The sequence below is a fragment of the Lotus japonicus genome, chromosome 2 (genome assembly GCF_012489685.1).
Source record: "Lotus japonicus ecotype B-129 chromosome 2, LjGifu_v1.2".
Classification (NCBI taxonomy): domain Eukaryota; kingdom Viridiplantae; phylum Streptophyta; class Magnoliopsida; order Fabales; family Fabaceae; genus Lotus; species Lotus japonicus.
In genome coordinates, this window is record NC_080042.1 from 73,410,804 (window position 1) to 73,549,121 (window position 138,318).

Consider the following 138,318-nt stretch of genomic DNA (forward strand, 5'->3'; position numbering starts at 1 on the left):
TGATGTTCATTGTTTATTTATGGTGGCTGTATAAATGTGGCAATGTGTGTTTTGTGGTTGTTCAAATACCAACAAGGTACAACACAATTGGTAGATAGTTGAGTTCTTCGAGCATTTAGTTGATGGTTCAATCCTTATGCAATGTGTATGAAGAATGATTTATTAGGAGAGTTATATCCACTTATTAAGCTTAGAGCCTCGATGGAATTAGTGGCATGGTTGTCGACTGCAAGATATGAAAATATATCAAGCAGTGAGACAAAAAATTGAGATATTATTTAGGATAAAGATATTAATGTGATGTTGAGGACTACATGAACTTAAAGCTTTTAAGAAATATTTTATACTCCATTAAAAAATTCATCAATTACTTAAAAAATTAAGCATTAAATGGTTTTTAATGTAGTTTTCAGTTTCATTTTCTTAACTATTTTTTTAGGGAACTAGCTAGCATTTATCCTTGTATATGCTTTGTCTATGTTTTTAAGTTTGATTTTTCTACAATATTCTCTCTTTCATAATATATATGAGAGAAATTTTATAAAAAATATTAAATGTTTCATTGATATTATAAAATGATTTATATTTAGGAGAAAAAGCTAAAAAGAAGTTACTTATAATAATGAGAGAGGAAGTATTGTGTTTACCTTCAACGAAAGTGAACGTAAATTCAAAAAGAACATTATGTGTTCAAATTGACATTTTGACAAATTGAAACATGACAACAAGCATTCCAAAGCTCCAATGTTAAAGCAAAAAATTGGTGTGTTCGTCAAAACATCTGTTTGAAGGGAATCCAGCATAGAAACAAACATGCTCTTTGTTGTATCATATAACATCAACTAGAGAATTGTGGAAGATGGAATTGGAAAGTTTTATTACTGATCAACTGAACTTTACATTGAGTTATCTTCGTTACATACACTGATCAATCTGCTAACTAATCATAACAAGAAATTAACAGAAAATTACAACAGAATAACCTACTGAACTTTACATTGAGTTATCTTCCTTCTACACACAGGTTGCAGGTCTAGGCTTTATTGCTCGTGATCATTGTGGCCAGGTTTTAGCAACTGCGTCAGCTTACCCCTTTGATATATTGTCTCCTTTGATTGCGGATGCTTTGGGTATCAAATGGGCTATCTCTTTGGGCTTTGTGTTATTAGGGGGAGTTCCTATTTGACTTCGATTATTAAGGATTGTAGGGACCTTGTCTTAGATTTTGATTTTTTATTTATTTTACTTCTGTTTGTAAGAATGGTAATGATGTTGCTGATTATGTAGTTAGGAACTTTAGCTTCTGCCCCAATTCTATTTTGGTTGAAGATGCCCCTCCTCGCCTTATTGGCTTCTAAACTTTTTTCTTGAAGTATTGTTTTAAATAAAAAACTTCTACACACATCTTATATCCCTTATCAAATTTTTTGTTTCATTTTGTTTCTTTACTTTTTTTTTTACATCGGAAAGATAAATTGCACCCTTCAAGAATCGATCCGAGACATTTCTCTCCCCAACCCATATATCCACAGCTCTTACCACTTGAGCTATCATTGATGAGACTTTTTATATTAATATTATAAAAGTGTTATTTAAGAAAGAAATTAAAAAAGGCCACTTGCACGAGCAGACTATAAAGGATCAAAAGAGGGAATTGAAGGAATAGAAGAGTGAAGAAACAGAAAAGGGCAAGAATTATGTTGAGAAAAGAGAGAGCAAAATTCTGGATTGGCAAGTAAAGTAGAGAGAAGAGTCAAGAACTCAAAAATTAAAGGCTTAATTGTACTTTTGGTCCCCCGACTATTGCCTTCCTGCGAAAATCGTCCCCAAACTTCAAAATTAGCAAAAAACGTCCTCCAACTATACATGTCGTTGCACTTTTGGTCTGCCGTTTGCCTTCCGTGAGAAAACTAACGTGAGAAGCTGATGTGGCTCCCTCACGCGTGTCTCACATGACTTTCTTCAAAGAGCTTGATGAGTAGACAAGTCACATGCTTCTCACGTGACTCTAAAAGGCTCCAACGGTTATGAAATTGCAAACCCTAATTAGACCTGATTACCCCCTTTTAGAGTCACGTGAGAAACATGTGACTTGTTTACTCATCAAGCTCTTTGAAGAAAGTCATGTGAGACATGCGTGAGGGAGCCACATCAACTTCTCACGTTAGTTTTCTCACGGAAGGCAAACGGCAGACCAAAAGTGCAACGACATGTATAGTTGGAGGACGTTTTTTGCTAATTTTGAAGTTTAGGGACGATTTTCGCAGGAAGGCAATAGTTGGGGGACCAAAAGTGCAATTAAGCCAAAATTAAATTTCTTCAATCAGGTAAGTTTCTTCATTCTTCTTCTCTGCATCTTTCTTCATTTTCTTCTTTTTTTTTTCAAAACAAAGAGAACCTAAAAATTACATATTATAAGAAATCACAAAGTACCTTTCCCCCTTCATATCAATCCCTAACATAATTAAAAAGAAAAAACATTTGGCATCCTCCTAAGCCCAAATTTTGGCTTTCTAGGTTAGCAAATGCATGCTAATGTAGAGTTTCAAGTTAATTCCTATGCAAAGTGCATACTTCTACTAAAATCATAATCAATTTTATCAACCTCTATGATTATTCCAGTTATGTAAATGGAGAATGATCGGAAGAGATATTATATTAATAGCACCAGGAGGGTGAATAGAGAGCAAATAATTTATGGTCTTACAAGGTGAAAGACTTGTTGGGGTCCTCAACCCTGAACTCACCGACAAAGTTGGTTTTCATAGAATCATCATAGGTTATATACTTATTGGCTTAAAGGGTTTAAAGGCCCCTGAGATTACAAAGGGAATCAAATCCAGGACCTGGAAAATTTTCGCATCAAATTGAGCCCCTAAGAATTTTTTTTAATTCAATTAAGGCCAAATGTTGCCACAGCTCAATTTTGTCCTAGTCACTTTTACCATGTGACTTTTATAATTATTTTGAATTAAAAAAATTATTTTTTTTAATTCCAACTCATTTATTTAAGTAGAAAAAACTTAATAAATTCCTAATTTAAATAAAATCCCTTAACTAAATAATTACCTAAATAATAACCTAATCTAATAATCTAATAATAACAAAAAAAAATCAAACCCAACAAGAAATTAACAATCCCTTCAACATCAAACAACACAGATCTAGGGTTTCACTAACAATTCACAAATCTTCATCCTCAACCCCAACAACTGTTATCTTCTTCCTCAACTCCCAAAAAACCCATTCTTCTTCTTCTTCTTCTTCTTCTTCTTCTTCCCCACCCCCACCCACCCAACAAACCCAAATCTTCATCCTCAACCCCAACAACTGTTATCTTCTTCCTCAACTCCAAAAAAACCCATTCTTCTTCTTCTTCTTCTTCCCCACCCCCACCCACCCACCCAACAAACCCAAATCTTCATCCTCAACCCCAACAATTGTCATCTTCTTCCTCAACTCCAAAAAACTCATTCTTATTCTTCTTCCCCACCCTCACCCACCCAACAAACCCAGACAACCAGAACCCCACCACCCTCAATCCACATGCAAATTCGAGTTCAGTCTCACCTCACCAACCTAGATCCAGCCCAGATCGAAGCATATCCGGACAAATTGAAGCAAGGAGATGGCAAAGGTGCAGCAAGGAGAGCTTGGGTTTGGCAATGGCAGCAAAAAAGGGTTGGGTGTGGTGGTTGGGGTGGGTTTCAGTTTTGCTGGTTGCTGGCTAAAGAAGATGAAATTTGGGGTGGGTAGATAGTGGTGGTGCGTGGGTTTGGAGGTGTTGAGGTGGGTTGGGGTCTTGTTTCTGGATTCTGAATTTTTGATGTGGTTATGGATTTTCAATGGTGGGGGTTGAAGAGGTGAGGAAGGTTGCAGGGAGTGTTTTGTTTTATTTTTAGATTTAGGTTTTTATTTACATTAGAGATTTTATTAAGTTTTTTATTTTTTATTTATGCTTTAATATATGAGTTGGATTTAAAAAATTAAGTTTTAGGAATTTTTCAATTAAAAAAAATTTAAAATGCCACGTGGAATAGCTGAGTAGGCTAAAATTGAAGCCACTTCAGCATCAGACACACTTTGTCCTTAATTGAATTAAAAAAAAATTCTTAGGGACTCAATTTGATGCGAAAATTTTTCATGTCCTGGATTTGATTCCCTTTGTAATCTCAGGGGCCTTTGGACCTTTTAAGCCTATACTTATTACAAGACAAAAATAAAAGTGATACGATGAGTGATGTGAGAGCAGAACCATTAATTGTTAAACAACTTATTATTTTATTTTATTTTTGGTAAAGACCCCAGTCCCCAGTATTCGGTATCCATTCGGATGCCGACTATTTCAAATTTGGGATTTAGTCACACTTAAAGCTCTTCATCCCCCTTCCACCCCCGGTGTATTATGTGAGGATTGAACCTGAAAGCTCTTCCTATAGACCTGCACACTCATCGTGCGTTGCCAACTGAGCCATCATGAGTAACTTATGAGTTCACATGCAATTTTAATCGACTTTCACATGCAGCACAGCACTGGTTGCTTTTCAAAAGTTGTAGGCCCTAAATATCTTTTCTATGATTTTATGAAAAATATGACAATTTGAAATCCACATTTCCATAACATTTTTTTTGGTACATACATTTCCAGAACATTTAGCATTGAAGAATTGGAATAAAAATAATTGAAGTTATTTAAAATAATAAAAAATAATGTTTTTTACTTTTTTTGTAATAATACGAAAAAAGGAAAATAATTGTAAAATTAATTTAACGACTAACACAACTAGGTTTATAAAAGATGCTCTTAATGCCATTTCAAAAAAACAAAAAAGATGCTCTTAATGCCTCTGATTTCTGTATCTTGTGTAGCTTGCATTAGCACCAAAGCTGTAACTTGTGGCAGGGTCCACAATCACAAAAACATGTCGGGTTAGTGCCTTAGTGGACATGATGGAAATTGTAAGGGGTCAAATTTGATACTGTATTGAATTTCCTATACAATGAGACAACTGAAATTTGGGTCAGAATCCTCACAATTGTAATCTCTCTAAAGTTTTCTCAAGTTGAAATTTTGTGTCTATCTCTCTCTTCATAGTTTCCCGTGCTCATGCAAACTACAGAGTAGCGAAACACTGTCAGAAGTCATTGGGACTCTTCTCATTCATCTAAACCAAATGCAGTCACAGATTAGCATGCACATATTGATTCTGCAAGTACTTAATGAAGCCTACAGCCCCATAGCAGATAACTATTCTTCAAACCTTCCAAGTTCCAGAACAATTGGTGATGGTATATGTATATGTATCTATATATGATAAGTTCTTAACAATAAAATCAATCTAATGCTGAAACTTTGAAAAAATGAACCTAAAAAATCCATAAGCAAATCTACTATGCCAACAAATTCTTAATAAAAAATTGTTATGTAAGATACAGATTTCCATATAGTTGAATATATACTCATGAATCATTACATGTCTCTAATAATTGATTTATTTGAAAGAGGAAAAGGACAAAAAAGAATATGTAACAAAGTCGAAGTTTAGCTCCTTCATTCATCACCATCTTTTTCTTCTGCTTCTGACACATGAGAAAGTGGAGAGTTGGAAAGTTTGCTTCAATGCATTATGATGAGGGTTAATTACCTCACTATCCAAGGATAACATAGGCCTTTACTCTCTATAAAAGAGCATGTTTACACACTAAACATACACATAGGAAACTCAGAGATGAGTTATTTTGCCGATAGAAAGCCACATGCTGTGTTGACTCCATATCCAGTACAAGGCCATATCAATCCATTGTTCAAACTAGCAAAGTTGCTTCACCTTAGAGGCTTTCACATAACCTTTGTTAACACTGAGTACAACCATAAACGCTTGCTCAAATCAAGAGGTCATAATGCCTTTGATGACCTTTCTGTTAATCTAATTGAATAGCTTTTCCTTATTGATGCTAATCTATATTTTGATTTTGTTGGAAGGTAAGAATTTTGGGGTCAATGAGTTCGTGAAATCAAAATATCATGAGAATTGAGAAACAGGTTAGTTCATGAACACCCTCAAGTTAATTATCTCTTCAAAAGTTGTTAGTTCTCACCGTGTTCAGTATTAGTGAGTTCAATTCTGTCATTCTGATGTGACCAATTCATTTTTCTACTGTTGGTTTTGATTTGTGTACAGTGTATTAACCATGTATCATATTCAATAATCTTGTAATGTTTTTTCAAAAAATGTGTACAAAGACTATGGTATAGGCATTTTGATACGGCCAAGGATCTTGAATTTTAGCTTATTTAGATAAGACATGTTGGCCTTTTAATAGAGCTTAATTCAAAATAGGTCTTTAAATAGGTTAACAGACCGAAGCACACGTAAAAAAACGTCTATGACAAGTAACAGATTAGACTTGCGTCTTAAATATGTAGAGAAAATCTTGGCCTAATCTAGCCTAATTCCATCCCCATTGGATTCGGGAAACATATTTAATTGTTTATCGGTTTATAAAACAACAATCAAAATGGGGGTGAAACGACCCGTTTATTGTTTATGAGCTTAATTATTATAATTGTCATTATCATATTATATTATATAAAAGTGATTATGCAAGGATGGGGGAGGAAAAAAAAAACGTGGTCTGATTGAAAAGGGGGTGGGGTCACGTAACCCACCTTTTGTTTTTTGAAAATAAGATACCCTAATTGTTTAAAGAAAAACCATTGAACCTACTCCCAATATTTCTTTCCCAGCCGTAACCTCCCTTTCTTCTTTCTCGACATATTCTCCTCCTTACTTCTCCCACAGAACTTCTTCAATTTCTTCTTTTACTCTTGTTCCAAAGGAAAACAGCCCCAATTCCCCTTTAATATATATCCATTCACGAACAAGGTTGACGGGGTTTCAAATGGAACAAACCTGGTTTAACTGTTTGGAGTAGGAGTGGTGCTTTGAAGGAGAAGTAAATCCAGCCCTTCAGCATTGTCCAATTCAATTTATTTAAGGTATATTCTCAACCCATGAATTTGGAGAACGGCATTGTATCGTATCTGTATGTTAGATTAAGGTAAAATTATTTAGGGCTCTGAGTATACAATTGAGATTTCGTAGTTGCTCACGGGTAGTATGACATAAGATTATAGTTGCTGAAGGTTGAAATTTAATTTTGGTGATTCAGATTTGACGGGTGAAGGTTCGTTGGGTTGTCGCGAAATTGCTGAGGACGGTCCAGTTGGCTCGTTATAGCTGTGAGTGATTTTTCAATCACTGTGACTTACTTTTAATAATTATACGACTGATGATTTGATTATTTTAGCATATTGCATATTTATTTAAATTGGGGAAACATACTTTACAATTCGTGAATTATCTGAAAGCTGGTTTTATGAAAATGATCTGAGTCTGATTCTGAACTGACATGAGAAATGTATTTATATTGTTTTGATTTTGGAAATTATGTGAAACTGAGATTGTGAAATTGGAAAGTTGATTTTGGGACTTCTGATGAGACTTGAACTGGTTTGAGAAAACGGTTTTGGGGATCCTTGATAGAACCCCGTAGCCGTTAGCGGAGGTAACGGCCTAGGTGCACCTAGCTAGTTTGATTCCGGGAGGAGAGGGCTATCCGTTAGATGGAGCCGCCACTGCACGGAAAGGGCTATCAACGAGATGTAGCTTCCCCCGATGATATGATACGATGTGACATGTGATACGATAGAGGAAAGGGCTATCCGTTAGATGGAGCCGCCCCTATCGGATAGGCCATCCCTTAGGAGGAGAGGGCTATCAACGAGATGGAGCCGCCTCACGGTTCTACTTGTGTGACCCTATTAAATTATATTTCTGATTTTTAAATGCTTTCATATGACTGACATGATTTTTATTCAGTTTCATTGAAACAGTTATTTATAAACTTGGCAGTTTGATCATCTCTTATTGGAAATGCTGCTTATTAATTTTATTAATATAATATATTTTATCCACTCTGAACTGATAGTGAAAAACTCGTGCTTCATATGTTTCCCTTTCCTGTTCATGGTGGTTGTTAAATCCTCACTAAGTCTTTGTGACTTACCCCTTTATTATTTCATCCACAGATTCTTCAGCAGCTGAGTAGCAAGCTGTTCTTGGATTCAGATTGTCAGTTGTCTTGCTGGTAGGCCTCCATCAGCTGGTGGCCTCATTGCTATGTTACTTCTTTGATTCTAGTTATCTGCAGCTATAGGGAGTCATAAGTGAATTTAGTTTGGGGTTGACGGTATCTTCTTAATTTTAAAGGTTGACATTGAGCGTCGAATTTTGGTTTTGTACCTTTTCTTGAAATTTGGATTTGGAGAATATTATTTAGCAGGTTATGTTATTTTGAGATTACTGAAATACAAAGGAGACTCTGTCTTTTTTTATAAATTTATGCGGACGTATTTATCGTGGTGAATTGGTTATAAATGGGTTATGTGTAAAGGGCTTGCCGGACTTGGGTGATAGTCTGTGCGCCGGTCACGGCTTGGGATTTTTGGGTCGTGATAAAGTTGGTATCAGAGCTTTGGCTGTAGGTCCTATTAGCTGCAGACATGAGGTAGTGATATAATCTTTCTAGTAAATTGTGAACCGCGGCACAACTTACTTCAAAGATGCTATTAACGCCCCATGAGAGTCCTAAAGTTGTTTCCAAAGTGTGATTTGAGTTTGTTCCTCATTCACTGAATTCTAAGTCATGTGTTATGTTTGATGAATATTCTTTGTTCTGTGAGGATACCACCTAAATTAGGATTTCTATTCGAAGACGATTAGCTTGTTAGGTCCCTCTGTAGGCATTTATGGTCGGCAATGTTCGACAGTGTAGTACAAGGTAAAGACCATCGCATAAAGACGTTGGTTGTTCGTTGATGTAGGAATAGTTAAGGTGTTTATATCGAGACAATGAAATTCATGAATGATAGAGTTTGCAACTGGTTTGAAGGGATTACTACATGATGGGAAACGATGTATTGGAGTTGTTATTGAGCAGCAACAAGAGAACCAACTCGAGACAATTTAGGAGCGTTGACCAAGGGTTAGACAAAAGGAGAAACAACAAGTAGGTGTCATTGGAGAGATTGATGTCATATTGGTTGTTCACATTAAGCTTAATTCTCATGTTTTTTCTAGTACTAGTGCAATCGTGGATCATAGGGGTTTATTGATGCTTTTTGAGAGTCTGTGGAGAGCACTTGGATGCTCACACATGCAATAGAGTTAACATCATTCCAGTTGAAGGTTGTAGAATATGATTGCCTTGATGACTTTGTGAGTACGAGAGCGGTAAAGGATTTGGTAGTCGAGGTTAGAAGCCAAGCTTGAGTCATTATTGTTACTCGTCAGGATACTCAGGAAACCAATGCAGTGGTCACGAGATTAGTTTGATATGTCCTTGAGATATTCATGTTTGTTTGATCCTGAAGCTATTCTCTCTTTGGTATAATTGTTGTTCACTTCTTAACTTAATACATTATATCCTTCTTGAACATGACGTTGATTGTTGCTACACTTCTTAGAGAGTTTTTATAGATGATTATGTTCATTGTTAACTTGAGGCATCCATTAGGGATTGAGAGTTGTTGGTAGGAATGATAGCTTTAAACATTTTTTATTTTGATGTGATCTCTGGGTATCATGATTTTTTGGACTGGAATAGCAAAGTAATGAGATTTGAATTACTTAGAGAGTTTCTTTCTTATTTAGGGAGAGTGAAGTTGGGAACCATGTAATCTAATTTTAGTGTCGAAGTTAGAAGGTTACTAACGAAGGGTTGTCATGGATACTTGACTTTAGGTAAAGGATACTCAAGCAGTTGAAATAAAAACAGAAGAGATTCTCGTAGTGTGTGAAATTCTTAATGCATTTTGGGAGAATTTCCTAAGGTACCATAAAGTTTTCCATAAATCTGGTTCTTGACACTAGTTTTGTTTGTGAAGAAGAAATATCTACTATGCAGTTATGTGATGACTACATGCAATTGGATTATGTGACAATACCTAACAAATCTCTTTTACCTCATTTAGATGAATGGTCTGATTGATGATAAGGAGCTCAACATTTTGAAAGAAAAAAAAGAAAGGGACTTGGTGATGTTTAAAGTGGCTATGTTTCACAGTTTCCAATAGACTTTGATGATGTTTTACAATTTTAATATTGGTTGTGTGTGCTTAATAGGAACTCTATTTCACAGTTCCTATGTTTCATAGGAACTTTGTGCTGTTCAAAGGTGGGGGGTTGGAATTTTCAGGACCTCTTGATCATATCAAGTTTAGATCATGGTTGTGGCTTAAGGCCAGGAATGAATGGTTTAGCGCTTCATTTGTTGAATGGAGCATGGACTTTCTTTCTGTTTTCTAGAAACTACATAAATTCAGTCAAGAACTTTGATCGTTTGGTCTCTCGTTGTGTTGCTGTGAAACTGGTTTAGTGCTGTTGTCAGTTTAAATTTGATTGTGCTGGTAGGGTGGTAGGGATTATAGTGATCCAATTCAAGGTCCATTTCTGCTGGGGGAACGTGGCTTCCATAAAATTAATTAGGGACACAAATCTTCCTTGGTTCTGAATATATTGGTGGTTGGAGATCATTGTTACTTCTCTTATTGGTTACATGTTGTTCTGTAGCAGGTCCAATTCATTTCCCTGGGCATGTGTTGATGGTTTTAATAGCACCATGAATAAGTTCCGCATTGTGGGTTGGAAGGGTCTGTAGGTGGAATATCTAAGTGTGTCTTCTACATTGCTAAGGTATAATTTTCCATTTAATTTGTCTCCTAGATTGATCCTTTTGTACTTGGGTTAGGGCACCCCTTGTGCTCCCTATTAATTCATTTGCTTATAAAAAAAAGAGTTTGAGGAGGGAAATATTAGAGGACTTCTATCATTATTTTTAAACCATACATTCTAGTTCTAGTAGACTGTATCAAGATGTGAAAGAATTTTGTCGGTGCGAAGGAATGAAGAAAGACATAGTGAATTTTGTTTCTAAATGTTTAGTATGACATGGATTGAAGGATAAGCACTAAGAACTAGAAGAGCTAGGTCAATTTATCGAGATATCACTATGGAAGTTGGAAAGTATTGTTGTGAATTTGGTGACAAGTTTTTTTAGGATCAAAGGTTATGATTATATTTAGGTAATCATAGATTAGTTGATTAAGTTTGCATATTTCTTATAAGTGAACACTACTTACATTGCAACTCAATATGCTAAGTGTCGTTTGGATGAGATTATTTCTTGCATGGTGTACCCTTAGTTATTTGTTCATATTGAGGAACTATATTCACTTTTTAGTTTTTCTAATCGTTTCGAACTGCTTTAGGAACTCACTTGACAATGAGGATAGGTTTCCATTCCCAAACAGGTGGCCATTCTTAGAGACTATTCAAATCTTATAGGATATGTTTCGTGTTTGTGTTTTAGACCTTAGAGATAGTTGTGATGATTATTTAACCCGGATCAAGCTTGATTATAATAACAATTATCAGTCTTGTATTAAGATGGCACCATTTGAAGCCTTATATGGTAGGAGATGAAGATCACCTATAGGTTGGTTCGAGGTTGGAGAAGCTAAACTTGTAGGCCCAGAACTTATTCAGGACGCAATAGAGAAGATTAAGATAGTTCGAGACCGCCTGGTTACAACTCAAAGTAGGCAGAAGTCATATGCTGATAAGAGGCGACGCCCTTTGGAGTTTGCAGTTGGTGACCATGTCTTTTTACGTGTTTCTCCAATGAAAGGAGTGCTACGGTTTGGTAAAAAGGGAAAACTGAGTCCAAGGTTCATTGGACCGTTTGAGGTATTGGAGACGGTTGGTTCTGTATCTTATCGTTTGGCACTTCCGCCAGATCTTTCTGCAGTTCATCCAGTCTTTCATGTTTCTATGCTGCGGAAGTACCTATATGATCCTTCTCACATCATCCATCATGAGGATGTACACGGAGCATCCAGTAGCTATAGTTGATAGACAAGTGAAACGTCTACGTTCTAAAGATGTTGGTTCAGTAAAAGTTCTTTGGAAAGGACCATCGAGTGAAGAGGCGACTTGGGAGGCCGAGGATATCATGCGGGAAAAGTATCCCCACTTGTTCGAATCTCAAGGTTAGTGTGACTTTAAAATTCGAGGACGAATTTTATATAAGGAGGGAAGATTGAAACGACCCGTTTAATGTTTATGAGCTTAATTATTATAATTGTCATTATCATATTATATTATATAAAAGTGATTATGCAAGGATGGGGGAGGAAAAAAAAAACGTGGTCTGATTGAAAAGGGGGTGGGGTCACGTAACCCACCTTTTGTTTTTTGAAAATAAGATACCCTAATTGTTTAAAGAAAAACCATTGAACCTACTCCCAATATTTCTTTCCCAGCCGTAACCTCCCTTTCTTCTTTCTCGACATATTCTCCTCCTTACTTCTCCCACAGAACTTCTTCAATTTCTTCTTTTACTCTTGTTCCAAAGGAAAACAACCCCAATTCCCCTTTAATATATATCCATTCACGAACAAGGTTGACGGGGTTTCAAATGGAACAAACCTGGTTTAACTGTTTGGAGTAGGAGTGGTGCTTTGAAGGAGAAGTAAATCCAGCCCTTCAGCATTGTCCAATTCAATTTATTTAAGGTATATTCTCAACCCATGAATTTGGAGAACGGCATTGTATCGTATCTGTATGTTAGATTAAGGTAAAATTATTTAGGGCTCTGAGTATACAATTGGGATTTCGTAGTTGCTCACGGGTAGTATGACATAAGATTATAGTTGCTGAAGGTTGAAATTTAATTTTGGTGATTCAGATTTGACGGGTGAAGGTTCGTTGGGTTGTCGCAAAATTGCTGAGGACGGTCCAGTTGGCTCGTTATAGCTGTGAGTGATTTTTCAATCACTGTGACTTACTTTTAATAATTATACGACTGATGATTTGATTATTTTAGCATATTGCATATTTATTTAAATTGGGGAAACATACTTTACAATTCGTGAATTATCTGAAAGCTGGTTTTATGAAAATGATCTGAGTCTGATTCTGAACTGACATGAGAAATGTATTTATATTGTTTTGATTTTGGAAATTATGTGAAACTGAGATTGTGAAATTGGAAAGTTGATTTTGGGACTTCAGATGAGACTTGAACTGGTTTGAGAAAACGGTTTTGGGGATCCTTGATAGAACCCCGTAGCCGTTAGCGGAGGTAACGGCCTAGGTGCACCTAACTAGTTTGATTCCGGGAGGAGAGGACTATCCGTTAGATGGAGCCGCCAGTGCACGGAAAGGGCTATCAACGAGATGTAGCTTCCCCCGATGATATGATACGATGTGACATGTGATACGAGAGAGGAAAGGGCTATCCGTTAGATGGAGCCGCCCCTATCGGATAGGCCATCCCTTAGGAGGAGAGGGCTATCAACGAGATGGAGCCGCCTCACGGTTCTACATGTGTGACCCTATTAAATTATATTTCTGATTTTTAAATGCTTTCATATGACTGACATGATTTTTATTCAGTTTCATTGAAACAGTTATTTATAAACTTGGCAGTTTGATCATCTCTTATTGGAAATGCTGCTTATTAATTTTATTAATATGATATATTTTATCCACTCTGAACTGATAGTGAAAAACTCGTGCTTCATATGTTTCCCTTTCCTGTTCATGGTGGTTGTTAAATCCTCACTAAGTCTTTGTGACTTACCCCTTTATTATTTCATCCACAGATTCTTCAGCAGCTGAGTAGCAAGCTGTTCTTGGATTCAGATTGTCAGTTGTCTTGCTGGTAGGCCTCCATCAGCTGGTGGCCTCATTGCTATGTTACTTCTTTGATTCTAGTTATCTGCAGCTATAGGGAGTCATAAGTGAATTTAGTTTGGGGTTGACGGTATCTTCTTAATTTTAAAGGTTGACATTGAGCGTCGAATTTTGGTTTTGTACCTTTTCTTGAAATTTGGATTTGGAGAATATTATTTAGCAGGTTATGTTATTTTGAGATTACTGAAATACAAAGGAGACTCTGTCTTTTTTTATAAATTTATGCGGACGTATTTATCGTGGTGAATTGGTTATAAATGGGTTATGTGTAAAGGGCTTGCCGGACTTGGGTGATAGTCTGTGCGCCGGTCACGGCTTGGGATTTTTGGGTCGTGACAGGGGCACTTAGCTTGCACAAACCATGAGGTTGTGCATGTTTACACAAGCTGAATTTACAGGTTATAGCATGTTGCAATACATGGGTGGGTTTTATTTAAAATTTGTTTTGCAAATATCTGCAGAACCATGCAGTTTGTCTCAGCCGAGCACATTAATCAGAAAAACACCTTTCATACTAAAAAGCATTTTCCCTGCATAATTAAAACACTTTAATCTATTTATTTTTAAGTAACACTTCCTTAATCAATTTGTCCAAGTTCATGTATGAACAACCACCAGGTCTAGTGTCTTCCTCTGCCTTCTTCTTTAACTCCATGGTTCTTTGCCTCATTTTCTTTCCTTTATCTCCCACCATCAATTCATGGATCAGATTCTCCACCTCCTCTCTCTTCACATTTGTATCAACTTCAATCCCAATATCCCATTCATTGCAAATATACCTACAGTTTGTTGGCTGATCGGCAACAAATGGCCAACACAACATTGGCACTCCTGCACAGATGCTTTCAATGGTTGAGTTCCATCCACAATGAGTCAAGAATCCACCAATTGAAGGGTGGTTCAGCACCTCCTCTTGTGGACACCAGCTTGCTATTAGGCCTCTATCTGAAGTTTCATTGACAAACTCAGATGACAGAATCACGGAGCCACCAATGACAAGATCAGGCCTAATGATCCACAAAAAGGATTTCTTGCTGTTGGCCAAACCCCAAGCAAACTCCAAGAGTTGCTCTGGAGTCATAACTACAATGCTGCCAAAATTCACATAAACAACGGACATGGGTTCCTTGGATTCAAGCCATTGGAGACACTTGGTATCTTCTTTCCAAAGATTGGAATCTAAAGGTGCCAATTGGTTATGCGGAATTTGATTTAAAAATGAAGGGAAAGGGCCAATGGCATAAAGAGAAGGAAACTTAGAGGTGAGGACATCCATGACATCACTCTCAAGTTCATTAGAAGTATTGAAAACAATAGCAGAGGCTCTGTGAACACTAGCTGCCACTTCAATGATAAATTCTACCATAAAATCATTTGCATCTGTTGTCCTTATAAAGCTAGGCAGATCCTTGAGTGGAAAGTTTTGCATACATGGAATCCAATCTACTTTAGTGTCCAAATATCCATTTGTTAGATAACTCTCATCTGCATATCATAATCACAAAAGTTATTTTGGCTTAAAACTTGCACACATATTATACTCTACAGACTGCAGAGAAAGAAGAACTTATATTGTTACCTTTGAGCGGTATGAGACCTTTCTCAAACAATGTACGAAAGTAGAAACCGGACAGGAAAGTAGATGCACTTGCTGAACAAAGGAGAACTATTGGTAGTGCAAGTTCTTCAGCAGCTTGCATAGTAAAGGTCATGGAACAATCAAAAACTAGGCAACTAACTGGGGGTATAAGACCAGCATTGGCCGAGTTGTTAAGTCTAGCAAGAAGGTCATTAAAGTGGGGGAGGAAGTTCTTTGTGATTGATTCACAAAGAGATATTACGTCTTGACTAACATCACCACCACCACCGCCGCCTTCCATGGGGGGAAGACCATCTGGGATGGTCTCAAAGCGAAAGCCAGGGAGGCCATCAAGGGCGTTGGGACCTCTTGATTTGAGCAAGCGCTTATGGTTGTATTCAGTGTGAACAAAGGTTATGTGAAAGCCTTTGAGGTGAAGCAGCTTTGCTAGTTTGAACAAAGGGTTGATATGGCCTTGAAGTGGATATGGAGTCAACACAGCATGTGGCTTTCTATCGGTAAAATAACTCATCTCTGAGTTTTCCTATGTGTATGTTTAGTGTGTAAACATGCTCTTTTATAGAGAGTAAAGGCCTAAGTTATCCTTGGATAGTGAGGTAATTAACCCTCATCATAATGCATTGAAGCAGACCTTCCACCACTCCACTTTCTCATGTGTCAGAAGCAGAAGAAAAAGATGGTGATGAATGAAGGAGCTAAACTTCGACTTTGTTACATATTCTTTTTTGTCCTTTTCCTCCTTCAAATAAATCAATTATTAGAGACATGTAATGATTCATGAGTATATATTCAACTATATGGAAATCTGTATCTTACTTAACAATTTTTTATTAAGAATTTGTTGGCATAGTAGATTTGCTTATGGATTTTTTAGGTTCATTTTTCAAAGTTTCAGTATTAGATTGTTTTTATTGTTAAGAACTTATCAATTATCATATATCTACATATACATATACCATCACCAATTGTTCTCGAATTTGGAAGGTTTGAAGAATAGTTATCCGGTATGGGGCTGTAGGCTTCATCCAAGTACTTGCAAAATCAATATGTGCATGCTAATCTGTGACTGTATTTGGTTTAGATGAATGAGAAGAGTCCCAATGACTTCTGACAGTGTTTCGCTAGTCTGTAGCTTGCATGAGCACGGGAAACTATGAAGAGAAAGATAGACACAAACACAAAATTTCAACTTCAGAAAACTTTAGAGAGCTATACAATTGTGAGGATTCTGACCCAAATTTCAGTTTTCTCATTGTATAGGAAATGCAATACAGTATCAAATTTGACCCCTTACAATTTCCATCATGTCCACTAAGGCACTAACCCGACATGTTTTTGTGATTGTGGACCCTGCCACAAGTTACAGCTTTGGTGCTAATGCAAGCTACACAAGATACAGAAATCAGAGGCATTAAGAGCATCTTTTTTTGTTTTTTTGAAATGGCATTAAGAGCATCTTTTATAAACCTAGTTGTGTTAGTCGTTAAATTAATTTTACAATTATTTTCCTTTTTTCGTATTATTACAAAAAAAAGTAAAAAAAATTATTTTTTATTATTTTAAATAACTTCAATTATTTTTTATTCCAATTCTTCAATGCTAAATGTTCTTGAAATGTATGTACCCAAAAAAATGTTATGGAAATGTGGATTTCAAATTGTCATATTTTTCATAAAATCATAGAAAAGATATTTAGGGCCTACAACTTTTGAAAAGCAACCAGTGCTGTGCTACATGTGCAAGTCGATTAAAATTGCATGTGAACTCATAAGTTACTCATGATGACTCAGTTGGCAACGCACGATGAGTGTGCAGGTTTATAGGAAGAGCTTTCAGGTTCAATCCTCACATAATACACTGGGGGTGGAAGGGGGATGAAGAGCTTTAAGTGTGACTAAATCCCAAATTTAAAATAGTCGGCATCCGAATGGAGGCCGAATACTGGAGACTGGGGTCTATACCAAAAATAAAATAAAATAATAAGTTGTTTAACAATTAATGGTTCTACTCTCACATCACTCATCGTATCACTTTTATTTTTGTCTTTTAATAAGTATATAACCTATGATGATTCTACGAAAACCAACTTTGTCGGTGAGTTCAGGGTTGAGGACCCCAACAAGTCTTTCACCTTGTAAGACCATAAATTATTTGCTCTCTATTCACCCTCCTGGTACTATTAATATAATATCTCTTCCAAGCATTCTGCATTTACATAACTGGAATAATCATAGAGGTTGATAAAATTGATTATGATTTTAGTATAAGTATACGCTTTGCATAGGAATTAACTTGAAACTCTACATTAGCATGCATTTGCTAACCTAGAAAGCCAAAATTTGGGCTTAGGAGGATGCCAAATGTTTTTTTCTTTTTAATTATGTTAGGGATTGATATGAAGGGGAAAAGGTACTTTGTGATTTCTTATAGTAATATGTAATTTTTAGGTTCTCTTTGTTTTGAAAAAAAAGATTCTACGAAAGTTCTTAATGATGTATGGATCATTTTATAGTTCTAATGTGAATCTGAAGCTATAAAGCAATGTGTTTGATGCCCTTCTATGCTCTTATCTTACTCATCATCTGCATAGTATCCCTACACAATCTGCCAATCCTTTCAAAAGAGTCCTGTTATGTTATGTAGTCTATTTGTAGTCCCACATTGCTTATGTAGTCTATTTGTAAGTCTCACATCGCTTAGAATAAGGAGGAGGTTGACTTACTCCTACTATATATAAGCACCTCATTGTAAGCATTATACACACCAAAGAAATATTACTACCTAGTGTAGCCGTGGACGTAGGTACACACATTGTGTTCCGAACCACGTTAAAAACTCCTGTGTGATTTTTCTTTCTCTCTTCTCTCCTTTCTATTATTGCTCCCAACAACTGGTATCAGAGCTTTAGGTTTGTGGGATAGATCCTCAGTTTAGAGGAAGAAGTGGGAGCAATGGCGCTAGAAGAAGGGAAGGTGAAGATCGAGAGGTTCGATGGTAGAGACTTCAGGTTTTGGAAGATGCAGATGGAGGACTATCTGTACCAAAATAAGTTGTATCAACCCTTGACAGGGAAGAAGCCAAACGACATGAAGCAGGAAGACTGGGATCTGTTAGATCGACAGGCCCTTGGTGTGATCAGATTGACGTTATCCAAAAATGTTGCCTTCAACATTGTGAATGAGAAGACTACTGCAGATCTGATGAAGGCATTATCAAATATGTACGAGAAGCCATCTGCCGCCAATAAAGTACATCTGATACGACGTCTATTCAATCTCAGAATGGGAGAAGGTAACTCTGTAACTGAACACATTAATAGCTTTAATACAACTATTTCGCAGCTATCGTCAGTGAAGATTACCTTTGACGACGAATTGATGGCCTTGAGTCTGTTACAATCCTTACCGGATAGTTGGGCTGAAACTGTCACTGCGGTTAGTAACTCCGCAAGGGATAACAAGCTGAAGTTTGATGACATCAGAGACCTGATCTTAAGCGAAGATATTCGCAGGAAAGATTCAGGAGAGTCTTCAAACACTTCCGGTTCAGCATTGAATACTGAAAGTAGAGGAAGAGGTAGCCAGAAGAGTCACAATCAAAGCCAAGGCCGAGGTAGATCAAAATCAAGAGGCAGAAGTCAGACAAGAGTCAGGAATGACATCACTTGCTGGAATTGTGACAGAAAAGGTCACTTCACCAATCAATGCAAAGCCTCAAGGAAGAAGAAAATTTACCAAAAGAGGCAAGATGATGATGAATATGCTAATGCAGCAACTGAGGAAGTAGCAGACGCATTAATTTGCAGCTTGGATAGTCCTGTTGATTCATGGGTTATTGATTCAGGTGCATCTTTTCATACTATTCCTTCAAAAGAATTATTATCTAACTATATATGTGGAAAGTTTGGAAAGGTTTATCTTGCAGATGGAAAACCACTTGATATTGTGGGAAGAGGTGATATTGATATCAGATCCTCTAATGGAACTCTCTGGACATTTCATAATGTCAGACATGTCCCTGGAATAAAGAGAAATTTGATCTCTATAGGCCAGTTGGATGATGAGGGTTATCACACCACTTTTGGAGGTGGAGCTTGGAAGGTGACGAAAGGCAATCTGGTTGTAGCTCGAGGAAAGAAACGAGGCTCCCTTTATATGGTTGGAGAGGAGGACATGATAGCAGTAACTGAAGCTGTCAATAGCTCATCTATATGGCATCAAAGACTTGGACACATGAGTGAAAAAGGAATGAAGATCATGGCATCAAAGGGTAAGGTGTCAAATTTGAAGCATGTTGATCTTGGTGTTTGTGAGCATTGCATTTTGGGGAAACAGAGAAAGGTTAGCTTCTCAAAAGCAGGCAGGAAATCAAAATCAGAAAAGCTCGAATTGGTGCATACAGTAGGGTCCAGCCCCAGTGAAATCTCTTGGATGCTCACGCTATTATGTCACCTTCATAGATGACTCAACAAGAAAGGTATGAGTTTATTTTCTCAAAAATAAATCTGATGTGTTTTCTGTGTTTAAAAGGTGGAAAACAGAAGTTGAAAATCAGACAGGCTTGAAGATTAAGAGTCTGAAATCTGATAATGGCGGGGAGTATGACAGCCAGGAGTTCAAAAAGTTTTGTTCAGAAATTGGGATCAGAATGATCAAGACAATACCAGGTACACTTGAGCAAAATGGTGTCGCGGAAAGAATGAACATGACCTTGAACGAAAGGGCTAGATGTATGCGAATCCAGTCCGGGTTGCCAAAAATGTTTTGGGCAGATGCCATTAATACAGCAGCTTACCTGATAAATCGAGGACCATCTGTTCCCTTGGATTATCAGTTGCCTGAAGAGGTATGGTCTGGTAAGGAGGTAAGTCTTTCACATTTGAAAGTCTTCGGTTGTGTCTCTTATGTTCTTATAGACTCTGATAGGAGAGACAAATTGGACCCCAAGGCCATAAAATGCTTCTTTATTGGCTATGGGTCTGATATGTATGGCTACAGGTTTTGGGATGAACAAAACAGGAAAATCATTAGAAGCAGAAATGTTACTTTTAATGAAAGTGTGCTTTATAAAGACAGGTCTTCTGCAGAATCTATGAGTTCAAGTAAACAGTTGGAACTTTCTGAAAGAGTGGCATTGGAAGAAATTTCAGAAAGTGATGTAGCCAAAAGAAACCAGATTAATCCCGAGAACGAGGATGATGGGGTAGAAGTTGAGCTGGAACAAGAGCCAACAGCAGTAATTGAAACTCCTATAACTCAAGTGAGGAGATCTACAAGAACGCCGAAAGCACCACAAAGGTATTCTCCTTCGTTGAATTATCTGTTGTTAACTGATACTGGAGAGTCAGAATATTTTGGTGAAGCCATGCAGGGGAATGACTCTATCAAGTGGGAGCTAGCAATGAAAGACGAGATGACGTCCCTTCAGAAGAATGGAACATGGTCTCTGACCAAGTTACCAGAAGGAAAGAAAGCTCTACAGAACAGATGGGTCTATAGAATGAAGGAAGAATCTGATGGCAGCAGAAGGTACAAGGCAAGACTTGTAGTGAAAGGGTTTCAGCAGAAGCAAGGAATTGACTTCACAGAGATTTTTTCTCCAGTTGTCAAAATGACCACTATAAGAGTTATCCTGAGTATTGTAGCTGCAGAGAATCTTCACTTGGAGCAGTTAGATGTTAAAACTGCATTCCTACATGGTGATTTGGAAGAAGAGATTTATATGACACAACCTGAAGGTTTTGAAGTTCTAGGCACGAAGAATCTTGTATGCAAGCTTCACAAAAGCTTGTACGGTCTGAAACAGGCACCGAGACAGTGGTACAAGAAGTTTAATGAGTTTATGAGCAACTCAGGTTTTAATAGATGTGACATGGATTATTGTTGCTATGTTAAGAAATTTGCTGACAATTATAGTATTCTTGCTTTGTATGTTGATGACATGTTGATAGCAGGATCAAATATGACTGAAATTAACAGGTTGAAGCAACAGATGTCAGAAAACTTTGAGATGAAGGATCTTGGTCCAGCCAAACAAATCCTTGGTATGAGGATTTCCAGAAATAGATCAGAAGGTGTTCTGAAGTTGTCCCAAGAGAAATATGTTGAAAAATTACTGGACAGATTCAACGTTGGAGATGCCAATACCAGAAGCACTCCTTTGGGAAATCACTTAAAGTTTTCAAAGAAGCAGTCCCCACAAACAGGTGAAGAAGAAAGTTACATGACAACAGTTCCTTATGCATCTGCAGTAGGGAGCTTGATGTATGCTATGGTTTGTACAAGACCTGATATAGCACATGCAGTGGGAGTTGTCAGCAGATTCATGTCAAATCCTGGGAAGGAGCATTGGGAAGGTGTAAAGTGGATACTGAGATATCTTAAGGGTTCTTCAAGAATGTGTCTATGCTTTAGAAGAAATTATCTCACTTTACAGGGGTTTTCTGATGCAGATCTAGGAGGAGACTCAGATGGTGGAAAAAGCACCACAGGTTATATTTTCACCTTAGGAGGAACTGCTGTGAGTTGGAAGTCTAAACTTCAAAATAGAGTTGCTCTCTCAACCACTGAATCAGAATATGTTGCCATTTCAGAAGCAGCCAAGGAGATGATATGGCTGAAGAATTTTCTCAAAGAATTGGGAAAAGAACAAGATGTTCCTCCATTGTTTAGTGACAGTCAAAGTGCTATTTGCCTTGCAAAAAATCCTGTCTTTCACTCCAGATGCAAGCACATACAGATGAAGTATCACTTCATCAGAGAACTTATCAGTGATGAAGAATTATCTCTGTTCAAGATCTTAGGGTCAGAGAATCCAGCTGATATGTTGACCAAGACTGTTACAGCTGATAAGCAGAGGCTTTGCATTGCCTCAGCTGGCCTTCGAGGATAATTGAAGACGAAGGCGCTACACTAGGTGGAGAGCATATTAGCTTATTGCTTACAAGAAGTACTACAATTAGACTCCAAGTGGGAGAATTGTTATGTTATGTAGTCTATTTGTAGTCCCACATCGCTTATGTAGTCTATTTGTAAGTCCCACATCGCTTAGAATAAGGAGGAGGTTGACTTACTCCTACTATATATAAGCACCTCATTGTAAGAATTATACACACCAAAGAAATATTACTACCTAGTGTAGCCGTGGACGTAGGTACACACATTGTGTTCCGAACCACGTTAAAAACTCCTGTGTGATTTTTCTTTCTCTCTTCTCTCCTTTCTATTATTGCTCCCAACAAGTCCAACAAATTCGGCAATTCTACTCTTGAATTCTGGTAGGTACTTCGACTTAATGAGTCTCTACTTTGTCAAAAAGCTCGATCCAAATGGATTTCTGAGGGAGACCAGAAAACAAGCTTTTTCCATTCTACTATAAATTGGAAGCGACGAGCTAATGCTATAGTGGGTTTGGTTGTTGATGGCACTTGGGAAGAGCATCCTACGCGGGTCAAGGAGGCTGTTCATAGTTTCTTTGAAGCTAAATTTAAATCAGTTGCTGGATCGAGACCTCGGTTGGGTGGAGTTCAGTTCAAGACCCTATCTGACTTAGATAATTCTGTTTTGACAGCTCCTTTTTCTGATGAAGATATTCGGGCTACTGTGTGGGACTGTGGTGGCGATAAAAGCCCGGGTCCGGATGGGTTTAATTTCAAATTTATCCAAAAATTCTGGCCAATTTTAAAGGGTGATTTTTCGAAGGTAGTGAAGGATTTCCATAAGCGGGGAGCTTGGCCAAAAGGTTGTAATGCATCCTTTATCGCTCTCATTCCAAAGGTAAGTTCCCCTCAGAACTTAAATGAATTCAGACCTATCTCACTAGTTGGCTGTATATACAAGGTAGTCTCAAAGTTGCTTGCAGTACGTCTGAAGACGGTCATAGGGAAGCTGATTGATGAACGTCAATTTGGGTTTATTGGAGGGCGGTATATGCTTGACAGTGTTGCAATTGTGAATGAGGTTGTTCATGAGTCTAAGGCCAAGAAGCGATCGACATTAATCTTCAAGGTGGATTATGAAATGGCGTATGATTCAGTGGAGTGGGATTTCTTACTGTATATGATGAAACGCATGGGGTTCAATGATAAGTGGATTTCCTGGATTAAATGTTGTTTGGAATCTTCTTCAATATCAGTGTTGGTTAATGGCAGCCCTACCGGTGAGTTTAGAATGGAACGTGACCTTCGGCAAGGCGACCCACTTGCCCCCTTCCTATTTCTTATTGTGGCGGAAGGATTAAATGGATTATTTATGAATGCTGTTAATTTTGGTGACTTCAAAGGCTACAAGGTGGGTATGAGTGATTCCTGTGTTGTTTCCCTCCTTCAGTTTGCTGATGACACTATTTTTATGGGGGAAGCAACGTTTCAGAATGTGGTGGTAATGAAGGGAATCCTTAGGTGCTTCAAACTGATTTCCGGTCTCAAAGTGAATTTCCACAAGAGTAAATTAGCTACTATTGCTCTTGATACAGGTCCTGCCCAATGCTTTGCTTCTTTTCTTCACTGCAAATTAATGAGCATCCCATTTGTGTATCTTGGGATCCCTATTGGTGCTAGAGAGGATCGTCTTCGAACTTGGGAACCGGTTATTGCTAAATTCAGAAGTAGACTCTCAGCATGGAGGCGTAAATCTGTATCTTTTGGTGGTCGCGTTTGCCTCATTCAGAGTGTCTTATCTGCTCTTCCATTATTTTATCTGTCATTTTTTAAAGTGCCTACCTGTGTGGTCAAAATCTGCAACAGGTTGATGAGAGACTTCCTTTGGGGTGGAAGTGAAGAAGAACGGAAGATTGCTTGGGTTAGCTGAGCTACTATTTGTAAATCCAAAGATACGGGGGGTTTGGGGATCAAGGATTTAACACTGTTTAATAAAGCACTGCTCGAAAAATGGCGCTCTGATCCCAGTTGCTTTTGGAGTCAGGTTCTTCAAGCAAAGTATTCAGTTGGTTCTTTCCCTCAGGAATCAGCATGGTGGCGGGATGTTCAAGGGGCATGTCTTGTTGATGAGGTGAGCTGGCTTGACGCAGGTACAAAAAAATCAGTACGTATGGGCAACAATACAAATTTTTGGCATGAAGATTGGTCAGGTTGTGGCTGCTTCCGTGCTAAATTCTTCCGTTTATATCACTTGTCAAAATTAAAATGGGCTTCAATAAACCAATGTGGAAACTGGATTAATGGTAAATGGCAGTGGGAGCTTTTGTGGAGAAGACCATTGGTGGGTCGAGAGCAAATTTGGGCAGCAAGCTTGATGTCTGATATCGCAGGAACTCGGTTGATAGAGGGGTCTCCTGACCACTGGACTTGGCTGGCCAGTGGTGATGGCCTATATACAGTTAATTATGCCTATCTTTTTTTGCAGGGATCATTATCTTTGGAACATGATCAGGCGCTTTCCGATGTGTGGCGGTCCTTGGCTCCTTCGAAGGTCAAAGCTTTCGCTTGGCGAGTCCTTCTTGATCGCATTGCAAGCAAGGAGAATCTAATTAAGAGGAAGGTACTGGATGATCAGGGGCAAGCACAATGTAGCCTCTGTAATGTTCATTTGGAGTCCACTTGGCACTTTTTATTTTCGTGCCCGGTTTCGACGCATCTCTGGCAGCGTGCGGCAGATTGGATTGGAGTGAACCTAGGCACGACATCTTCTCCAAGGGACCATCTCATGCAGTTTAAAATTGGTTGGAGCAACATTCAAAGGCGGGTTTCATTAACTGTGTGGCTGGCAATACTTTGGACACTTTGGTTAGGGAGGAATTCACTTGTGTTCAGAGGGAATCAATTTAATCATGAAGAGGTTCTGGATCAAATTAAAAGACATTCATGGACTAGGATGAAAGCAAATGTCAAGGATTTCTGTTACTCTTTTTATGATTGGCATTCTAATCCACTATCATGCATTCAAGGCTTATGATGTGAGCTGGTTTGTAGGTCTGTTTATGGAATTGCAGTATATGTTTTGTGGGGTGGTTGTCTACTTTCTTTGCTTTGCACTCATGGGCTGTTTGGAAAGAACCTATTCTATCCTGTGACTTGTGCCTTGTGTGATGTTTTGGCTTGTGGAATGGCCTTTGGAACTGTGCGTGGAGTTTGGTGGTGATGTAGTATGATGGAATCTGGTTTTGCTAGCTGGAGAATAATACTTTAAGTGGGGTTGTGTTGGGTTTTTTGTATTTCTCCTGGGAGTGCTGCTTAGTTTTTATAGTTAGTGTACTCTTTTTCCTTGCTAGGTTTTTCCCAAGGGGGTTTTCCTATCAAGGTTTTAATGAGGCATTCCTATAAAGACTTGCTCCCAGTGAGAGGGGGGTTTTTTTGTTTTTGTTTTGAGCTGTTTTTCCGGTTAGTGTCTTTTACTCTTTTGTTTCTATCTTTTCCTGTATTGAGTTGAAGTACCCCTTGTATTTCATTCAATAAAATTTGACTTATCTAAAAAAAAACTCTGATTATCACCTGAAACCCATGCTAATCAATTCCTTCCCATCAAATTCTACAATTTTCACTACTCTGTAAATTTTAAAAGCATGGGAACACAAACTATTTGTAGGGTCCACAATCATGTATATTAGGCTCAGGGATCCGGTGATGATTTTTTTTTCGTAATACAAATATCTCTACGGGGAGACAATTATGTTCGTGCCGGAGATATTCACAAAATTTTACTTGTCTCATTGATTAGGAAATTTAATACAATGTCAAATGAGACCCCTACAATTCCCATAACAATGTCCTCTGACCCGACATGTTTTTATGATTATGGACCCTGCCACAAGTTACAACTTCGGTACTCATGTTTTTATGATTATGTACTTTAAAAGTTTTTAAGTTAGTGAAATAAGTTTTATACTAATTAAACTAATTGAAAATCAATTTCTTAAAAAAAACATCAAACAACTTTTAACTTAAAATTTATTTTTACGGACTTTTTAACAAACAACTTCTACTTTTTTTAAACTCTTATTTTAAGCTTTGACTTAAAAGTAAGCTTTGCTAGTTTGCTAACTTGTTTATGAATAAATTTGGCTTGTTTATAAATAAATTTGTATTAGTATATTTTTTTCACTCTATTTACAATTAGACTTATTTGCCTAATTAAATTTTTTGAGTGTTAATCAAGGTATTCTCAAAGCCGATAGCTGTGAGACTAAAATTTGGCTCACTATCAGCACACTAAGCGGTAGGAGGCTGATCAATGTGTTTTCCATTCGCAAGAGTTGTGAATTGAACCCGAACCAACCACTTACTTAAGGGGATGAAGTCCTGAATCACTATGTCAACTCACTTGATTAAATTACATGTGTGTTTGCTGGAAGTCGAACCTTGATCTATTACTTAGATTTTGTCTAATTAAATGGGACAATTCTCTTTGAGAATCTCACCATCGGTGACGCCCATGTCCGCGACACCGTTGTCGGTGCTGGAACGGCGTCGTGCTAGAGAGCCATGAGGGGTTTGATTTGCTTGCCTTCTGGGTCGGAGCAGTTCTCGTCTAACACATCCGGGTCTAGAGTTTCCTGCAAAATTTGAGAAACGATTCTCGGGTTCAATTTTAGGGGGAATATGTCTGTTGTGAGAAGGATGGAGAATGAGTCTTGTAGTTGAGGAGTTACATGATTTTTGGTTTGTAGAGGAAGTTGTTGGTACCAAAGTGGCGCAACAGAAAGTTTGGAGCACGAAAACTCCTCTTCACTTGTGAGAACCTGAACGCAGAAACTTCCAAACAAAGCCAACACCAATAGTGGCAACAACAAAGGTAGTAAAATAAAATAAGGACACAAGTAATTTTTAACATGGAAATTCTCTTAGGCACAATAATGCAGACAACATTTAGAGAGGAAGTTTTGATCTCATTGACAAATTTTGGTGGTACATTGTTTGTACTTCGTTTTGGCTGGAATTTCAGTATGTCATTCATGTCAGTGAGCTTGTAAGTAACAGAGTTTGTAAAGCAATGAGGAGCCTCTTTGGATATGGACCAAGAGAACTTATAAGAGCTTATTTAGTGTATTTTTCTAGTAGAGAAGTTCCAATAAACCTCTAAACAGGCTTAAATTCTAATTCTCACTCTCTTATTTCCCTTAAAAGTGTAAGGGGGTGGAGAGAAGAGAGTTAGGAAGAAAAGACGGAGAAAATAAGAGATTTGATGCATGATATGATTAAAAAAGAAGAGAATGACACAAAATGAAGGTGGAAATGAAGTGAGTGGGTGCATCAATTGGGCTGTTGTGCAAATAATTTAAATAAAGGTAGTAAAATCTTCTCACCAATAAATTGCTCACATCAAACAAACGTGTATGCCTTAAACTGCATTATTAGTTATGGGTCCCTTGTTGATTTCACAAGTCCATGCATCAAAATATCTCTTATCTTTGTTAATCTGATTGCTTGATACTAACCTACCTCTGCATTTTTCAACTGTACAAACTGTTGCATTTCAGTTTGCTAGTAAAATTGTAGAAGATGGCAGAGGCTGTACTTGAAGTTGTGCTTGAGAATTTGAGCTCACTCATTCAGAAGGAGCTTGGCCAGTTTCTGGGTTTTGATGAAGAATTGACAAGGCTCTCTAGCACGCTCACTGCAATCAAGGCAACACTTGAAGATGCTGAGGAGAAACAATTCACTGATAGAGCTATTAAGGTTTGGCTGCAAAAGCTAAGAGATGCTGCTCATGTTCTGGATGACATCTTGGACGAGTGTGCCACTGAAGCATTGAAGATGGAGAATGGAGGATTCATGTGTGGTTTATCAGACAAGGTGCAAAGCTCTTGCTTATTCTCTTTTCATCCCAAGCATGTTGTCTTCCGTTGTACAATTGCTAAGAAAATGAAGATGATAAGGGAGAGATTAGATGAAGTTGCTCAAGAGAGGACTAGGTTTCATTTAACTGAGATGGCTACACAAAAAAGAGCTGATTGGCGCCAAACCACCTCAATCATCACTCAACCTCAAGTCTATGGAAGAGAAGAAGATAGGACTAAAATTTTAGACTTTTTGGTTGGTGATGCTTCTGGTTTTGAGGATTTAGCAGTCTATCCAATACTAGGTCTAGGTGGACTTGGAAAAACAACACTTGCTCAACTTATCTTCAATCATGAGAGGGTAGTCAACCACTTTGAACAAAGAATTTGGGTGTGTGTTTCAGAAGATTTCAGTTTGAAAAGAATGACTAAAGCTATCATAGAATCAGCATCCGGGCATGCCTGTGCCGATTTAGAGCTAGAGCCACTGCAGAGAAAACTTATAGATTTACTGCAAAGAAAAAGATATTTGCTTGTTTTGGACGATGTGTGGGACGATGAACAAGAGAATTGGCTGAGGTTGAAACCTGTACTAGCAAGTGGAGGAAAGGGTGCTTCAATTTTGGTAACTACTCGTCTCCCAAAAGTCGCAGCAATCATGGGAACAATGCCTTCTCATAAATTATCAATGCTGTCTGATAGTGATTGTTGGGAATTGTTTAAACAACGAGCATTTGGACCAAATGAGGTGGAACCGACAGAGCTTGTGGGCATAGGGAAGGAGATAGTGAAGAAGTGTGGGGGAGTTCCTCTTGCAGCAATAGCACTCGGAAGTCTTTTGCGCTTTAAAAGAGAGGAAAAAGAATGGCTCTATGTGAAGGAAAGCAAACTGTGGAGTTTACAAGGTGAGAATTCGGTCATGCCTGCCTTGAGACTAGGTTACTTGAACTTACCCGTCAATTTGAGACAGTGTTTTGCCTTCTGTGCATTATTTCCCAAAGATGAAATAATTAGTAAACACACACTAATCAATCTTTGGATGGCTAATGGATTGATTCCGTCCAATGAAATGTTGGATGCTGAAGACATTGGAGATGAGTTTTGGAATCAATTATATTGGAGATCATTTTTCCAAGATATTATGACAGATGAACTTGGCAAAGTTACAACTTTCAAGATGCATGATCTTATTCATGATCTTGCACAATCTGTTACTGAAGAAGTCTGTTGCAGTGCAGTTAATAATAGTACAATTGATGTATCTGAAAGAATCCGCCACCTCTCAATTTATGGGCAAAACTCATTCCAGGAAGCTAATGTAATCCAGTTGCACCGGTTCAAATCTTTGAAGACCTGTATAGTGAGGGAAAGTTGTTATGGTGGCAAAATTTTACCTCAGGTATTTAAATGTTATTCTTTGCGGGTGCTTGACTTCAGAGGATTAGAAAATTTGTCAACTTCAATTGGCCATTTGAAATATTTAAGATACTTAGATATCTCTTTCGGAAAGTTCAAATCTCTTCCAGAATCCCTTTGCAGGCTCTGGAATTTGCAGATTTTGAAATTAGACCATTGTAGTAGGCTACAAAAGTTACCTGCTAGTTTGGTGCGCTTAAAAGCTCTACGACATCTATCCTTGAGGCATTGTCACTCTTTATCAAGATTGCCTCCTCAAATGGGGAAGTTGACTTGTCTAAGGACTTTAAACATGTATTTTGTTGGCAAGGAAAAAGGGTTCCACTTGGCTGAATTGGGACAACTGAACCTTAAGGGAGAGCTTCATATCAAGCACTTGGAGAGAGTAAAAAGCGTAATGGACGCCAAAGAAGCCAACATGTCAAGAAAGCACCTGAACCACTTGCAGTTGTCATGGGGCAAAGATCAAGAGTCCCAATCACAGGAAAATGTTGAGCATATACTTGAATGGCTTCAACCTCATACCCAAAAACTGCAAACTCTGCTTGTGAGTGGATATACAGGAGCCTATTTCCCACAATGGATGTCCAGCTCTTCTCTCAAATATTTAGATTCTTTAGAACTTGTAGATTGCAAAAGCTGTTTACACCTTCCGCAGCTAGGGAAACTGCCTTGTCTGAAGTATCTAAGGATATGTAACATGAGTCGCGCAAAGTACTTATATGAGGAATCATGTGATGCAGGAATTTTCATAGCTCTGGAATATCTGATACTAGAGAAGATACCAAACCTGATAAGGTTATCAAGGGAGGATGGAGTAAACATGTTCCCAAGCCTTTCAAAAATTAAAATGACTGAATGTCCTCAACTTTTGGGCCTGCCGTGCCTTGTATCTCTCAAGAGTCTACAGATAGAGGGGAAATGCAACCAATATTTACCAAGTTCAATTTGTAACTTCCCTCGTCTTGAACACCTGTACTTTGGAGGGAATGACGAGCTAACTTGCTTTCCAAGTGGAATGCTAAGTAGAAACCTTACTTCTCTAAAGAGACTTGAAATTAATGGATACTCCAAACTTGAGGAGCTACTCCCAAATGAAATTGTTAACCTTGCTGTGCCCCAACACCTGATTATATACCGTTGCGAGAGCCTCAAGTCGTTAACAAACGGAGTATTGCGAGGGTTTCACTCTCTCAAGATATTAGCTATTTGTTGGTGCCCTGAGTTCAATCTGTCAGCAGGTTTTCAATACCTAACATCCCTTGAGAAGTTGATGATTGATAATTGCGCCGAAATGAAGGGTTTACATGAGGCTTTACAACGTATGACTACACTTCAAAACTTAATATTGTCTAATCTTCCAAGCCTAGAATCTCTGCCTGCTTACTTGGGAAACCTTAGCTCGCTTCAGTCATTAACCATCTCCGGGTGTCCCAAGTTGACGTGTCTTCCAATGAGCATTCAATGCCTTAGCTGTCTAGAACGGTTGCAGATTGAAGGTTGCAAAGAGTTAGGGAAGCGATGTCAGAAGGAAATAGGGGAGGATTGGCCTAAAATAGCTCATGTTCCACATGTTGAGGTGATGGACAAGCAATTGCTTATCAAATCTTACTAATTTCATGCATTTGTAACTTTGTGATCTTTCATGATTTCCTTCATTTGAAATATTATTCCTCTCTAATTTTGTGTATTATACAGCATTGGAATGACTGTGGATATAATTTTAATTTGTTTGTGAGCATAAACACTGCTGTTATATTCAATTGGGATTTCTTTTTTCTATTGTTGGTTTTGATCTGTTCAGTGTTAACCATAAAAATCTGTATGCAACTACATGGAAATCTGTATCTGAACCAATTTTTTATTCAGAATTTTTTGGCATAGTAGATTTGCTTGTGGATTTTTATTTTTATTTTGTTAATTTTTCCTAAGTTTGAGTTTCAAACTTCTTAAGAAATTATCCTACATATACTGATATGGATATATCATCGCCAATTATATCTTGGAATTTTGAGGGTAGAAAAGAGAAAACTATCTGGTATGAAGAGAAGTTACATATACTTGCAGAATCAATATGTGCATGCTAATTTGTGTGTGTATTTGTTTTAGACGAATGAGAAGAGTATCAATGACTTCTGGTAGTGTTTTGCTACTCTGTAAAATGCATTAACAAGAGAACAGAAATTCATGGTAGGGTGGTATATAAATATCTATCGAAGTGAGTGTATTATCCATAAACTTAAAGTTGTAGGGACTATACATACAAACATATATATAAATAAGTAATATTAAAATAGTAAAAACAAATACACACATTTTTATTATAGTTATTATAGACAGATCTTGCCCATCAATATCTCTGAAAGTCACACCTCATTCAAGTTGAGCTGGTTCCAACTTTCAACACACATTTTTATTGATGTCCTTAATAACTATATAAAAATAAGAAATTCCAATTTTGTTTTCTTTTATTTTGTCTATTAAAATTATGCATTTTGGACTTTTGTACATAGAAATCTCCTTAAATTTTGTCTTTACCTTTTCATTTAGGTTGAAAGAATGCAATGTGCAATCTGGTTCATCAGTGCTGTAATAAATCTTAGAAACAGTTCCCTCTAGACTCTAGGTTGGAACCCTAGAACCTCCATATTCATCAGCAACAATGTGATTGATGCCCTTCTCTGCATCTTACTCATCATCTGCATAAGAAACCTTACACAATCTGCTACTCCTTTCAAAAGAGTCCATGAAATTATAAATGCAATTGACAGCTTGCATTTTAAATACATGTATCACTTCTAACCGAAGCATCATTTTTGCTTTACAATGAAATATATTATTACAGGCTGCATTGGAGAAAAGAAAAAGCAATCTGACAGTGGAACAAATTCAATAGCAGAGAAGATAAATAAATTAATACACTGCTGCATTGCAGAAATTAAAATCTATTATTGTTTAAGCAATACATCCTTAATCACTTTGTCCAAGTTCATGTATGAACAACCACCAGGCCGAGTGTCCTCCTCCGCCTTCTTCTTCAACTCCATGGTTTTCTGCCTCATCCTCTTTCCTTTCTCTTCCACCATCAATTCATTGATCAACTTCTCCACCTCCTCTCTCTTCCCATTGGTATCAATTTCAATCCCAATATCCCATTCTTTGCAAATACATCTACAATTTGTTGGTTGATCAGCAAAAAATGGCCAGCACAGCATTGGCACTCCTGCAGAGATGCTTTCAAGGGTTGAGTTCCATCCACAATGAGTCAAGAAACCACCAATTGAAGGGTGGTTCAGCACCTGCTCTTGTGGACACCAGCTTGCTATTAGGCCTCTATCTGAAATGTTGTCGACAAACTCCGGTGACAAAATCACGGAGCCACCGATGACAAGGTCAGGCCTAATTATCCATAAAAAGGGTTTCTTGCTGTTGGCCAAACCCCAAGCAAACTCCAAGAGTTGCTCCGGTGACATAACAGTAATGCTGCCAAAATTCACATAAACAACTGATTCGGGTTCCTTGGATTCAAGCCATTGGAGACACTTGGTATCTTCTTTCCAAAGATTGGAACCTAAAGATGCCAAGTGACTCTGCGGAGTTTGTTTTAAAAATGAAGGGAAAGGGCCAATGGGGTAAACAGAAGGGAACTTAGAGGAGAGAGCACTTAGTACATCTCTCTCAAGTTCATAAAAAGTATTAATAAACATAGCAGATGCCCTCTTAGCTATATCTGCCGCTTCAATGAAGAATTCTACCATGAAATCATTTGGATTTGTTGTCCTGATAAAGTCAGGCAGATCCTTGAGTCGAAAGTTTTGCAGACATGAAATCCAATCTACTTTAGTGTCCAAATATCCATTGGTCAGATAACTCTCATCTGCATATTATAATTATTACAAAGTCAAGAAGTTGAAGCCTGATATATGTTTTCTATGTTGCACTGATACGGGTACAATGTCGCTACCGATACAGGTATGAGGTACGGGTAGGATTGTATAATATGTAAACATACATATATGAACACGACTATATTTTCAACAAATTAGCAAACCACCTAGACACTAAAAAACACTACGATTTAAATTTTTGTAAGAATAAAGAAACTAAGCATTTCGGGAAAATGGATATATGTGCACAATGCAAGAAAGGAAATATGAATTTTGGTAATTTTTCTACCATCAACTAATGCAAGGAAAGCATCAACTAAAAAAGAATGAGATAATGAAGTACTGAAGAGTGCCCAACGAGTACCAGCAAAATTGAAGTATCCATGCTTCATAGTATGTTTATATATATTATATTTATCTATATGGAGTGCAAGTCAATAACCTGATACCTTTGAGTGGTATGAGACCTTTATCAAGCAGAGTCTGAACGTGCAAAGCAGTCATGAATGAAGTTGCACTGGCTGGATAAAAGAGAACTGAAGGGAGTGCAAGTTCTTGAGCAGCTTGAATAGAAAAGGTCATGCAAAAATCAGAAATTAAGCAAGTAACTGGGGGGATAAGACCAGCAGTGGCAGAGTTGTTAAGTCTTGCAAGAAGTTCACGAAAAGGATGAAGGAAGTTCTTTCTGATTGATTCACAGAGAGAGGGTATGTCTTGACTAACATTACCATCACCTTCAATGGATGGAAGACCATCTGGGATGGTCTCAAAGGCAAAGTCAGGGAGACCATCAAGGGCATTAGGACCTCTTGACTTGAGCAAGCGTTTGTGGTTATACTCAGTGTGGACAAAGGTTATGTGAAAGCCTCTAAGGTGAAGAAGCTTTGCTAGTTTGAACAATGGATTGATATGGCCTTGTACTGGATATGGAGTCAACACAGCATGTGGCTTTCCCTCTCCAAAATTACTCATATTTTCTCTGTGTGTGTGTTTTTAGTGTGTAAGATAAGGTTGGCATACAAGGGATAAGGTTTAATAGATGGAAAAAGCTCTTCAGCCTTTTATCTTCTAACTTAAATTTCAAGATTTTTACTGTTCACAATTGCCATTTTTTTTTGGGTACAACTGCGGTTGCTGTTGGGCCTTCCTGCTTCGTGGGCTGCGTTGGGAAACATGGTTATCTTCTTTTCAAGTAGGGTTAGTAGCAGTAGGCCACTCGAAACAACATATCCAGCTCACGAATTTACCTCTGCAAGATATTTGTGTCATGTCCTCAATTATTTATTCTTTTTTTGTATTTTACAATATTTAATCATGTAGAATTTTCTCAATTATTCAATATACATGTTTTTCATATGGTTTTGATTATACCAAAGGTTTTAATATGTAATTGTGATTCATCACCCAAAATGGGTTATTTTAATACTGATATCAGTTAATGGGGTTGGATTTGATGGTTTAGGAAAGAATTCTCTTATTAGATGTTAGTGTGAGGAATCACACTAACACTCGATAGGAATTGACAGAGCATAGTCCCTTAGAGTGAAATAGTCAAGTTAAACTTTCTAAAATAACTATCAAGTGTAATTATTTGAACCTCATTAGTTTACACTGGTGTTTGACTTTAGGCATGTGTGCAGTTTGAAATCGTAAATTAGCTAGGTGGGAATGAGGGAATTAGGAACAACAAGTACGGGCAATAAACTTATGAACTGTGTTTGAGATTTTTTTTTTCATAAGATGAAATATGTGATTTTAAGATTCTAAATGAGAATGGGCATAGCCTTGATTTGACTTTCAAGTTCTACACGGAAAATGCAGCATGTGTTTACTTCATGTGAGGTGTGTCGTGATATTTTCCACATCATGAGTAATTGTAGTCTGTGTAGTTTTGTAACAGGATCAGCTTCTTTGTCAACACATCAATATGAAATCCATTCTCTTAGATATATTTTAGGGATGTTGAATCGTTGTTTATTCTATTCCTTTGAGAACTATTTGAGTTTGATTTTCCTGAGTAAGTTATTCCAGTGTTAAATGAATACTTCTTAGTCCTTCTTTTTTAAACAAATCAAGCAACTCTTGACCACAGCAACATCAATATATATAGCAATTGTTGATCCTGCTGTGTGTCTTCATTTTTAACACTCATCTCTGCTGAAGCTCATTGCGTAATAGATAATCAAGTTCATGGAAACTACCTATCTCCCGCATGTACTCTTAGTTGAATACACTACATTCATTCTGATCTGCACACTGCCAACACTATGGACTGAGCCTTAAGCGGTATGTGCTTAATCTTTCACTCGATGGCTAAATACCTGGATCAATCCATTTAATTTTTTGCTGGACAAATTCCATACCATGATCAAAGCTAGAAAAATTATTGCATATTTACATGTCTATATCGTCTGTTGCATACAGGTGTGACTAATTGGTTGGATTTCCATACATCATATGCTTCCTTTTTGATCAGATGGAGTTGATCCAATAACAGAAATATTTTCTTAAGACTGTTGCTCGCAAGCATGACAATGATATTGCCTTGGCTCTCTTTCATGGTGATCCGGAACTAGGCCTCAAATATTTTCTAAAGGAAATTTTTTTAGAAATTCTGCCGTGGTGATTGGCCAAGGAGGAAGAAAATATACATGGACAACAGCTTAAGTCTCTCAAGTAGAATCCTACCCTCTCTGATATGTTAGTTTTGTTACTTTCATATGGTTGTGCTAATAACATCAAAGACATTTTAGTTTTGCTCCCTATAAGAAGTTGATCTCTCTAGGTTGGTTTAGTACTTGAGTTGTTTGTTTGACAAAGTTAGTATAATTTTTAGGCTTCCAATCACTCTATGATGTAAACTTGAGAGCTTTGTCAGATGTATGTTGCTACAAAGTTTATTTATTGCTCTCTTGAGTGTCAAAATGTCTTCACTTATTTATTCTGATTTACGAATGTGCGCTTTTATGCAGCACATGTATCATCTTTCATATGATTTAATATCTTGAGCGTTCTTTTTAAAAATACTCAGTAGAGTAGCAAAGAAGATGACTATCCTATACCTACTTTGACTTGAAACATGTTTCACTACTTATTTTATCTGAATTTCTCATGTAATGGGTTTTTGTTGCTTTTCAGAAACTCTGTTGGATTTCACCTGGAGCCAGAATTTTAAGTATACTATCATGAGAAGCAATGTTAGGAGCAGGAATGAGTTTCAGGAGAAAGGAAACAAGATGGTGAGGCTGCAATCAAGAGTGGCCCGAGGGTTAAGGTTCTTTTGAATTTAGATGCACTTTCAGCTCCAGGCAAAAGGGAGAAATTTTACAGAAATGGTCCTTTGGAACCGTGTACGAAGGCTTCACTGAGTAATTAATTTTATATAATATGACATTCTAATTTTTTGTCAGTGTCTAATTTCCAATGTCAGTGTACGGAGGCTCCCTGCTTGAGTTATATATGGAAACAGCTTGCGCAGGTATTTACGAATAATGTTAACCGGTAATTGTAGTCAACGCATAATCTTAATCACAAGTTGCAATATAACTGCTAGCTCAACATGAATCAGATCATTGGCCTTTAGTTAAATTGCCTTATGTTAATTCCACCGGTTTTTTTTACCACAATCATCTTATGTATCATTTATTACACACGTTTTAATGAAAAAATTCAGTACGCTAGAGCCTTAGTTATTGGATTTTGATTTATTGGCTTCATACTTACCCAAATCAGATCAAATCTTTTTAAGCATGAGGTGAAATGTGTAGCCTATTTCTGCAAGTATGTTGTTCCTGTTGATTATTCATATGCATATTCACATACATATAGATACATGCACATGGTAAAATTAGAATATTCAATTGCTTTAGTCTTACTCTTTTATTTTCCTTATTCACTATAATTGACTCATTTAATGCTTATTCTATTATCGATCAAGCAAAACTTGGAGGAAACTGTTGGTTTTGGAAAGGGAGTTTGTAAACTCTATGCTACTGTTGATCTGGAGAAGGCAACAGTGGGAAGGACTAGAATTATAGAAAATGAAGGGAGTAATCCCAGATGGTATGAGTCTTTTCACATTTATTGTGCCCATCTGGCTTCAAATATTATATTTACTGTGATAGATGATAATCCTGTTGGAGCAACTTTAAATGGAAGAGCATATGTGCCTGTTGAGGAGGTCTGGGATGGTGAGGAAATTGATAGATGGCTTGGAATGCCTAGACCGTGAATGGTGAATATATAAGGATCCTCTCCATCCAGCTTTTGGATGGAGAGGGGATGGAGAGAAGCTGGATGGAGAGGATCCAAATCCAATATATAAAGAGGAAGGTGAAACTATTCCTCTTCCTATTAATAACCATTTAATGAGTAATTTATCACAGTTATACTTTATTATCTACACATGAAATGAACAGTTTTGGTTTATATGGAGGGACCAATGCCCATTTAGCTGTTGTGCATTTGATGATGATATTAGAGTAGAGTTTGTCCTCAAACCATTACTTTTGCCTTTGGAATAAGTGCTTTGGATGTGGATCGGAGCCTTAATTATACAATGGCATTTTTTAATATCTGTGTTGAGAACTCAAGTAATACTATACATTTTTATATATTAACTTGCTTTCTCAGTGCATCAAACTGCATGATTTATTTGCTCTTTGTGTGATTGGTTGACAAAATAGTATGTGAGAAAATCTTATCAATTCTTTTAAATCTTTTTTGCCTGCATATATAACGGTTCCTAATATTTAAGTGTAGTGGGTGGCATATAAAATTTATATGTATATTTTTTTAAAATTATAGAAGATGAATGTGAGAGATTTATATGTTGATCTTTTTGCCTCCTTGCCACGAGCTGTGAGACATTGAAGCTGCTAAAGGAATCATGCCCTTAGTGCATCAAGTTGTTGAAATTGAAGATCTAAGACAGCAGATCATGTCCAAACTTATGATTGCATTTCCGGACCTTGAAGTAGCAGTTCAAAATTGTTGAAGAAGATCAAGAAGGTGAAAGAGCCACAAGTCCTGCATTTATGTTTTTAGTAATCTGAATTTTGAAATTTGCTATGTCAATTAAGAAGACAATGTGTTGGATTATGTTGTCAAAAAAATATTTTTTTGTCTATCATTTAATGTACCAAGGCTTAGCTTTCAAGTAGTTTGTTACATATATTGCGTGAACAAACAATAACTAATACGGGTTATGTCCTGTGTAGCTTTGAAGGTAGCGTGTTTTGCTACATATTTTATTTGTTCTTGCACTGATAAATTTGTGGTTCAGAAGATAATAATTAGTATTGTGGTTTGGATACTTGAGTGAGGGGATTTTGATCCAAGCTTTGATTGAGAGTTTGTTTACAAGAGCTTTTGATCAATGAATTTTTGATTTAATGTTCATGGACAATCTCTTTTATTTATCCATTAGCATTATCATGTGGGTTGAGCTAGGCTTACACTTGCATGATATGCGTAAAATTCTTTTGATATCTCATTCACAATAATAATGAAACTATTTTCATAGTAGAAAATAATTTGCAGTATCTAACAATAAAAGTAATAATAATTATTATTAGAACTCCATTAAAGTCAACAAATATTTTACAATTTACATACTTTAAACATTACTATATATCTAATTTTGAATATAAAATTTAATTAATTTAAAAAATTACTTTTAACATGTATTAGAAAAGACATTTTTGACATGGTTAAGTTAACACAATTCCGATCGCATTAATTATGTTTATTATATAACGTGCATCATTTATTTTGCTAAGCAAATAAAATTAGAAATTAAACCTTCGTGCATCGCACGGGTATAATCCTAGTAGGCAAAAATACAATCGGAAAATAAAAAAAATTCTACTTACCCCCCTATAATTTATTTTTTTGAACCCCTGAGAATTTAGATTTGCACCCTAGACCCCAACTCCTCTCTCTCACACAGTCAGATCTCTCACGCCCTTCTCTCTCTTTTCTGATTTCTCTCACACGATACACCACAATCACTCTCACCATGCCTCATCAACGCGCACCACCACCACGCCAGCCGCCGCTCAACCACCAGATCAGTCCAGCCGTCCCTCTCTCTAGCTCTGCGGTTCTATAGACTACAGGTATTACTGATTTCCTTTCTCTTTCTCTTCTCCTAACCCTAAATGGCAAAATTGATTTCCTTTCTTTCTCTTCTCCTTTCTCAAGCTTGGTTTCCCTAAATTGATTTCCTCAAATCATTTAAATGATGCAAACTCTCAGCTTGGTTTTGTCTTAAACTCTCTCTGATGTGCTGTCAATTAGATGATTGCAGATTTGCAGGGTGGGAATATATGTGTTAGTGATGGGTTGCTAGAAAATGCTCTCTCCATTTTTGTTTTGGTTTCTCTATTTTAGTGGGGCTGTCATGAGTTGAGGGGGATGAAAAACTGATTGAGTTAGTTTAGCTTTAGTTTTTTTTTTTTGAGAGCAAAATGCATCAGCTCAGCCTATAACCATAACCAAAGGTCCAGGACCAGCTTTTACATGTTTCAAGTGAATTGATAAATGTGATGCAAGTTGAATGCAATAGAAGACCATTCTTATTCATTAAATTCCATCATATGTACGCAGATCAGTTTTCTCACTGAGTTGGGTGGTTAGATTCTTTTCTCCCAATTACCTGAACTAGTAGTTTTTTGTTTATTTCGCTCTATAGAAAATGAATAAAATATACAATCACTTAGCTTTAGTTAGTTGAAGTGATTATTGGTTTTTTTATTAGAGTGAACTTTAGTTAGTTGAAGTGATTATCTCGTGGCTGCCTTCTTGATCTACATGAATAAAAGAACATGAAAATATAGGGAAAAAAGAAGTAAAGAATTATAAGTTTATAACAAAAGCAGTGGAGGCTCTAAGAACCCAATTGTCAAATTTAAGTCCCACATAAGGCATAAGAGACTCATGGGTCTGGATAAAGGAGGAAGCGGGAATGTTTACAGTGAGCTCAGCTTACACAGTTTTACGAGGTGAGGGAACCACCACATAGACTTTATCATAAATTATGGTCACTCAAAGCACCCTCAAATGTGCTATCACTGGCTTGGAAAATTCTACTAGATAGAGTTCAGTAGATTGGTCCGTGTTTTCCTTCTGTTTTTTGGCCTTGGGTCCCTTGTTTGGTGGTTTAAAAGGAGGGACATGGTGGGAGGTCTCCTTCACTGGTTGCCCGTGATTATATGCCCTGGCTAATGGGTTAGAATCTGAATTGTTTTGTTTTGTTTTCCTAAAGGCCTATACTCTGTTAGTGTAGGGCCTTATATTATATTCTCTTTTCATTTTACATTTGTACCAAGGGTTGGATTACTCATTGTACTCTACTTTCTATAATTAATAACACTTTGGTTTATCAAAAAAAAAAATTGCTGTAGAAATATTGCATTTGGTTAATGACTTGAAATACCACATTATAGTAGTATGAAAACTTGACAGTTTATGCACTGACTTGAAATACCAAATATGTGCTATATTTGAGTGAAATGTGTGTTGATGTGATTAAAGTTGTTTTCAATTATATTTTTATTGATGTATTCATTTGAAAATTTTGAACCCCTGATCCCGGGGTCCTGGATCCGCCACTGCATGCAATGCCACAAACAAAGAATGTATAAGAAATTGACAAGGCACACACAAAACTATAAAATACATGGGGTGTAGGCAGTACTTTTTTGTATAAGAAATTGACGGTAAGATGAAATCAAAACCTGTAGACTTGAAATTATGGCTTTAAGTAAAAATTCGTATTACCTATATATATACATATATATATATATTTCTCAATTCTCATAGCTTCATTAGTACAAGAATTTTCAATGCCCCAAGAATATGACACAAACATAGCAAGAAAGAAAATAGAACACAGTTATACGAGTTTTATAATTGATAATAATTTTTGGATTAATAATCGGGTATTTATAAAATAAAATATCTTCAGGATGGAACACAGCTATACGAATTTTATAATATAATAATAATTTTTGGGCTAATAATCGGGTATTTATAAAATTAAATATTTTCAAGTTCCTCCAATCGACGATCAGGTATTTATAATAATTTTAGGACCAATCCTAATATAGGCGCAGAAAAGAGCATATTACCTTTCCTCTCATAGTTATAGTTATTCACCATGAAAAAAATAATTAACTTCAGAAGTTCTGAAATATAGTTGATGCCAACCTGTTTTAGCAAATCCTTTGGACGGAATTCATATTTCTCAGGATCTTTCAGACTAAGCGATTTTCTTTGGGGACCCACCAATTGCAGCAGAAAGTAATTCAGCATACTAGCCACTCTTTCCACCTTGAAAAAGTGGACAAATAAGATTAAACTCATGGAGAATAAAAAAACTACAGAGGAACATTTAAGTTAGCCACTATAACTGTTTCATGTGAAGACAGGATGAATGACATGCTACGGTTGGAAGGAGAGAGATATTACCATCTCAGGAAGTAGGAATGGAACAGTAATCTGTTCTGAAGTAAATGCAAGCATACTAACTTCTTCATTTGCCAACTTCATATCTATTCGAATAATCTACAAAATTATCATTGTATGTTTTATTAGATAAATGTAAACACAAATGCAGATACATAATTACATGAGACCAAAATGTCAGACAGACATTTTCTTGAGAATGGAATAACCGGGTCCTCTCCTGCCTCTCCTGAACTGGCCGTCTTTCCCACTCAGCTGTATTTGACATCTCAGCTTCCAATTCTTTTAGCTCAAGAATTTTGTTCAGACTTTCATCAAGAAGATATATACTATCATTAATCAGAAAGTTCAAGAAATTCAAATAGACACCCTTTTCCTCCTCTTTAGCGATCTGGAAAAAAATCAAGTTTAGCATAATTTAGATAAAGTTAAATATGGTGTGAGATATAAAAAAATAATAATAATTGAGTGATTTTGATAAATTACCTGTCTCCAAGCATTACGATGACTAGGGACCTTCCATAGGTATTCATCAGCAACAATGTGATTGATGCCCTTCTCTGCATCTTACTCATCATCTGCATAAGAAACCTTACACAATCTGCTAATCCTTTCAAAAGAATCCATGAAATTATAAATGCAATTGACAGCTTGCATTTTAAATACATGTATCACTTCTAACCGAAGCATCATTTTTGCTTTACAATGAAATATATTATTACAGTGCTGCATTGGAGAAAAGAAAAAGCAATCTGACAGTGGAACAAATTCAATAGGAGAGAAGATAAATAAATTAATACACTGCTGCATTGCAGAAATTAAAGTCTATTATTGTTAAAGCAATACATCCTTAATCACTTTGTCCAAGTTCATGTATGAACAACCACCAGGCCCAGTGTCCTCCTTCGCCTTCTTCTTCAACTCCATGGTTTTCTGCCTCATCCTCTTTCCTTTCTCTTCCACCATCAATTCATTGATCAGCTTCTCCACCTCCTCTCTCTTCCCATTGGTATCAATTTCAATCCCAATATCCCATTCTTTGCAAATACATCTACAATTTGTTGGTTGATCAGCAAAAAATGGCCAGCACAGCATTGGCACTCCTGCAGAGATGCTTTCAAGGGTTGAGTTCCATCCACAATGAGTCAAGAAACCACCAATTGAAGGGTGGTTCAGCACCTGCTCTTGTGGACACCAGCTTGCTATTAGGCCTCTATCTGAAATGTTGTCGACAAACTCCGGTGACAAAATCACGGAGCCACCGATGACAAGGTCAGGCCTAATTATCCATAAAAAGGGTTTCTTGCTGTTGGCCAAACCCCAAGCAAACTCCAAGAGTTGCTCCGGTGACATAACAGTAATGCTGCCAAAATTCACATAAACAACTGATTCGGGTTCCTTGGATTCAAGCCATTGGAGACACTTGGTATCTTCTTTCCAAAGATTGGAACCTAAAGATGCCAAGTGACTCTGCGGAGTTTGTTTTAAAAATGAAGGGAAAGGGCCAATGGGGTAAACAGAAGGGAACTTAGAGGAGAGAGCAGTTAGTACATCTCTCTCAAGTTCATAAAAAGTATTAATAAACATAGCAGATGCCCTCTTAGCTATATCTGCCGCTTCAATGAAGAATTCTACCATGAAATCATTTGGATTTGTTGTCCTGATAAAGTCAGGCAGATCCTTGAGTCGAAAGTTTTGCAGACATGAAATCCAATCTACTTTAGTGTCCAAATATCCATTGGTCAGATAACTCTCATCTGCATATCATAATTATTACAAAGTCAAGAAGTTGAAGCCTGATATATGTTTTGTATGTTGCACTGATACGGGTACAATGTCGCTACCGATACAGGTATGAGGTACGGGTAGGATTGTATAATCTGTAAACATACATATATGAACACGACTATATTTTCAACAAATTAGCAAACCACCTAGACACTAAAAAACACTACGATTTAAATTTTTGTAAGAATAAAGAAACTAAACATTTCGGGAAAATAGAAATATGTGCACAATGCAAGAAAGGAAATATGAATTTTGGTAATTTTTCTACCATCAACTAATGCAAGGAAAGCATCAACTGAAAAAGAATGAGATAATGAAGTACTGAAGAGTGCCCAACGAGTACCAGCAAAATTGAAGTATCCATGCTTCATAGTATGTTTATATATATTATATTTATCTATATGGAGTGCAAGTCAATAACCTGATACCTTTGAGTGGTATGAGACCTTTATCAAGCAGAGTCTGAAAGTGCAAAACAGTCATGAATGAAGTTGCACTGGCTGGAAAAAAGAGAACTGAAGGGAGTGCAAGTTCTTGAGCAGCTTGAATAGAAAAGGTCATGCAAAAATCAGAAATTAAGCAAGTAACTGGGGGGATAAGACCAGCAGTGGCAGAGTTGTTAAGTCTTGCAAGAAGTTCACGAAAAGGATGAAGGAAGTTCTTTCTGATTGATTCACAGAGAGAGGGTATGTCTTGACTAACATTACCATCACCTTCAATGGATGGAAGACCATCTGGGATGGTCTCAAAGGCAAAGTCAGGGAGACCATCAAGGGCATTAGGACCTCTTGACTTGAGCAAGCGTTTGTGGTTATACTCAGTGTGGACAAAGGTTATGTGAAAGCCTCTAAGGTGAAGAAGCTTTGCTAGTTTGAACAATGGATTGATATGGCCTTGTACTGGATATGGAGTCAACACAGCATGTGGCTTTCCCTCTCCAAAATTACTCATATTTTCTCTGTGTGTGTGTTTTTAGTGTGTAAGATAAGGTTGGCATACAAGGGATAAGGTTTAATAGATGGAAAAAGCTCTTCAGCCTTTTATAGGTAAAAATACAAAGGAAAAAAAAACTAGTTAGGAAACAATCAGTACCTAGTACCTACATCTACCTTTCTTTTAGCTGGAGGATAAACAAGAGTTGGATGGAGGGAGGTGCCTAAGTGCGGACATTTAATGTGATAGTTGGAGGCTGCTATTTGATGCATGAAAAATATGTTTTGAGGATAAATTATGGAGGGAAATTTTAGTTTGGTGATGATGTTCTCAGTTTAGCTCAATGCACTGTCCAGCCCATCACTATGTTTTCAGAAATACATAAAAAGGGATATAAGATGTGTTTAGAAGTTATAGTGAATGGACCAGCAGACTGGTGGAGTTTATCACTATGTGATAAGTAGTTGTTGTGACTTTTAACTTAGGATCTAACCCCAAAATAGTTTGTAATCGTTTTATACCAAAATCTTAAACAATATTTTTTGTGAATAGATCTAGTTATGATTGTTAAAGTATAGAATATGATCTCCATGCATCCCACGGGTGTTACTGTATGATGGAGATGAACAAGTTTTGGTTCGTTGAAACTTGAACCAATGAAACGAAGATGCTGCGTCCTAGGTGGCAAGCGGAGAGAGCGCCAACGAAGCAGTTACAGACGGTAGATAGAGAGAGAGAGAGAGAGAGAGAAACCGAAAAAAGTTTGAAGAAGAAACGACGAACAAGTGAAAATCTCGTGATTCCATGAATCATATTTCGTTTTCTTCCTTCCACACTTCTAGACAGACTACTACAGTCTAGTCCACTGAACTGATCAATCTCTCTCTCTCTCGATCGATAATGGCTTCTTCGACAATGCGGTTCCCTGTGAATTCCACCACCACGGAGGCGTTTCCTCGCTGCAATTCCATCTCCGGATTCATCGGCACCGCTTCCAGATCCTCCTCTTTCTCCAAGCTGCTCTTCATCCGAAGAACTGCCAACTCTCACGCTCTCAATCTCACTAGAACAACAAGCTCTTTCTCCGTCAACTGTGTCTCTCTGCAGGATCCTGATCCTCAACTGAAGCAAGGTCTCAATCACTTCTCTCTCTGCATTTTATTTTCTTCACCATATTTATTTACTGTTCAATTTTGATGCTTAGCTTAGGTTTTTAATTTTTTTTTTATTTGGATTCAGCTTAATTTACTCACTTCAATCTAGTTCAATTTTGGAAACCTTTCATCTTTGCTATTTAATTTCACCATTTTCATAAGCTCAACTGTCTCGCTTCTGATTTAGCTTCTGAAAAACATGTAATTCTAGCTTCTGTTTATTATTTATTTCTTGATTTTTTTTTTATCAAAATTAGCTGTTGGGTTTAAGAAAATAATTTCTATTTTCGCTAACCATTATATAAATGCCACCTTATTACCATTTCGTAGATGTTTAAAAGCAAAATAATTAAGTGTAATTTTTTTTATTTTTTTGAAACAATTAAGTGTAATTAAGGTGACATTATTTGTTTTTTTTTTTTTTTGAAAGATGACATTATTTGTTATAATTGAGAAAAATAGAAAGCATTTCCTTAAACCATGTAGGCCCTTGTTTCTTGAGTTTTCTATCCTTACTATAAAAAAATTAATTATATGTATATTTATCAAAAAGCTGATCATTACTCCTCCGGTCCCTAATTATAAGACACTAATTTTTTTTTGTTGATGTTCCATAGTATAAGATCCCTTTCTTTTCCATATTTACCCCTTGCATTTATTAAAAAGATAGTGAGATACAATTAATGTAATGATGAAAGAGTTTTATTTTAAATTAGCGTAAATATGGAAGGTTGTATAATTTTTTTAAAACCAATGTTTTAATTAGCCTCATTACATGTTTCTTAAAAAAAGTGTAATTGTCTGAAGGATGCCTTATAATTAGGGGCTAAGAGAGTAATATGTCTTTTTGGCATGTCACTGACAATTATCTTGTGTCCAACTTCACTGCAATCTGATTAATCATTGCTTTTTATTTTTTGTTTTAGAAGCTACAACCTCTCTGAGCTCATTCGCTCCAGATGCTTCATCTATCGCGTCGAGTATTAAGTACCATGCAGAGTTCACCCCTTTGTTTTCTCCAGAGAATTTTCATCTTCCACAAGCTTTCTTTGCAACTGCACAGAGTGTTCGCGATACTCTCCTAATAAACTGGAATGCTACTTATGATTACTATGAGAAGCTGAATGTTAAGCAGGCATATTACCTTTCAATGGAATTTTTGCAGGTTGGGTGCTATCATATTGATTTGAACAGCTTCACCATTTCAGGCATCTAATATTTTTCTTCATCTATCATTCAATGTTTCAGGGTAGAGCATTATTAAATGCAATTGGCAACCTAGAGCTAAATGGTCCCTATGCAGAGGCTTTGAGCAAGCTCGGGCATAAATTAGAAGATGTGGCAGGCCAGGTGTGACATTCTCAGCTGTATCTCTTTTACCTATTTTTTAATTTATAAAATGTTGCTTGTTTTACTGCTATCATGAGTTACTGTTTATCTAATCATAAGACAAGCTGATGTGGTTTTTGAATTGAATATTATAATGAAAGAGAACTTATTTTTTAAATAGCATATTTACTATAAGTTCAACAGTTGAGAGAGTCAAGCAAGTGTTGTATTTGGGATTGTTATCTAATTCCTTTTTCTAAATATTTTTGTCAAAATTTTACAAGCTTACAAACCATTTTTTTATATACTCTCACTTGGAGTTGTGGTAATTCATTTTGGTTGGACAATAATAGGAGCCAGATGCTGCACTTGGAAATGGGGGTCTTGGGCGTCTTGCTTCATGTTTCTTGGACTCTTTGGCAACCTTGAATTATCCAGCATGGGGTTATGGATTGAGATATAAGTATGGCTTATTTAAACAGCTCATAACCAAGGATGGGCAGGAGGAAGTTGCTGAAGATTGGCTTGAGGTATGTTTTATTGTACATTCACAAGTGCCCATGGCATGTACTTAAAAGGTCTGCATTTGGTTTTTCAGTTCTATTAATGTTCTTTCTTTGTCTGTGACCTCTTCTAACAGATGGGCAGCCCCTGGGAGATTATTAGAAATGACGTCTCATATCCTGTAAAGTTCTATGGGAAGGTTATTTCAGGGTCAGATGGAAAAAAACATTGGACTGGAGGAGAAGATATTAAAGCCATTGCACATGATGTTCCCATACCAGGATATAAAACTAAAACCACAATCAACTTGAGACTTTGGTCTACGAAAGCTGCATCAGAAGATTTTGATTTATATGCTTTTAATTCTGGAAAGCACACTGAAGCCAACGAGGCTCTTGCAAATGCTGAAAAGGTTTGGATGATATGGCTAGAGTAAACTCTTTCAAAAAATAGTAAAATCCTTATAAGTATAGGAGAATTGGACTGATTGGATAATTATGTTGGAACAAACAAGTACTAAAGAATTTATCCTCTCCAGAATTTTGACTTTAATGTGTCTTTTATAGTTTTGTCTTTTAGTGTCTTTTTCTAACGATCTATGTCTGTTTGGTGTCTATTTCCTGTGCAGATGTTGTGGAAAATATTTGAGTGACTTCTAATAACATGGAGTTTTTCTAGTTAACTTGAATTTCACGACAATGTGAATGCAAGTTAAGAATAGGACATTTTATATGGTGTTTTCTTTCAAATGCAGATTTGCTACATACTCTATCCTGGGGATGAATCAACAGAAGGGAAGATCCTTCGCCTGAAGCAACAATATACTTTATGTTCTGCTTCTCTTCAAGATATCATTGCTCGTTTTGAGAGAAGATCAGGAGCAAGCGTGAATTGGGAAGAGTTTCCTGAAAAGGTTGCAGTGCAGATGAATGATACTCACCCAACCTTATGCATCCCAGAGCTTATGAGAATACTAATAGATGTGAAGGGTTTGAGCTGGAAGGATGCTTGGAATATCACTCAACGGTATCTAGTTTTTTTTATGTTTTGTTTTTGTGTGGAGGAGGGGAGTCCAGTCAACTCATGTGAACGCTTGATTTGAGTTTTCTGATTGAATATGATATATCTGATACTGTGATCTAGGACTGTAGCATACACAAACCATACTGTTCTTCCTGAGGCATTAGAGAAATGGAGCTTGGAGCTTATGCAGAAACTGCTTCCACGTCATGTTGAGATTATAGAAATGATTGATGAGGAGGTAATACCAAAATATTTGCATAAGCTCTTTTTTTTTTTCAAGGTACAGGCACTAAGTTGTTGCTGACATTCATGCTTTACAGCTTATTCGGACCATAATCGCAGAATATGGCACAGAAGATTCAGAGTTACTGGGAAAAAAGTTGAAGGAAATGAGAATACTAGATAATGTTGAATTGCCTGCAGAATTCGCGGGTATACTGGTTAAGGAGGCCATTGACATTCCTAGTGAGGAGCTGCAAAATTCTGAACAAGAAGTGGACGAAGAAAATCATGATGAAGAAGTGGAAGAAACAATAGCTAAACAGGATGGGAAAGATAAAATTTCCATTGAGGATAAGAAAGAAGAGTTGCCTGAGCCAGTACCAGAACCACCTAAAGTGGTTCGTATGGCCAATCTCTGTGTTGTGGGTGGTCATGCAGTGAATGGGGTTGCAGAGATACACAGTGAAATTGTAAAGGATGAAGTGTTCAACGCATTTTATAAGGTAAATATTTCAGTAATTCCTCTTTCCTTTTTTTTTGCTTTAGATCTATGACAAGATCAACGAAAATTGTTTGCATCAATGACTTCTGTGCCATGTTTCTTGCAGTTGTGGCCTGAGAAATTCCAAAACAAAACAAATGGTGTGACACCAAGGAGATGGATCAAGTTCTGTAATCCAGATTTGAGTAAAATAATAACCGAGTGGATAGGCACTGAGGATTGGGTCCTAAATACTGAAAGGCTGTCTGAACTACGAAAGGTAGTTTCCATTATTTAATTTGTTGTTTTTGTTTTTCTTTCACAAATTCTTAATTTATAAAATTGAAGAAGGATTTACGTTTTTTTTTTTCATTTGATCCCTTTTTCCTTTTCACGAATGTTAGGTTTCGCAGCACCAATCATACAAGTAGGTTTCGCAGCACCAATCTTCTGAGCAAATGATCACCAATTTTGGAATTTTATAATTCTTTATACAAATTTGCTTAAATAACCGAATATAAATAAAAAATATAATCGCTTCTACTTAACCTAAAAAGTGTAACTATTTTGCATTTACTGATCTCCTTTAACATAAGATTTCTGAACAAGAAAATTGGGTCTGGTGATGTACTATTCAGCAAGTAATTGAACATCTGGTATGTTGAATTTGAATCTGAATGCTCATCGATTCCAGGATTAGCTCAATATCATGAAGCCTTCTTAGATACATCAACATCAACAACAAAAGCCTTTTCCCATTAGGTAGACCTTAAAATACATATTAAATGAAATTCTAAACTTAGTATACTTCCGCTTCTTGATATTTAAGGAATCAATATAATATATTGATTATGATTTGTGGGAATGTTCTGAAATTAATTGATTGGAATTAAGCATATTTTGGGCCATGTTGTTTCCATTATTTTCCACTTGGATCTCTCAATAATATTAGTCTCAGCTTGATTGCCATGTCTCTGTAATTAAAGCTGACCATACTAGTATTATTTATTAATAGTTTGCAGATAATGAGGATCTACAAATGCAATGGAGGGAAGCAAAGAGGAATAACAAGATTAAAGTTGCAGCATTCCTGAGAGAAAAAACAGGATATTCCGTCAGTCCTGATGCAATGTTTGACATCCAGGTAAAATGATGCCTTGGAGTTTTTTTTACTGCCAATTTGGACTTGGCTAAGTTTTAAGCATGGAATGGAAGTTGGAAAACTTTTTTAGGTCAAAGGAAAAGTCTGGTACTTGAATGCAATATATTATACTTTTGCACTTCAGAATCCAAGGCATGAACGTTTATAGCTTAAATTTTAGGTGTCTTGGTAGACTAAGGTTAGGTCAATTTATGAGTATGGGAGATTTAGGCTAAGCTATGCTAGACTTTTCCTTAACTAGGTCAGGCCTGTTTTGCCAAATACTGGCCATGGTGTTGGCTGGGTCTTCCCCTAAGTTGTTTGATCAGTCAGTGAATACTCATTATCCAATTCCATAGTCCAATCCGTGCTCACATGAACTGTTTCAACCCATAAAGAGATTGATGTTGGTGATATACCTGTCCAGACTCCCCTTGAGCAGCAACAAAACTAGTAGTATGCTTCCTCGGTAATCTCATAGGCAAAAAGGAAATCTTAATATCAAGCTGAAAGAGAGGCCAATGACTCATAGCAGCCATGAGAAGTGGAAGCCAAATTGAAGCAATCTTGGGTAAGGGTGAGAATACCACCCTGGATGGGATAGTGCTCACTCGTAGACTTAGACAGTTAGACTGAGGAATAAAAACTGAGGAAAAGGAGGTAACTAAAGCAAAATATGGGGAAGAAAAATGACGATTCTAAATACCCTGTGAATTAGTCATTCAGTCAGTGAAAATATAAGGCTCTGAGATCTTATTTACATTACCGAGTAGTATGGTACCATAAGGTAAAGTACAATATACAGTAAGGAAATAACGAAAATACACCATCTGTACATGCTTTTTTTAGGTTTAGGCTGGATTGAAAGCTTGGGCTTACATTGCTTACACAGCTATACCCAGTGACCAGGAAAGTGCAATGTCGTAGTGGCAGAACTGTATAGCATCCTCATTAGCATTCAACTGGTTTGGAGACTAGTTTTTAGGCCAGGTCAACATAGGCCGAAAGTAGGCTTGGTTATAGGCTAATAGGCTTCCTAGCCAATTCCCACCCCTACTTATGAGTCATTACCATCAAATTCTCTACTTTGAAGCTAGTTTTCTTTCTTATAATAATACCGTTAGTTACGAATTCAGTTTCTACCCGACCCATTAGTTTTCATTACATATTTTTGGTAAACTATTGCTTAATTATTTTTTATTCAGGTGAAGAGAATCCATGAATATAAGCGGCAATTAATGAATATTTTGGGAATTGTTTATCGCTACAAGAAGATGAAAGAAATGAGTGCTGCAGAAAGGAAAGAAAAATTTGTTCCAAGAGTTTGCATATTTGGGGGAAAAGCATTTGCTACTTATGTGCAAGCCAAGAGAATTGTGAAATTTATAACAGATGTTGGGGCTACTGTAAATCATGATCCTGAAATAGGAGATCTTCTTAAGGTACCTATGACTCTGTTTTGCATGCATTCTTTTTCTTTTATTGGTTTTTGTTTTGTCCAAGAATTCTAAGGCATAACATTGCTAAAGGTATGTGAAGTGATAATTATTTTAAAATTAACATTGATGTGTGAAATGTGAATAAAGAAATGTTTAATGTGAAAATATCATTTAATAGAATTTAATTTTTTTGAACTCTCAGTGTAAAACTCCTTTACACAGATGCAATCGTTTCATGTCACATCAGATTGCATGCTTAAGGATAGTTACGTGTTTTTTAAATAAATTAAATTAAAAATTTACTTTTTGACATGGCAAAAAACTACTGGATTATTAAATCCATATAAATTTGTCTTTTTATATCATTTTATATATTTTTTCTGCTAGTTTAACAGTTAGTTTTACCAAAAACTCCTTATTCAATCAGTTACCTTTACACCTTTAAGCTAACTGCTAGAAGCTAGCTTTTCAACTTCTAGTTAGCTTATCAACTCGTTTTGATGAACAGCCAAAGTCCATGTGCAATTTTATATGGAAAAGATTCTGTGTAATTTAACATGTACATCACACACTACAACATTCTACTATGCAAATCTAAAGGAAAAGTGTGATATGTACACAAAGAAAGATGGTTTTGAAAATATTATATGCATATGAGCATATCATTCCAGGAAAAAAATCAAACTTTATTCATGGAATTGTTCTGCTGGCTACTGCATTAATCAATTTATCAGTCTGATTTAAGTTTAATGTAGGTCCAATTTCATGGTTGATGGAATCCTCATATACATTTCTATTAGTAGATAATTTGGACTTGATGAATAAAGAAGAAAACAATTTGAGATGCTAAATTAACTTCTTTGTCCAATTTGACCACAAGAATTTTGGAGATGCAATCGGGATATGTTTTTCATTGTAGATCCCCATGTTGCTCTGTAGCAGAGACGTGTAGAAAATATTATTTAATCTTTGTCCACTTTTGTGGAAACTTTATCTAGGGTATCAATTTTGTGATGCACTAAATGTAGAGATGAAACTGCTCTATTTCATCATGAAATTAATAAAAACATTTAATCATTTCTGAGGAGAGAAATTCAAAATAATGCTTTATCAACTCTCTTGGAAAACCAGATTCTTAGTTCTTTATCATTCTCTTTTCTTCCTAGGCGGAACATTTAGAATTTTTTGAATAGTTTGATTATTTCCTGCCCAGGTTTTTTCATTTGAATTGCAACCAACTATTTATTTATTGTTTATTTCATATTTTATCAGGTTATTTTTGTCCCTGATTACAATGTCAGTGTTGCGGAGATGCTTATTCCAGCTAGTGAATTGTCACAGCATATCAGGTAGCTCTATTTCTTGTAGTTAATTTGCTTTATACCTTGTGTTGCATGATTTTACTCATGTAAGTGGTGCTATACATTTACTAATTCAGCTGATATATTAAAATAATTAACGTAATATTATCTTCTATACTAATCATCAGCTGTTCAAATTTTGACATGAGTAGCTTGAAATATAAATTTTTTTTAATTACATGAAATTGTTTAATATTCATACACAGATCAATATGTTGCTCGTAAAAACAACTGCTGTTAAATATTTTGAGCATGGAAAATTGAAAAACTTTTGTTGAAGATAAGTATTTAGAAATTTTCAAAGGTGTTTCAGTAATGTGTTCAGACATATTACAAATGCATCCCAGGTTTGTCGAGAAAGTACTGAGAGAAGTTTCTGGTATTTGGCCATTTTATCCTGACATGCAAGTCCTCTCCCAATAAGATTGTAATATGCTGAGTGTCAGAATCTGATAAGCAACAAAGCATCCCTTGAAATACTGGTGTTTCATAGGAACATGCTGTTGGAGCCATGGTTATTTCCTGGATTGCCTGTGTAGATTGGGATCAGTTTCAAAGAATCCCAGAAAACAGAACCAAGGTTTCTCCGAAAGAGAACAAGATTTCAAAATTGAGAACATAAGCCTGTTTAATGTTGCTAGTCTTCTAAATAAAATCAACCCATATGCTCAGATTTAGTTTACTGGGCTGAATGATGTGTATATACCAAAAATATTGACACTTGACAACTATTAACGGATTTACTGATATGGACAAATCATTTTTCTGTACATAAAGCAGAGGGTATGACTCAGGTTCAATTGTGAAGAATATGTTTATAGATTAGGGGAAAAAAATTAATCTTGAAGAATTCAGTCAATTACTGTTAGAGTTGCATTTAACAAGTCAAGATTTTAGGATGATTGGTTCTTGAAATATGAAATGCAATTAAAGCCTCTGACCTAATGGTCAACAATATGATTCTCAGCACTCCAATTTCATTCAATTAATTTGTCAGCACAAGTTGTCATTTGCAATGCATTGTCAGCTTACCAACTCCAAAGGGATGCATGATTTGGGGGTGGTAGGAGGTTTTGACAAATGGCAATAACAAATCAGTTCTAACCTCAGAATATTGTTCTCCAAATTTCTTATTTCTTTTTAAAAAAATATCATTATTTTGTTTTTCCTATGAAATTTTGAGTATTTGTGCACTGCCTAATTAATATGTTCTGTTTATTTCCTGTAGTACTGCTGGAATGGAGGCGAGTGGAACTAGCAACATGAAATTTGCAATGAATGGATGCATACTGATTGGAACTTTAGATGGTGCCAATGTTGAAATAAGGGAAGAGGTTGGTGCAGACAACTTCTTCCTCTTTGGTGCCAAGGCTCATGAAATTGCTGGGCTGAGGAAAGAAAGAGCCGAGGGAAAGGTTTGTCTTAATACCAATTTGTGCATTTTAATTACCATGGAATATAATGTCATCCTGGTTGTAGCATACCAGCATCGAACTAAAATTCCACAGTTGAAGTTTCAAATATCGATAATATTTCAATTTTCAAAAGTAATTCAAGTTATTATTCCTGACAAAGGAGTTCCTAACATAATCTCGTTCAAGTCGTTCAAGTTAATGATTCCTGCCAATGTTGGTTCTTAAATTTAGTTTGTCCCTGATCCACAATTCGAAGAAGTTAAAGAATTCGTCAGAAGTGGTGTTTTTGGATCTTACAACTATGATGAAATGATTGGATCCTTAGAAGGAAATGAAGGTTTTGGTCGAGCAGATTACTTTCTTGTGGGGAAGGACTTCCCCAGCTACATAGAATGCCAAGAGAAGGTTGATGAAGCTTATAGGGACCAAAAAGTAAGTTTATTGACTGTTTTCAAATTTCACATGCTAGCCAATTGTAGAAGCATGCAAGCAATTTATGAATTCTATTTACTTGTCATATAGTTTAATAGTCCAGGATTGTTCCTTCATGCAACTTAATGCCATGATAATTTTAGTATTAAGTATTAACTACACAAATGGCGTTATTGCCCGCATTTAAAGTCCCTCATGCATCAACTTTCTGTACGAGTTGATCAAGCATAAACCATACAAGAAGCTAGTTTCTTTTATGTTATCTTTGGCATTAAAATTTTTAAATCATGTGTGGGTGCAGCTATGGACGAGAATGTCAATATTGAATACAGCAGGCTCACCCAAGTTTAGCAGCGACCGCACCATTCATGAGTATGCCAGGGATATATGGAACATTGAGCCAGTAAAATTGCCGTAGAGGAGAGTTATTCTACTAGCAGAGAATTGGTGCCATGTGGTAATGTGATCACAGTTTAAGCTAAGTTATTACTTGTACCAAAAAATAAATAGAAGTTCTTGCGAAAAAAGGCGCTTGGTGGCCGAAATAAGCCTGCATTTCTGTAGTGCAATGTACCCACCAAAATAAGCCTGCATTTCTGTAATATAATGTACTGTGTTTATCAAGTTCGACTGTTGCCCAAATGACATGGCAAATGCAAGGTAAACTTGGGACCGAGTAGGATGTATTTGGATTCAAGTTGAGATTGACTTAAACACACATTCAAGCCAAGGGAAAAAGAGGTTCCTTTCACATTTGCATTTACTCCATTGGAATTTATGTTTTTCTGCTGAGATTGTCTCTTAACGTGTGTGAACGGCATACTAAACACAGTAAAACAGGTCAATGAATTCGGTATCAGATTATTTTAAGTCGACCCTCATGGTCCTTTAACTGTCTCCCGCTTCATTTCTTAAGCCCTGCCTTAGGTTTGATTGTCCTAGACCATGTAATATAATAATCTATGTGCAGATGATTATGCAGACAGTTTGGTTTATTTACCTTAAGTAGTTGTTTTTTACAAGACCTGAATTACTAATAGCAAATTAAGAAGAAAAGAGTTACATGTTCTAAGTACAAGCCGAAGAAATTTACCTTGTTTTGCCAATAATGAAGATTTTCTGTGCATTTTTCATGTCTTTAAGCATCAAATCAAGTCTTTTTGGTATATGACATGTCCATTTATTCTATATATACACCAGAGAGGATCTACAATTACAAAATTTATAGTGTGTGCCATGATCTCTGTATTCATGACAGTGCCCCCATGCAATGGAATATAAAAGCACTAAATAACTGCCATTTCCATCACATTTTGATAAATCTGAGATTCACATAGAAGACTACACCTACAAGCTCCATAAAATTCAAATTCTAATAATGACAAAAGAAGAACATACAAGAGTGAGTCTTTGTTACTTGTCTTGTAAATTAGAGGTGTTATAATGCTATTGACATTGTTACGTCAATCCAAAATCGTAAGTGCAAATAAAGCTGAATCCTTCAAAAAACTAATAAATGAAATGATTTAAAAAAATCATCCTTCAATGACCAGAGGAGCTTCTACGATAAAATTTCACAATATCCTAACCTAAATAGTGTTATTAAGTAGACTCTCCCAAAAACTTTGTTGCCTCTGCATCTCGTCAGCTCTAGCATTCTGTACAGGATCAGCAACACCACTTGTGGCAGAAAATTCACCAGAACCAGAGGAGCAAAACTTCAAACTTTTGTCAACAAGTTGATCATCGTTAACCTCACTCAATGGAGACAAATTTTCAGAAAAACTAGATAAGTGAGTTGCATTTGAGGTTTTATTTGCAGACTGGATTGGCTGGACGAATGGATAAGAACCACTACTTCCTCCCATGTTCAAACTAGCCGGATTAGGTGAATTTTTGAGACTCAGTTTAAATTTCTGCAAAAAAAAAAATTTATTTATTTAGTATGCATACATAAGAGAAAATACAAAAGATTTTTAAATTATCATTAATTGTCCAAAAACTCAGGTTAAAATTGAAACTAAAAGGAAGAGGACATTTGCATTCTAAGTATGAATTTGTACCTGCAGATGACTAGCTACATGTTGCTTTGAAAGGCCTTCAACATTCATCAATTTAAGTATTTTCTTAGGAACAGCCCCTGCAATAACAGTTGAAAAAAGCACCATATTAGGATCATATTCATATTTATACTATAGAGATATCAGTGTCAGATGTCGACATTTCAATTCATGCTTTAAGTCAAACAAAATATTTGTATATATTCATTTTCACATAAATAAACTTACTGTCAAAACCCAATTGCTGAACTGCAGCAACAAATTTAGAATGCAAATCAGTAGTCCAAACCAAACGAGCCTTCTTCCGAGATGACTGTTCATCGTCTTCTTTTAGTTTCTCATCCTCACTTAGTTCCTTCCTTTTCTGACTCATTCTATTTTCTGATACAGTGCAACCATAACTACTACCTTCTCCAGCAACATTGCAGGTTTTATCCTTATTGGCAGCTTGATTCTGATCACTACCAATCATCTTCTTGCGCACGACATGTTGCCATATGTTCTTCATCTCTTCCATACGAATAGGTTTCAATAGATAGTCACACGCGCCGTACACAACACAACTCATCACCAGTTCTTTGTCATTGTGTCCCGACAACACTAGATTATAACATAAAAGACAAGAAAAAGCAAAAGTTAGTTTAATCTCTCTTAACCAAATATTCATCCCCATTAATTATTAATAGTAAATATCAATTAAGAGGTAATGACTTACTTATAACAGGAATGTCCATCATTTCAAGTCCCAGTTTCTTAAGAAGATAAAAACCATCCATGTCTGGCTTATTTACAGCAGTAATCACCAGGTCAAAGTTATTTCTGTTTCTCCTCAAAATTTCAAGTGCCATAATTGAGTGAGTAGTAGTAGTAACTGCAACAAGTAACATCAAAGAGATTTGGTTAGGGAAAAGGATTCATCACCCAAATACAAAAGCTTAAGGAGGAATTGAATTGATAACTCTAATTAGTGTAACGTGCCACCCAAGAAAACCAGCTTATAATAATTAAAAATCTCATGTTTAGTATAAACTCTGAATTGATAATCAAGAAAATTACTGTGTATACATAATTACAAGGAACCCAAAAACATCAAAGATTCTAATAGCTTTAAGATAATGGGCAAAATCGAATTGAAAGAATTAAAAGTTAAAGCAGAAAGGCAAAGGGGACGAACCATTATAGTTGCATTTGCGAAGAAGGTTCTCCAACACTCTGAGACAAGCTTGGTCGCCATCAACGGCAAGAATACGCATGCCCACCGGAAAATGGTCGCCGGCAACATAATCACCCACCAAAGGGTTCCTCACAGTCACATCCATCGTGAGAACAAGAAAACGCAGAGCAAAAGTTGTTTCCAAACAATGGAGAAGAAGAAGAATTGGAAGGAGAAAGAGAGAGAAGTGAGAAGTGAGAAGCAAGCAAGTGTTAATGTAGTGAACTGAAGTGAAGTAAGAAAATGTTACCGTTTTTATAATGTCTCGGACACTTGGAAATTGATATCAATTGATTTGATTTGCTGTAAAAATAAAAAAGATATCGATTTATTCTTGATTGATTTCTTTTTTATAGAACTAATTTTTTGGAAAGAAATTGAAATTGATGAAAATACTGTGTGAGACTTAATTAATGAAACTAATCTTTGATTGATTCGGTTAAGTTAGGAATATGATCTGAAAAGATTTTTTTACATTTTACTTATTGTTATTTTAAAATATTATAAAATAAATTTAGAATTTGCATTTACTTTATTTATTTCATATGTGATAGTGTGATACCTGATACCATATTTCACATTTGTTTTATAGATTTTTGAAATTAGATACGTACAAAAAAAAACTAAGCAAATTTTTTAAATAATATGATTTACTAATGAAAATCTCATCTTTTATTTTAAATGACTATTTGTTCATTTAATAAGACTAATTGATATTTAAAGATAATAAATATTTTTTTGAAGAGAATATAATAATTATTTAACGACCAATCTGATAGTAACGGCCTATTGATCAACTACTACACAACATTGAAGTTTCTCTTGTAAATTTATGACAGTCAAACAGTAATGAATGAATTGCAGTACAAACAAACGCAAAATGTATTGCCTCCATCTCCCCATATATTACACTCATTTATCATTTATGCCAACCTACTACCATGGGAAAGTAAAAAGTGACAAGCAAAAATGTCAGAAAAGTAATAACAATAACAATAAATTGAATCAAACTGAATGCCTCAATTTTTGACTGTAAATGCAGTGCATTTTTGGAAACTTCTACAATCGTTTCTGAAGCCAGAATCAGTTCTTGGGAGAAGTATCTGTGAATAGCTTCAAAAATTTAGAATTGATTATGATGAAAGAGAATTTGATCCAAACTGTCATATTTTTAGGCCACAGCAGGCATGTCTTTGAGCCATGCATCCAGAGGCTTACCAATTGAGTACACAATGAATCCAATCTCACGCAGCTTATCTGCATCCACAACATTCCTTCCATCAAACAAAAATGCTGGTTTTCTCATATTATCATATATCCTCTGATAATCAAGGCTCTTGAACTCATCCCACTCAGTCAGAACACAAACCCCATCTGCATCCTTTGTTGCCTCATAAGCATCCCAAACCACATTCACATTCTTCTCAGTTGTGGGGCTTGTTGGCTGCAAGTGAATAGGGTGGTCCCAATCAAACTTGTTCATCCATAAATCCCTTTGAATTTGGTCCTCAGTTACCTGTGGATCATAGATGCTCAACCTTGCTTTGTCACCAAGTAACCCCTTGCACACATCAATTGCTGGCGTTTCTCTTGTATCTCCAGTGTCCTTCTTGAATGCAAATCCCAAAATTGCAATTTTTTTGGTTGCCACTGTGTTGAACATGGACGATACCACCCGGTTCACGAATCGAGCCTTCTGATAATCATTGATCTTGATGACCTGTTTCCAGTACTCTGCAACCTCTGGAAGGCCATTGCACTCACAGATGTAAACAAGGTTCAAGATATCTTTTTGGAAGCAGGATCCACCAAATCCAACACTGGCATTCAAGAACTTCGGTCCAATTCTTGTGTCAGTACCGACAGCATAGGCCACCTGTTTGACGTTTGCCCCGGTAGCCTCACAAAGCGCTGACATTGCATTGACAGATGAGATCCTCTGTGCCAAGAAGGCATTAGCAGCAAGCTTAGACAATTCAGCAGACCAAAGGTTTGTGGTTAGGATTCTCCCCTCAGGAACCCATTGGGAATAAACACTTTTCAATGTTTGAATTGCTTTCTGGCCTTCTGGGGTCTCCCTGCCTCCGATGAGAACGCGGTCCGGGTTGAAAAGATCTTGGATGGCAGTTCCCTCAGCCAGGAATTCCGGGTTTGACAGGATCTGGAATTTGATGCCCTTGCTGTTGTGGGTCAGAATTTTCTCTATAGCCTCAGCAGTTTTGACAGGGACAGTGGATTTCTCCACCACAATTTTGTCTGACTTGGAAACATCAGCAATCATGCGAGCTGCGCTCTCCCAATACGTCAAATCCGCTGCTTTGCCGGCTCCAAGACCGCGAGTTTTTGTCGGGGTGTTGACAGAGACAAACACTATGTCAGCCTCGAAGACATGTTTTTCAACCTCAGTGCTGAAGAAGAGGTTCTTGCCGCGGCATTGCTTCACCACATCATCAAGGCCTGGCTCATAGATAGGAAGCTGGTCACTGTTCCAGGCTGCAATGCGGGATTTGGAGATGTCAACAACAGCAACTTCTATAGATGGACATTTCAGTGCAATGACTGCCATTGTAGGACCCCCCACATATCCAGCACCAATGCAGCAAATCTTCACCATTTTACTTTTCTAAAGAACCTGAACATATCAATTGAAGGGGTCCATGTGAATCATTAAATACAATTACACAACAAAAGCCAATTCAAAATCTTCTAAATCAATCAATTGCTTCATAGTACTAATGCTGCATAGTGCATACTAGTATCATGTTTTGGATCAACTTCTCTTTTCTCATAATCAATTCGGAAACCCAGAAGCTAGTCACAAAAAAATTCTCTAGAATTGATTCCGATTTAAGAATCAATCGTAGAAAGATCTTCAAACATGTACTAAAGGAAAAAGAAAAACAATTCACAGTAATATTGATCTGAAAGTGACATGGCATTGGTGAAATAGGAATTAACTCATTTTCTTCCAAAGTCACATGGTAAGTACATCAAAAGGATAAAAGGCTAAGAAGAATCCAGATTTAACACATGTATTCAGGTTTTGATGATAAACGTATACATGACTACAATTTGACTGCTAAGAGACCAATCTCAACAAAGTATTGTCAATAGATCTAGCACTAAGTGGAGAAACACCTAATTACAGTACTAGATCCAATGCCAAAGAGCTTCAAAGCAATTAAAACCCAAGATAACACTGAACCAAAGATAAAAGTGATTAAGTGAACAACCTTACTATACCAGGAAGGGAAAATTAGCTATAAATCTACACAGACACAAATCAGAATCAAACCCACCCATCAACAAGAATTAACTGCACTAATCAACAAATAAAAAAACTAATCTAACTCCCAATGATCTAGCTCATAACATGATACCAGAGTAGAAAAGATTCAAAATATTGAATAAAAGACACCAAATCAATCAGGAAATGGGGTGTTACCTGCGGAGATGAGTGATCTGTTTGACTAAGAAAGAAATTAAGGAAGGAGGTATGAGAGGGAGAGAGCGAGAGAGAAGGGTCTGTGTACAAAGAGCCTGAGACAAAGGTTAATATATACCTGAAGCAGATCAAGATTTTGTAACTGTTATTACCAAAATGGACAAACTTTTCTTAGTGAAAGCGATGCGTTTGGTGAAGAGAGGCTTTCCTTTTCTTTGGATTCAGCTCAGGTGGCTCTTTCTTTTCTAGAGTGAAAGTGAAGCAAAACAAAATTGAGAATGGGATCAAATGTGAACTTACTCAAGTGCCCATGGCCATGAACTCTGAGCTCACTGCAACTCAAACATTAATTAATGAGTAACATCTTGGCACGTTTCCACGTGTTTGTTGCAGGAGACACAACATGCTCTGTGTCTCAGTGTCTGTGTCAAGTTCAAGCACATTGTCAACGTCACCACTCACCAATCACCATCCCCTTCCTCCCACTACTAATATTCTCGTTCTTGCTAAGTTATTACAGAATTGAATATCAAGCACCAAGAAGTTATTTTAAAATGTATGATAATTAATATGTGAATGAGACTTACATAAAAAATCTTTTGTACATGCTTGTCATTCGTTTAGTCTCCTTAGTTGCAAGTGGTAACTAGCTATGCCATGACCACATGACCTAACAGATTAACCATGATTCTAACTATTTAAACAGAATAATTTAATTAGCTTGTTTGATTAATGGTAACATGACTTCCTCTTTTTTTGTTACATAGGAAAAACATGGCTTCCTCTTAATTGATCTGAAGTTAACTCATTGCATTTGAGCCATAATTAATCATTTGGGTCAGTTTAATGGCTTTTGGGCCAGTTAGTTGAATCTCAACCCAGAACAAAGATACAATATATAATGAGTATAGACATATATAATAATATAAATAAGACTTTCATGAAACATTACATTTTTGAATATTTTATTGTGCTTCTTCGATTTTGTCCTTCTTTTCAATTTTCAATCTATATTCCACTTTATCTTTAGAATCAACAATACAAAAATACCCTTTAGGAAAAATGCTCTTCCTCTAACTTCTAAACTAAAAGTTTCACTCACAAGATCCAACACAGTTGATATATAGTTAAACTCCTTAAATATTTAGCCTTGAGTTCGATCCTTGAGTTGTTTATATGGGGAATGATTTGTTCGCAGATACCTACTCACTTACTATGATATCAAAGCATCGAAATAATTAATCTCATTACTACCGATTGTGCGGATACATTGGTAAAAGAAAAAGTTGCCCCAAATTAAATCCCCTGTAAAACTTCAAATTTTTAAAAAAGAAGAAGAAGAAAGAAAGCTTATAAAAAAATAAAGAAAGGAAAGTCTTGAATGAAAATTTCCTATATAGTAGGCCTAGACGTAGTGGCAATTGAACTATTGAATGATTTGAATCAATTGGAGGTTCGATCATCACATATTGTAATCAGTTATTTTACCGTTTAATGCGAACACATGTGACGAATGAATTGGATTCACTAAAAACAATAAACAATTTAGCCCAATCCATGATAATATAAGGATCCAACACCAAAATGGAAACAGAATTTCAAATTAACAAGTCTATAAAAACCCTGCATTGAAACCAAAAGTAGCCGTTACACCAAAGAGCCTCCCTCTCCACACAAAACAAAAACTCCCTATTTCCCCTTCGTTTCATTCCAATTCGTATTCATTCACCAATCCAATTTCATTTCCGGCGAGAATCCAACACTGGCGGCGGCGGCGGAAGAAGTAACAATGATTCACCAGAAAGGTGAGAATCTGAACCCTAACGTGAGAAGTCCTCACGGTAGCAGCGAAGTTCCAAAACCCTCACACTCCCCTGCTACTGTGAAGCCTTCAATTGTTGTCGTTTCGCCTCAGAGGAGGATCCGGCAGCGGAAATTCGTGGTGGCGAAGAAGAAGAACAACAAACCGGATTCAGCCGCGGCGGCGGTTACGTGTGACAAGTGCGTTTGTGTGGCGTATCAGAATCTTAGGGTTTCGCAGGAGGAGTTTTTCAGAGGGAAGAATTGCGATGAAATTGAAGGTGGAGAAGTAGAAGAGGAAGCTGAGGTTGCGCTTGAAGAGGAAATTGAAGCGAAATTGATGATCCATGACCTTGAATTTGATGAAAGGAAAACAGTGGATGATGATGAAGAAGAGGGGTGTGCATTGGAGGGTAGTGCTATGGTCAAACGTACGAGGGAGAGGGTTATGGAAGAGGCGAGGAATAGTGGTCCAGAAAATGGGTCTGGGAGGGTGATGCATTTGGTGAAGGCGTTTGAGAAGCTTCTCTCTATAAGGAAGCAAGGTTGTGATGAAGAGAATGGTGAAAAGAGCAAGGTGATGAAATGGGCATTGCCAGGAATGCAATTGCCACAGGTTCCTGATAAGGCACCTGAAGAAACAACTGAGGTTTCTGGTTCAGGTCCTGAGTCGTTTTGCTGCCCATCTGAGTTGGTTTTGACATCCCAGAACCTTGGCTTGGATAATAGGATTTCAGTTTCTTCTTCTTTGGAGAGTGGTCGTGGAAGGTTCAAATTTGATGTCTATATACATTTTTCTTGTATTGTGTGTCATTTTCTTCATTTTCTTGCTGTGTTGATGTGTATGAATTGTTGTTTTTGTTCATGCTGCAGTGTATCTAGCAGGACTTCATCTAGGGGTAGAAGAAGCAGGAGAAATGTGAGATTTTAGATGTTATAATTGTTATATTCAATTAGTACTAATGAAGAATGATTAATGATTCACTGATGAAGTTTTGAATTTTGATGAATTGTGTTTCAGAGCTTGGAATCATCAGGGACTGTTGGAGGGAGGAGGTGGAAGAAGAAGCAGCAGCTAAGAGTCACTAGCCAGAAACCATTCAAACTGAGAACAGAGGTAGTTAATTGATCACAAATAATTGTTTGTTTTTTAAAGGTTCAATTTAAAGGTTTAATTGATGGTAACATTGGCAATGCAATGGAAATGCTACTATAGCAAAGGGGAAAGATGAAAGAGGAAGAATTTATGAAGAAAGTGCATGAGATGTTCACACAAGAAGAGAGGCAGAGGGTACCTGTTGCTCAGGGTCTTCCATGGACAACAGATGAACCTGAGGTGAGGACATTTTCTCATGCAAGTCCTTGGTTTGAGCCTTTGAGGTGTATCTGAGACTCTCAGTGCAAAACACAAATTATCATTCAAATTTGGTCTCATGCTTGCTAATTGTATTTGTTTACTTAGCTTAATAGTGTTATTTTGGTGATACTGTTCACAGTGCTTGGTGAAACCTCCAGTTAAAGAAAGCACAAGACCTATTGACCTGAAGCTTCATAGTGATTTGCGCGCAATTGATCGTGCAGAATTTGATCATCAGGTGCCACTTTCATCTATTTCCTCCCTTAGTTTCTCTTTTTCCTCTTTGTTTTTACATCATAAAGTGCAACTGCTGAATTCAATTATGTTCCTGCTGTTCTATCTTTCATTTGAGGATGTACAAAACTGTAGAAAATGAACAAAATTTGATGAGTTTAAATTGTACAGGTGGCAGAAAAAATGAGCTTACTAGAACTACAGAAAATGGAAAGGGAAAGACAACAGAAGGTACACTATCTACTAATAGCCTAATACTGTATTTCTATTGTGTGTCTTCTGAGTGAATCCTGAATTGGGTTAGCTTGTTTCCTTTTATCTCTTATAGTTGGAAGAAGAGGAAGAGATCAGAAGATTGAGGAAGGAACTGATTCCAAAAGCACAACCAATGCCTTATTTTGATAGACCTTTTATTCCAAGGAGGTAATAAAATAATCTTGGATATAAATTATAATCTTCTTTTAACAATTTTTTTGGCATTTTCTTTGTCTTTTCCTTTGTTCTCTTTAGAATGTCTCTCTCATTATTATGTTACTTTTTTTTTCCAAAGGTCAATGAAGCATCCAACTATACCTAGAGAACCCAAGTTTCACATACCCCATCATAAGAAGCTCAAGTGCTACTCGCCATGGAATGAAATGAACCCTTACTCTTCTTCCTACCTCAACTAAGCTTCCAAAGTTCATTTGCTGATGTGAAGTGAAGTGAATGTGGCATTTTTCAATTTTGTATATGGGGCAACCAATATATAGTTGCAAATTTTTTTTTTGCCTTGGGTCAATTAACGGTGCAATAATCTCTGTACTGGCAAACGTTACAGATGGACTTGGACACATGTGCGGAGGAGGGTATCTTCTTTTCATATAAATGAAACGAATTACTTTTCTTTTTTTGGTTGTGTAGTAATTCTGCTCAGACTCACATTTTCTACAACCATTTATACAAACTAGTCCAAAATAGAGGTAAATAAGAGAAATGAGAGATAAAATTGATATTCCTCTTTGGAGTGTAAATATCAAATGTCCAACTGTTTTCTTGAATTACATTGACCCATTTATAGACTATACAAGGTAATTAATCTTTAAGGTCAAGACTAAAAATAAAAGAAACAACCTAATCTAAGTCGTTCCTTCGCATGCCTTGTACATTTTCGAATCGGTCATCTCAAGCATCGACTCCGACTTCGACTTACCTTATCCCCACGTCTAGTAATTGTCACTATCGCGAGCATGTGATGTTGGTGCGCAAAACTTTCAGATTGTGAGATTGTGGGGTATGAGCCATATAAACTTCCAACTGTATCCTTGAGTTCCAACTCATTATTGTTTCGAATCACACATTCATTAAGACATGTTTCCTTTGACCTCAGGTAAAATTCGTCCAAGTGTTAGACTTCTTTGACAAGCCCTTTTCATTCCTCGTTCTCACTTCATCCAAGCTCAACCATCACTTACCCAATTTTACACTTCTTTTCTAAGATTTAATCATCCCTTAGCTTTATGCCTCTAACCAGACCCCAAGATTCCTGAGATTTAATCATCACCCGATTTTTCAATCCGTGCCTCTCGAAATCGAGTTTTTGGTAAAAACAAGTACTAATTTAGAAACTATTTTTGATAATAAATTCGTAACAAGCTTATAATAAGAAGCATATAAGTACAATGCTTGTGGCGTTGTAGTTACTCACTACGCCCATTAACGGATCAAACCGCTCGTTATGAGAAGTCGAGACACGAGAATTAGTCACTCGTATCAGCTGTTCATATATGCACTCAACCAAAAAAAAAAAGGAAGAACATGCCAAGAATCAAATCTAATTTTGAACTTACTTAGCATTATTTAGAATTCTGGTCTGGTATCATATCAGGCAATAATAACTACTGAACCGACCGCAATTATAGCAAATGCCGTGGCAACTTGTCGGTGCACGTGGAAGTCGTTAGGAACGTTAATGTTGAAGACGATAACTCCAACGTTGTTCTCTTGGATTGGAGGGAAACAAAAATCAAACAAACATTCATTCATGTCTCCGAGAACCATGATTTATTGTTGTTCCAAAGTTAGCTGTGTGACATTGATGGCCATTGCATCGTAATCATCGAACCTGTAATAATTTTCTAAAATCTAACTCACTCTCTTCCAATTCCTTTGTATTCTCCATCACATTTGCATTTTCCTCTTCCTCTTCGTTCTCATCGCCTTCAAGCTTAAATTCTCACCGACCCACATTGCCATTCCTAATTCCTTCAAATCACGCACCCCTTTGATCGGAGACTAGTTTTTGATTCGTGGGGTGGTTCCAGAATGGCCTCTTTCTCGGTTCCATGCTCAAAATCTCCTGCCCCTGCACCTTTGGGATTGAGATCATCCCACAAGGTTGAGTTTCAGAATGTGTTGTGCTTGAAGCCTTCCCAACAATCATTTGGATCTTTGTGTGCTCGGCCAGCTTCATCTGAGATTGGGGTATGTGATTATGTAGAAATTAGAATATGAATGAATTTGGTTTGACTAGATAAGACCCTGTTGATTTGTTTAGGATTTGGCCAATGATGTCACTGTATGTGGTTGATTGTTTTATCAGCTTTTACATATTACAATTAATCAATGTGATGAAGACAGGATTAAGAAGCCAAGGGTAGCAAGCTATACCTATTTTTGGTTTTATGTGCTTCTCCATTTTTTTACTTGGAAGATTGGATAGTGAAAGAATGGAATTGTTATACATGTTTAATTGCTGGACCTGGATTTTAGAAATTTGGATGCCTTGCCCTTTTTATTATTTGGTACATTGGTTATTGAGTTATTGGCTTCCCTTAATCTAATGATTCTATCAATTTCAGCATAAACTAGTATTGACCAAAATCCAATTGTACTTTGTGTGTCTAAGGTTCTATACTTTTGATAAAAACAAAATGAATTCTTGTTGTTCCTTGATTTCTCTTTGTTCATAGATGGTATGTGACTAATTGAATAAATAATACATTATAAACGTCTGTCGAAACCTTTTCAGCTATATTTTATTTTTTCTAATTATTAATTGTTCCATTGCTGTTTGTTGTTTTGCAGTGTCTTAACAGGAAGCAACTATCTGTCCAGAAGTTGCAAGCACAACGTAATGAGGTCAGTTTGCATTGAGTCCTTTTTCTTTTCATGCATTGAGTCTTTTTCTTTTCATGGAAGTTTTATTCTCCTGTGCTGCTCTAATGTGTTCTTTATTAGATTGGGAATTTTTTACCATAAGTATCCCTGCTTTTGACATCATAGGCAGCTACTGTTGGAAATTCTAATTCTGCACCGTTACCTGTCAATGTTGCTTCTTCAAAAGAGAAAGAAGACTATAATGGGAGTGTCTCTTGTGGCACTGTCGCAGACGCATCTTCAATTTCTACATTCATGGCCCAGGTTTCAGACCTTGTAAAGTAAGATTAAGAAGCTCTGCAAGCAAACATCACATGTTTTTAAATTATCATGTTTATTGTTTGGACATGCATTGTGTTCAATACTTCAGTGTTTTTATTTAATATTCTTTCCATGGCTAGACTTGTGGATTCTAGAGATATTGTAGAACTGCAACTTAAGCAATCAGACTGTGAGCTCATGATAAGAAAAAGAGAAGCTTTGCACCCTCCACCAGCCCCAGCAGTGGCTCCAGCATCACCATCATTTTACTATCCCCCACTTCCTTCGTCGCCATCCCCGCCACCAGTGGCTGCTTCTGCTCCTGTGAGCTCTCCACCTTCAAAAGCAGCACCTGCCTTACCTTCCCCTGGAAAAGAAAGCAAATCATCTCACCCTCCACTGAAATGTCCAATGGCAGGAACCTTTTATAGGAGTCCAGCACCTGGTGAACCTCCCTTTGTCAAGGTATGTAAACTGTAAAGTGTGACCTACATGGTTTAAAGGCATACTTCTTTTTCTGTTGAGGTGTCAATATGCCAAGGCTACTACTGTATATTTACTACAAGGAAGGAAATCTGTTCTGAATTTCAAAGATTTGTCACTGTGTTTACTAAATAATATAGTGAATTAGTGATTAACCTAAATTTATGTTGCTGTTGCTTCAGGTTGGAGATAAAGTGCAGAAAGGACAGGTTATTTGCATTATTGAGGCCATGAAACTGATGAATGAAATTGAGGTTTGTGTATTTTTTTTTCTGTTGGTTACTATATAGATTATCCTCCCATAACCAAGTGCAGAAACCTTAATTTCTTGGTTACCTTTCATTGCTTGGTGACAGGCTGATCAATCAGGAACAATAACTGAGATAGTGGCTGAGGATGGAAAACCAGTCAGTGTAGACGCGGTACTCTCTCTCCCTCTCTCTCTTATCTGCGTCTGTCTATTTATAACTACATGCTTCATTTTTCTAACCAATTTACTTGTGCCGCATGCAGCCTCTTTTTGTAATAGCTCCATGAGTACCGGAAGGGACCTTAATTCGAAGTTGATGGGAATCTCTCTTGTTGAATAGCATCGTATTGAAAGATTTAGACCTTCCATTGTTCAGAAATTTCTTGTGTGGTACCGTTTGTCTCATGTTAAGAAATCCCAGGTTTCTTATGCCTTCCCTCCCTCCTAATTCAGTGTTGGACTGTGTAATTCTAAGAAGTGTTGTAATATAAATTATAAATTAATGTTTCTGCTATTGGTTTTTGAAGGGTCCATGTTTCGTGTATGAACCTGCATGTTGGATGCTATGTTATTAGTTACAGTTTGCATCTTTCTAAGCCAAAAATGATGACTTGCAACAATCTTCCTTGCATAAAGCTCCTAAATTAGTAGGCCACTTTTGTCTATTGTGAAAATGGTGATATGGATTTGGATACCGTCAATATCAGATAAACCTAAAAATATAACTATGTTGGTTGGAGGAAACATTCAACTGAAACAATCTTATATGCATAATGTCAATTATTAGTCATTACTACACGAAGGAATAATTATAGGTTGACACCTCAAAAATGAGGTGGAGAGAGGTGGAGGAGGAGAGAGATAGGAAGAAAAGAAAAAGTAAGAGAGAGAAAGTATGAGATGTGATAGATGATAAGATGAGAGAGATAGAAACAAAAATAGGTGAAAATGAAGTGTTTAAAAAATGAGGTGTGTATATATCATTGCTGCTACACGAAGCCTCGTTTACTAAGTACAAAATTGCAAATTTTTTATATTGTTTTGTGGCTGGTGGTTCCTTTGTTGGGTATTAGAGTAACAACACGTAACTAAAAGAAGAGATGATTTTACGTGAAAAACCTTCAAAGGAAAATTCACAGGCAATGGTGGAAAATAATTTTCACAAAGTGAACGAAAATTACAATACTCCTTTCTATATAGTAACCAACAGAAAAAAAAATACACAAACCTCAATTTAATATATGAGAATGCTCAACACGAGAACCTCACATGAGAATTACTATTTCTTCACTCAACGTTGCCCCAAATTGTTTCCCCTCTCTAAGATAGAAGTATCACTCAATGTTGCATATTTTAGATGATGAAATATTTGATACAAGACATAGTTATTTATAGCCGTGAACTCCCTCCACCACAACTACTTTTATTACTAGCACCATTTCACCTTTTGAATTTATGTTTTTTTTTAATAGGTAAATGTTAGTTGTTAATTGTTAGTAAATTAGTTCCCTCACCAGGATTCGAACCCTGACCCTTCACCCTGCAAATCCCTTCATTCCCTTAGCTCACCAATATCCATATAAGAGTTTGTTTCATTCATATTTTACTTTTCTTTTATCTCATTTTCACTCATCTTTTCTTTCTATCTCTCTTTTGTTCTTATCACATATCTCTCGTCTTTCTCTCTTTTCTTTCTTATCTCACTGGGTGTAGGTATGTTTCAAGCGTCAACGAAACATTATTCATTTGACAATCTCCCACTTAAAGTCACTTTTGTGAACTGATAAATTTTCACTACCTTGCAAGTTTCTAATAGGCCAAAGGAAAACCTACACCATGCAAACTTTTATGAGTTTATTAGCTTCGTCATCATATTCGTTAGATTATTTTTTATGTGAATTTTTTACATATACACGCTTCCTTCTTCTACTACTTCTCTAATAAAATGGTATTGAACTCGTATATGTTTTATCATGGAATGAAAGGCTAGATTAGTTGCAGTGTGCTAGACACTCTTATGTCACAATAAATAATAATCTTTTATTGCTTATCCCTGAGTTCTTCCATTAACCTTTGTATCCAAATATGTTCCTTACATGATTGGGTGGCTTCCATATACTCAACTTCTGAAGTAGATAAAACTACAATAGTTTGCAATTTAAATAACTTGTTTATCGCTCCGATCCTACTGCAAGTGTGCCTGTAGAAGATTGGATTTTATCAAGATCACTTGCAAAATGCGAATCTACATGGTAAATTCTGATTCTCCAAAAAAAAATAGTGCAGCACCAAAGGTGCTTTTATTATATCTCAGGATCCTCTTAACAACATTCTAGTGCGCTCTACCAGGATTTGTCATAAATCCACTGATTGTCCCAACTCCTAAAGCATTATCTGATCTAGTACATATCATAGTCTACCTAAGGTTTCCCACCACTGATGCATATTGTACTTGAGACATTTCCATCATCTCCGCTTCACTGCTAGGGCACATGCTTCAAGATAATTTATAATTAACAAAAGTGGGTTAAAGATTGACTTACAACCTTACAAGTTAAAGCGAGCGTCGCAAGACTTTCAGAACATAATTTATTTTAGAAAGCCAAATCTTCCTTTATTTTCTGCGTCATTGAATTTGCAACCCAAAAATCTTGATTCAAGTCCTAAAGTCCTTCATATCAAACCCTTAGTCAGTTGTGCCTAAATTCTTTGACTCGACCTTTGCTAGGGCCTACCACTAACATGTCATCCACATACAATACAACAGTAGAGTTATGAAATTATTATGGCCAAACCTTTTATAGTACGCACAAGTATGAGCTCAATCTGTTGTATGATTTAAATCTCTTGGCCAAACCTTTTATAGTATAGGTCGTTTTGGAGATAGAGCCAACACAACCATCCATCAACCACACTATATTTCTTTTTCAGCAAGGTTAAGTTGACATTGAAGTCCTAAAGTCCTTCATATCAAACCCTTAGTCAGTTGTGCCTAAATTCTTTGACTCGACCTTTGCTAGGGCCTACCACTAACATGTCATCCACATACAATACAACAGTAGAGTTATGAAATTATTATGGCCAAACCTTTTATAGTACGCACAAGTATGAGCTCAATCTGTTGTATGATTTAAATCTCTTGGCCAAACCTTTTATAGTATAGGTCGTTTTGGAGATAGAGCCAACACAACCATCCATCAACCACACTATATTTCTTTTTCAGCAAGGTTAAGTTGACATTGAAGTCCGCGTTTATATTACCAGAATATCGGTTTCACGCCTTAGTGTCCAGCCTACACAATGGATCTAGCTTATGATTGCCAGTAAACATAAAATTTGAACCTTAGGAGGCAATGATTTCCGAGTTTATTTATAGGAGGACTCCTATCTCAGCAAACCAAGCTTTCTTAAATAGACAATGTAATGGATTTTTTGTCTAAAGAAGAGGGCTTCTCAAATCCTAGCTTGCATTGTTGTATTGCTCTCTTAATAGACGTAAGGATCGTGCCTATCATTAATCAATCTACTCTTTTTGAACAAACAAAAAAGAGTAAACAACGACTTGTGCGAACATGGAACAACACCAAAAGAAAATAATCAAATTTGATATTTGGCTGGGTACGCTGATTTTCGGTCAACAAAAGAATGCAGCCACTATAACGCAATTCGAAATTACAAACGGAAACAGACAAAATATACAGTCAACTAAGGCAAGAAATATTCCAGGCCCGTGCTTTCCTGTATTCTGTTTCCTTAAAACCCCTATTCTATTGGCTTTCATCCTATTCTGTATTTTCCTTTTTTTCCTATTTAATGTACAAGTTGTTAGTCTATCTACCACGTACTTACATCAATCAATGTTGTCTAGAGCTTCTAAGGTTAGCCCTGCGCCCACTAACATTTATCTGGCGCATGCCACCAGCCCAATCCGCATCATCATCTTCTTCTTCCTCGAAACCACCACGAGCTGTGTGTACAGATTTCCGAACTTTTCTGGGCGTAATTGAGGGTCGCTTCCGTCTTATATTTGCAGTGTAAAGCGAATAATCCATTGTGTCTTCCTTCAATGCATTCTTAAATTCCTGGTGTAACAAATAAGAAATAAGGGCTACATAAACTCTCAACTCAGGTGCAAAAAACTCGTAAGCGTAAGAAAAATGTATTTACTCAAACAACAATACCTGGTATCTTTGTGTTAATTCTTGCGGAGTTGTAGGCAAACTAAACTGATATTCACTGATATTCAACGCAATACTCTGTTTAGACAAAACTTCTCCAGGTTTTGGTGGTTCACTTGGAGAATAAGCCTGAACAAAAATGGACACATCCCAAAGAGAGAGGACAGTTAGGTTCCGATCTCATCCCATCCTAGTCAAAATGATACAGAGCATTTAACTGCAGATAGGTGAAGATAAAATATATAATAAAATTTTACCTGACATCGGGCATCATCCAGACTATACATGATTTTTAGATGTCTCTTTAGCTTTAAAAGAAGTTGCAATGCAATGGCGGATAAACAGCCAGCCTGCATAAGAATCGAGAACAAAATGGCTGGTCACATGACCCGAATAAATAATGATAAAATAAATATTAATTCAAATGTGCACATTTTATACTGTTGAGGCTGTACTAGGAAAATATCTCACGTACTTGCTTATAGAAAGAAACTCAATTAGCACAATTTATCACATTCTTTCTCACAAACAAATCAACATTATTGACAAATAATCACTGCAGATTTCAAGATACCTGAACTTCCTCCGTATCATCTTTGGAGAAGGTACAAGAATCCATGAAGCTTGCAGCTTGCGGCTTAGCTTCCAAGTTCCCATTATGTGATAAAGGATGATCTGGCAATTGGTGATTAGTTCTATTTAAATCCACTGATTTCATGTCATCAAAAATAGGCTGAGCATGTAGATTTTGCTGAAATGTTTCATTCAAGTCCATTGACATCACTGGGGTTGCAAGAATAGGCTCATCTGGCCCCCATCGACATGTTCCATTTTCATAAGGTGTACTATGACCCTCACTTCGTAACAAGCTTGAATTCCAGGATTTAAAGTTCGCCTCTAATGGCCCAGCCCTCAGCTGAACTACTCGATTGATAGCATAGATTAAATAAAGTGGCTCATCAGGTGAAGTGAATGGCAGCAAGGCAAGAACCTCTGTGCAATATCTGTGAAAAGAAACCGAGTAAAAGGTCACTTAAGAACTCACAAAATTAATAAAGAAAAACCAAAGGTAGTGCTTACCTTAAGAAAGGTATTACTAATTTGTTCCATCTAGGATTATCAAATTTTCGCACAATTGAGGACATAAATTTGTTCCTTGATATCCGGTTACCCCGGATGAGCTTGTATATTCGAGAAACCCCAACTCTTGCTTGAGTGAGTGAGCCAGCCTCAGGTTTGCCCTTCCCAGAAACAGGGATCCGAGATTGGTTTTTATGGTTAACATTTTCAGAACTACCGCAAATGGATTGGATGAACATAAATGACATTTGAAGTCCATCGCCCAAGCGGGTTTCAAAAAACGCAGGGTACCTGAAAAGATGCTTTAATTAGTTATTACAATCAAATTGACATGATTTACGTTATCCAAAAGAATATAAGGAGATTACTTCTCATTCATATTCATTAAGAGATGATGAGCCAACTTGGAATTTGACTCCAGAGGATCTGTTTCTAGTGCTATAAGGTGTGGCACACAGGTGATGGGATGAACAAGACCTTGGCGCAGCACAACTTCGACAATCTGCATTATTAGCCGATCTCTTAGACTAAATATATAAGAGCAAAAGAGAACTTAACTACTGTAACAGGAATGCTCAAGTTTCGAAGGAAAATAAGCTAGTGAAAGAAAGACCATTTAATCCCCATTCAAACATAACAAGCAACAGCAAGATTACCCTTCAAACTGCTTGGCAAAAAAATCTAACTAATTTCCCATCCCCTTTCGGTCAACCCATTAATCCAAAAGATTTGAATGGATAGAACTACCAATGATAGAAAATACACGGAGACACACAGTCAGTTTACACTGCTTTTTTAGCTCAAAAAACGAAAAAAGATTCAACAAGTATTCAAAGAAGCTAGGTTCTGACCTTCAAGGCTGATTGGCGAACAGGTTCACTGAAATCCAAACATGTGCCCAAAATATTATCCCAGTACAACTGAACTATACCCCCGCACATGTTTGTATCCCCAGCACCAGCAGCAACAGGAACACTCTGCCCAGCTCCAACTGAGTAATCAGCTACATTACCATCAGTTTTATCTGTTGTCATTTGGCTTTCAGCATCAAGAAGATACTCGAACATGGTTTGCAATGCTTGAATCTGATTATGAGAATGATTTAGTATCCACAGAGAAGCAATACACACACACACAGAGATGAAATATATTACCTTAAGGCAAGTATCAGCAGTAGAAGATAATGATCGCTCCAGTATCTTTCCAATATCTTTTTCCAACATATATTCAGGCCTTGCTATTAGAACGAACCCTAGGGCCTACAAGAGTTACAATAAAGCATTAACAAACTTCCAAGATTAAACCAAGATAACGGCCAAGTTGACTGAGTAACTCTTACCTGCAATGATCTAGCCTTAAGACCTAAATCCTCCACAACAAGATACTTCATACACAAGTTGAGGCTCCTTTTGACGTCACTATGTTGATTACTGGAGCTTGCTAACAAACAGTTGCCATAGCGAACAAGCAAACCAATACAAAACAGAGATCGTCCGACAAGCTGCAAAAAGCAGGAAAACAGAATTTTTAATATATCTAGCTATCTATCTATATGTGTGTGTGTGTGTGTGTGTGTGTGTGTGTGTGTGTGTGTGTATGTCATAAAATTTGTAAAGAACTAACTATTCCTAAAGCTTAAGTTGTTAGATAACTATATATGATATTATACACATTATTTGTTTTCTTTACAAGTAATTCATAAAACATTCAATCCAGGGTTCAAAAAGTCTCTCAAAATCTCATTTTAAAAGGAATTTGAATGATTGGGAGACAAATGATAGGAAAAAGTAGGAAATTGACTCTTGGTGATTTTTCTGGCCATTCATTTTAGGTTTTAACACATTTCCCTAAAAGGGATAGTGATGGTTCTTTTAAAGGTGTTGATAGAAACAAGGAGGTAGAAATCCTGTGGCGATCCGTAGTTTAAAGAATTATTGTATTTGATTGAAGAGAAATGACAGCATTTTCAAAGGCATCTCTCAGCCACGACATTTGCTTTCTGATAGGATTGTGTTCAAGCCTTCCTCCTAGAGCTCCACTAGTGAGTGACAAGGGAGCTTCCAATGTGCAGTTTATGCAATCACTGAATGTAATTAGAGAGAAATGATTGCATTTTCAAAGGCACCTCTTAGCCAAGAGATTTGCCCTGGGATAGGGTTGAGTTCATGCCTTCTCCCTAATCCACTTAGTAACAAGGGAGTTTACATATCATGTATAAGAGACTAGACACTTGCTGCATTCTAGATTCTTCATTTCCTTCTTTTTAACTTTTTATCTTTAGAATGATAACTTATCCTTCCTATAGTTGAACTGTACATCTCTCCTATCCAACAATATTTTTTTAATTAACAATTGAATAAACTCAAAATCCCTCTGCACGGTCCCGAACCCATAAAAAAGGCATCATTTGCTAGTAGGCCTGGCCAAATACATAACAAAGAGTCAAAGACATCCAAAATGCACCAACCTGGCCCCAAGAATAATGCCCCCTTCTGCCTAAAAGGAAAAAAGAAAAATAATAACAGAGCAACAACATGACTTCCAGATGACAACCTTTAGATAAAGCACATACAATTATAAGTTTATAATTTGTTGAAAGACATCGCCATGAAGTAAATGCAAATAAATCCCAATGAACCTGTTTACTATCAACTGCCTCTTTATCCAAATATTTGAAGAAGACTTGAATAAGATGCTCAACTACAGCAGCCCCTTTTCCTGCCATCTTACTCACAGAGCAGAGGCACCTGTTCAGAGAAAAGTAATAAGACCTATAAGCAGGTGACCAGGAACGCAACCTCTTCTTCTTTTAAAGGAGGTGGAACAGAGATCTTTTACTAATCCTAGTCTACATAAGTGACAAAAAACCGTCAACTGAAAATCTAGACCCAGTTCAAGGTATTCAGAAATATCTCAAAACATGGTCCAAAAATTTATGCTGAACCATATACATGTTTTTGCACTGGTATTTAGGTATTAGATAAGAAAATTATTCAGAAAAATTCATATAATACATCGGAATATTTAAAAAACATATTTAGCATTTATAAACTCTTATTCATCAAGAAAAATTATAAAACAGCACATCACATAATCTATCAGAAGGTTAATTCTAAGCTGACACAGAATAGAAGCAAAAGAACATATCTAACTGATGAAAATAATGGTTAGAAATTCCAGTACTTGATGCAAGCATGGACAACTGTCAAGAAAGAATTCCGGATAATCATCTGTTTCAAATCTAGCTGAAGTTCTTCCACAATACACGGGGGTAACTTCCGAAGCAAGGGCAATACAGCATCAATTATAAATATTATACTCTCAAGTAATTGCGCAGCCTCACGCTTGTCAACCTGAAAACAAGCAAGAATAATATATGGAGAACGTTTGACATTTCCAAGTTATACTTCTTGAAGGCCAAAAAATCATGAGGATTATAATGAAATGTCTGAGGCCAGAACCTACATGATTAATAATAAATAGATAAAAAAAAATGAAACACACAAACTGTCCTAATAGGATTTGCTTAAGTATGCATGAGTTATAAACAATTAAACATATAAATTTTACTTAAAATATCACCCTGCACACCTATAGTAAATCTTAAATGAACCAATTCGACAGGCAAAGGGGACATAATGGTTTTTATGTGCCCTGTCCCGTGCCAGTACCCTGCCATGATAATATACTTTTTACCCATAATACTTCCTTCAGAAAATTCTAAACGGAATAGCCAATATGGCAAAGCAAGAAAAAAATATATGCACATAACAAATATAACATTAAAAGTACAGAAACCAATCATATCATAAATTTATAATATGAGCTCCATGTGAGAAGACTTCACCGGAAGTGCAAGGATTTAGAATCCGCTGAAACTACTGTGTCCCAGGCCAAGCCATCCCTAAATGGAAATCTAGTGTCACTGTCAAAGAATGTGAGGGGTCTCAACCAATCACATGTATATATTTAGGGGGCGTTATGAAGTAAGTGAGGGAGATTATGTTGAGTCATTGAGCACACAGGGCAAAATTAACTCCTACCACACTCTCAACTCCTACATTTTAGACATTATGCTAGTGTGTTCGTATCAGTACCATGTGTCTGCCCATGCTTCATAGCAGGGGGTTAAGTGACCCGATAGAAAATTGAAACTCCGACATTATCCTTACACCCTAGGGTCAATGTCAACTGAACTCTGACTGGATTGTGATTGAGACTTCAATTCATTTAAAGGATGATTTATATTGTTGTAGGCTCCCCAACATCAGGTCGTGTGCAATAATAGATTTCAACTTAAATTTTAGCAATCTAGTTTTTTAATATGCTCAACCCAACCAAAAGACAGGCCAGATTGAAGGGTAAAAAATAATCCCAAACCAAAAGACTGCTGTCATGAGTGGGCTGGGCCTAACAACTACTCCATAAACATCCCTATCTATTGTGCATAATCTAAGTTTACTCTGTTCTGTTCTCTGTTCTCCTTGATGGTATATTACACCACTTTTGGGACTTCAAGCATGTGAACACAAAGCTAGACTTATTCTTCTTTCTATTTTTTATGTGAAAAAATCATACATTTAATTTCCACACTTGGGCTGTTGTTTGGCACAAATGCAATATATAGAAAATATATCATAGATTAAAGTAATGAAAAAGTTGCCAAACTTCAGCGAGCCTTTGGAATTTTATGGCCATTAGGTTTCTTCTTAGGGTTATTTGCTTACATTTTTAATGTTATTTTATGAAAATGATTGTCAAAATAAAGCTTCATAATAAAAGGAAAAATTACCTGACATGAAATAAATAAATAATTATAAAAATTAAGAAAATATTATATTATATATAAAAAATATGACAAAAAACAAAATTGAAAATCAAAACAATTATAAAGGGAAAACAAAAAAGTCAAAAAATATCTAAAATTTCACGGTGGCACCGTGGCATATACTATATATTTTTTTATTGTTTTCAGAACAATCATAAGATCAGATGTATAACTAAACACTATATAGGCATAACAAGGTCCACGAGGGTTAGCTCAAGTGGTAAGAGCTAGGGGACATAAGGGTTGGGTGGGATGAAGGGTGAAGGGTCCAAGGTTCGAACCTGAGGAGGGACTAATTTACTAACATCTAACATTTGCCTAGCAAACAAAAATATAGGCATAACAAGAATGGGCTGTCTGGGATGAAGTATACGTCTCAGCCCTACAGCCTAGTGATAGTTTGAAACAACCACCATAACAACCAACAAGGACAAGACATTGCCAAAATGTAGTACAGCACTAATTTAAACAATATAAGAGTACTAAAGTGACCAATATATGACTTGAGATAAATTTTAACCTGGGTCTTCAGATATGGCTGCAATGTAACAACAAATTGGGAAGGGTTAGAAGCTGGTGCGCAGAGAGTTGGGTCCACAAGACAAAATGCATGCAAGACTAGCACATATGGAAGTGCTCCTACAGCCACTTCATTACTGTTCATTTCCTCAACCTGATCATGAACATAAATTCTGTCATTTTAATATCAAGGTAGCCAAGCATAAAAGTTAGTTGAATCAACAAAACAATAGTGTACCTGTAACATTTTCTCCAGCAAGCATTTGCACATCAACTCACATCGCTTACGCACTGTTGCAAGAGACACTGGGTTGACCCCAATGGCTTTTGCAGATTGTGGTAAAAAATCAAGTGTCAAGTTGCGCTTTATTACAGTTACAAGAAGTGGATTGACGGTTACAAGTTGTTGATTGGGCATTCCCCCCCTTGACATTTCAACAATTTGCTCTGTTTTCTTAGCTACCTCAAGTGAAACAGTACTACCATCACCAAAGACCTGAGTTTCTGAAGCAGAAGGTTCCTCAAACCAGAACTCATAAAAAGTTTTGCAAACCAGATCCTGTAAATGCAAAGCATAAAAGGGAGAACACTCTTAATAACCAAGACTTAAGTTTACATCAGACGAAAAATAAATTACATGGCATGATAGAGTAGTGTTAGTTATTGTAATTAAGTAGTTATACCATACTACCATATATCATAACTGCCTCGTAAGTAGCTTATTGCTAGGCATGTCTGAGAAGGTCAGTATAAGACAGTGCTATCTTATATCTTTTTGAAATACTTTTGGAACCAGTTGAAATACTTTTTGACACCCTAAAGAGAGGGAAAATTCCTGTAGTACGGATCAACCTTCCTATGAACTCCTTTCCCTATTATCACATTATCAATTGGAGTTCAAAGCGAGGATTCCATAGTACCAGTAAGAGCTAAGGCACCGGAAGATTCATGAACAACCAGGTAATCCATCATCCTTAAGTTAGTGACCTGGTCAAAGTGTTAGGCACTTAGGCTCACCTCTAAATGTATAAATGTTAGCTACTGTATTCAAAAACTTGAGTAATGAAAATCATTTCTTCTAATTCTCTCTAGTGTTTTCCTTTATGGCACAACATAACTACCCCATTTAAAGAGTTTATATTAAAGGGATAACCATTACATATATCTTCACCGATGCTTTAAATAAATACCAAGACAGGTAGAATAGAAAGCATGTTAATCTTTAATCACAAACACATCATGTTAAACTTAATGGCATAGATAACTTGACATCAAGGCATAAAATATTTAGAATACTTAACATATCAGCAGCAGTTTTTAAATACCTGGACGCTCGATTCATCATCACTAATACGTGACATTATCTCTGTGCAAGCTCTGGTAAACCCAGAGAAATTGGCATTTGAAGTACACATATCTCGAATAATTTTTATAGCTCGTTTCCGAACACTCAACCCAGTATCTTTGATTCTCTCTGCAATCTTCTCAAAATACTACAATACACATTTGAGAAATTAGTTTTAACATTTCATCAACCTTAGGTAAAAAGTGTCTCCATTAAAGCAAGCAGTGATGGGACTAGCAAAAAAAGATAGGGGTGTCAAAAACTTAAAAATATGTTAAATAATTCTAACAATAACTAATGTTTACAATTAACAACCGCCTAAAATTTAGTTTAACGCAAACAAAAATATTAGATGTCTCATACATATAAACAAGACAATTTTTTGTGCAAAGAGAACACTTACAAGAATTGGTACACTTCATATCATTTATCAAGAACATAACATTCTATAAAATATTTTCATAGAACTTCCATAATTTCTTTTGTAGTAAGGAGAGGGGGAAATTGCCCATACTGGGACACGCCTAGGTCTGCCTCTGACAGCTAGGATGTTTCTAAGGTATAACGAATTTAATTTTTTAGCAGTAAGGAAAGGTCCACTGACACATACCTTAAAACCAACATCTGGATGCGAAGCAATATGCCTGCCAACAAGTTCCAAAGCTGCTTCTCTAACAGAAATTGCAGAGTCACAAAATCTGCCTTCAACTGCTAACTGGACCCGCTTATCCCCCAGTACCTCTGGATCAGCCTCTACAATGATACTAACCTGCTCATTATATTAAATGAAACACCATATAGATTAAATTGGTACAAAGAGCTATAATAAGCATCCCATTGTCAATTGAAAATGGAAAATTAAAAAAGAAATTTAAACTTACTGCTCGTAAAGCCTTAGCCCTAATAACTGGAGAGTTCTCCCTCAAACTTGCCTAGACAACATATGAAAAATTAGTATATGAATGTTTTTTGGGACATGGATCAGGGAAAGGAAAATATCACTGACCAGAAGCAAGTGAAGAATTGTATCAAACCCTCGACAAAATGAACTGTTTTGGCCTAAAGCTAAAGTAATTTTCTTGATTAAATCCCTTGTCAACTTAGAAGACACAGTACCAGAATCCCGCACTATGATTCTTGATTTCATTCTAGCAATGTAGTAAACAGAATTCTGCTGAAATTTTGGTTCGTCTTTATACCACATGCATAGATAAAACCTGCACATCAAATACATGCATTATTTTTGCACAAATATAATTAAAATGTCAGTGAGAATATCTGTCATGAGCACAAACCAGCAACTAAAAAGATGCAGTTCATCAGCAGAGGCGACATCTTGAAGGTAATTCAAAAGCAACTGTTGAACAACTTCATGCATAGGAACTTCAGAATCATCTGTTGACGAATTGTGATTCTTTTTTACACCATCCTTGCGCTGGGAGGTGCAATATGATTGTAATACAAGCAGTTGCTTAGAGCAGATGCATGTGTGACAGTACCAGTTCTGGTTGGAAACATCATGCTCTTTAATGTCTAGGCAATCAGCATGAAAAAGTCTCTGGCAGTCGTGACATGTGTACAAATTTTCTGCCCTTCCACCCAAACAGACACAACAGGTATCCTTTGGATAATGCTGAGAATCAGCATCCTGACTAAGTAAACCCTGAAATATCCAGAACTTCTCTTGACTACAAATCATAGCATCGCGCTTCAACCTTGCAGCAATTGTACCAAGAATATCAATTGCCATGGAACGTGCAGAGATATCCTTGGATTTGAGCCCAGCATTCTGAAGTAGTAGGACACAGAGAACCTGAAAGAACTCTCAGAAGTGAAATAATCTGACACATTTACCAGAACAAATGAATGATAACATACAAAAAAACATGCAGATCGCTGCATGCATGCACACATAAAGACTACCTCTAGAAAAGGAGCTGAAGCAGGATATTCAGGTAAATTCAGAGTTGTCAGCAAATCTGTAACAAGATTCTCCATTATGGATTTCAGCTCAGAAGCATCTTGAGTCTTTACACTGGCAAAACGCTGAAGTACACGGCTCCAAAATAAACAACCGGCTTCTGTTGCTGCCTCAAGACATTTAGTTGGATAATTAGCATCGACTGAGACTTCTAATACAGCATTACCACTTGATGCTTGTCTTAAAGCATCAGGAATGTTCGCACTGCATTGAATTAACTGAATCAACAAAGCAGTAACCATCTGGATCTGCTTTTGCTCTTCATCACGTATGTAATATGTTCTTAAAGCTCGCTTTGAATGCGGTAATTTCAAAAGAAGCTGAATCATTTCATCTATCACATAAGTGCGATGTTGTGTGTACAAATAGAATATCTGTACCAGCATATTGGAAAAACAACAATTATAAAATTTAGTTACCTAAATGAGAATGAAAAGCTACCATTCAAAACCTTTTATAAGGTAAGAGAGAAGAATCAGTACCGCACTGACTAAACCAATTGTCTTCAACTGCAAAAGCTGGATGTTATCAACTAAAAATGTTGTGATGCTTGTTCTTACAAGTTGTAAAATGCAACTATCTGATAACCTTTCTATTAACAACAAATCCTTGAGTAGTCCGAGAATAGTACACAACTTCTGAAGAATGGTATTCACAGCAGTAGAGACCCTAATAAATATGAAGAAGAAAATTATATTAGCAAATCTAAATTCAGATACATAAGAAAGCCAACTTAAAAGACATTTGGAGTGAAAATAATTATCAAACCTGCTTGATGCTGGTTTCTTCAACTTCAAAGACTTGCTAGGGCGCCGCTTTTTGCTTGCTGAACCAAATTCAGCATCATCCTCATCAAAATCATCAACTGTAAAACACATAACAATTTGTTTGAAGCCACAAAGACGAAATAACTTCATTGTCTCTCCCTACCTTTTTATTAGTCCCTAATAGACCCTCACCCTATTATATATTATTCTGTGAACTCTTATCCCAGCGGCCCTCAACCTCAAAAATTATAATACACCATTACAATTGGTCCAGAAATTACTAATTTTATTGAAGAAAAGAAAGAGGCCTGCAATCACACAAGTTCCACAAAACACTAGAGAGGTCCTGGATTCTCAAAAATCTTCTGACTAAATGATCAAAAGACCCCTTTCTCACACACCTTCTCGTCCTATTTACAGGCAACAGGCCTAATTCACAAATCAACCAACAAACTACCCACTTCTTATCCCAGCGGCCCTCAACCTCAAAAGTTATCATACACCATTACAATTGGTCCAGAAATTACTAATTTTATTGAAGAAAAGAAAGAGTCCTGCAATCACACAAGTTCCACAAAACACTTGAGAGGTCCTGGATTCTCAAAAATCTTCTGACTAAATGATCAAAAGACCCCTTTCTCACACACCTTCTCATCCTATTTATAGGCAACAGGCCTAATTCACAAATCAACCAACTATCTACCCACTGGCCACTCCCCAGAACCTACCATTCTGTTATTAATTTATTGCCTACAAACAACTATTCCTAACAATACTCATCCCCCAAACATTTACCTCGTCAAGGTGAACAGTGTGTACAAGCTGACCCCCCTCCTAACAATCAAAATCACTCTATTCCCTCACAATGGGCTACATCCTACAACCCTCAATTGTTGTACCTTGGGATACCTCCAAAATCATCACCCTAAGGTGTTTCTCTTCTTGGCACATGTGCTCAAGACTATAGCATGCTTCACACGTGAAACAAAGCACTTACTTCTTCTCTCAATGTATTCTGCATCAGGTGGTAGTAGCCTTAAACCCAACTGTTGTTTCCTGCTCCCTTTGCCACCTTGTTGTTTGACTAGACAATAGGACTCTGTATTATGTTACTGTCAGTTTTGTGTTGTATAGAATGAATTTCAGTCTTGGATTGAGTTCTAGTGCTCCTTCCATTACTTGTTGAATTTGAGACAAATCTAATCAGTTTTCCTGTTTGTTAAGTTCTGTGTAGTTTATATTTCAGCTTGTATTGTGATAAGCTAGCTTTTTATTAGTATCAGTTTGTATTCTGCCAGCTCAGTAACGTAGTTAGCTATGGTTAGTAGTTACTAACAGATTCAGTTAGCGACTCCTCAACAGTTTTTAGGTTTATGCCTTGTAATAGCACAAAGCTAATCAAAGAATCAATTGTGAATTTCATATAAGAATCATGAGATACTTTCTATCTTCACTCTATCTTGCTTCTACCCACTGTGTCTGCATAAATGAATATCCTTGTCCATCATCTCGCCCAGTTAACTCTAACAAGATCTCTCTAGCAGCCTAGCAATCCTTACAGCATCTTTGTCAGATTGAGGCTTATGCAGCCTTACAACCTTTTCCAAGGAAATTTAAAAACCCTAGGAAAAAAATGCTCAAACCCACGAACAATTCATATCAGCCCTGGCTAAAATGTTGATTAAATGACTCCAAATAATTTTCCAGAGGCCCCGCTTGTTATCCTGATAATATGCCATCATAGTTCCTATCATAAAACCTATACCCTACATCATAATGAACCTGCCTCCAATCAATATTCTCCTTACCTCTATTCAAGATATAGTACCTTTGTCATGCGAATGATTTCCCTTCCATCGCCACCAATAAAAGTTTCTCACTCTGATTTTTAAGCCACTCTTCCAAAATGAAGTATTTCACATTTGGCCCTCCACTCATGACATCCACAATCCATCTTCCCTCAGTTGTCACCTCTTCCTCCTCTCTTCAAGCGCTCAACCATGCTGGACCATTTTCCATTTCACAATTCGCCTCACAGAGCTTCTATAATGTCAATTTCAAGGCTTCCAAGTCTGCCCAGTCTTCTCTTTGCAAGAGCTCCCATTTCTGATATGATTCCCTTCGCCTGCTTTTGCAGCTCTTTGAGCTGAGATTTCAAGTCCGTGTTAGTCAAAGGCATTGCATGCAGCACCCTCCCACAGCTCCAAAGAATGGAGCTATGCTACCAGCAGACACGGTTCAGAAATCAGTGATCATATTGAAGAAATGAAAGAATTCTGCAATGATGCAAGCCTCCCAGAACATTTGGCAGGTTCTAAACTCTCCTAAACCTTCCTGACTGACTAATTGATCAAAAGACCCGTGTCTCACTCACACACTCTTCCTATTTAAGGCAGCTTCATTCATTGACCCAATAACTAACAAAATATCATTCTGTATTACTCTTTAGGTTACTAATATGCCCAACAAACTACAAAAGTCTTGCACTTCCAGTGGCATCTCAATCCTCCAAATGGAAAAGCTATAGAAGAAAAATGAAATGTTCGATTAAACACAAAAACTAATAGGGCTAACCTTCAAATGCAGTGTTTTCATTAGGCCTATGTAATGCACGGTACGATGGATCACATGCACACATCACATCCATTATCTGATGCCTGGAGAACTCCAGAATTCTCTCAATAACCTGACATGAGCAACAACTTTTAAGACACGACAGATTATAATTCTTAATGATGCAAGTATGGAAGTCATGTAAATGCAAATTAGGACTACTTGGATTCACTTATCAGCTTTTTAGATTAAAAAACTTTTAAAGCTTGTTTTTCAAAAGAATAAAAGAAAAAAAAAGCTCAAACAAGATGTTTTGCGGGGTTCGAAGTCATATAACTAGAAAACTAAGAACAAAAACAAAAATCACTAAGTTGTTTTGCAATTTTAGGTGTATTTACAAAAAATAATAATTCAAAACATTTTTTTCCCTGTTTCTAATTTTAAAAACTAAAAATTGTTTTATAAAACAGTAAGCAAACTTTTCTCCTGCTGAGGGAGTTTTTTTTCCAGGACTGTATTTAATGAAATTGTTATTCGTAATAATAATAATAATAATAATCTTCAGAAGAACGCACCTCTTCTTTATAAAGTTGCTTCGGCATCTCAGCATGGGACATCACTGCCAGGGCAGCATGAATGGACTCCAACGCAATTAAAAGAGAAGAAACTAGTTCTGAATTGGACTGAAACACAAACCAACAACAGGTATAACAACAATAATAACGAAAAAAGAGAAGGCATATAGTGAGTAAAACATATTTTAAGAAAAATCATATAACAACAACCACACCTTAATCCCACTAGGAAAGGTTGACTGCATGAATGATGAATCTAACAAAAGCCAATTTATAAAAAATACATCTACCACAAGGTCTCTTTAACAGTTTCTCCTAAAGTGTTCTTCAATTCTCCCCAACCTCTTTTAATCGGGACTATCTTCCATTTGGTGCACTCTATTCATTTGAAGCATCATCCAGTCTACTCCCTCCCGTGATCAAATCATATTGTGCAAATCCTTAGGGTTTGGATCCAATCTTATATTATTAATGACAGGCTTAAGAGGATCTGGAAGCAAGGAAAGTGAATCCTTACTTTACACTAGGTGTTCTGTTTTTGGAGCTGTGGCGCATTTTGGTTAGAGTACTCACAATATCTAAGATTCTGTCTTTCCTTACCACAATTAAGGATAAAATCATTACTATTTGCATCTCTTTGGCGTTCTAACTAAAGCTCCTGAAAGAAAACTTGCTGTCAGATAGGGCAGGGGTTGGAGAATTTGTTTGCACAGATGTACTTGTTATTGCTGTTAATATACTAATAATTCCCTTTCTGTAGTACTTTTGTCCTTCCTACCTCGTTTTTAGTCCGTTAATAAATAAAATTCTATAAAAAGAGATAACAGTCTAATAGTTTTCAATTAAATTACAGGTAATAAAATAATGTACAGTATTTCAAATTACTTAAAAGGATTAATGAGAAACATGGTCCAGAAATAATACAAAAAAATTACAGAGTATAAAGATTCTGAATTTAAATATGACAACCAATTACGATAACTATGAGAATCCTAATCCTAAGGTCAAGATAATCTAAGATACTTTATAATAAGATCAAGAGATTAGAAGATATTTTTCATATAATCTAACACTCTCCCTCAAGCTAAAGGTTACTAAGCTTTAAACGTGCTACAAGTATACCTTACCCTTTAGAAAAAAAAATATATATAACCAATCAAAAAAAAAATTGAGAATCAGTGGAGCCATGCTGCCTTTTTAGAGATAACCACGAGGCCAAGTTATTTTGGCTTAGACTATCACAAGACCAGGCTGGTATATCCGGAAAACCCGCTGGATAATTTGGGATTGGTGCATAGTCAAGCCACATTCTATAGGATAGTCACAAGGTGATGCTGATTTCTACTGGATATCCGCAAGGCCAGGTTGCACGCTTTGGGATACCTGTGGCCTGTGGGGGCATGTTGTATATGGTAAAGAAACTAGAAAGGTCATAAAAGGTTGCAAAAGCCAATGTGCCTCAGATAAGACAGCATGGTGTTTGATTCAAAAACTGTCAAAACGACAAATCAGAAGACAGAGAGAGAGAAGTGACCAGGGTGAAGCAAGAAAAAGCCAAAAAGGAAGCTGTAGACGCACAGGATGAAGAGCATAATTGGGCAATGGGTCATAAGAAAACCACCAGATGTGCCTCCGTGCACGGCTAAAAGGGTTGTAGACAGTAATCCAGCACGTAGACGCATAGGAGGCCAATGGAGCTTAAACTTCACAAGAAGATAAAGCAGCTATAGATTGCAATAGATTTTGATGGTAGATATTCACCGTAAAAAATTTCCTATAGTGCTGGTGGCCGGAAGTGACAAGACATGGTAAGCAAAGTGCCTACTGTCTATACATTTTCGTGGCATCAAGGGCTCTCCAGCGATGACACGAAGATATCATGACAGCAGACATGAAAGAAACACTCAGAAAAAATTAAGCAGATAATGACAATATTAGAGTAGACTCCCAAACTATAGGAATCTCAGCGGCAGAATAGTCAAATGACAGGTTAAGGATGATGTGATTGTTTCAATACTCTGTTGAAGTTGCAAAGTCTTAGATAAGGAAGAAGGCATGAGAATGAATAAAAAAAAAGAATTATGATGATAGCTTTATAAAATGATACAAAAGAAAAGGCAAAAACCCTTATATATTAATACTAGCCCCTCATCTTGATTAAATACCAAAACTAATTATGACCATTACTGAATTTCTAATCTTAAATAAATAAGGAAACAAATCATGAAAATATAAAGAAGGGTAAAATATCTTCACTCCTTGTAAAATACAGTTTTTTATTTTAGTCCCTGGCTTTTAAGACACCCTACTTTGGTCCCTCATTTTTCTTAAATAGCCTCATTTTAGTCATTGGTGTAGGCCTTTTTGTTTCACTTTTTGGGTTATAGTGCAAACTAATATATGTTGGACTATTGTTATCAGTATCATACGATACGCATCTCAAGACAATACACATTCTTGAGGCAACGGTTTAGATTGCATTGTGAATTTAAAATTAACCTAAATCTCAGTCTTTATCATCGAGTCCATGCTGAATAGCACGATTCACGATAGCTGTTGGGTCACACGATTCAAAGTTGTGCGCAGGTCGCACTTAAGGCAAATAGGATTGCGTGACACATTTTGGCTTTGGGCTTTTTGGGCTGGCTTTTTTACAAAAAAGGCCAGAAATAGCCGACCAATGCTCCTCCAAAAGACTCATATCACATTCTCTGAAAAATTAAACCCTACTTTGGTCCTCACTACCATCGATTCTGCCTCAACAAAGAAATGTTATTATTTTATTTGTTCTAGTGCTCCACAACACTTCTCTCCATCTACTTATTTCTAGCTGTAATATGTGTTTATTGCTGTTGTGCAATTTTTGTTATTTCTGCATGCTAGGGTTGATCTTGAGGATGATGAATGATTCAATTAGTTAGATAATGATACGTACTAGTATCTAAGTATAGATAGTAGAAAAGCAATTTGCATTTTTCATCTTATTGATGTTTTTTAGTGGGGTCGAATATTTGGAATTTGTGCAAGCACCCAATATTTTTTCTTTTTGTGGTTTATGGCTTGGATCTTGGATTAAATTCAGTTTTATTTTATGATATATAAGCTTATATTTCAATTTATGACTATTGTTTCATGTATTCTGCGATTCATAAAATGATTCGATTCACAATTCGGAAAATAGGTCTTCCGGTTCACGACCGAATCTCGACTCAATAACCATGTGTTGGACAACAATAATGGACAAGTGGGTACCACAATGTCATTTAATATTAATACCACCATGCCTAAAGTTCGGCTATTTCAGACAAAATGATAGGGAAAAGGTGACGTTTAAAAGATCACAGACTAAAACCAAATATTACCCATTTTACAAAGCCTTGAGAAAGTTAAGTTTCACCTATCAAACTGAAATCTCATGTAGATATAGGTGGAACTTAACAAAAACTGACCTCTATGCGAGACAACTTTTCACTATACACATTATAAAATATCCAAACTATCCTTTATAAATAGGCCTAACTCTCGTATTTGGCTTCGGTTTCTCATAGCTGTTATGGGAAAAAAGTTTTCTCGGTTTAATTTGTGTACATACAGACTTGTCTATGTAAACCATTAGTTAAAACCTTGCCAAACTCAATCTACCATTTGTGTAAAAGCTATTTAAGTATTAAATTTCTGTTGACTACCCAATAATTTCAGAATATAGTAAGTTCTATTAGAAATTTTGTGATTATATTCAAAGACAACTAAAAACAAGCCAAAAAAAAAATCAGTATAGACTAGAACAAAAGAATTGAAAAGTGAACTTACATTATCACAATCCACAATTGACAGGCCTTCTGCTCTATGTATCTGATGATCTAGAACTTTTAGTAATCTAACAAGTATTTCTACAGGAACCAAGTGAAGAAGTTTCTTCTCACGTATAGACACTATTTCATTAACAAGCAATCTAAGATCTGAAAGAGGCAACGGTAACCATTCTGCTTCATCTCGATCGTCACTATTAAATTCGGCTTTGCTACATAAGTCCTCCAAATATTCATGAAACCTTCCAATGCTGGCATCTAAAGGGATTACAAATACCAGTTTATTACACGTGTAACAGTTGAGCTTGCAAAGCAAACACACATATATACATAAATAGTCATAGAGAGAGAACAAACATAATTGTTAAAAATAGGATAGTAGGAACCAGCCATGGACTAACCTGGAAGCTCAGCAGGATCGAGTGCAACAGATGCTCCATCACCCCCTTTCTTCTTGACTTTAGATTTTTTAGAACACAACATAGATATGTCCTGCCGAATCATTTTGAAAATTAATAAATGAAAAGAATCAAAACATCAACTGTAACTACTAAATGCAATCATACATTTGTCGAAAAACTATCGAGCTGACGGCTTTGGGTTGCATTGTAGTCTTTGTGAGTCTGACTCGGGACAGAACAATTTGATTCAACAGGCTTTTTTTCAATTAATGCCCCGCCAGAGAACTGCTCCTTGAAAGGACCTGAGAAACTTAGACCAATACAATAAACAATAAGCAGAGCACCATTAAATCATTTAATTGGAAGAAATAAGGCCAACGGAAACTTTATCTTTATACTTTAGGATGAAAAGGTAACCAATGAGATAAAATCTGACATCACAAAACCATGCTATGCTTTATCAAATCAGCATAGCATGGAGAGGACTTTGGAACTAAAATTATGAACCTAAAATTTGGATATTTGGAACTTTTATCCATGGTTTTAATTGGTTCTTTTAGCTATTAGTGGAGGATTTGGTTAGTTTTTAATGTTATTAGTGTGACTGTGTATTCATCATTATTATGGTTCTTTAAATGTATTTTTTTTTTTGCATGAGGTAAACTCTTATGAGTTTACGAGTCAAGTTTACCCCCAACACAAGTTTACGCAAAGTCTCGAGTTTGACTACCTTGAGTCACACCATCAACCTCTGTCAGATCAATACAGTCAAAGAAGCAGCTACAACCCAACTAAAATTTAAATAGGTTTACAAAGGTACTATTAAGGGTAGAAAGTAGAAACCAACAACTCTGATTACCTGCAGCACTGCATTCAAATGCTTCAGGATTGCACCTGAGAACTTCATCATGGAGCTCTAAAGGCTCACCATAGTTATGCCGAACACCCTTAGCATCATCTCTTAAATTCCTACACAAGACAGCATATATAAAATTTCAGTAAACTCATTTGTAAACAGTAAAAATATAAGCACCATTCATGACGATAACGATGACGTAAGTATCCATTTAATCACCCATCAAATTTCAACAAAATTGGATACATGGACAAAGCTGGAATGCGTGTTATTAGGTTTAATTGTTTACCGTATATCAACAAAGGGAACAAAATTGCACGCCGTTGGCAATAATAATGCCGACCAAAAATTAGTTACTCCTTCTTTATGAAAACCTCTTCCATTAAGTTTGATTTAAACAAAACAAAACAAAAAAGTCAACAGTTCTCACAAACTGTAGTATTAAACCCTATATACACCGATTATAATAGCATCGAATGTCGAAAACTCCAAACACTAATCTGCTTGTAAACTAAACCTTCAAAGCTTCACATGAACAGGCCACAGAGATTAAAATGAATCAAGTAATTAACAAAAAAAACACAGAGAAACTACAGCTAAACAAGTAAGCACTGAGAAGTCAACTACGCAAGTCAAGAAATTCAAATCAGCACCAAAAGCCACATCTACAGTAAAACACATGCAAATTCCAATGCGTCTAATTCAATTGCACAAAAACAATAATTCACAGCGAAACCGGAACCTAATTTTACACTTCCCTGCCAATTCAATTTCCTATCGATAAATCAAAATTCAACGCGCGCGGAAAATGACGAGCAGATAAAAGAAGAGATGCTTACAAATACGACACATCGGTGTGCTGGAGAAGCTCGGCGATCTTGCTGGACTGAGCGAGGACGTCGCGGCGGTTGAACGTCATCGGCGCGTCGAAGAGTCGGAGGTCCTGATCGGATGCGCCGCAGAAGACCGGAAGCGACGGCAGCGGCAAGCAGGAGGCGACTTCGGAGTGGACAGTGTTGGACAAGCTTATGCCGCGGATGCCGGAGGACGGCATCGCGGCGGCGGCGTTGGCGCCGGAAGGAGGTGGAAAATTCATGATTGGTCACGGGAAGAGCATGAAGTGAAGAATTGAAGGGGAATTAGGGTTCAGGTGAAGCGGTGGAAGGTGGAGAGTGAGCCCTAGAGGGATAGATTGGGAAGAAAATTGGGGAAGTGAATGGCGGGGAAAAGTGCGTTTGGGAAAATGATTTGGGATTCTCGAATTGCAACAGGGTTTACGAAATGTGAGTGGATTTGGTTTTTATTGGTGTGAGGAGTTTGAAACTGAGTCCAGTTATGAGATTACGGAAACGCCCTGACACTGTGCCTAGCTTGTTGTAGAAGCCAGAGTTCATTGTACTTGTAGGAAAGATTGGAGGGCAGTGTGCAAAACGAAGATGATATGTGCACGTGCACGTGCACATTCAGCTGAAGGTGAGCAACTTCATGATGATTTGTGGAGTTAATGGCTGATTTAGTAATTATGGATGGAATTGCAAGTGTGGAATGGAGAGCATATTCATTGGTTGTTTTTCGGTTTGTCGGTGTACGTTGGTCAGTGTCACGGATTAGAACATGACTTTGTGATCAATAAGATCGTTTACAGTGATATTTTCATATGGTCTATCATTATAGCTTCTACATTAGCAATGAGAATCAAATACAGAGCTTTCTGAGATGAGGTATTTTGTCCTCACCGGCTGAGTCAGTGTTTTAGGTAATTTTCAGGGTATTTGTGTTGCGTAACTAAAATAGCTATGTTTTGTATCATCATTTTGGTGTTGTCCAATGTGAGGGAGAGTTGTGGCTCGTGGTGATCGTTGGCGACGTCAATGGGCTAACATTGAACTGTTGCGTGAGTGGTAGTGGTTTGCTGCGAGAGAGAAAAAATGGGAGGAGTGTAGTGGAAAGGGATGTGATGGGAGGAAAGAAGCGTGATGTTTCATGATGGTCTGCAACAGATTGTGGTGGCTCAGATAGAATTGAAGAGGAGAGAGAGCACAACACTCTTCGACTTTTCGTGGTAGTAAACAATTGACGAAGATGGTGAAATAAACAGGCAAAGATAAAATGGCATTGTTGTTATTATACATGGAAAATTTTATGACCTTAATTGAGTCACCTTAAATTTCACAAAAAAGTTTACTCGCTTGATTTTAATTTATCATATTCTTTTTAGGGTATCATACTTTAGAAAAAAGTGTATGGGTACACGACTTATTTCACAGTACACAGTATACTTTATGGTGGGAAAGTGTTTACAATTGAGTCCATAAATTCAATAATATGTAGCATGATCCTTCTAAAAACATCACTTATTGAAATATAGGATTTGATATCTTATTGACTTGTTCTAGATATGGATGTTGATCTCATTGGGTAAATCTCACTGCTTAATTGGAGTCTGATAACTTGCCTTTGGACACAGTGGAATCATGTGGTAGTGTTCATGTAAAGTTGTTGTTTTGATTTGTATAGGAGTGTATTCACCTCTAACTCTGATTTTTTGGTGAATAGTCTAGCTTTGCTATATCATTGCATTGTATGACAATACAGTACTCCTCGAGTGAAGTTCCACAAATGCAACTCAAAGAAGATATATAAGTTGATAAATCACAACTTGCTTCAACTAGATTCCCTCCATCTATTACAACAAAAGAAGAGGTTGCCCATTTTAATGAAAACTTATTTTAATTTTTGCTACAAGTTGAAGTTATGAACTTTGCTCTGCATAATTTAGGGGTGTTTGAGTATCAAGAGCTTATTACAAAAGCTTCAACCCACATATATGATTCTACATACTATACTATTCAGTTGTAATTTCCTTCATCTTCAACAAAGGTAATTTTTTGACTTATTTTGTTTTGGATTCTTCATTTTGCTCTGCATCATCATTTTACTTTAGTCTCATTAGAGCATAATTTTATTTAAGCTACTTGAAATGACTTAATCCCCTCACAACCGCCACCACCCTCCTCCACCCCGGTCACCACTGTCACTGTCATCATTGTCATCATCATCGCCACCACTAGGACTGTTCATGGTTCGGTTCTTTGCTTGAACCGAACCGAACCGAACATGAACCAAAATTTTGGTTCGAGAGAACCGAACCGAACCGATATAGTATGGTTTGAACCGAACCGAACCGGTTTCAAATTTTGGTTAACCAATTCGGTAAAATATGCATATTTTAGATGGTTCGAACCGAACCGAACCGATATACTATGGTTCGAACCGAACCGAACCTGAATTGGTAGTTGATATTTTGGTTCGGTTACCGAACCGATTTTTCAATTTAGGTTCGAGTTCGGTTCGGTTCTTAAACGGTTCGGTTTTCGGTTCGGTTCTTGGTTAGCTCCGGTTCTCAGAGAACCATGAACAGTCCTAGCCACCACTACCGTCATTGCCACACAACCAACTCCATCACCACAACCACTATGACCCACCGCCACCGCCACCCTTCGCATCTGCCACCACCACAACACCTCCACCATTGCCATCGTCTCACCGCCACAACCCACCACTGCCATCGCCACTACCGCTACCACCATTACTTCCACAACCACCAATCTTCACCACCAACGCCCTTAGCCACCACCATCGCTGAAACCAGCGCCCAATATTGCCACCACCACAACCAATTCCACCATCCCCTCACGATCGCTACCATCATCATCTCCACTACCACTACTACCACTTTATCGCCACCACCACTGCGATCACAACTACCACCCTCCACCGCTGCCACCACCGCCATTTCTATCACCACCACCATCTTCGCCATTCTCACCCTACACTACCCTTCACATGAGAGGATCAATTCCCTCATTCCTTACTTTTAAAAATCCCAAAATTTATGAATTATGAAAATTTAATTTCTGAAGATTACATTCCTTGTTCTGAAAATAAATTTGTAAATAAATTTATTAAATTAGAGGAACCATTTATTTCACAATTTAATTGTAAGATATGAGATTTGATTCCAAAAGTATGCGACTAGTGTGATATTCATAATCGAGTGACCCGAATTGTGAGTCGACATTTTAGTGTTTGCCAAAGACCAATCAAATGCTAGTTCAGATTTTGTTTTTTGAAAAGGTGGTGTGGGACTGTGGGTTAAAAAACACCAAGGTGCTAAAAGTATTTCCCTCACTGGATGCGTTCTTTTTTGTTCGGTCTTCAGCTATCAACAGGTATGCATTTTTTTTTGGGTCGGACATGGATATGCTAATCTTAGTTTTTGCTTGCGAATATGTTGGGCTGGCCTTATTTTCTTTCCATTCCACTGTTCACGAAAGATGACTAGCTACTTATTATAGATGAAATTAAAAAAAATGTTTGATCAATAAAAAAAATTAACATTTTTTCTTGAAATTATAAAATAACTGATAGTAAGGATTATATGACAAGACATAGATTTATATAATTCAAAAAAACTTAAAATGGAGTTAATGATAAAAAATGAATTCTATTAAAAAAAATGATAAAAAATGAATTAAAAAATAATAATTATATCAATATCTCTTCATGTATATTTTTACAACCATGAATACACCCATACTAGTCATGCTATGCTTTATAAAAAAAAAGTTTAATTTCTATGCATTGGCGATATAAAGTTTTTTTACACCGTCAACTAATCACATTTCAAGGATGTGAGAAAATCTGTATTTTATTTAATTTTATTAATTAACGGGGCATATCCTTACAATTTGAATGGTTGACGGTGTAAAAAAACTTTACACTGTCGGTACATTATTCTTTTTCTCAAAAAAAAGTTTTCTAAATAACTCGGGTTAAATTACCGTAGTGCTAGATTAACTAATAATATTTAAGATAATGAATTATGAATTTCATATTTAATTACTTATTTTAAATATAATTGATCAATGATATTTAAAACCTACGTACGTCATTTTAAATATCATTGATAAATAAACTTTACCTACATCATTTACACAACCTCACACTAAGATCATATAGAATGTGAGATTACTTTCTCCACATGTTGATTGTGTTTTCTTTTTCTTTTTTGGTTAAAACATGTTGATTTTCTACTTAGTACATCACAATCACAAATTTATTCTAATGCTACAATGAACAATTACTTGAACGTCTCTAGTACTATTGTGGGCATGCCAATTCCAACCAACTTGACAAGGCTATATCATAAGGGGGTAGTAAAGCAAAACAGCAAAAGCGAAATTGTATCACGTTAGACAAAACATGTGGGCATGTGTGGGTCAGGGGATTCCAACCAAAAACCAGTGAAGGTACCTCATGGATACAGATACATACAATTAATGGTAGCTAATATTAGTCTTGCCAAAAACAAAACGAATAAAGTGAATGAGCATAGCCTGCACACATGATGAACACTGTGAACAAGTTAAAGGATTTTGATGATCAATAATGAACCCAAAAAGATGTTACATCACATCTCCTTGCATCTCAGACCATATAATGGTTAAACAAAAAATGTTTTGTTTAACCCTTTTCTACCCCACTTTTTCTCTTCCCAACACTCCACATCATCTTTTCTCTCCAATTCAACAAACTTTCAACAATTACCCACTCCAATGGTTTTGTTTAACTTTCAACACCCTACCCCACCACTCACCACTCACCCTACCCCACCACTTTTTTATTTCACATTTTTTATTTAATTTTATATTTTTGTTTTTATAATTACATAAAATTTCAATTATCGATTTAAATTAAATTAAAACAATAAACACTTAACAATTTGTTTTTTTTTTAATATAGACTTTTTTTTAAAAAAATATAGACTATAATTTTTTTTTTCTTAACTTAAAATGCAAGACAACAAACTAAGCATACAAGAATTTATTTTACTTTCTTAAAATAAAATGCAAGATAACAAACTAAGCACACAATATCTTAAAATGCAAGACAAGGGAAAACTAAGCACACAACACACAAATAACGTAAATAGTACGATACAAATCATCTTCAATCCTGAGACATTCCAAACTTTGCCCAGATTTGCTTCACTAGATCTGCTTGCAGTTCATGATGAACATTTGAATCACGCAACTCGGATCTAGCACGCACATGATTTGCAAAAGCGGGTAAAACCTCGGTCGAGTATGGTTGCTGTGTACTAGATCCACCTTCCCCAGATTGCTCAAAATCGGTCCAACGTTGAGCATATGAATCTCGTTCATCCTCAACAATCATATTATGTAATATGATGCATGACCTCATAATGATACTCAAGTCATCTATGTCCCACAAGCGAGCTGGTTCACGGATGATTTTAAAACGAGCTTGAAGAACTCCAAATGCACGTTCGATGTCCTTCCGACATCCCTCCTGAACTTTTGCAAATAACTTATCGGGTTCACTTTGAGGAAGTCTAATCGTTTTGACGAAAGTTGGATAAGAAGGATAGATACCATCGGCTAGATAGTATGCCATATTATAGGGACGACCATTCACAAAGAAATTCACAGCTGGAGTCTTTCCCTGTTCCACGTCATCAAACACTGGTGACCGATCTAGAACATTGATGTCGTTCAACGTTCCAGGACATCCAAAAAAGGCATGCCAGATCCATAGGTCATAAGTTGCAACTGCTTCAAGAATAACTGTTGTGGTTCCCTTATCCCCTCTAGTAAATTGACCTTCCCATGCTTTAGGACAATTTTTCCACTCCCAGTGCATGCAGTCAATACTCCCGATCATGCCTGGGAACCCCCGCATGTCATTAGCATGTAGTATTCTTTGCAGGTCTTCTTGGGTTGGTGCTCTCAGGTACTGTTGCTCATACAATCGTATGATTCCTTTACAGAATCTACGTAAACACTCCAATGCTGTAGTACCTCCAATTTTGATGTACTCATCGACCGCATCTGCTGCCACACCATATGCTAACATTCGCATTGCTGTGGTACATTTTGCTAAGGGTGATATACCTTGTTTATTGGCTGCATCAACGCGTTGGGTGAAGTAGTTATCACTACTTGAAAGGTCACCAACGATTCGAAGGAAAAGATGTTTTTGCATCCGGTACCGACGACGAAACATTGCATCGTCATATGTAGGCTCATTGGTAAAGTAGTCGCCAATTAGCCTCTGGTTTGCCTCTGTATGATCTCTACCGAGATATTTTCTACTACGAGGTGCAGTATCTTCTCGAATTTTTCTTCGACGCTCTCTAAATCGGTTGAGTACATAAGCTTCTTCAATTTGACTACTTTGAATGTATGCTGCAAGATCAAAAGGACACTCAGATGGATCCATTTTTTGTGAAATTTGAAGTAGATTGGAAGAGATTTGGGATATTGGTACATCAATGGATCTATGAGTCCATATAAGTAGGTACATTGAATGGTGGTTGAGTGCCGGATTTGAAATAAGTTATCAACCAGAGTTAATTATCGGAAAAGGACAAGATTCGAATTGAGTGGCACATATTCAAACACAGTTACCCGAGAATCATAAAAGCCAAACACTACTGACCTAACACCACGGGCAAATTATTAAAGAAAACAGTACAGACTTGACACCACTGGTGGATTTGAAACAAGTTGTCGGAAAAGGACAAGATTCGAATTGAGTGGTACATATTCAAACACAGTTACCCATACATTAAAGCAAACATTACATAGCTGTCACCACTTGAAAATTATTAAAGCAAACATTAAAGCAAACATTAAAGCAAACACTACAGACTTCACACCACTGACAAGTTTGACCGAATACAGACAAAGACTCGCTTGAAATTAATTTCCAAATAGCTCTTTGGACAACTGCTCTAACAACTCTTTCTTACGGTCACTGAGATGCTCTTCCGAAGTTAGCTTTAGATACATACTAACTTTCTTAGCATTAGTCTTCTCTTTCATCGCATTAGTCTTCTCTTTCATCAATTCGTTAGTCTCTGCTTGCACCGATGCTATCTTTTCCAATTTTTCAAGCTCTTTCTCCTTGAAATGGATATAAGAATCCCACTCTTTGTCCACCACCTCGTCAGCATCTTCTCTAATTTTCTTTTTACTCTTTTTTTTAGCTGCCTCCCTACCCATTGGACGAGGAATTGATCCTATAGAGTTTGAGCCACTTGCATCACTATCGTGTGATCTCTTAGATCCACTACTTCTCGAGCCACTATTTCCTCCTACCTGACTACAAAAACGTGGTTGATCACGGAGAACGCGCCATTCTTCCATCAAAGTAAATTGACCAATCTTCCCACTTGCGTATAATTCCTGCGCTCTTGCGATAACATCATCCTCCGACCAACCGCTTCGATGCTCACGCTTAGCGCTATCATAAGCGCCAATCCATTTACCCAGTCTTGTGTTCATATAATTCCAACGGTTTCGGCAGGCAACCCAATCGCGCGGAGGATCGAATGAGCAATGCTCATTACAATACTCAGCAATATCTCTCCAAAATGTTTCTCCTTTCTGGTTTCTTCCGACAACACTGTTTGTTCCGCAATTAATCCACCCACTAATTAGCACTAGATTTTGTGCAGTGTTCCATGCGGGTAAATGGGCTTTTTTGCTCTTAGGAGTGATTTCATTGACTTCATTATCAGCTGACCCACCACCAAGATTGACTTGTGTTGAAAATTCCGGAAATTCCGCTACATCAACACTCGGAACATTTTCAGGAACCACTGGCATATAACCACTAGACTGAGGTGTTTGAGATGAATATCTCACAGATCCATAAGATGGATGAGAGTTTGGAACAATTGATGACTGGTTAAAATTTTGTATGTTTTGAGGAGGTTGGTACGAATATTGATTCGGATCTGGATAATAGTTTGGATTTCGAGGACGTTGGTTGGAGAATTGATGGGGGACTTGATAATAGTTTGGATTTTGAGGACGTTGGTTGAACAATTGATGTGGGACTTGATAATTGGTGGGATTTTGAGGATGTTGGTAAGAAATTTGATTTGGATCTTCATAGTTGTTGTGGTTTTGGTTGTAAAATGGGTTGTTTGAAGAATTCTGGGTGTTGAAATGGGGATTGTTGGGATCCATTTCAATACAAATGCTAATAGATAGATAAATAAGATGGTGAGAGAGATAATAAGAGAGTGAAAAAACTTGATTTTTTTTTCTGTGTCCAAATCAAACGAACCAAGTCTCTATTTATAGAGAAAAAAAAATCATGAATTTTGGTATAATTTTTTTTTTCAGAAAATTTTTTTTTTTATGAAATAATTGAGTTCAAAAGATAAGGAAAAACGAAATCCGGACGGACCAACCAGAAGCAGCCACGTGGCAGGGCCTGAAAATTTTTCTCTCTCTCCCCTGCAGACAATGCGCCTTGTCTGGGCGTGCAGGCCACGCGCCTGCGGTGGCCACTGGCCTTACGCCACGTGGCACACCGCAGGCTGTTTCAACATGTTTAATTTTTTCAACAAAATCACCCTCCCTCTCCCCTTTCAACCAATTTCAACAAACCACTAAACCTATTAAACACAATCAAACACATTTCAACAAAGGATTCAACCATCCATTGTGGATGGTCTCAGGGCAACCCATCCATTCTCCTTCATCATCTTGTTCCTCACACTACCCATACAGAACCCATTCTCTTATTTCTACTCCATAGACATAGACAGTGACTTCAAACGTGCTTATTCATGCCCAATACACAACCGTGTTTTTTTTCACTTTTCAAATCATTAGTCCCACTCAATGCACAATTTTATTTCCGTAAGCCGTAAGGTATTCCTAGCTACTGCCGTCAGTCATGAGACTAACCTCTTGAGACTTAGAGATCACATTAAGTAAGTAATTGTAGATCTCTCTCAACAAAATGTAGAGTGTGCATATTGATTACATTAAGAATGGTTGAATTCATTCTTCTTTTCTGATGTTCAAATGAAAATTCATATGGAACTGAATCAAACCCATAAGACCAAAATTTTGATTATGTGAATTTGCAAGAATCAGTTAATATCCCAAAATTTCCCAATTGGTAAAATTAGCTTTGATTCAATTTCAAATCAAGGTCCCAAAACCGAATGAAGCTAGATTTTATAACTCAGAAAGACAGAAACCATTATTGAATAGTTGTATTAGTATATCCACGCGCTTGAATTTCAATTCATTTGATGCAAACTGATCATACATTGATTTGGTGCAGTAATGTACAAAATAAAGGATTTTTTTTTGGTTACACAAAATAAAGGATTTGATGATCATATACTAATATTATACTTTATTATATGATTATAGGAATGGATTTTTTTATTTCATTTCTTACCTCTCAAGATTTTTTATTGAGGTTCTTCTTTCTCTCTCTAAAGTTAATACGCCTTTTCTTCATTTTTTTACATGGCACGGAACGGGTATATATAGCCTTTTAGTGTGAGATATATGAATATATGACATCTAAGAACAGAGATTAGAGAATTAATTTACATAAGTTCGAATGTTGTTAAAGGCGAAGAAATTTCTTAAATACTATCCTTTACCGTGAGAGAGTGGCTTGAAGCAGCTTCCTCAGAAATCCAAATTCTATTGGATAACGTTGAAGAGTAAAGACTCCGTTTGATGAGTCACATGCACAACTAACACATGTCACACATGCCGAATAGGAATGGCTTGAATACTGACATCAAACATGTTCCGGTCTCGAACTATCAAGCAAGGGCTAAACAATTTGAAAGCGATAGAAAACTGACAAAATGAGAAAATGTGTGAAAAGTTAGATCCCCCACCGCTTGGGTGGTGTCTGATATTTATAACTTAGTTCTGACCCGTTTGGGATCATGGATCGCCGATCCATTATGTGTACAAGTATTGCGAATCCCACAATATTACAAAGTTGGTACGCCCATATCAGTAATGCATATTTCCTAAGTTCTCGACGCTTATAGAACTAATGCGCCCTATAAGCCCATACCAGTACACAAGCCCACAAGACACCAAGTCTTAAAAGCTTTAAGACGAAGTGTGTCTTCTTTTCGAGCCCACAAGTAATCAACTCACCCAACAATATACAAAGATTAACAAGTAATTGATACGCCAAAAAATGTGCAAAGAAAATAATGGACGCACAGGCTCTAAAATCAAATAAAAATTCAAAGACATAAAAGCTAAATTGTCATTCCTTTGTCATTTCAACTTTTGCTGTTGCTTCTTAATTTTTGGGTAGCGCGTGCAAGTTGACTCAAGTTGTCTCTTCACAGCCTCAAAATTCACGTGTGTGTAGTAGGTTGTACCATTTGTAAAAATGATATTGTTAGCCCAACAATCTCATCATTTCTCTATCAACTATTCTCTGAATTCATAAGGTTTTAACACTTGAACTTAATCAAGATTCAACCAAGAAAGTTAATTTCAATTAATTTCTTGGCATTATGCTCGTTTTTGATCGATGATCTAACAAGGCTTTTGCTCGCTTGGAGGCTTTATGCTTGAATTGGGTAAGCTTAAACCAATCAAGGCTGTACTTATGAATTCGTGGTCAGATGCTCTAGTTTTAAGAGTCTTACTCTTATCTCAATTGTCTGACATCGCCCAATTGATAGACCTAAGTTGGAGTAATGAAGAACATGCTTGTTCAAGCAATGTTTTAAGAATTATGCCTCATTAAAAACTATATCGCCCGGGTAGAGAAAAGAGTGCATAATGTTGTATCCTTTGACTGTTTTTAGTCAACTCATCACCTTGTTAGCCTAAGATAAAATATAATATAACACATTGACGATATCAAAACTAGTTGTTCTCATTCATGATACGGTTTTTAGAACAAAATAATCACCTTCTGTATTTAAAACCGCAGCTTACCACTAATTCATCTTCACATATAAATAACACACAGTGGGTTGACTAAACTTCTCCGCCCAATGTTTTAATTTCCACGCCCAAGTAAGAAAAACTAATCTCCATCTCCTTTTATTTGTCTTTAAAAATTGCAATAACAAAATAAAATCTTGTAAAACTTAATACTTTTCAGAAGAATAAAACGCCCAACACTTGCACTCACTTGTACTCTTTCAGAGAAGAATTTCGACACAAGAGCAACTCAAGCATATGTATACAAACATCATGTGTTTCACAAACTCATCATGTAAATGTAACTCGAGAAAAAGAACATGTTTTAAGCACAGATGTTTCAAAAACGTTTACTAAATATACTCCATTCTTTTCAAGATGAACATATGGGCTTTCTTAAAGTTTGTCAACTGGCCTTGGAAAATAACAAATGCTTCACTTTCAAAAAACACTAAGCCCGAATACGAAATGCCAGAATCACTTATAATTAAAATCATTGATGAAAGAGATCCATTTTCGAATAAATCATCACATCGCATAGTAGTGGAATCATATTTAAACAATGTTAAATCAATTTAACAACTAATAGTTAAAGGGTACCACTTTCGAAAGTCACCGACACAGATGTCATATCTTTTCGCCCCTTTGAGACTTCCATCGCCCTACTCGCAATGAAACAACATCCCATTGTGGCATTTGATCAAACACTTTGTGTGCAATGTTGAAATCTGCAATTTTCACAAAACAAATGACAATACAGGGTGAAAATTTGCTAGCCAGAAGAGAGCATCGACTCAATGGAAATGTGCAAAGAAAATTTTAAAAGGAAAAAGAGTCAGAGATAGGGATCAAAGAAATTGAATGGCTTGAAGAGTCATGGTTCAGGGTCGATTTCGGCAGGGCGAGCATGGAAAATTTCGATTCAGAGGTGACGGGCATGAGCGGTTGCAACTCCAAAGTGGCAGTTGAGACAAAATAACCGTTTAAATTTAGAGTTGGCGGTTGATATTGAGTGGGCGGTTTCAACTAAAAAATGATGGCTTCGGCGGTTAATATTGTATATCCCGTCATCAAGCATCAAATTTCACCAGCGTCTGGGCTTTCGCCCCGCCGTTGAAGATCGAGCCGCTGCGAATTTTTGTTCTCCTCTTCATCTCCTTCCCTTTCACTCGATTTGTTTCCTGATGTTGAATTTTTGGTTTGATGTCACCAATTTCGTTCGCCCTCCTCTTTGATGTCAAAGCATTATTTCCTTTTGAAACTGACATTTTGACAGAGATTTATTGCATCGTTTCCCCTTCAATTTCGTTTGCCCTCCTCTCTCAGAAGTAGAGTTGACATAGCCTCTTGTTCGTGGTAGTGGGGATTTGTTTTACAGTAGCCCCACAGTGGGCGCCAATGTTTCGGTCTGGAACTATCAAGCAAGAGCTAAACAGTTTGAGAGCGATAGAAAACTGACAAAATGAGAAAATGTGTGAAAAGTTAGATCCCCCACTGCTTGGGTGGTGTCTGATATTTATTGCTTGGTTCTGACCCGCTTGGGATTATGGATCGCCCGGCCCATTATGTGTACAAGTATTGCGAAGCCTACAATATTACAAAGTTGGTACGCTCATATCAGTAATGCATATTTCCAAAGTTCTCGACGCTTATAGAACTAATGCGCCCTATAAGCCCATACCAGTACAAAACATGACCCTAGTATTTTTTTTTTTGTAAAAACCATATTTAGTATCCGATCATCGGTAATTCTGTCCGGATTTAATTACAATTAAGAAATTAGGACTCTTCACCCCTCTGATCCATTCAGCGTGTGCCGTGTTGTGTCCGGATCAAACATGAGAGTTTTTCTCGCACACAAAATCTGATTATAAGTTCAACCAGTTACTCTCACTATTAAGTGAACAACTATAATTAGGTCCAAAGTTCGAATCCTGAAAAGGAAATTTAAAGGAATTTTTTAATTTACTAACAACTAACCACTAACATTTGTCTATAAAAAAAAGAGTGAACAATTATAACTAAACTGTGATTGAGGGTAGAATAATCTTCACGGTTTAGTTAGACCTAATCCGAATTTTAAAATGGTATTAAAATTTCATTTATTTTCATCCATAAATAAGTCATTCGCATAATATCAATTCCTCAAACTTTACACTAAGAGTTAAATTCTGAGGTATATGTCAAAAAACAATTATTTTAAAAGCTTAAACCGTTATCAGTTAAATTAGTTTATATTATATTATAACAGTGTAGTTAACAATAACACAATTTATATAAACATGATGTGAAGCAAACTATGTTCATTAATTGTCATTAAGAACAATTATTTGTATGTAATCAAAGGGAAGTAAAGAGAACATGAGATCTGCCACTTGTTCAGTTCCATGCAGGGAATGTGCAGAACATGCTGTACAATTCATGCTGCCTCACTGTCCCCCCCTTCCTTTGTCACATGCTCACTCGCCCTCAATGCCTCACTCTCTCTATCCTCATGTGCTCACCATGTGCTTACTCATTCTCTCTCTTCCTGTAACGGAGCTTTGCTGGCCCATATCACCTTCACATGCACCCTTTAGGGGAAGCCACACCCCCTAGTACAAATACAACTAGCTTAACACACTACCCTTTTTAGTGACTCAATTGCCCTCTCATTGTTCACTAGTTAAGTTTTGATTTGAATAGTCCACTTTTCTTTTTTAATTGAAGAGAAGCTTCCTATGTGTCTTGCTACAATTTGAGAATGATCCAGTATCATCCATATTATTATTATAACTTTGTCTAATATGGATCAAGAAAGAATTGGTTCATAGGTTAGAAGATAAAGAGTTGATCTGTATAGGAGCGTATCCATAATTTTCTTGTTGGGGGGTAAAATATAAGACTAAAAAAATCTTTATTGAATATTGTATAAACTTTAAATTATAAAAGATTATTTAAATACAACCCTACGTTGTTTTATATTTCAGCAATTTCTCTCTCGATTTATACAACTAATAAATTTCTAAAAAGATCATCTTCAATTTTGTTGCCAAGCCGAAGTCTTATCAACTTTCATTGCATTAAAATATTGCTCTGTAGATGCTGTTGAAAGAGAGAATGTCAAAACAAGACGTAACAATCTAACAATAAGTGGAAATATTGTTGTTTTTTCAGTTTCAACTAACTTTTGTTAAAACTCGGATAAAATGAAAATATTTCCTAAATTAGGATCTCAGTAAACATCTGAATGATAATATTTTAGTTGAAACGACAAATTCTCTTTTCTAGCTCGGAAAAATCATCTGCATAAAACTTCTTAACAAACTTACAAATTTTCTCATTGCCAAATGATTCAAAATTTTTCTTAGAATCTAAAGCTGAACTAATGAGAAGTTCCACAACCTCTATATTAAATCTTATATTTAATTCATATAGTTGCAGATCAATTGCAGAATAAAATACATATATCATGTAATGATGTTCCATATATCTCCATATTGTTTCTTATAAAGATCATTACCCATAAAATAAGGGGTTTTTATGTCAAGAACTTTAACTTGATGAGTATCACAAAATGTTATAACATCTTCTATATAAAAATACCTATAATCGATGAATATTTCAAAATTCTTGGGGGGCGATGGCCCCTGCCTGCCCCACCTAGATACGCTCCTGGTTCTGCAAATTAATTTTAGAGTATATGAATCTTATTATAACTTTTATAAAATTTTACCAGTAAAAATATGATTCATGAATGAATTAGTTTGTAAGTTGTAACATGTCCACGATTGAGTTGGTCAATTATTATATTATAGCCCTAATTCTTAAACACTCTGATTTGTAGATTTGGTTCGGCTGCTTGATTCAATATACCTATTGTGCCTTTTAACTTTTTCCAAATCCAATCACAATATTATAATCGATGATAGAATTGATTGTAAGGATATAATCCACATGTTTACATGCATAATACATGTGCAGGTATCACAATTCACGACAACAGCACAAGCCTTACACTTAATTTGTACACGTTGCTTTTTAATTTTTATAACATTAGAGTATCTAATAATTAAATGGTTAAATTAGAAAAGCTAATATATGTTTTTTTTGTAAATGTGTCTCCCTTAGGGAGAAAAACAGAGAATCCTTTGGCGCAATGATATTCTAATATTTGTGTATAATGCAATGAATCAATATATTCTATACTTTTTAGCAAGAATGTATAATGTATTGGTATTTTGGTATAATAGCAAGAAGAAAAGTTTAAACACCGGAAAGACCATTTATTGAAAAAACAATTAAATTTTTTGAACAAATAAAGACATTTGTCAAAGAAAAAAAGAAAAGAATCTTATTTTTGTGTTTCATTTCCAACTTAAATTTAATTTTACCTCGGTTGCAGTGGTTAAAAGTGACTGTTTAAACTCATAAGGTTATTAAATTTTGTTCTTAAGGATTGAAAAAGAATTCAATCCTTCAAAATTGTATTATTTAATTAAAGTAAATTGACATTCATCACACCTAAATTGAAGTTAATTGTCTAAATCGAGCATACTTAAAAAATAAAAATAAAAACTTAAAGCCTAATTTTGCTGAAGTACAAAAAGTGATACTCAATATCTAATAATTTTTCAACTTTTAACTCAAGGCTGTGAGATTGTGGAGTTATTTAATTGAAACCAAATATGTATATGTGATTTATTAAGAAAAGAATGATCAAGGGACAATATGGTAATTAAGAATGTGAAGTTCCCGGGACCTTCACATGTGCCGTTACAGAAGGGCAGGCTTTTGTGGCTCGCAAGTTGTGCCCCTCTTCCCGCTTTCTGTTTTTCAATTGGGGTCCGTCCGTCACTACGTCATCAAAATTACAAACATAACCTCCTTTCATGAAAATATCCAAATTCTTCATGTTCCTTGGTCCCACTATTTTCCATACTCAAATGGATGGGGATTAATGGCACTGGACCTTATATTTGTTAGTTGTGTGTGGGGCAAAAAAAATGCCATACTCATTCAGTTCACAAGATAATATCTTCTTGAAATTAGGTTTTAGGAATTTTAAAAGAAGACCTCTAGTGTGGCTAGTTTTGATGGCTATAGATGGGTGAAGAAATGTGTAAAAAAATTGTGACTATACATGGCATTGGCAATTCCATTTTTATATTTACCTATATATTCTATCTTGGTAGTTTCCTATTTCCCTAACAAACAACATGATAAATCATGACCAACATGCATGTAACTATATTGCATAATTTTGAATGATCATTTCAGTCCTTTTGTCTATGATAATAATGAACCTAGTTCCTAGAATTTGACCATGTCTGTACCTTCTAGTACCATTGATATTGATGGAGAAAATTCAATTTGAAAATGTAAATGTTTACCCAAACTTAAATCTGAGTTGATAATATCTTTAAAAGAATAATGATAAAATGATAATTTAACTTCATAGATTTATCTGGTTCATTCTGCCATCCTACCTAATGAATGATTAAGATTTATTTTTACTAATCTCTCATCTTTGTTAGATGTCTCTACATTGATAAGTGAAAAATATGTATTCACCATATATTAGTTTCCACATCAATTAGCGATTTTAATTAAAAAATTGGCACAAAATGTACAATTTTTTTTATAGAAAAAGCACATTTTCACTTTACAGTAGTTAAAATTAACCACAAAAATGAGTGTAATTTAGTGGCCAACATTGCTGTGATTCACGTATTGGGTCTAGTTTATAAGTTAGAACTAGTTTATACACTTAAATCTTTTCATACAAAAGTTTGGGCGCGTTAGTCACGTCCACCATCACATATTAAAGCATCCTTTTATGATTATAGACGACTTATAAAGATACTTACAAAGGACCACCAACACATATCTCACATGGCAGTAGGAGTTAAATACACAATTTTTTTAGGAGAAGAAATGATATGTATACAACTGATATCAAAATCAAACTCACCAACAATGATGTTGAACAAAAGTTTTTATATTTGAGAAATCAGATAGTTATTTTTTCTTTTTTAAAATTGCAGTGGCATTTCCGTAGTAACCTATATGATCAAGTGGCAATCTTTGAATCCTCCATTACTTAAACACAGAACACCCCCTCCTCTGATCACAGTGACCCCTGAACCCAAAGAAAAACAGAACACCAAACTCATTTGGCTTTCTCTCTTCTTCATTTCCAGTGACCATGAGCATAAACACAAAGCAAATTTACAAGCTCTCAGTGAAAAGAGCCACAAATAGAAGAAGAAGACAACAACACCACCAACAAAGAAGAAGAAGAACCAATTCCCCATCAATTGGTAGAAGCTTCAAAACCATGGTGCAGGTAGAAAGCAAGTCCAAGCTGTCACAGAAGCTGCAGGCACTGAAGGACTTAATCCCCACACATAATGGAGAAATGGTGAAACCTGATCAGTTGTTCAAGGAAACTGCTGATTACATCGTTTTGCTCAGGACCAGGGTCTTGGTTCTGCAGAAGCTCATAGAGTATTATGGGAACAACCCTGATGAGAATGAAGATGCTCTGTTGTTATAGCTTCACTCCACTTCATGGTTCTTTTTTCTAAATGTTCTGTCCTTTTATTGATGAAAAAGAAAAGATCTCTGGCCTAGTAGTTTTTCTTCTCTTATTAGATTTTGCTAGGTACTTCGTTTGGTAGAAGAGAAACTGAGATGGAAGAAATGGAGAAGTAAAGGTTGGAAATTTGTAAAGAAAATCCAATGCATGTGACATTTTTTTGTTGTGTTTTTTATGTTATTCTGGCCTTATTATTATTGGCATTGAATATTTGAATGATTATTTCTTTAATCTCATCATCTTAAAAGCAAAATTGGGATATTTTAGCAGTTAACAAAACTGAGTCAAAGTGTCAAGTGAATGAAGAACCAGGATAGCCAACCCTGAAATAGGAATTTCAAGCCTCTTATCTGTTTTATTAAAATACTGATTAGAAGCTTATCTGTTTTCCAAATTAAACCTTGTTTTTTCAGATTACTGAGTCTTGTTTGCTCTCAGCAGCAAGTGGACTAATAGCATATTAAGTTTGAATTTTATACCTGCACTGCACTAAGACATATCATTAAAAAAACATAAAACTTCGTACTAGTGATAGTTACAGTTAAACACTGTTAACAAATTAAAAATACATATTATATGTCAAGTTTCAAAGACCAGGATAAGCAATTTAGATTTAAAAATTACATTTGTCATCAGGTGCTTATCATTACCACAATTGGTGTGAAGTAGTTCTAACTTAAGCAAATGTTTCAGGTTCGGCTGACTGTGAATGCAGCAACATGTTAATATTTGGTAGGGAAATTTTTGTTGCCGCACATATTTTTGTGGTTTAAACCAAAATCAGGTTCTAAGCACAATTGTCATAAATGGGAGTCCTTTTATGTGGGTAATTTGGTGATGTTCATTTAAGAGCATGGTAAGAGTCAGTCTCAGTAAAAAGGCAAGGAAAATAGACAGTGCAATAGCATGACTCAGAAGACAGTAACTGCAGCAACATCTACAAAAGAATATGGGGAGGGAAAGGGAGGGAGCATGCGCTCATGCTGAAATTTTCAGATATCTGAGTGATATTGACAGCAAGGCACTCTCATTCCTGGACTATGATGAGCATGTTTTGGTTGTCATGATCTTGACATTCACTGGAAGGAGTCAATGAACCCATGTGCAAAAGCCAAGTTTCAAGGGTTGTTTTTCTCTTCTTAGCAGCATGCATGTGTGTGTAATTTCCCACCCCACTTGCATTTCTGGCTCTGGCTCAGCTAATTAAAACCCAAAGGTTAAGTGTGTGTTTGGTTTCAAATTTGGAGGAGCCAAACATGGATCAAGAAATCCAAAAGCAACTATTTCTTGCTTCTGCAAACGTGGATCAGGGCCAAACGTGGATCTGCAGAAGTTTTCCAAACACACACTAAGAGCAGCAGCAAACATGGATCATGTGGGCTATCTATTTCCATCATGTACGTTTGTCCCCATCCTTTATATGTATGCTTTTGACATTTTTGTTGTTATTGTTGTTTGCTTCACTGACACACTGTTTTCTCATTGGAAAAAAAACTATTAAATAATTTTTTTAACTGTGTTGTTTGGTCCTGTATTTTATCCCTCTCAAAGAAAATAAACTTTTTACTGAGTTGTCTTTTCTACCGGGATAAACCCTAGAGAGTGCTAAGATGGGACCTTGTGGAATGATATTTCTTGTTCCGGTAGGCGGTTTCGAACTCACCACAACCTGGACTCCCTAACGTTCTGGTCATCCTAGGAGGGAAATGGATCCTCTCCAGCAGATCCCTCTCCATCATCCCTCCAGCAAAATCTGGTCCATTGATTTATATATTTAAGGGCTATGATTAACCTAAGGTGAGAGACTAACTTGTTACTTTATTCTCCCATTCACCATTTTACACTGTTGGATCGTGCATCCGTTGGAGAGGATCCGGATCCTCCTAGGAGCAACCTGACCAGATCCTGTTAGTCATTTAAATATCATGATTTATAAAGCATAATATAAAGGAAACATGAATAATTATATAGGATCATAGTTGCATGAATTTTGGACACTAATAATTTCAAGGAAGAGATAATGACATATCTTTGGCACTTAACTTGATCTTAAAAACCTTCTTGGTCTACTTAGATGTCTTTCTTTGTAATAGGATTTTCCTCCCCTTCTTCCTCAACTTTGATGAGATTTAAGATAATAGAAAATTAAGTTCAAAAAATAAAAGATAATAGAAAATCATCAATCATGTGACTCAAGTCACATATTTATAGAGAAAGTGGGGACGAGACCTACCCTTTCATCAAAGGTTACAATGACTCATATATATTCTTACATGAGGAGTCAAAATATTCAAACCATACCCTTTCATGATATAGTTTGAACTTTGAATGGTTCCTACCCATCTATCTAATCATAGGTTAAGCTATTCAGGTACACTTACCATGTAAGTTTCAATATCCATTAACCCCAAGATGAACATTTTATGACACATCAAGATACTATTCAACCAATATTCATAAATCAATGGAAGACCAAACATAAAAACAGACTTTTCTAATAGATCGTTCACACAACTACACACATAAAAAACTGACGTTGCCCGCACCAAAGAACTGATGGCTTCCTAATGTCTTGATCCCGATCCAAATCTTGTGACCCAAGGCTTTCCCCTCACCATATCATATCAAGGTAAGGACACATATCTCATGAACGTACTAGTCGCTTATGACTACTCTCGAATCCCTTGAGTCCAACCTCTATAAAAGGCAAGGCATTGAAGAGCACAAGATACATATATACTTCATAACTTCACTGCGGCTTTTTACCCACATTATGATTTGAGCGTTAGAGAGTTCTTGCAGGTACCACTCCTAGCGCACTTAGACGACGGAGGAGCTGTCAAGAACACGAAAAACCATCAATCCATCCGTCAATAACCACCACATCCTCCCCATTCTCCATCTCTCACCATTCATCTGAGTGATTTCGTCGACTTCGTCTTATCACATCTATTTAAGCTGATATGACATGAAATGATACTAATGTAAAGAAGTTTTACATTGGTTGTGCATGAGAAATGAATATTAAACATAATCGACATATGAATTATCATGGATCACACACTTATTAATAATTTTTTAAAATAATAAGTAAAATATGACAATTTCTTTATGATTTTTTATTTTTTATCAAGACAACTAGGCAGTACAACTTCTATGTGCTATATCAACTACTATCACCTTTACCACTTAGGTCAACTGATTGATTTATGTATTTCAGTACCCTGCAGCTACTACAGTTACAGTTTACATACAACCCCAAACTCCAATTTCAGTGACAGTTAAGTAATGTAGGTTTGAAGTGTGTGTACATATAAATATTTCAAACTATGTGATTGCCATTTATGTTGGTGTAAGTGTTCTACATTTGTAGTTGTGTTTTATATATCTTCCAATTTATGGTCAAGGCCAAAGAACACCATAGTAAGACATGTTACAGCACTAGTGGCTTCTCATTCTCTACAAAGCCTTTCAATCTTGGATGTATAATCCTTCTTCCTCCATAGTTCATTCTCATTTCTAAAAGCTGAAGGTTCCTCACCCACATCATCTAGCAAAAAAAGTAGTAACAATCTAACAAATGGGTGTGAGTCGAAACTCTATGTTTTTATCCACCTGATGAAACTATTCAGATTATTGTTTGACAAACCACCTTGGCCAGTACTAATTTGAACCTTCACCATGAGATCTGCAGCCCTTGCTTTCAAGCCTTCATCATTCAAAAGCTTCTCTATTTTACTTCCGATTTCACACTGCGTGATTACACCACTTCCATCTCGTTCAAGCCCCAATCCTACCTTCCAAACATCACATATATAGTTCCTATTTAGAAATTGATCAGCAAAGTAAGGCCAACACAAGATAGGGATCCCATTGCTGACACTTTCCAATGTGGAGTTCCAACCACAGTGGCTTATGAAGCAAGCAACAGAAGAATGGCTCAGAATTCTTTGTTGTGGTGCCCAATTCACCATTCTACCTTGTTTACACATTCTTTCCTCAAATCCTTCTGGATATGCATTTTTGGTCCCTTCTATGATGTCTGGTTGCACAACCCACAAGAAAGGTCTATTGGACAGTTCAAGGCCTAAACACAGTTCTTGGAACTGTGTAGGATCGAAAGTTGTGAAGCTTCCAAATGCAACATAAATTACTGAATTTGGTGGCTGTTGATCTAGCCATTTCAAACAACTCAGTTCTTGTGGCCAGAAGTTTCCTGCTGAGTGTTTAAATTGATTCCTTGATAAAACTGGCCCAATGGGTGTGATTTCTGGAGCCAGAGAAAATGCAGCAGGCTCAAGTTCATGAGTGGAATTGCAAAGAAGCCATTCAATTTTCTGTGTAGATTTTATGTTTTTAACCATGAGCTGAAAAATATGCTTCTGAGCTATCTTGTTCCCCAGGGAAACCCAGACAAGGTTTTCTGTACTTATGCTTGGCATTGTGGGTGATAGCTGAATGACCTGTTTTTTCAGTGGAGTTCCTAGGTAATTTAAACTTTAGATGTCAAAGGCATAATAATTAAATCAACATCATCTATCTTAATGGTATATCTATTTCAAGAGTCATGAAATTTGGTTTGATTTTAATTCAATGAACAACATTAAACATTTTAGTATGACATATTTAGTGCATGCCTTTGGAAGCATTGAACTTATAATCACACTAGGAAGTATAGATATACTTGTGTGTCTAAGATTATTGACTCAGGAAGGAATTGGAAAATATTATGGACGTTCCCTCTTCCTTTGCCATATAGAATGATGTGTTGAAATGTGTCATGCCAGGTTATACAATTTTTAGATTTACTACTTGTTTTCCCAAGAAGTCCATTTTCATATAACATGTTAGAGTGTGTTTGGTTTCCTAACAGGAAACCCCAGAATCAATTCTGGTAGAATAAAATCAATTTTTGATGAAAATATTGATGATTAGGAGTCATTTTTGGAGAATTAATTTTAGATCCAAATTCAATTCTGGTAGAAGCTAGATATAGTAGTTTTTGTGTTGAACATAATTAATCGTGAGATTTGACAACTGAATTTCACAACATTACCCAATAAAAATCACTTATTCATAAATGTATCAAAACATTAATCACTTCATTTTCAAAACACGCACTTAGCTGTATCACTTTTATGCATTCAAAAATGAATATTCAGTGCCCCAGGCTCAGCTTAAGTGATTGGGAATCCAAGTTTGTATTCCAATGTGAAAAAAAAACAAAAAATGAATAAATGAATCTTCTATTGTATGAACTCACCATCTTTGTCAATGATCCCATTATCAATCAATTTGGGGATGCTCAATCCCAACACCAATTGTGCTGCTGATGCAGGACAAAATGCTGCTCTTTGAATTCCTTTCCTCTCTACTATCTCAAGGGCCCATCCAAGGCTCTGATCAGCAAGGACACATGTAATCTTTTCACTCTCTGATCCATTAATGCATTCAATAAGCTCCTCAACTTTCTCTGGCATAACCTTCAAGACTCCTTCAGATGATTTCCCTGGTTTTTTCCTCTCCTCAGATGATTCTAATCCATCAGATACCCATACTAGACTAATTTGAGATAACAAATCATTTCCACTTGGAAGTGAACTCACTATCCTCTCATGATTATCCTTGGTGTTTACAAAAGTTATTCTGATACCTTGTTTGGCTAAGTAAAGAGAAAGCTCCATTAGAGGAATCACATGCCCTTGTACTGGGTAAGGTACAACCATAACATGTGGCCTTGCCATCCCAGCTATCCCTAGCTATGCACATTAACAAAATAGCTCTTGCTATATATTGTCAAACTGAAGTTTATCTCAAGATTCTTGGGGGGAATGAGTGATTGATCCTATTGTTGTTTACTTGTCTTCATGTGTTATGACTCATGACATATTTTAGTAGCGTACAATGAAGACAGGATCTGGTGTCTTTGCAAAACATCGTACCATCAAATAATAATAAAAAAAGAGAAAAGAATCAATTTTCCTTTTGAATGTTAATGATTTGGTGAATTCATGCATAAAAAATATTTTATCGGTGTTGTAATCTATTTGTCTTTAGATTCAGGGATAGATGATTGTCACTCTTATATTTTCTTCCACCATTACTTTTTTGCATTATTTTTTCATTTTTATCTCATGTATGAAAATAAATTGCATTAGTCTAATTAATATACAAATCTTTAATAACAATGGATAGAACGCTCGTTTAAATAAACCACTCAATCAGCTAGTGAGAGATGCGGGCGTTGCAATGTTGTGAAACCCTAGCTTAGATTTTTCGAAAAAATCTGCTAGTTTTTTAACATATACTAAGGGGAAAAATTTTGAATCTCAAATCATCACAATTGAGTAACACATGCTTCTCAAAAAGAAAGGTAGCCCATAGTTAAATAAAAAAAATTCATATATTTAAGAAAATTACAATATTCAAAATTTACATATACATCTCAAAACGGCGTCGTATTGCTAGACCCTAAAAAGAGGAGCCTAAACCCCATTGCAAGTTAAAAGCAGTTGAGCTAAACCCCTAACTCCTTCCTCCAGCTGCCGCGTCTCCGTCTCTAGAAGAAGAAGAGTGATGGCCGAAGACGGTGGTGAAGTTAGCACCAGGAGGATCCAAGTGCGCTTGGTGACGAAGTTGGATGAACCCTACAAAGTTCCGACCGCCGCCATCGCTATCCCCGCCGACCTCACCAGACTCGGCCTCTCCTCCATTGTCAACGCCCTTCTCCGAAACAAAGACGCTGATCATAATCCTGAACCCTTTGATTTCTTGATTGATGGCGAGTTTGTTCGTATGTCGCTTGAGCAGTTTCTTCTCGCTAAAGGAATTTCCACGGTATGTGATGAAATTTTAACTTGGAAGTTGGAACTGGATCTGTTTGAAAAGTAGGCCTAGTAGGACTAGCTTTTTTTATCTATTGGAATTTGGATTACAATGATTTTATTTTGATTCTGTATGTTCTTTTATTGAAGCTTTCATTTGTGGTGTAAGCATGTATGTTTCAATAAAAAAAAATAAATGCTGGTTTTTGTTATGGACTTACGGGGATGGTGTCGAATGTGATGCTGTGGTTTTTACATTTAGGTAGTCTTGATGGAAGTTGTGACTGATATAGTTTTTGCCAGAATGAGGTGGTTCGAGTTAAGTCAATGTGGCAATTGCAATAGTTGGTTACAATTGCACTGTAGTCGTGAGTCGTGACCGACTCAGTTGGATTCAGATAAATTGCAAATTGACTTTTTTTTTGGAAGATAATTGGTTCCTAGTTCCTATGGCTATATTCAGCATTTCAATTTTTTTTCCGACAAAAACATAGAAAGCTGATAACCATTAGCGTCCTGTGCTTATCTGAATTCAAAGTGAATCTCAAATTGAACAAAACCTTGGGTTTCAATCTGGAATTTAAGGATTTTGTAACCTTATGCGACTTACAAGGAAAATGTTGAAATTTCAGGGATTGAAATTGGGTATATGAAACAATAATTTATCCATTTGTTTAATTTTTGTTGTAACAATGGAAACAAACAGTTTTTACTTTTTGTTCTGATGCCATTGTCGCATTGCTAACTACTGCTGATGATCTATTTTAGGAAAGGACATTGGAAATTGAGTACACAAGGGTTGTAGCCCCACGAAAGGAGGAAGACCCTTCTCTACATGATGACTGGGTCAGTGCTGTTGATGGTTCTTCTTCTCGGTAAGCTTGTAATGTGTAATATTTTTTATGGAAATTTTCCAAGACTTTTTATGATTCATCCTTTCCATAATGGTTCGATTTTAAGTTTTCTATTGACTCCAATCTTTAATAATTTCGGCAACTGGAAAAATTTAAGAAGAAACTCCTTTTGCTTAGCCATTGCTTGTGAAATCTTTTTATGAGCTAGAAAAGGTTGAATTTAAGTCCTTGTGGTTGGTTTTTGTTTGGTTTCCCTTAATCTTTTGGTCATATTTGGTGATGATGGCAAGAGAGTTGGTGTTGTGATCGCGTAGGGTCTGAGTGCATCATCAATGGTTTAGTGTTCATTGTATGCGGTTAATTTGTAGTGTGCTGAATGGCAGTAGCCAGAGGACACCCTGCTCGTGAATTGGCTTAACTTTTGGTCTTTGGATAAGTGCTTGATTTTCTATGACCTATTTGTATAATCCTTGTCATTGTGCTATTTTCACTGGCTAAATTACTAGAATTTTGGTTATTTTTAGCAAGTTAATTGTTGTTTGAAGTGAATGTCCTTCAATAAGAATATAAAGTTTGACAGTTTCACTATTTCTGCAGGTTTTTTTTGACTGGGTGTTATGATGGTTTGGGAAGGTAATAGACTTGCTCACCCACTTTTGCTCCTCTAGAATTGTTGGCATATTTTATGTTCATTTGATTACTTTCTCCATTCACTGAGTTTCCACCTTGATATGAAAAAATATATATTTTAGGGTATGGAAAGGTGCTGGATTATGTTCCCATATATTGGAAGGACATAGCGACGCTGTCTCTTCTGTTTGTATCGTTAATCCAGAAGGTATAAGAAAGCAAAGGATTTTCTCTTACATGCTGCCAAATTTGATTAGTTTTCCGATTGCCACTAGTCAAATTTGAAATTTTAGTAGATGCTTAATTTTTTTCTGTTGAGATAGTATAACTGAGCTTATGCCTTATGGCTGATTTATCTTGTCCATGAAGTGCAATGTCATTCTACTAAATTATTACCTATTTACTTATTCTCCTCTTTCCATTCCTGTCTAAGATGGTGGTGATTATGTTTTTTATGATATTAGTCAGTGTTCCACTGTTTTAATGTGCTTAAAAGACTTTATTTCTTCAACTGCTCGAGATAGATATATACCGTGTTCACCAGTCACTATGCTTTTATGCACACAGTCATTTATGCTTGTATCATGCTTTTAGGGGAAAGCTTTAGCTTGGTGCACATCTTGCACGTTTAGGTCTAATTTATATGCATAGTGTTCCATAATATTGACTCTTAAAACTATACTTGAGTTGTTATCTTGCTTTGTACTGTAATCAGGTGAGCAAACTGTTACTATAGCTACTGCTTCGAAAGACCGGACACTAAGGCTATGGAAGGTAACTACCAGAAGCTGCTGAACTAAATTCCTTATATTGAGCTTATGCTTACTATTTCATATTTTCTCTTTTGTGTAAAAGCTCAATACCAATGAGGCTGTCAACACTCCTACAAGGGTTAGGGCTTTCAAAATCTTGCGTGGTCACAAATCTTCTGTACAGAGTGTTGCCGTGCAGACTTCTGGAGAAATGGTTCCTATTTGCTTTTCTTGTTTAAGTTTCTTCACATTCCCTGTCCTTGGTTCATGTATAGTGTAACTGTGGTCTGTAACATCAGTCTTCTGTTGTCTGATATGCTTAGGTTTGTTCCGGTTCTTGGGATTGCACCATCAACGTTTGGAAAACTAGTGACATTAATGCAGAAGATGACCTAGTTTCTAAGAAGAGAAAAGTTGAAGGTCAAGTGAAGGACTCTCAATTAGAGGTTTGTACAGGTTCCTTGCACTATATTGTTTTACTTGTGTTGTTAAAATTGGGATTTAAGGTGTCACATATTTTTCACCTGAAGATTATTTATTTGGAAGCCTTATTTAACTTGTAAGGATTGATTAAAAATCATATTTGACTCTTTCTTCTCTGAAGTGTTTTAATTGGTAAGTGCAATAGTAAAAAGTTAAGGATGGTTCTATTTGTATTTCCCACTTTGTTTTCTGTGCTCTTGTCCTCTACTTTTGTTCAAGAACTTTATGCATAGAAGAAAATTCCTGATATGTTGTCTCAAAATTCCTGCTTAGACTGATGCTAGAGGCTAGAGGCCAGGAAATTTTGATGTTTTAAAGCTATTTTTTGAAGGAATATAATGATCTAGTCATGAGACAAGTTCAAAACTTCGTTTAATGTTATTTTGGTACTGTTTTAACCCATTTGATGTATAATTCAGTAGCTTTTGACAACAACTTAACCAAGTTTTCGCAATAACACTCTGTTTTACATACTATAGGGAGAAGCTTACACAACCCTCGTGGGCCATACACAGTGTGTATCTTCTGTGGTTTGGCCGCAACGAGAGTCAATCTACTCTGCCTCATGGGATCATTCTATTAGGAAATGGGATGTTGAGACGGGCAAAAACTTGTCAGATATAGTAAGTTGATAAATTGCTGCTCTTGCTCTCTCCTTTGTTAAAATTGTATACTTTTGAAGTTCAATTTCTTTTGGTTTACAAGTTATGCTATATTGCTATGTGACATGTTACCCTTGGGTGCTCTGCCATTGATTTAAAATTTAAATGGGTGTTAACAGGCAGCGAAGTTGCAACTTGATTAGGGCATGCTGATCATTTTTGTGTTGTTCTTGTACTTAAGATTAAAGATTCTGTTTGCTTTGTTAATCTCTAGTTCTGGCATCTTTGAATTGTGTGGTTCTCTGCCTAAGATTCTGTCTAATATTTTTTTGTATGCTAGTTCTTCAATTTTCCCTCAAATGGTTACTGATTATGATGTTTTTATGTGATAATCATTGCTAATGCTGAGTTTAGGTTTTGTTAAATCTACTTTAATGTTCTTGTCTAAAAAATTATTTTAAGTGCTTACCTGGAGGAAGTGGAACCTTGTTCATGGCAATAATGGTTATCTATTTAGTGTTTTCCAACATTTACTGTTTGAATCTTTTTTCCATACCAATGTATCATGGAAAATGATATCATATGCGATCAAAAGTAGTCAAGTACCACTATATCAAAAGTTGAAGCTTTCAAATTTTAAGGCTACATTGCTCTCCATGTACAGTTCAGTGGGAAAGTTCTCAACTGCCTTGATGTTGGTGGGGAAGGTTCTGCTCTGATAGCTGCTGGTGGTTCTGACCCTGTTATTAGGGTTTGGGATCCTCGTAAGCCAGGTCTGTTAAATAAAGCAAATAATTATTTCCTCTCACTTCCAATGAGAATCACATGCATGCTAGTATCTTATAGTACAATTTCTCTTTTCTTTAGGCACTTCTGGTCCAGTTTTCCAGTTTGCTTCTCATACTTCTTGGGTATCATCTTGCAAGTGGCATGATAATTCTTGGTTTCATTTACTTTCTGCATCTTATGATGGGAAAGTTATGTTATGGGATCTGAGAACTGCGGTAATACTTCTGTCAAGCAATTTTTAATTTTGGTGATTATACGTCATCTTTGGGTTTTTACCTACTAATTTTCTCCATTGTTGTTGCAGTGGCCTCTCTCAGTCATTGAATCACACAGCGACAAGGTAAATTTTGTTTCCATGTTTTAGCAGCAAAGAAATAATACCTCTCGAACATCTTTATTTTACACGCTTGAGAAGGGTCAAAATTGCCGTTAATAACATTTCTTTCATTTAACTCAGGTACTATGTGCTGACTGGTGGAAAGGTGACAGTGTTATCAGTGGTGGAGCAGACTCAAAACTTTGCATTTCTTCTGAAATTCCCGTACAGTGACGGAAACTTCAATCATACTACGTTTATTTTTTGAGGGGGATGGGTTAGGGGCAAATATTTTTATGTAATGGGAACGGATTAAGTTTAAGCCAATTTTGTCCAAGGCACAAATGACAAGTGTTGTATCAGTTATTGTGAACAAAATCTGTAGCCGATGGCTATTGGGGTAAACCCTTAATATTATGCAAAGCTTGAATTCATTCTATATGCCAATGGCTATTGGTGTGAACCCTTAATACATCTGCTTCAGTTTTATTGACCTTGCTCTTATTTATTCATTACAAAAGTAGATATATATATGCACTGAAGGCCAATCCTCATTCTTTATGTTCCAGCCACTTAACAAACCTTCTGAGGTTCTCTAAAGATCGACCTCCTTCAGCTATGTCCTTCATTAACCTCCCCTTCAGCTCCAGAGACCTTGATCTCAATGTCTCATCACTAAGCAGTTGCTCCACTTTCTTTTTTATCTCCCAGCGTGACACTACACCATTTTCATCCGAGTCCATTCCTATACCAACCTTCAACTCATCACAAATAAATGTTTTGTCATAAAGTTGGTCAGCAAAATATGGCCAGCACAAGAAGGGAACCCCATTAGACAAACCTTCCATGGTAGAATTCCAACCACAATGGCTAACAAAACAAGCTATGGAAGGGTGATTAAGCACTTTTTGCTGAGGTGCCCATTCAACAATCTTGCCTTTGCTCCCCAAAAATTCACTTGGGTATGCCATGTTATTATCTTGGCGCACAACCCAAAGAAAAGGTCTATTGGTTAGGTCAATTCCATGAGCTAGTTCTTTGAATTGGTTTTGTTCAAAAAGTGTGAAACTACCAAAAGCAAGATACACTACAGATTGATGAGGTTGCTGATCAAGCCAACTCATGCAGGATAGATCTTCTTTCCAGAATTGTCCCATTGATCTTGATGTTGTTGCATTTGTGTTGTCATGACTTGTACTCAATAATGGGCCAACTGGTTGGAGCTTTGGAATGAATGATAATGCCCCTGGTTCAAGTTCATATGCAGTGTTGCAAAGCCACCACTCTGTCTGGTGTAATTTTTTTGTGCAGTGGTTTATGTAATTAAATAGTATTTTTAAAATATTTTTTGAGTCATAGAAATTCGACCAAAACAAGGCTCCTTTGTCCATCACAGGCATTCTTGGTGATATTTGAAATGTTTCTTTAGTGGTTGATAGTCCTGAGTGAGCAATAAAAATCAAAATAAAATAAGTGGTAATAAAAGACACAGAATTTAGTAGTTGTTTAAAAAATAAAATAAAAAGTGGTGTTGAGAAATGGAAATTAAAGTTAATTATATTATCATAGCAATATAATTAGCTATAAACCCAAGCCAGGGAAGAGTGAATTGTCTCAACAACCCCATTTACGTTGTTCCTAAATGATGTTTCATTCTCTGTCTTATAAATAGAATTGTGTCACGTCAATTAAAAAACACGGGTGTAAACTTATAAATATTATGTCAATGTATTTTTTAAGGGGTTGTCTAAATTACTCATGTGAGTAACTTTACCCAAGTCTAATATAATGGACGAATGATTTTCAAGATACTTGAACTTTAAATTTTATAAAAAAATATATATTTATTATTTATAAATAATCATATTTGGCCAATAAACTTAAGTAAAGTTACTCACATGAGTAGTTTAGACAACCATATTTCATTGGTTGAAACATAAAATGAGACATTATTTAGAAACATAAAATCTTGATCCCAATTACATCTTCAAAATGGAGTTTAATATGTTGTTCACCTTCACCATTCACCAAATTAGTGAAAATTTGGATTAGTGAAAAATTATCTAATTATTGAGAATTTTAAGAAAAAATAAGATAAAGAATAGAAGAAATCCCACATCAAGTAAAAATGAGAGTGTTGAACAGTATATGAGTGAAAGGACTAATGCATCCATTGTTGAAAGATTTTGAGTGAAAATGTGATATTCTTCACTTATTTCATTACTACCGTGAGGTATACGCTCACACTAGACTTATTTATTCTTCTTCTTTACAAAGCTTCAAATGAATGATAGAAATTCTCCCAATTAGAATTTTTTTAACAGTTTCTCATAGCTAGTTATTATAAAACACTAATTTACTTGAGTCTAGAGACTCTGATCACATTAAGAATACGTCTCTCATAACAAACCTTTAAACATAAATACCACTAGACAATCAAATCTTTAACTAGATGCTTAAAGATTTCAATTATATTATTTTTTTTACGGTCAATTTCAATTATATTATACTTGTACGTACCTTGTTGGTCGATATTGAATGTTAATTCAATATCTCGTTAATTCAATATTTCTGAGGTAAAAAAATAATATCTTTGTGACCAGAGACATCACTACCGTATCTTATACCAGATTAATCACGTCGGACCCCTTTCCCCGTGGAGACCGGTGGCCAAAATACAAAAAAAAAATATATATATGTTTTGTATGCCGTCACTAAATATTTTCAATAACTGCATATGTCCCACGGAAATGTAATAGGCAGACATCAGTAATATTATTCATCTATTATCTAAACACATTTTTTCAAGCAAACTACTTATTCCATCTCTTCTTAATAATCAAAGTTACAAATTTTAATCTAGAGTATCCAAGTCAATCAAAGTTATATTTGTAAGCTGAGTTTTGTACGAGAGAGAAAGGAAATGTGGATGCTTAAGAGATGGTTTTTAAATCAGAAATGTTATGTGTATACATGGTTTTTGGCAAATCAATCGACACACTAGTTAGTAGCGGTTTTTAATTTTTTGTTCGTGTTAGTGGCGGTATTTATACCGCCATTAAGTGATATGTTGATTGCATGTCTACCATGTAGACATATAATATCACTCTTTTAAATAAGGAAGGAAGATTTGAGGTATTTTTGAAAGTGCTCTAAAATCCTACATCTAGTTGTTCTTATGATTTCTTCCAAATTGGAGAACTTGTGAGATTTTAAACTTTCAAACTAGGTGATAACTTACCCTCCCTTCCCTCTTTTTCTTCTCAAAGTCTTCTCCCTTAAAAACTCTAAAACAAAACCTAAATCAATTTGTATGCTTCCTCAATCAGTGGAAAATTCATTGTGAACATCTGATAGAAGGTTAATTGGGCTAGTTCCAACAAACTCATTTAGACCCAAAATCATACTGAAGGGGTCTTATTAATTAATTGATAGAAGTTTCACTTTTATTTGAATTTATTTCTATTACCTTTTATTTTAGTCTTATTGTTCTAGTTAATATTTCCAGCCTGATATTGGCTCATGTTATAGAAGTTAGGATTTTACTATATATTGTATTGTTGTTGATGAATAGAGATAATTAGAAAATTGGTTGTTGCCTCATTTTACTTTATTTTCTTAATTTTTCTTTATTTGCTATTCTAAGGTTTTGTTTGGTAGAGTTTTTCTCTACCAACATCCACATAATAAAAACATACCACTGATCTCTCTCCTACAAACTCTGTTGTGTAGGAGGGGATCAACCACAAACATCCAGAGTGAGAAAGGCGCGAATGTGATGTCTCATGTGAAGACGCGAAAAGAAAGAAAGAAAAAAATATGTGAAGTGCCTAACTATATAAGTATCTAAGTAGTGAAACAATAGAACTTTTACAGAGTAAACAGAGCAAAACAAATTAATCAAGTTATGTGAAACGTAATTGATGTTAATTCATACCATCAGAGTCAATGATCCCATCATGAGTGAGCTTGGGAATATTGCACATCAAAGCAAACAAAGCTGCAGATGCAGGCCAAAAAAGAGCTCCATTGATCCCCAACTTCCTCCCAACATCCAACACCCATCCCACGAGCACATCAGCAACTATGCAGGTGATTCTATATTCACCATTCAAATGAATGTCCTCTATGAGCTTCTCCAGGCTAGCAGGCATGGTACTCAGAAGGGCAGGATATAGCTTCTCAAAATCTATTTTGTCATCCTCAGGTCCCAACCCATCTGGGATGGAGACCAGCTTTATGAGTTCTTCTCCATCTCCACCTTGCTGTTGTTGGTCCCCTTGCATGGAACTCACCACTCTCTTGTGGTTGAAGTCAGTGTTCAAGAAAATGACCTTGCAATTGCAACCATTCTCAACCATCTTTTTTGAGAAGATCATCAAGGCGTTGACATGCCCTTGAGCTGGATATGGCACAACTAGCACACTTGGAATGCTCATCTTTTTTCTTGTTTGTGTTTTCTATTCAGAGGCCTCCCCTGCTCTTTATATTTGCCTACTCCTACGGAAGTAGTTCACACATTACGTATGTACATGTGGCCTGGAACATCTATAGTTACATCAACGGAAACTGTAAGTACGATTATTAAAAGAGACATTGATTTCATCTTTTTAAAAAGTTAAAATATAACTCATTATTGGCGCCAAACAGTAGATAGTTGAATTCTTTGAATATATAGTTGATGTTTCTTTTTCTTATGTATTTTAGTATTTATACATTCTTTCCCTGAGTTGAAGTATCTCTAATACTTTTATATATTCAATTTAACTTACCTAAAAGAAAAAAACAGTTGAGCTTTTAATTTCTGAGCAAGATGCATAGAAAATGATTTCCTGATAAAAGTTAACTCACTTAATGTGATCTTAAAATATAGGGAGAATTAATCTCATAATTGTCGACTGTGAGATATCTTGGTACGTACAACCAAAAGGAAAAAAACTCATCATTAGCGCAACTTCATTTTGCTACCCTACTGTCCCTACATGGTATATTGTTGGGTTAATTGTATTTTTGGTCTCGTGGTATTGCAATAACTTAAGAGCAGAATTGTGAAAATAATTTAATAGGAAAAAAAAAGGTATCCAGAAACAAACTCCAATATAAATACTTAATAAATGAATGTTACCTAAGTGTCACAAATGGAATGTGGGGCTATGAAAACAGTTTATATGTTGGCTCGTGACTCGTCTATAGTTATTTTTGAGATGGCAAGTGAAGGGGTTGTACATAAGAAGATTCAATATCTCAGTTCTATATAATAGAATGCCAGTTGTCCATCAATTCTTCTTTCTTTGTCTAGGAAAAGAATTACAGGGCCACCTCCACCTTGGCTTTGTACTCCTCATTATATTGTCAAATTTCACAAAAGACTCATTAACCAGTAGGTCTAATAGATAACTTCCATTCCAATTAATATACTTTTAGCTTGTTGAAAAGTCTATATCCAACCTAACTAATCAAATAGAAAGGCAAAAATGGAACTTGAAAGGGGATGGTGATGCAATGGCATTTTCAAATTCAAGAAATTCTGTCCTCACACAATCGCACCTAGTCTCTTTAGAACTTCATGACATTCAAGTTTAACAGAAACTAAGAAGCAACCTTATCTTGATACAGAACCAGGGCCGGTCCAATACTAAATGAGGCTTAAAGCAAAGTTTAAAGTGAGGTCTTTTTACCTTAAAAAATATTTCTTCATTAAATTTTTTACCTAAAAATAATTTTTTATTTAAAATTTATTTTTCGAGCTTTATGAGATGCAAAATTATGTATTGAATTATCATATTCAATTTGATTTAACATGTCTTTTTCAATTGATAATAAAGTTAATCCATTTAATCTTTGTTGAGACATCGTTGATCCAAGATAAATTTTTATTAATTTTAATTTTGGGGTCTTTTTAACTTAGTAAAAAAAAATTGGAGGTCTTTTTTACTTAATAAATTTTTTTTTCTTTTTTAAGGCTTAAGCCCTTACTTGAGTGATTTTACCCTTGGACCAGCCCTATACAGAGCATTAATATCTAGAACAAGTGTTACCCAATATAGATTGGTTGTTAGTGTTAGAGTGCCAGTTAGCTTGTAACTAATCATAATTAGCTTGTTACTAATCATAGTTGGGTTAGCAATTGAGCTGTCAATTTGGGTTACAATTTGTGGGTCAGTCCAACTCGACTTATACCCAGATTATGCTGGTTAAATTTCAGCTTGGAGAAACTTGAATCAGTGCAACCTGACTCATTAGAAAAAAAAAAATCATATTTTTATAACATTTGGATGTGGATTTGTTAAACTATGTTAGATTTGAAATTTCAACTTAATTTTTTTTTTTGACGGGGAACTTGAATTTAGATCAGCACAAAGTGAATGGTACAATATTTTTAATATTTTTATGATATTGGGTTAGTGGATTTGGCAAATGCACAAGTGTTATTATAAGTCTCTTAGATTGTTAATTCAAATCTACTATTGATAATAATTATAAACATATTACATGACATGTGACAATTATAAGCCTCCTACTTAACTGTTAATATCAATTTTTGTAAGTATTTTGATAATTATTTTTTTATAACATTCTCAGTTATAAGCGTATGCAAAATAATGGTGAATTTAATTTGATCCCTCTAAAAAAATTTCATAGTTTTTTAATCTCAATATTAATGAAATAAGTGAAATTAGTCCTCAAATTGATTTTTTTAACAGGTTTATACCGCCACTCAAATAAAAAAATTAATAAACCTTGGCGGTTGAAAATCGCTATTAATATACAAAAGACCGTCACAAAAAAATACGACAAAAACTAACTTCACCTATTTCAATAATGTTGATGACTACAAGCCATGAATTATGTTTCAAGAGACCAAATTCAATTCAACCTTATTTTACTAGGACTAAAAACATATTTAACCCAAAAGGTGCACTACTTTGGTGAATTAGGATCTTCTCTAGCAACAAGTCTCCGCATCTCTCGACAACAGTTTTTTAACCCTTAAATTCATTTAACAACTCTAATTTAACGATAAACATCAGCTCTTATTCATAAGCTAATTTAAAATTTTTATAAATAAATCTATTTACATAAACTGTTTGAAATATTTGCTTAAGCCCTTATCCTATAAAACAATTTCAAAAATAAACTCCTCTAAACGTTTTTTTTGGTCAAATCTAAAATTATATTTTAAGTATGAACATAATTGTTTGGGATTTTCTTCTAGTGGGCCATTTGCTCATGTCATGGACAGCACATAAGAATACCAATTCTAGCAATTGGACCGTTGGGAAACCCTTATGCTCAAACGGTCACCTTATCTTCCCCCATTTCATATACACCTTGACCTTCACCTCCATTGAGCTTGCAATTCCCCAATTCAACACAGACAAACCCTAATTCCACAACAATCTCATCTCACCATGGAAGACACCACGCTCAAAACACCTCCAAAAATCCCAATTGAAGCTCAATCAACCGAGCCTGAATGCAAAACCCCAACTCCAATTCCACAACCACCCCAGAATGATGATCCTAATTCCACTGATGAACTCCGCAAATCTCTCATCCCAGATCCTCTTAGAGTCCCCAAAGCATTCAAATTCCCAGAAAGGTATCAAATTTTCAGAGAAATGTGTAAATTACTTCATTTTAGGGTTTAGGGTTTAGGTCAGTGATGTCAACATGTGTTGTTGGTCTGATTGTTGTTCTTCAATTTCTTAGGTATACAAGTCCAACTGATTCGATCATGTCGCCGGTAACCAAAGGTCTTCTAGCTAGAGGCAAAAAGGGTGTGGCAAAATTACCACCTGGTAAATATCATCCAAAGGTACCAATCAATAGTATTAGCAGCTTGTTCTGCTTAGAAGAACCTATGATTTTTGTTTGTTGTGAATTCACCATTGCTTGCTTGGTTGCATTTGCTGTTCCTGCTTATGATATTGCCCTGTGATTTTTATTGTGGTGTAATGGTGCTGATTCATGTCAATTTGTTAACTGCTGCAGATTCCAGACATGAGCTTGCAGGAAGTGGGTCCTTTTCAGAACAACAAGGTTCCAATTCCAATGTTGATTGATGAGAGGATCAACTCAATTTGAGGAATTTGATGAACCTTTGCTCATGATGAGTCATGTGATAACAAAGGTTCAAAGGAATCTTTAAAGATGATGTAATATTACAGAGAGAGAGGGAGAGAGAGAGAGAGAGGTTTAGGTCTCAAAGAACTGTCTGTTCTGTAATTGTATGTCTTAGAAATATGTGTTGCAGGTCTTGTTCTCGTGTTAAAAAGTTTTGTACTTTCAGATTCTATTGAACCTGGGAGAAACTAATAATATAAAGATTCCAATAGGGTCATTTTCATTTTATTACCATTCTTTTGTAGATATTCATGTTTCCTTAACCTTTTCTGATTACTGAACAACTTTCCTAGGTAAATTATAGGGTACAAATTACAAACTTAACATTGGATAAGCAACGAAGATTACCAACTAATAGAAATACAGATTCATAAGAGTCACAAGGTGTTTGAAGAAAGTCCTGCAGGCAAACAAACCCCAAGTGTGTTTTTTGGGTACAACTTGAGTGTAACGCAAACAACAGACTTTTATATCCGGAAGGAGTGTTTCATTCACTTTTTGCACTGCAGATATCCAAACATAACCTAAATTATCTTATTTAAATGTGCTGGTCCAATACACAAGAGAATGGAATACTGCATTAGCACTAAATGGTTTTCTCAACTAAACATAATGAGAATGAGTTGGCAAGGCACAAATGAAATGGGTGTGATGGAGTGATTATTCACTCTAAACGGACCTCATACCATTGGACTGAGCCAACATCTCCATCAATTTCAAGTTCACAAACGGACCTCACTAGGAAAGAAACAGCTTCATCAATGGTCTCATATCTTGCAAGATCAGGAGGAAGAGCCTTTCCAGGCCAATTTGTCAGCCGCTCTTTCAATGTGGCCTTCAACTCTTCCTCAGAAACAAACTTCTCATCCTCCCCTGGTTCTAGTAGTACATAAGTTTCAGTTCTCTCATTTGCCCTTCTCCGCCTCAATGCAAAAAGCTGATAAGAAGTGCATGTACTTGGATGTCAGCCTTAGAACAAAAGCAGAAAATGTGTAGTAGGATGTTATGCAGTTCAACATACGTCAACAAGGCCACTATAAGGAAGCATTCAAATTCAACCCATATAACATTTCTTAGGAGCTTTGGTATGATATTTTCTATTTTCACTACAATCACCCTTTTTAAATTTGACAGCTCTGGATCCCTGACTTCAATGAATTCAGAATTCCCTAACCACCGGGAATTCGGGTTCCATTCCATATATTTCTGCAATCAAGGCTGGTGTAGCTAAAAGACTCTTATCAATACAAGAATATGTTATTTTAGAATACTCATACCTTTGTATTACTTTTGCTAACACCTGCAATTTGAGGCAGTCTCTGACGGATTAAAGAACTGAAACATTTAACTAGGCCTGGTGAGGTTACATGCATTACAGGACTCTGAATAGGGTAACTTTCTGCATCTGCAAATAATCAGAAGAAAGTCAGTTCAATAGCAGACCTTGCCTTTTCTACACAGGGCAACTGTGTTCGAGTATAATTAGAGATTCATGAGCCATGAAATTTTACACTTGGATCTGTTCAAAACTGTGCTGCATATACTATGTTTATGGATGAATCATATAAAAACTGCAACTCTTTTGCACAATCATTGGGGACAAGTGTGAAACATTCAGTTGCAAACATCTCAACTTGACTGGCACCAAATAAACTGGGGATAAGATAATAGAACTGCATTTTTCTTTCCTTCATGTCAAGGAGAAAAACACTATAGCAAGTTGCCCATCTGATTATTTATTTTATGCAGATTAATTCATCAACTAACAATTCAACCACATTAATAGCTACTAGGTTGTGAAATAAAACTCAGTGCATGTTTGGAAACTCTTCAACAATTGATTTTGCAACCATCAATTTTGTGGTAAAGCTTATGTGTGTAGCTTCGGAGTTTCAGAATTGATTTTGATGAAGAGAAATTGAAGGCGAAACGATAAGGGCATAGCTTACAAGGGAAGTACCGAGCTCCAACATTGAAGGCCTGAGCCTGCAAAACTCCAACCATAGTAACTATATTGTCCTAAACTTCTTTCATATTTCTGGAGTTTGTGACAAAAAACAGACCCCAACTTATCATCATATCATATATCCCTTGTCAATAACAATCACAAACTTTGGAGATAACTTCTTTTATTCCAGTTCCCTAACTACCCTCCATTGCTGTCATATTTTCAATATTACCCTTCTTCCAACATCCCCAATTTTTCGTTTTGGCCAACAGTTTCTATTTTTGGCTTTTTGGTTAAGATTTTTCAAGGCTTAAAAACAGGCTTACGTGTCTGTGTGCCAAAAAAAGCACGTTTGGTTCCTCATCAGCTAAATTAACTTTCTTTTTTATTAAAAAAGCTACAATAGATCATGTTTTATGTGATTGATTATATGTAAGATTTTTTTTAATATAACTTCAATAACGGCTACCAGAGTTAGTTCAGTGTCATATGTTATAATTAATCACACTCTGTTACATAAACAGAGTAATTTCCGAGATCCTCTCATGGCCTTCCTTTGTCAACCTTTTCTGTGTTCTCCATTGACAAAAGTCCCTATACCCCAAAACCCAGGTTTCATGTCCTTCATTTTCCTTAATCCCCCATTTCACCTTCTCCCTCTTTTCCTCAAATTTTCATCTCAATTTCTTTCTTATTTCACATTTCCTGATTTGAGGTACAAAACAGGTTTATCTCATAATAACCTTCATCTTGCACCAAATTGTTTGATTGAAGGATCGTTATACATTGAAGCTGCAGGGTTTCCATCATTAATTCTGAAAATCTGAGTAAGTTTTATAAATGTTCCTTGATATTTTATCTGGTGATTGTTCAATAAGAAAAGGTTATTTGTTTAGCTTTATTTGTTCCCCCATTATGATCATAAGTTGTATGCTAAAATGATGCAGATAATTTCTTCTTGTATAAGGATTGGTGCAATATGTTGTTGCTTTTATGTACATGGCCTATGTTTTTTTTTTCTTTTTTTTTTAAACCACCCGGTGTTGGGTCATTCTTCGGATAACGACTATTTCGAATTTGGGATTTATTCACATTTAAGTTTGTTCATCCCTCACCGGGTGTATTGTGTGGCGATCGTACCCCTATACACTCAGCCTGTGTTGCCAACTGAGTGCCCCCTTGTGAGTGCCCATGTTAAGATAATAATAAAATAGCTTTGAGTGCCAAAAAATAATGTATGTCAGAACTTGTTCATTCTTTCTAGTATCAAAATTGTATATGGTACATTGCTGGAATCTATTGTCTCTAGTGTCACAATTGTGGCCTAAAAGTGCTGCTTTTCTTGCTTTTGCAGAGCTATAAAATTGATGGCTTTCTTGAATTATGAGAACAAGATATCAGGAAGTGGTAAGAAAATGAAAGTGCATTTTGATCTTCCTGAGGAGGATGATTCCATGGATCATCAGAAGCATTCAAGCACTTCAATTTCATCTGAATCTTCACTGGATTCAGATGATATAGACAAGGATGAACCTAATACTGGTTATGGCTCTCCTGTGCGGAGCTTCGAAGGTGGGTCATCTACACCTCCTCCAGCTCCTCCACCTGGGTATGATCCAAATAGAATCCCAGCTTCTGTGTTTTCTGCTAGACCTGCAAGTCCTATGGAATGGAGTGTAGCCTCAAATGAATCACTATTTAGCATACACATAGGAAACAGCAGTTTCTCAAGGGATCATGCTTTTGCTATGAATAATAAATCTGGGGAATTAATGCCCTGGGCTAATGATTTACCTAGCATGCCAACAACATTGGCACCAGTTCAAGAAGTGAGTAAGGAGAAAATTGAGGAGATGCACTCTTTGTCATCATCAGATTCAGATATACCAGATGACACTGCAGATTTAGCTCTGGAGGATGATCATGCATCAAATATTGAAACTGCAGAGTTAGTTGTTGAGGATGACACTAGAAAAGAAGAAACAGTTGCAAAACTGGAGACAACAACAACATTGGACAAAACTCCAGATGAGGATCATAGTAAAGAAGCAGTGGTCCCTAAGGAGGAACATAAGAGTTTTCCCAGCGTCTCCTACCGCTCAGTCGAAAGCGATATGAGCAACAGTTCATTTCAATTTCCTATGTGAGCTCCATCTTATCTTGCTTACACGAATGTTTTATCATTGTGCTTTAAATTATCTAAGGAGAGTGGATATTAATGCAAGCCAACAAGAATGTGAATGTGTTTTTTCTGAAATACAAAGCTCAAAAGCTATGCTGAAATATAATTGAAATCAATTAGATATGCAGATTAGTCCTTGAAACCCCTAAAATGTTTGCTAGTATCAGATACAATCCAGTATTGATGACCAATGCACTAATGTCATATTTTATGAAATGTGCTTTGTTTTTCAATAGCTTGTACTGTTTATATTGACAATGTCTAACAACACTATTATAGAAATTTACCATCAGTAATCTAAGTGGTATAAACTTTACCAAATTATATGCTCAACAAGTCTATCAATTTGTAACTTCATGTTATGCTTATAGCTGTTCAATGTTTAGTTTCAGACTGTGTTATCATGAATTTTCTAAAAAAGGGTAGAATTATATATCATTGTTCTTTTTTGTTGATTTATTTCAGATTGACTAATGATGGAGTAAGAATTAGTTCAGAAACAGTAGATTCAGAAAAGCAAGAAAGAAATGAAAAACAGCAGCACCAGCAGCCGCAGCATCCACCGCCGCAGAATCACGTGCCGCCTCCTAATCCTAAAACTGAAAAAGCACCAAGATATTATTGTTGTAGAAGTTGGTGGTGTTGTTTCCGTTGTAGTTCACCCTGTTATTGAGAAAGGTCTTCAAACACAAGGTTGGAACGGCACTAACTTGACAACTCTAGCTGCCCCTCTGCTTAGAGGCCCCCCTGATCAAATAACTGGACACACAATGGTTCTTCTGCAGTTTCATGAATCTTCTCTAAAATGCAAGAGGAAAAGACAGCTTCAGCTGGGAACCCTGAGCGGCTTTGGTATAAATTGTTGAGAAGTGAATGATCTTATTGTTCAAGTGATGGAGAGTCAGGTGATAGAAAGGTTTACTCATACTACTCACATATTTATACATATAGAAAATGATTGCAGACGTATTCATACATTTAGAGTGAGAAGGAAAGAGAAGAGAAATAATGAATCATATATCACGAATGTAAAAAGAAGAGAATGAGATAGAGTAAAATAAAGTGTCTCTTAAGTATATATCTACTATGTTTGTATGTATAAGTATCACTATTGTATACATATGTATCATGTGTTATAGATAGTTTTGCATTGCATTTGCAATGCATGAATAATTTGAAAAATTAATAGCTGAGATTTAAATAACATCATTAGTAAGGGTGAGAATATGTTGGGTCAAGGTAGGTTTTGTGTAAAATTGTGTATCTTTAAAAGTTTTAAGGTCAGTCTCCTATATTATTTGTCTTAGGTTTTTTTAAGGACCTGGTCTGATTTTTTGAAAAACATAATCTAATCCGGTGACATATTTAAATGTCTGTTTCATAATAAAAATTTTACATTTCTGAAACTTATATATAAACAAACTATTAAACTTATAGATTAACACATGTTAAACGATTCATTAGCTTATTATACATGTGTGTATGTCTACAACCTTAATTAATAATCGTGATGTCTTATTTTACTCTCTAAAATGATCCAACCACTTCAAAAAAGACAAATCATCCCAGCTATATTTTCTCAATTTGGATCCTCTCTTGCAAGAGTGTTTACGCGCCCCCCTCTCTTGTATAATTTCAACTGTTGATTTTTGTAAATCAGTGACTAAGATTAATCTCAATTTAGAAAAATATCAAAAGTGCTTTCAACCAACGGAAGTTCATAGCCTCTTTCACATTTATGGCTTGGAAATGTGTGATCTCGAATTCAATGCCAAAAATAGACCACCAAACTGAAAACCAAACACGATAGAGGTTGGAGAGGCACCACTACAGTATGTGAATTCCCCCAAATGATCCCAATGCATGAATAGGACGACAATTTAGGATATTAAATCATAGATATTTATTCACATTTTTTATTTTCAATATCATTTTCACCTTTTTTTTAGAGAAAAAGGATGATGCATAGACAATGTAAGGTTTTTTTACATCATCAACCAATCAGATTGTAAGGATGTGTCACGTCAATTAATGAAATGAAATAAAAAAATATAGATTTACCCACATTATTGAAATCTAATTTGTTAAATGTGAATTTTTTTTACACCATCCGTGTATAAAAATTAAACTCTTCTTTTATGTGTGTTTACAAATACAAGTGAATCCACGTTTAATAAAAATTTACGTCAAATTAAAGTAATAAATATTTACACGTCTAATACGGGTGGACTTGGAACTTATCTCTTTTTCTTCAATCTTATTTTTTTTTTATCTCGTATGATAGTTCAAGTGATAGAAGCTGGGGACATATGAGTTGGACAGAGAGATGTCCAGGAATCAAGAACTTATTATAAATAGAAGTAGCCCATTTTTCTTTCTGATGTATAAAAAAAAGTGTTAACAAGAACTTATTATAACTAGAAGTATCCCATTTTTCATCCATAAAATATTATTCAATTTAATATTAGGTAATTGTTAAACGCATCCCCAGCACCCCCTTTTTTCCACGCACTTGTAAGTGTGTGAACTAACGCACTTATAAGTGTGTAGTTCACGTGGGGGTGCATTTAGTTGTGAGAGGGCGCGTTTAACCATTACCTTAATATTATAGTTTTATTAAAGTTGAAAGCTGAAGTGTCGGAATGCAAAACGTGGGTAGATGAAGTGAGGAGCAGTCACCTGCAAGGCAAACCTTCTATCCTTTTTTCACTGGGGCACTACCCTTTGGTCGACCCAACTGGGCATGCCCTCCAACATGTTTATGTTCCTTCCAATGTCTTTGGTTTTGTTTGCTTGTGACGGGTTTCTTACGGTTACATTTAGATATATTTATTTTTACTTATTTAATTTTCAAGAAAATTTAATCTACCATATTTCTATTGCATAAAATAGGGATGTTTTTTAATTTAAAAAATAGGGATATTTCAATGTTCAACAGTAAACTTAAGGCTTAAATGGTCAAATGAACCTTGTAATTGTAAAGGAAATTAATTCCAGAACCTGAAAAAATTTCACATCAAATTAAGTCCTTAAATTATTTTTTAATTCAATTATGAACAAAGTGTGTTTCCATTTGATGTGTCTTAATTTTGACTTGGTCAACTTTTCCACGTGACTTTTTTAAATTTTTTTCAAATTTCAGTAATGCCACATGTTATGATTAATTGAAAATTAATATCAATCCATAATTAAATCATCTTAGCCCCCAATTAAGTGCTGTGTTGGAATTAATTAGGGTAAAAAATTTCAAAACAAAGAAATCCAAAACGGAAACCATAAAATTTTTTTTGAAAGAGAAACCATGAATCTATTATGAACCAACAGAAACATAAATCTACAACATAAACCCAGAACACCAACCCCAATCCCCAACAACATCAAACCCAACCCCCTCATTCCCCTAATTACTCCCACTCTCTCCAACCCAAACCCATCAGCAGCAACCTCTAACCCAAAGGGAAATCAGCAAAGGAAGAGGGTGAAGAAGGAGTTGCTATGGTCGTGGATCTCTTCCCCTTCCCTTTCCTCTTATTAAGTTTGTGAATTAAAAAGGAAAAGATGAAAATTCCAACAAGTCAACACTCATTGCATCTTAACAGCACCAGCTACAAAATTGATGAAAATTCACAAATATAAATACCCAACAAATAATTCCAGCCTAAATTCAAAATCGAAAAAAATGTCAAATGGCATCGTTAAACACAAATACGACAAATTTCTGTTGAAACTACAACCAGATCAAACTCCACCATACCCAAATTCACCACCACTTCCATTCTTGTTGACTTCTCTCATGGTGGAAAAAATGATTCAATTTTGACTCCAAAACACCACTACCATGAGCGTCATCGACCTTTTAACCAGAGTTGACACCATTTGCAACAAGTATGAGACATACGACGTCGAACACCACCGGGAATCCAACCTCTCCGGCGACGATGCATTTGCTAGACCCTACGCCACCGTCGACGCCGACATCGAGGCATGGACATGATATTGGGTGGTGGTGCTGCGTGGATCCTGGGTGGTAGTGGTGCGTGGATCTGGGGTTGACGGCGAGGCTCGATGGTGGAAGGTAAGGGTGGTGCAGCTCTGGTTGGGTAAGAGGTGGATGAAGAAGATAATGGGTTGAGATACAC

General features: G+C 36.2%; 19 protein-coding genes, 1 long non-coding RNA gene and 1 pseudogene across 25 annotated transcripts; 10 read left to right on the forward strand and 11 right to left on the reverse strand.

Moving 5' to 3' along the window:
* The first annotated feature begins 6,134 nt into the window (after positions 1-6,134).
* On the forward strand, positions 6,135-8,402 carry LOC130739425 (uncharacterized). Its single transcript, XR_009019866.1, has 3 exons — positions 6,135-7,000; positions 7,174-7,243; positions 8,093-8,402. It is a non-coding gene; the product is annotated as an uncharacterized LOC130739425 (long non-coding RNA).
* Positions 8,403-11,546: 3,144 nt separating this feature from the next.
* LOC130737013 (uncharacterized) lies at positions 11,547-14,053 on the forward strand (annotated as a pseudogene).
* A 174-nt stretch (positions 14,054-14,227) lies between these two features.
* On the reverse strand, positions 14,228-16,051 carry LOC130739424 (7-deoxyloganetin glucosyltransferase-like). The gene is made up of 2 exons (XM_057591710.1): positions 15,400-16,051; positions 14,228-15,305 (listed from the first exon to the last, which is right to left on the reverse strand). The coding sequence occupies exons 1-2, from the start codon at positions 15,929-15,931 to the stop codon at positions 14,374-14,376; spliced, it is 1,464 nt and encodes a 487-aa protein (XP_057447693.1). The 5' UTR covers positions 15,932-16,051; the 3' UTR covers positions 14,228-14,373.
* An 11,626-nt stretch (positions 16,052-27,677) lies between these two features.
* On the forward strand, positions 27,678-31,330 carry LOC130739426 (putative disease resistance protein RGA3). The gene has a single exon (XM_057591711.1). The coding sequence runs from the start codon at positions 27,875-27,877 to the stop codon at positions 31,181-31,183; it is 3,309 nt and encodes a 1,102-aa protein (XP_057447694.1). The 5' UTR covers positions 27,678-27,874; the 3' UTR covers positions 31,184-31,330.
* Positions 31,331-32,340: 1,010 nt separating this feature from the next.
* LOC130739428 (7-deoxyloganetin glucosyltransferase-like) lies at positions 32,341-34,521 on the reverse strand. The gene is made up of 2 exons (XM_057591713.1): positions 33,905-34,521; positions 32,341-33,445 (listed from the first exon to the last, which is right to left on the reverse strand). The coding sequence occupies exons 1-2, from the start codon at positions 34,425-34,427 to the stop codon at positions 32,517-32,519; spliced, it is 1,452 nt and encodes a 483-aa protein (XP_057447696.1). The 5' UTR covers positions 34,428-34,521; the 3' UTR covers positions 32,341-32,516.
* A 6,376-nt stretch (positions 34,522-40,897) lies between these two features.
* On the reverse strand, positions 40,898-42,552 carry LOC130739431 (probable ubiquitin conjugation factor E4). Of its 2 annotated transcripts, XM_057591717.1 has the most exons (5): positions 42,411-42,552; positions 42,112-42,315; positions 41,928-42,023; positions 41,667-41,789; positions 40,898-41,068 (listed from the first exon to the last, which is right to left on the reverse strand). In XM_057591717.1, the coding sequence occupies exons 2-5, from the start codon at positions 42,190-42,192 to the stop codon at positions 40,955-40,957; spliced, it is 414 nt and encodes a 137-aa protein (XP_057447700.1). In that variant the 5' UTR covers positions 42,193-42,315; positions 42,411-42,552; the 3' UTR covers positions 40,898-40,954. The 2 variants fall into 2 exon arrangements, with proteins under 2 accessions (XP_057447700.1, XP_057447699.1); XM_057591716.1 differs by lacking the exon at positions 40,898-41,068 and having other exon boundaries at positions 41,092-41,789.
* Positions 42,553-44,900, reverse strand: LOC130739429 (7-deoxyloganetin glucosyltransferase-like). The gene is made up of 2 exons (XM_057591714.1): positions 44,141-44,900; positions 42,553-43,681 (listed from the first exon to the last, which is right to left on the reverse strand). Exons 1-2 carry the CDS (start codon positions 44,661-44,663, stop codon positions 42,759-42,761), a joined length of 1,446 nt encoding a protein of 481 aa, XP_057447697.1. The 5' UTR covers positions 44,664-44,900; the 3' UTR covers positions 42,553-42,758.
* Positions 44,901-45,078: 178 nt separating this feature from the next.
* Positions 45,079-55,897, forward strand: LOC130739427 (alpha-1,4 glucan phosphorylase L isozyme, chloroplastic/amyloplastic). Its single transcript, XM_057591712.1, has 15 exons — positions 45,079-45,777; positions 46,726-46,964; positions 47,048-47,149; positions 47,482-47,658; positions 47,769-48,044; positions 48,387-48,658; positions 48,776-48,893; positions 48,976-49,380; positions 49,486-49,638; positions 50,374-50,502; positions 51,705-51,941; positions 53,211-53,287; positions 54,528-54,714; positions 54,946-55,146; positions 55,448-55,897. Exons 1-15 carry the CDS (start codon positions 45,546-45,548, stop codon positions 55,562-55,564), a joined length of 2,922 nt encoding a protein of 973 aa, XP_057447695.1. The 5' UTR covers positions 45,079-45,545; the 3' UTR covers positions 55,565-55,897.
* Positions 55,898-56,368: 471 nt separating this feature from the next.
* LOC130739430 (two-component response regulator ARR12-like) lies at positions 56,369-58,655 on the reverse strand. Its single transcript, XM_057591715.1, has 5 exons — positions 58,381-58,655; positions 57,922-58,077; positions 57,435-57,806; positions 57,210-57,286; positions 56,369-57,062 (listed from the first exon to the last, which is right to left on the reverse strand). The coding sequence occupies exons 1-5, from the start codon at positions 58,523-58,525 to the stop codon at positions 56,736-56,738; spliced, it is 1,077 nt and encodes a 358-aa protein (XP_057447698.1). The 5' UTR covers positions 58,526-58,655; the 3' UTR covers positions 56,369-56,735.
* A 574-nt stretch (positions 58,656-59,229) lies between these two features.
* LOC130739432 (UDP-glucose 6-dehydrogenase 1-like) lies at positions 59,230-62,288 on the reverse strand. Of its 2 annotated transcripts, none has more exons than XM_057591719.1 (2): positions 61,983-62,288; positions 59,230-61,051 (listed from the first exon to the last, which is right to left on the reverse strand). In XM_057591719.1, exon 2 carries the CDS (start codon positions 61,031-61,033, stop codon positions 59,591-59,593), a length of 1,443 nt encoding a protein of 480 aa, XP_057447702.1. In that variant the 5' UTR covers positions 61,034-61,051; positions 61,983-62,288; the 3' UTR covers positions 59,230-59,590. The 2 variants fall into 2 exon arrangements, with proteins under 2 accessions (XP_057447702.1, XP_057447701.1); XM_057591718.1 differs by having other exon boundaries at positions 61,865-62,282.
* A 1,196-nt stretch (positions 62,289-63,484) lies between these two features.
* LOC130739433 (microtubule-destabilizing protein 60) lies at positions 63,485-66,144 on the forward strand. Its single transcript, XM_057591720.1, has 8 exons — positions 63,485-64,432; positions 64,538-64,583; positions 64,686-64,781; positions 64,881-65,000; positions 65,161-65,259; positions 65,427-65,486; positions 65,584-65,678; positions 65,806-66,144. Exons 1-8 carry the CDS (start codon positions 63,654-63,656, stop codon positions 65,924-65,926), a joined length of 1,416 nt encoding a protein of 471 aa, XP_057447703.1. The 5' UTR covers positions 63,485-63,653; the 3' UTR covers positions 65,927-66,144.
* A 1,123-nt stretch (positions 66,145-67,267) lies between these two features.
* LOC130739435 (biotin carboxyl carrier protein of acetyl-CoA carboxylase, chloroplastic-like) lies at positions 67,268-69,913 on the forward strand. The gene is made up of 7 exons (XM_057591721.1): positions 67,268-67,718; positions 68,322-68,375; positions 68,520-68,674; positions 68,795-69,119; positions 69,320-69,391; positions 69,494-69,559; positions 69,651-69,913. Exons 1-7 carry the CDS (start codon positions 67,560-67,562, stop codon positions 69,672-69,674), a joined length of 855 nt encoding a protein of 284 aa, XP_057447704.1. The 5' UTR covers positions 67,268-67,559; the 3' UTR covers positions 69,675-69,913.
* A 3,047-nt stretch (positions 69,914-72,960) lies between these two features.
* On the reverse strand, positions 72,961-93,655 carry LOC130739436 (sister chromatid cohesion protein SCC2). 2 transcript variants are annotated; one of them, XM_057591722.1, is made up of 28 exons: positions 93,119-93,655; positions 92,283-92,392; positions 91,589-91,725; positions 91,424-91,514; positions 91,024-91,280; positions 87,214-87,321; positions 86,660-86,771; positions 84,087-84,183; positions 83,801-83,987; positions 83,261-83,692; positions 82,633-83,150; positions 82,344-82,554; positions 82,219-82,269; positions 81,948-82,106; positions 81,318-81,485; positions 80,231-80,551; positions 79,994-80,146; positions 77,829-77,998; positions 77,284-77,392; positions 75,985-76,146; positions 75,800-75,904; positions 75,497-75,730; positions 75,014-75,147; positions 74,646-74,936; positions 74,140-74,569; positions 73,823-73,915; positions 73,569-73,694; positions 72,961-73,469 (listed from the first exon to the last, which is right to left on the reverse strand). In XM_057591722.1, exons 1-28 carry the CDS (start codon positions 93,373-93,375, stop codon positions 73,242-73,244), a joined length of 5,451 nt encoding a protein of 1,816 aa, XP_057447705.1. In that variant the 5' UTR covers positions 93,376-93,655; the 3' UTR covers positions 72,961-73,241. The 2 variants fall into 2 exon arrangements, with proteins under 2 accessions (XP_057447705.1, XP_057447706.1); XM_057591723.1 differs by having other exon boundaries at positions 91,589-91,733; positions 93,119-93,257.
* A 4,544-nt stretch (positions 93,656-98,199) lies between these two features.
* LOC130735660 (uncharacterized) lies at positions 98,200-99,560 on the reverse strand (the record flags this gene model as incomplete). Its single annotated transcript, XM_057587578.1, has 1 exon — positions 98,200-99,560. A coding segment is annotated over one exon (1,269 nt), but the record flags the coding sequence as incomplete, so codon positions are not given.
* A 10,647-nt stretch (positions 99,561-110,207) lies between these two features.
* Positions 110,208-110,847, forward strand: LOC130735661 (uncharacterized). Its single transcript, XM_057587579.1, has one exon. It carries the CDS (start codon positions 110,280-110,282, stop codon positions 110,628-110,630), a length of 351 nt encoding a protein of 116 aa, XP_057443562.1. The 5' UTR covers positions 110,208-110,279; the 3' UTR covers positions 110,631-110,847.
* Positions 110,848-113,990: 3,143 nt separating this feature from the next.
* LOC130735662 (UDP-glycosyltransferase 83A1) lies at positions 113,991-116,416 on the reverse strand. Its single transcript, XM_057587580.1, has 2 exons — positions 115,936-116,416; positions 113,991-115,155 (listed from the first exon to the last, which is right to left on the reverse strand). Exons 1-2 carry the CDS (start codon positions 116,414-116,416, stop codon positions 114,272-114,274), a joined length of 1,365 nt encoding a protein of 454 aa, XP_057443563.1. The 3' UTR covers positions 113,991-114,271.
* Positions 116,417-117,168: 752 nt separating this feature from the next.
* LOC130739438 (ribosome biogenesis protein WDR12 homolog) lies at positions 117,169-122,369 on the forward strand. Of its 2 annotated transcripts, XM_057591726.1 has the most exons (12): positions 117,170-117,509; positions 118,265-118,371; positions 118,948-118,983; positions 119,103-119,188; positions 119,696-119,754; positions 119,836-119,946; positions 120,056-120,178; positions 120,695-120,838; positions 121,482-121,590; positions 121,685-121,821; positions 121,911-121,946; positions 122,064-122,369. In XM_057591726.1, the coding sequence occupies exons 1-12, from the start codon at positions 117,249-117,251 to the stop codon at positions 122,154-122,156; spliced, it is 1,302 nt and encodes a 433-aa protein (XP_057447709.1). In that variant the 5' UTR covers positions 117,170-117,248; the 3' UTR covers positions 122,157-122,369. The 2 variants fall into 2 exon arrangements, with proteins under 2 accessions (XP_057447710.1, XP_057447709.1); XM_057591727.1 differs by lacking the exon at positions 119,836-119,946 and having other exon boundaries at positions 117,169-117,509.
* A 53-nt stretch (positions 122,370-122,422) lies between these two features.
* Positions 122,423-126,363, reverse strand: LOC130739437 (UDP-glycosyltransferase 83A1-like). The gene is made up of 2 exons (XM_057591724.1): positions 125,860-126,363; positions 122,423-123,363 (listed from the first exon to the last, which is right to left on the reverse strand). Exons 1-2 carry the CDS (start codon positions 126,359-126,361, stop codon positions 122,474-122,476), a joined length of 1,392 nt encoding a protein of 463 aa, XP_057447707.1. The 5' UTR covers positions 126,362-126,363; the 3' UTR covers positions 122,423-122,473.
* A 2,831-nt stretch (positions 126,364-129,194) lies between these two features.
* Positions 129,195-130,277, forward strand: LOC130739440 (uncharacterized). Its single transcript, XM_057591730.1, has 3 exons — positions 129,195-129,525; positions 129,636-129,741; positions 129,918-130,277. The coding sequence occupies exons 1-3, from the start codon at positions 129,335-129,337 to the stop codon at positions 130,008-130,010; spliced, it is 390 nt and encodes a 129-aa protein (XP_057447713.1). The 5' UTR covers positions 129,195-129,334; the 3' UTR covers positions 130,011-130,277.
* A 237-nt stretch (positions 130,278-130,514) lies between these two features.
* LOC130739439 (protein CHLORORESPIRATORY REDUCTION 7, chloroplastic) lies at positions 130,515-132,154 on the reverse strand. Of its 2 annotated transcripts, none has more exons than XM_057591728.1 (3): positions 131,999-132,154; positions 131,327-131,454; positions 130,515-130,986 (listed from the first exon to the last, which is right to left on the reverse strand). In XM_057591728.1, the coding sequence occupies exons 1-3, from the start codon at positions 132,051-132,053 to the stop codon at positions 130,714-130,716; spliced, it is 456 nt and encodes a 151-aa protein (XP_057447711.1). In that variant the 5' UTR covers positions 132,054-132,154; the 3' UTR covers positions 130,515-130,713. The 2 variants fall into 2 exon arrangements, with proteins under 2 accessions (XP_057447711.1, XP_057447712.1); XM_057591729.1 differs by having other exon boundaries at positions 132,010-132,151.
* Positions 132,155-132,531: 377 nt separating this feature from the next.
* Positions 132,532-135,365, forward strand: LOC130735663 (uncharacterized). Its single transcript, XM_057587581.1, has 3 exons — positions 132,532-132,824; positions 133,352-134,140; positions 134,645-135,365. Exons 2-3 carry the CDS (start codon positions 133,365-133,367, stop codon positions 134,850-134,852), a joined length of 984 nt encoding a protein of 327 aa, XP_057443564.1. The 5' UTR covers positions 132,532-132,824; positions 133,352-133,364; the 3' UTR covers positions 134,853-135,365.
* The last annotated feature ends 2,953 nt before the right edge of the window (positions 135,366-138,318 follow it).

What these genes read in the sequence shown, in the direction of transcription:
- LOC130735661 (XM_057587579.1), top strand. Translation starts at nt 110,280, where the DNA reads ATGAGCATAAACACAAAGCAAATTTACAAGCTCTCAGTGAAAAGAGCC.
- LOC130735662 (XM_057587580.1), bottom strand. Translation starts at nt 116,416, where the DNA reads ATGGCAAGGCCACATGTTATGGTTGTACCTTACCCAGTACAAGGGCAT. An exon ending in TGGGATCATTGACAAAGATG is followed by an intron (nt 115,156 to 115,935) that starts GTGAGTTCATAC and finishes TAAATTACCTAG; the next exon opens with GAACTCCACTGAAAAAACAG.
- LOC130739432 (XM_057591719.1), bottom strand. Translation starts at nt 61,033, where the DNA reads ATGGTGAAGATTTGCTGCATTGGTGCTGGATATGTGGGGGGTCCTACA.
- LOC130739440 (XM_057591730.1), top strand. Translation starts at nt 129,335, where the DNA reads ATGGAAGACACCACGCTCAAAACACCTCCAAAAATCCCAATTGAAGCT. An exon ending in GCATTCAAATTCCCAGAAAG is followed by an intron (nt 129,526 to 129,635) that starts GTATCAAATTTT and finishes TCAATTTCTTAG; the next exon opens with GTATACAAGTCCAACTGATT. An exon ending in CTGGTAAATATCATCCAAAG is followed by an intron (nt 129,742 to 129,917) that starts GTACCAATCAAT and finishes TAACTGCTGCAG; the next exon opens with ATTCCAGACATGAGCTTGCA.
- LOC130739428 (XM_057591713.1), bottom strand. Translation starts at nt 34,427, where the DNA reads ATGAGTAATTTTGGAGAGGGAAAGCCACATGCTGTGTTGACTCCATAT. An exon ending in AGGTCTCATACCACTCAAAG is followed by an intron (nt 33,446 to 33,904) that starts GTATCAGGTTAT and finishes TATAATATGCAG; the next exon opens with ATGAGAGTTATCTGACCAAT.
- LOC130739431 (XM_057591716.1), bottom strand. Translation starts at nt 42,192, where the DNA reads ATGTCAAATACAGCTGAGTGGGAAAGACGGCCAGTTCAGGAGAGGCAG. An exon ending in TATTCCATTCTCAAGAAAAT is followed by an intron (nt 42,024 to 42,111) that starts GTCTGTCTGACA and finishes ATAATTTTGTAG; the next exon opens with ATTATTCGAATAGATATGAA. An exon ending in CATTCCTACTTCCTGAGATG is followed by an intron (nt 41,790 to 41,927) that starts GTAATATCTCTC and finishes CACTTTTTCAAG; the next exon opens with GTGGAAAGAGTGGCTAGTAT.
- LOC130739427 (XM_057591712.1), top strand. Translation starts at nt 45,546, where the DNA reads ATGGCTTCTTCGACAATGCGGTTCCCTGTGAATTCCACCACCACGGAG. An exon ending in TTTCAATGGAATTTTTGCAG is followed by an intron (nt 46,965 to 47,047) that starts GTTGGGTGCTAT and finishes TCAATGTTTCAG; the next exon opens with GGTAGAGCATTATTAAATGC. An exon ending in AAATAGGAGATCTTCTTAAG is followed by an intron (nt 51,942 to 53,210) that starts GTACCTATGACT and finishes ATATTTTATCAG; the next exon opens with GTTATTTTTGTCCCTGATTA.
- LOC130739426 (XM_057591711.1), top strand. Translation starts at nt 27,875, where the DNA reads ATGGCAGAGGCTGTACTTGAAGTTGTGCTTGAGAATTTGAGCTCACTC.
- LOC130739429 (XM_057591714.1), bottom strand. Translation starts at nt 44,663, where the DNA reads ATGAGTAATTTTGGAGAGGGAAAGCCACATGCTGTGTTGACTCCATAT. An exon ending in AGGTCTCATACCACTCAAAG is followed by an intron (nt 43,682 to 44,140) that starts GTATCAGGTTAT and finishes TATGATATGCAG; the next exon opens with ATGAGAGTTATCTGACCAAT.
- LOC130739439 (XM_057591728.1), bottom strand. Translation starts at nt 132,053, where the DNA reads ATGGTTGGAGTTTTGCAGGCTCAGGCCTTCAATGTTGGAGCTCGGTAC. An exon ending in TGGAGCTCGGTACTTCCCTT is followed by an intron (nt 131,455 to 131,998) that starts GTAAGCTATGCC and finishes GATTATTTGCAG; the next exon opens with ATGCAGAAAGTTACCCTATT. An exon ending in TTAGCAAAAGTAATACAAAG is followed by an intron (nt 130,987 to 131,326) that starts GTATGAGTATTC and finishes ACTTCTTATCAG; the next exon opens with CTTTTTGCATTGAGGCGGAG.
- LOC130739435 (XM_057591721.1), top strand. Translation starts at nt 67,560, where the DNA reads ATGGCCTCTTTCTCGGTTCCATGCTCAAAATCTCCTGCCCCTGCACCT. An exon ending in GTGAACCTCCCTTTGTCAAG is followed by an intron (nt 69,120 to 69,319) that starts GTATGTAAACTG and finishes CTGTTGCTTCAG; the next exon opens with GTTGGAGATAAAGTGCAGAA. An exon ending in AACCAGTCAGTGTAGACGCG is followed by an intron (nt 69,560 to 69,650) that starts GTACTCTCTCTC and finishes TGCCGCATGCAG; the next exon opens with CCTCTTTTTGTAATAGCTCC.
- LOC130739436 (XM_057591722.1), bottom strand. Translation starts at nt 93,375, where the DNA reads ATGAATTTTCCACCTCCTTCCGGCGCCAACGCCGCCGCCGCGATGCCG. An exon ending in TCGATAGTTTTTCGACAAAT is followed by an intron (nt 91,515 to 91,588) that starts GTATGATTGCAT and finishes ATGATTCGGCAG; the next exon opens with GACATATCTATGTTGTGTTC. An exon ending in CGATCCTGCTGAGCTTCCAG is followed by an intron (nt 91,281 to 91,423) that starts GTTAGTCCATGG and finishes TAATCCCTTTAG; the next exon opens with ATGCCAGCATTGGAAGGTTT.
- LOC130739433 (XM_057591720.1), top strand. Translation starts at nt 63,654, where the DNA reads ATGATTCACCAGAAAGGTGAGAATCTGAACCCTAACGTGAGAAGTCCT. An exon ending in GGACAACAGATGAACCTGAG is followed by an intron (nt 65,001 to 65,160) that starts GTGAGGACATTT and finishes TACTGTTCACAG; the next exon opens with TGCTTGGTGAAACCTCCAGT. An exon ending in AGACCTTTTATTCCAAGGAG is followed by an intron (nt 65,679 to 65,805) that starts GTAATAAAATAA and finishes TTTTTTCCAAAG; the next exon opens with GTCAATGAAGCATCCAACTA.
- LOC130739430 (XM_057591715.1), bottom strand. Translation starts at nt 58,525, where the DNA reads ATGGATGTGACTGTGAGGAACCCTTTGGTGGGTGATTATGTTGCCGGC. An exon ending in TCAGCAATTGGGTTTTGACA is followed by an intron (nt 57,287 to 57,434) that starts GTAAGTTTATTT and finishes CTGTTATTGCAG; the next exon opens with GGGCTGTTCCTAAGAAAATA. An exon ending in ATGTAGCTAGTCATCTGCAG is followed by an intron (nt 57,063 to 57,209) that starts GTACAAATTCAT and finishes TTTTTTTTGCAG; the next exon opens with AAATTTAAACTGAGTCTCAA.
- LOC130739437 (XM_057591724.1), bottom strand. Translation starts at nt 126,361, where the DNA reads ATGAGCATTCCAAGTGTGCTAGTTGTGCCATATCCAGCTCAAGGGCAT. An exon ending in TGGGATCATTGACTCTGATG is followed by an intron (nt 123,364 to 125,859) that starts GTATGAATTAAC and finishes TTGCTCACTCAG; the next exon opens with GACTATCAACCACTAAAGAA.
- LOC130735663 (XM_057587581.1), top strand. Translation starts at nt 133,365, where the DNA reads ATGGCTTTCTTGAATTATGAGAACAAGATATCAGGAAGTGGTAAGAAA. An exon ending in AGTTCATTTCAATTTCCTAT is followed by an intron (nt 134,141 to 134,644) that starts GTGAGCTCCATC and finishes GATTTATTTCAG; the next exon opens with ATTGACTAATGATGGAGTAA.
- LOC130739438 (XM_057591726.1), top strand. Translation starts at nt 117,249, where the DNA reads ATGGCCGAAGACGGTGGTGAAGTTAGCACCAGGAGGATCCAAGTGCGC. An exon ending in TTGTATCGTTAATCCAGAAG is followed by an intron (nt 119,189 to 119,695) that starts GTATAAGAAAGC and finishes TACTGTAATCAG; the next exon opens with GTGAGCAAACTGTTACTATA. An exon ending in GCAAAAACTTGTCAGATATA is followed by an intron (nt 120,839 to 121,481) that starts GTAAGTTGATAA and finishes CTCCATGTACAG; the next exon opens with TTCAGTGGGAAAGTTCTCAA.
- LOC130739424 (XM_057591710.1), bottom strand. Translation starts at nt 15,931, where the DNA reads ATGAGTTATTTTACCGATAGAAAGCCACATGCTGTGTTGACTCCATAT. An exon ending in AGGTCTCATACCGCTCAAAG is followed by an intron (nt 15,306 to 15,399) that starts GTAACAATATAA and finishes TATGATATGCAG; the next exon opens with ATGAGAGTTATCTAACAAAT.